Below are 143,767 nucleotides of genomic sequence, written 5' to 3'. Positions count from 1 at the left end.
AATCTAGGACAAGGTGGCACCTGCTATCTGACAGGGGGAGGGAGGATATAATAGGAATATTTTCTGAACCAACACGGGTGGCTAGAAAATGCTTCATGCAGTCAGAGAAATTGGTACCAGGAAATGGCCATTAATGGATAGGCGATTCCTAAGCCATCGTTTTGTGTACTCCACCCATGCGAGGAAGAACCTGCCCCCTGTCCTCTGGGCAGTATGTGCTCTGCGGCTCACTCCAGCTCTCACCCCAAGGGATGCATAGGAGCAGTTGGGGTGTGTGTGTGTGTGTGTGTGTGTGTGTGTGTGTGTGTGTGTGTGTGTGTGTACTCAGTTGTATGTTCTAAGTCTTAGGGGCTGGGGCAGAAAGACCAATGGGCGTATGTGTTTTTGAGAATATCCCCTGTTTTTTCCAACCCACTTTTATGTTGACCGCCTTAAAATATAACACCATCAGTTTCTTTCTTTCTTTCTTTCTTTCTTTCTTTCTTTCTTTCTTTTTTTCTCTGACAGGGTTTCTCTGAATATCCTTGAATATCCTGAACTCACTCTGTAGACCAGGCTGGCTTCGAACTCATAGCAATCCGCCTGCCTCTGCCTCCTGAGTGCTGGGATTAAAGGCATGTGCCACTGCCACCCGGGTATAATCGGTTTCTTTTATGTTTTACTCTCTCTTGCTCACTCGCCCAGCTAGCTAAGCCATGGTGACATGCCTCACACATCCCGAGGTCAATAAGCAGTCCCTACTTGCTTTACCTCAGCAATTTACAAATTAGTTCCACTTTTGCCTGCCTGGCTTCTTCTCTCCTCCTGCCCTGGGGAGACTTTGAATCCCTTTCCTTCTTATTTTTATTTTTAAATTAAAAATAAAGTGGGTGGTCAGTCAATAAGCAAAGGGAGCGTGCAACTCTCTGCTCATTTCCCCCATTACTTTAAAATAAAAGAATATTTTTTGCGTACATGTTCACAATGTATTTTGATCATATCCGCCTCCCATTACCTCTTCCATCTTCTCCCAAACCCCTCCGCACCCCCCAAGTCCCCTCCCACCTTTGTGTCATATGAGTGGCACATGTGTGTAGCCTGTCACTTAGTGCTGCCTACTGGGAAGCTGATTGATCTTGCTGCCACCTTGAACTATGTGGTGCCTTTCTTGCAAGTGGTGAGCCAGTGTGGGTTAGAAACTCACTCAAGGCCAGGGGGTCACAGTGGGATTCTTGGGTTCCCATCCCCCCCCACTGTACCCATCACTGGTGGGGTTCAAAGAGTGCTTCACTGTCCAGAAACTCTCTACTCAGGCATCACTGCCCTTTTTGGGTTCATTTAGGTTTTTTGTTTGTTTGTTTTGTTTTTGATTTTTGGTTTTTCAAGACAGGGTCTCTGTGTGTAGCCTTGGCTGTCCTGGACTCGCTTTGTAGACCAGGCTGGCCTCGAACTCACAGTAATTCGCCTGCCTCTGCCTCCCGAGTGCTGGGATTAAAGGCATGTGCCACCACGCCCAGCTTGGGTTAATTTAGTTTTTAAATTAGAATATAAGATAATGAGTTTGTCAGCTGGCCTCGATTGGCTCACGCCTGTAATCCCAGCACTCAGAGAGGCAGAGGCAGAGGCAGGCGGATCTCTGTGAGTTCGAGGCCAGCCTGGTCTACAAAGTGAATCCAGAACAGCCAAGGCTACACAAAGAAACCCTGTCTCAAAAAACAAACAAAACCAAAACCAAAACCAAAAAGATAATGGGTTTGTCATGACATTTTCAGATAATGAACCATATAAACAAAATGAAAGAAAAAACCTACCACATGGCTATCTCCTTAGATGCCAAAAAAAAAAAAAAAAAAAAAAAAAAAGACAAAATCCAACACCCTTTCATGTTAAAAGTCTTAGAGAGATTGGGGATACAAGGCACATACCTAAACATAATAAAGACAACATACAGCAAGCCTATAGCCAACATCAAGCTAAATGGAGAGAAACTTAAATCAATTCCACTGAAATCAGGGACAAGACAAGGCTGCCCACTCTTTCTGTATCTCAAGATAGTACTTGAAGTCCTAGCTAGAGCAATAAAACAACTAAAGGAAATCAAGGGGATACAAATTGAAAAGGAAGAAGACACACTATCACTATTCAAGTGTGATATGATAGTATACATAAGTGACCCCAAAAACTCTACTAAGGAACCGCTGCAGTTGATAAACACCTTCAGCAAAGTGGCTGGATACAAAATCAACTCAAAAGAGTCAGTAGCCCTCCTACACACAAGTGACAAACCGGCTGAGAAAGAAATTAGGGAAACTATACCCTTCACAATAGCCCCCCCCCCAAAACATAAAGTATCTTGGTGCAACTCTAACAAGCAAGTGAAAAGCTTATATGAAAAAAAACTCAAGTCTCTGAAGAACGAAATTAAAGAAGCTATCAGAAGATGGAAAGCTCTCCCATGCTCGTAGATTGGGAGAATAAACATAGTAAAAGTGGCCATCTTACTGAAAGCAATCTACAGGCTCAACACACTTTCAATCAAAATACCTACACAATTTTTTACAGATCTAGAAAGATCAATTCTCAACTTCATATGGGAAAACAAAAACCCAGAATAGCTAAAACAATTCTGTAGAATAAAAGAGCTTCAAGAGAATCTCCATCCCTGATCTCAAGCTGTACTATAGAGCAACAGTAATAAAAAACAGCCTGGTACTGGCATGGAAATAGGCTGGTTGACCAGTGGAACTGAATAGAACACCCAGAAATAAAACCACACATCTATGGACATTTTATTTTTGACAAAGAAGCTAAAGCCATACAATGGAAAAAGGATAGCATCTTCAACAAATGGCACTGGTCTAATAGGATTTCTACATGTAGAAAAATGCAAATAGAGCCATAGTTATCACCCTGCACAAAACTAAAGTCCAAGTAGATCAAACCTCAGGATAAAACCAGACACCCGAATTCTGTTAGAAGAAAAAGTGGGGAAGAGCCTGGAACACATTGGCACAGGAGACAACTTCCTGAACAGAACACCAATAGCTCAGGGTATAAGGTCAACAATTAATAAACGGGACCTCATGGAACTGAAAAGCTTCTGTAAGGCAAAGAATATTGTCAACAGAACAAAGTGACAGCCTACAAATTGGGAAAAGATCTTTACCAATCCTACATCTGACAAAGGACTAATATCCAAAATATATAAAGAACTCAATAAACCAAACATCAACAAACCAAATAATCAATTTTAAAAATGAGGTACAGAGTTAAACCGAGAATTCTCAACAGAGGAATATCAAATGGAGAAACACTTAAAGAAATGCACAACATCCCTAGTCATCAGGGAAATGCAAATCAAAATGATGCTGAGATTCCATCTTATACCTATCTGAATGGCTGAGAAAAAAATTGCAAGTGACAGAACATGCTGGCAAGGATTTGGAGAAAGGGGAACACTCCTCCATTGATAGTGGGAGTGCAGACTTATACAACAACTTTGGAAATCAATCTGGCACTTTCTCAGAAAGTTGGGAATAGTGCTACCCCAAGACCCAGTTATACCACACTTGGTCATTTACCCAAATGTTCAACCACACACCAAGGACATTTGCTCAACTATGTTCATAGCAGCTTTATTTGTAGTAGCCAGAGTCTGGAAACAAACTAGATGTCCCTCAGCTGAAGAATGGATAAAGAAACTGTGGTACATGGCCTTTTAAAAATGTTTTTTTAGGGCTGGAGAGATGGCTCAGAGGTTAAGAGCACTGTCTGTTCTTCCAAAGGTCCTGAGTTCAATTCCCAGAAACCACATGGTGGCTCACAACCATCTATAATGAGATCTGGTGCCCTCCTCTGGTATGAAGGCACATATTCAGGCAGAATACTGTATAATAAATAAATAAACCTTTAAAAAAATGTTTTTTTATTATTTTAAAGACTCACTGACAATGAGACAGATTAACTCCTGACAACACCCAGCCTACCTCAAAGAGGATGACGAGCATCAAAGAACCTCCTTCAAATGGAGATGGCTTCAAATGTGGCAAACAAGCCACTGGAAAAAAATGTCCTCCTTTCTACCACAGACAGAATTCTGCCTAAAAAGGGACAAGCTTGGATGCAGGCAGAGTCGAAGGTCAATCTCTGCCAAGATAGGGTAAGGAAGTCCTCAATAGTTTCTGCCTCACAAATATGTGTGTCAGATATATTGGGCCAGAAGGCTGAAGAAGATGTTCCAACATTATAGAGAGCTTTGGGTGACTGTTTAGGCAGCAGACTGTCTCTGTCATCTTTTCATTTGGAAACCTACTAACCTGCACTCCCGGCATACTCACGTAATCAAGTTTATTCCTTCTCAAGTCTCTGATGGGTTGAAGACCAGGTAGCTTAGTTTTACAATGAAGCTTAGTTGTTTAGGGGTTAAGATGTTTTTAGGTCTAGATAGATGTTTTAAGTTGATAATGTGATGGAGATGTGATGGAGAGTGATTTACATTCAGAATTTTAGATGCATCAAGATAGGAAAGATGTTTTCTTCAAGGCTGTCAGATACAAATAGGCAAAACACCAAGAATGTAACATTTATATAATTCCTGATTGTGTCATGGTTATTCTTGCTATAGGTAGTTTATTGTATATATATGTAATAATATAAATGTATATGTAGCCGGGCGTGGTGGCGCATGCCTTCAATCCCAGTACTCAGGAGGCAGAGGCAGGCAGATCGCTGTGAGTTCGAGGCTAGCCTGTTCTACAAAGTGAGTCCAGGATGGCCAAGGCTACACAGAGAAACCCTGTCTCGAAAAACAACAACAAAAAAATGTATATGTAATAAATTAAAAAATGTTTAATTATAATAAAAAAGAAACTGTGGTACATTTACACAATGGAATACTACTCAGCTATTAAAGCAAAGAAGTCTTGAAACAATCTCCTGAGTGAGATAAGCCAGATCCAGAAAGACACGCATGGTATATACTCACTTATAAGCAGATATTAGCCCCAAATTGATCTTCTCTGACAGACTCCACCCAGCTGGGAATTGGGACAGATACAGGGACTTGAAGCTGGACTTGGGGTGGAGCACTGAGAGTTGTAGGGAAGAGTTGGGGGATGGAAGGCCCAGGAGGAGCAGGAGCTCCGCAGGGAGACCATCAAGGGTCTAGACACAGGTGCCTCACAAACTGATACACTAGCCAAGGAAAACGCATGCAGAGAACCTAGATCCCCTGTTCAGATGTAGCCAATGAACAGCTGACTCTCCCCCGGGGGCAGGGGGGCTTTTGCTGACCCTCTGACGTGCACTCTGGTGCCCACGATTTGGTCACTGCCCCTTGGCAAGATGGCACATAGAGGAAGGTGATGCAGGCTATCCTGATGAGACCTAATAGGCTTTAGCCAGACAGTAGGGCAGGATACTCCCCCCATCAGAGGTCTAGGGGAAGGTAATAGCACAGAAGAGGGAGTGAGAAAGGGAGGGAGGGTGGGAACAGGAAGACAAGAGCGAGGGACAACAATCGGCAAGTAATGTGAATGAATTACAATAAGTAAAATATACATTTAAAAAGTGGCTTTTCTTTAATGTTTGGGACTTATTCCTCCTAGATGAGCCAGAGTCCTTTAATGGAAGCTTTCAGTGGACCTAATTTTAGTGGCGTGACTGTATCTAAGGAAGTGATAATTTATGGATGTGCAGGGTATATGAGGCAACAGTGGGGGCTGGCTTGGTGAGCCTAGAAGCTGAGACCCCAGTATGATACAGAAGCTGCCTGTCCCTAGGTCCTGTCCCAACATTCTGGCCTCTCTGTGGCTATTGAGGACCGTAAAAGTTGATTTTGTCCTTTTGAAGGAGGGAAGTCAGCCAGCCAGACAGATAGCAGTCATTCTAGTTGGCAACTCTGCACCTGGGAATGCTGATCACAAGCTCCTGGGATCTCTGAGATCCCTCCTGAGGTGGACATTGGCCATCATAGGCAAGCACGCAGTACAATTCCTCACGGGCTGAGGGACCACCCCAGACAACAGCCGGGTCCAGGGTACCCTTGGCTGTTTTCCAGCAGCTCTCTGATGCTGTTGCTTCCCATGAACCTCATGGGTCGTGAGGGTTCGGGGTAATATTCTATCACAGGTGCATGCCACTCGGGTGCCTCACTTCCCTGCTATGCTGTCCCCTGGGCAGCCTGTGATGCCGTCATAACCCTGTAGCTCCTCTCACTCCATGAGATCTCAGCTCCTGCAGGACCAGGAGATGCTGTGGGGGAGGCAAATGGAGAACGAGCTGTTGTAGTGGTACACTTTCCCTTCCTCGCTCTTCAGTTGTGTGCCTTCCGTGTAAGCAGCAATAATTGTGACCTACAATGTTTGTGGCATCCTCTCCATGTCTTCCATGTCTCTGCTGTTTTTAGACACCCGAGTAACATTTCAGTTTCACGAGAACAACTAACTTCTTCAATGTAAATGCATATCAAATATCACACGGGTCATATTTACCCGAATTTCCGGTGTGGTTGGATGGTCTCTATTAAACTTTTTTGTCTCCTTTGAGCTTCTTCATGCTGGTCTCTTTTTAAATAATTTAATGTGGTAAACCATAGGTGATATAAAATTTGTATTTTATTTATTAATTAAAATAAAGTATGTTTATTATTCATTTATGTATGGGATATATGCATGAGCCAGGGTGGATGTGGGAGTCAGAGAACAACTTGCAGAACTCAGATGGTCACATTTGGGAGCAAACACTTTCTCCCACTGAGCCATCACAACGGCCTGTAAATGCGCTAACTTAACAACTTTCTGATGCACAATTCAGTGACAGTAAGTGTATTATTGCCCACAACTCCCAGCACTATCTAGGTCCAGATCTCTTTTCTATCTCAGACACAAGCTGTATGACCCTTAAAAATATCTCCTCTCTCCCTAGTGCCTGGGTCCCCTAAGGAAATCTACATATTTCTTCTTATTCTAAGTGACTTGGCAAAAATAAGATCACACAGTGCTTGTGCTCTTTTGTTCCACAAAATGATTTCAGGGTCTGTGTTGCAGCGTGTGTCAGAGTTTGATCCTTTCTTTTGTGGCTCTTATCCTATTCCATGTGTGTGGCACATTCGTCCACCCATCCATCTTGTTCACACACACACACACACACGTGTGTGTGTGTGTGTCTGCTCTTTCCTGGACATACCACCAATGCTATCAGACCATCCATTCCATTTTCAGACAAGTGCAATTATTAGAACATGTATACTTAATGATGTGTCCCCCTATTCACAGGGGCATCTTCTAAGACTCCAGAGAATACTCAAATCAAAAACGATACTTAATGGGGCTGGAGAGATGGCTCAGAGGTTAAGAGCACTGACTGCTCTTCCAAAGGTCCTGAGTTCAATTCCCAGCAACCACATGGTGGCTCACAACCATCTATGAGATCTGGTGCCTTCTGGCTTGCAGGTGTACATAATAAATAAATCTTAAAAAAAAAAAAAAGAATAACCAATAAAAAGATACATACTGTAATAAAAGCCGAGGGAATACAGTCTCTCAAGTTATCATTCCCAGTACTCAGAAGGCAGAGACAGGCAGATCTCTGTGAATTTCAGGCTGGCCTGGTACACGTATCAAGCTCCAGGCAGACAGTTACATAGTGAGAACATACGAGAGATACCTTACCGGACCATGCGCACCCTTCCATATGCCACTGTGAGATCACTGATGTTAAGTGGTGTCCTTTGGAACTGTGGCTGCTTTGATTTTCTTTGTATTTCTTATACAATACTTGCTACCATGGCATTCTTGGCTGAGAAGCTGAGAAGCTGGTACAGACTAGAGGGTGGGTACCTGATACACTGTGGATACTCTGGATGAAGAGGCACTGAGAATGGTGTGAGGCTTAATCACAGTACGCAGGGCGGTATATGCTTAAAGCTAACACATTTTTCTTGAAAAAATGGTTATTAATGTTTACTGTTAATTCATAGATTAGTACGGCAGTTATTATTTAACCTGCTATTACAGCAATAAAAGACAGACACCTGTTAGCCTTTTGATATGCCTATACACTGGAACTGGGCAGAAACTAATCCTCTAAGCTATCTTGATCTCTCCCAGCCCCACACCTCATGCCATTTGCTCCAGTAACTCATGTCATCCAAATCGCATGGATGCTTGCACATGCTTTACACCTGGGTTACTTCTCTCCAGCCACACTGATGCTCAGAGCAGGCTCCTCCTGGCCGTGTGCTTCTCTTCATGCTAACCCATGGTGGCTCTCTTTTCTTCTTCCTCTTCTCTTCTCCTCTCCCCCCCTGTGATCCTCTGTCCACCAAGCTGCTGAAACTTAGCTCTGCCTACCTCACTTCTGTCCAACCCAGGTATGTAGGCAACTTTATTTAGCCTATCAGGGATAATTTGGGAGGCAAAGTTACACAGCATCACGGTTAGACGAGGGTTTGCTTGTAGAACAATACGAATCTCAGAAGAGGGGGCAAGCAATTAACATCTGAATACAAAAGCGCCGGACTATGCTGTAACACATTGTTTTATAATAATTACTTGTCTAATTGCAATAAAATACCCAGTGAAAGCAAGATAGGGAAGGAAGGGTTTACTGTGGCTCACAGCTCCAGGAGGTATGGTCCATCACAGTGGGGAAGGCACAAGAGTAGGAGCAGGAGGCTGGTCACGTTGCATCCACAGTCAGGAAACATGGACTGGTGAATACTTATATCAGGTTTTGTTTAGCAGGGACCCCAGCCCCAGGAATGGAACCACCACATTCAGGATGAGTCCTTCTATTTTAAGTAACCCAATTTGGATAATCCCTTAGACCTGCGTAAAGAGTTGTTTCCATAGTGATTATAAATACCATCAGGTTCACAGTCAAGACTAGTCAGTGCTTGCTTGTTTCTGTAAATTTGCATTTAACCTGGCTGACTGGGAAAGCTGAAGCTGCAGGTGGAGGGGGATGGCGGACTGAACTTTGAGGCAAAATCTGCAGCCATTCCTGCCTGTTGGCCTGTTTCTTCACACTGGAGCTAGTCAGAATGAGCGTTCATACTTGAGAACTTTCTATGAAGAAAGGCACTCTTCATGAGACCTTGATCTGCACTAGTGAGGTGAGGGGCGGGGCAAGCAGGGCAGCTTTGCCTGCAACCAGACACTTTCCTGTTGGCCTGGTCTCCTGGACCAACTGAGCTGAGCATCACAGGTAGGATTCAGTCACTTACCTCCAAGCCTTAGCTGCTCCTATTCCCCCACGCAACTGAGGCCAACCTCAAGCAGCCCAGAAAAGCTAATCTTTATGTTCTTCGCCTCTAATTTTTATATAATCTCATATTCTCAACATGAGAAAGAATCTTGGTGGGCACTGAATGCCTTTTATAGATAGTAAACAGAGACTCAATAACCAAGTTAGCTTCCAATCCCAAAACACGTCTCCTGAGCTAAAGGGCATTGCTTAGGTAATTGTGGGAGTCTGCACACACAGGTGGAGGCAGGGTAATGAGCTGCGCAAGGCAGGAAGGAAAGCCTACTGAGTGTGACTGGTGTTGATTCAGATTTCTGGAGTCTGACACCAGGCAGTTTATTCCAGATGTATTTAAGTATAGTACAACTTTGGAAAAGAAGTTTCCTGGTGACGGTTGTCACAATAAAGCTATAGGTGTGAGCACAACTCTTTTGCGAACTACACGTGACCTCCTCCCTAGGGATGGGTTTTATTTACTGAGAAACGAAGTTAAAGGTACAGGTCTAGGGGAGGACAACACAATAGTCTGAGGGATTCAGGTGTGGCCTGGCCCTACAGATAGAACAGATCACCAGCCTATTAATTACATCCACTCCAGCTGCTGGGTGAAAAACAGCTGTACATCTCCTCCACTGAGGGCACAACCCTGCATGTGTAACGTTCCTGGTTCTATTAGTGTTTATCTGTGAGCACAAGCACCTCATGCCACGTAACAACTTTACTGAGATGTATGCCCAAACCTTGAAATTCTCTCATTTAAAATGCTTCTAGACTGCTCCCGGTTGATCCCCACTCCCCTATGACCACTCTTCCTCCCATCTGGATATACCCTCCGTCTGTCTCTCATTAGGAAAGAACAGACTTCTAAGAGATAACAACACAGCATAACAAGATACGATAAGATAAAACAAGAACCATCACATTGTGGTTGGACAAGTAAACCAACAGAATGGAAAGGGCTCAAGAGAAGGCACAGGGACCAGGGACCCACTCACTCACACACTTAGGATTCCCACAGAAATACTAAACTGGAAGCCATAACATGCGCAGAGAACCTGGTACAGATCCGTGGAGACCCTGTGCTTTCTCTTTCAGATCCTGAATCCATAGGAGCTTTCCTTGGTTGATTTAGATGGCTTTGGTTTTCCTGCTATCCTCTAGTCCCTGTGGCTCTTACATTCTTTCTGCCCTGGGGTTTCCTGAGCTCTGAGGAGGGGAATTTGATGTTGAAATCTCTCTCTCTCTCTCTCTCTCTCTCTCTCTCTCTCTCTCTCTCTCTCTCTCTCTCAGTCTCTCTCTCTCTCTCTTTCTCTCTGCATAATGTCTGGCTGTGGGTCTCTATTTTGGTTCCCATCTGCTGCAGGAAGAAGCATCTCTGATGAGGGATGAATAAGGCACTAATCTATGAGTGTAGAAGATTATCATTAGGATTCATTTTATTGTTACTTTCCTTCTTTTTTCTTTTTTTTTTAAGACAAGGTACCAAGAGTCAGACTCCAGAAGTTTGTACCAACACCATTTTATAGTCACATAGGACAGGATTTCCTCCTTGCCTCACACAGATCTTACCTGGCCTCCGCCTGTGTGTGCAGAGACCACCCCCCCCACACACACACAATTAGTTAAGCAATGACCTTTAGTTTAGGAGACGTATCTTGGAACCAGAAGTTAACTTGAGCCTCTGTTTACTATCCATAAAAGACATTTAGTGGCATCTAAGATTCTTTCCTGTGTTAAGAATATGAGATTATATAAAAATTAGAGGCAAAGAACATAGAGATCAGCTTTTCTGGGCTGCTTGAGGTTGATCTCAGTCATATTTGGTTTAACCCTAGGCCTCTGGGCGATCTAGTCTCTGGTTCTTGGTCACCCGAGAAATGTTGGGTATGGGTTCCATCTCCTGGAGTGGGCTTTAAGTCAAATAAGATGTTAGTTGGTTACTCCAACAAGTGCCACTGTTGCCCTAGCATATTTGGCTGGCAGAACAGCATTGTAGATCAAAGGTTTGTGTCTGGGTGGCTGTTTACGTTTCTCTTTGGCAGTCTGAAGAGTACCTTTCCGTACCAAAGACACTAGAACACAGGAGTGGAGGTTCTATGTCGGCACCAACTCAACCCCCTCCATGGTCAATGAGTTGTGTGAGTGTTGTCTACAGCAACATGTCAGCCTTGCTATCAGTTTGTGGAGAGCAACCTATTGTCTTGGCAACAGCCTGGGTTGTTTGGGGATTTTTGTGGGAATCCCTTGGCGAACAATTCCATTGGATGTAATCTAGGCCTCTTCTGGAAGCTTCATTTGGTGGAAGAGATGGCCAGCTGGGGCTCTGTCTTCTCCACTATTTGGAGACTTCATTAGAAGTGCCTTCTTATATCTTAGGAAGTTTCTACTGCACTAGGTTTCTGTACCACCCCTCAAATGTCCCTCAATCCTAGCTGTCTCTACCCACATTCCCTCTCTCAACCCCATTGTTCCTTCTCCACCTGGTCCTCCCGTTCTTGTCCCCTTCCCCCCAGCTCACCCTTAAAATCTATTTTATTTTCTCCTCCCAGGTAGACCCACACGTGTCTCCTTTAGTCTCTTCTGTACTTAACCTCCCTGGGTCTCTAGATTGTAGCTTGGCCATCATTTATTTAATAGCTGTATATAATACATATCATATTTGTCTTTCTGTATCTGTATTGCCTTACTCTGGATGACTTTTCTCTAGTTCCATCCATTTGCCTGTGAATTTAGTGGTGTCACTTTTTTAAACAGTTGAGTAATACTCCAACATTTTCTTTACCCGTTCTTCTGTTGTTTCAAATTTCTGGATATTATGAATGGAGCAGCAATGAACATGGTTGAGCAAGTGTCCTTGTAGCAGGATGAAGTATCCTTTGGATATATGCCCAAGAGTGGCATAGCTGGATCTTAGGTCAGCATGAGCTGTCACTTGTTTAATTGATCTTAGACATTCTGACAGATGTAAGATGGAATCTCTTGATTTGCATTTCCCTGATGGCTAAGGATGTTGGCCATTTTGTTAACTGTTTCTCAGCCATTGGAGCTTCCTCGACTAAAAATTCTCTGTTTAGAACTATACTCCATTTCTTAGTTGGATTATTTGTTTTCTTGATCTCTAGGGTTTTTTTTTAGTTCTTTATATGTTTTTAGTATTAGTCTATTATAGGGTGTGTAGTTGGTAAAAATCTCCCCTCCCCATCCCCCACCCCCAGCTCGAAATAAAAAACTTTTCCCATTCTGTAGGTAGGTTGCTGCTTTGTTTAAATGATGGTGTTCTTTGGCGTACAGGAGCTTTTCAGTTTCATGATGTCTCATTTGTTATAATTGTTGGTTGTAGTGCCTGTGCTAATGGTGTTCTATTCCCAGCTCTATGCCAACGAGTTCAAGGCTACTCCCTGCTTTCCCTTCTATCACGCTCAGTGGATCTGTTTTTATGTTGAGGTCTATGGTCCATTTGGAGTTGGGTTTTATGCAGGGTGATAAGTATGGATCCATTTGCATTCTTCTACAAGCAGTCACCCAGTTTGACTAGTACCATTTGTTGAAGATGTTGTGTTTTTTTCAATGTGCATTTCTGGCTTCTTTATCAAAAAAGCAGGTGTCCATAGGTGTGTGGATTTTGTCTCGGTGTTCAGTTCAGTTTGACCGACCAATATGTCTGTTTTTGTGCCAATGCTGTACTATTTTTATTACTATATGTCTGTAGCACAACTGGAGGTAAGAGGTGATGATATCTCTAGAGTTCTTTTATTATTCAGGATTGTTTTAGCTATTCTGGTTTTTTTGTGTTTCTGTATGAAGCTGAAAGTTGTCTTTTTAAGATCTGTGAAGAATTGTGTTGGGATTTTGATGAGTATTGCATTGCACCTGTAGAATGCATTTGGTAAAATGGCCGTTTTTACCAAGCTAATCCTACTGATACATTAGCATGAGAGATAGTTCCATCTTCTGATACCTTCTTCAATTTTTTTCTTCAGTGTGTTAATGGTTTTATCATACGCATTTTAAAAATTTGTTTGGTTAGAGTTACCCCAAGATATTTTCTATTGTTTAAGGTTATTGTGAAAAGTGTTGCTTCCCTGATTTCTTTATCAGTCCCTTTGTTATTTGCATATAGAAAGGCTACCGATTTTTATGAGTTAATTTTGTATCCTGCTATTTTGATGAAAGTGTTTATTAGCTCTAGGTGTTTCTCAGTGGAATTTTTAAGGTCACTTATGTATACTGTCATAACATCTTTAAATAAGGTCACTACCGTCATAACATCTTCAAATAAAGACACTTTGACTTATTCCTTTCCAATTTGTATCACCTTGGTCTCTTTTAGTTGTCTTATTGCTCTACTGAAGATTTCAAGTATTGTATTGAATAGATATGGAGAGAGTGGACAACCTTGTCTTGTTCCTGATTTTAGTGGAATTGCCTTGAGTTTCTCTGCATTTAACTTGATGTTGGCTATAGGCTTGCTGTAAATTGCATTTATTATGTTTGGGTGTCTCTTGTATTCTTAATCTTTCTAGGACTTTTATCATGAAAGGTGATAGATTTTGTCAAAGACCTTTTCTATATCTAGTGAGATGATCAGGTGGTTTTTTTTCTTTCAGTTTGTTTATATGGCGGATTACATTAATGGATTTTTGCATCCCTGGGATGAAGCCTACTTGATTGCAGTGGATGATCCTTGTGATATGTCCTTAGATTTGGTTTGCGAGTATTTTATTGAGAATTTTTGCATCATCTATATTTATAAGGGGAACTGACCTGCAATTCTTGTTGGTTGTATTTTATGTAGTTTGGGTATCAGGATAACTGTGGCCTAATAAAATGAATAGTGCGATGTTCCTTCTGTTTCTATTTTATGGAAATTTGAGGAATATTCACATTAACTCTTCTTAGAAAGTCTAGTAGAATTCTAAACTGAAAGCCACCTGTCCCTGATCTATTTAATTTGTAGACTTTTAAGGAGTGCTTTTACTTACCTAGGGGTTATAGGTCTGTTTACATTTCTTATTTAATCTTGATTTTAACTTGGTAAGTGGTATGTATCCAGAAAGTTATCCATTTCTTTTAGATTTTCCAATTTGGTGGAATACAAGTTTTAAAAGTATGGCCTTATTATTCTTTGGATTTCCTCTTGTCTGCTGTTTATGTCCCTCTTTTCATCTCTAATTTTGTTAAGTGGGATATTTTCTTTCCACTCTTTAATTTGGCTAGGGTTTGTCAATCCAAACTAATATAGTTTTTTCTAAAAACCAACTCTTTGTTTCATCAATTCTTTGTACTGATGTTTGTTTCTATTTTACTGATTTCAACCCTGAGTTTGATTATTTCTTGTTATCTACTCCTTTCAGGTGTGATTTCTTCTTTTTGTTCTAGATCTTTCAGGTGTGCTTTTATGTTACTAGGGTGAGATTTCTCCAACTATTATTTTTTTTAATAGGCACTTAGTTCTATGAACTTGCTTCTTAGATTCTTCTTTGTGTTCCATAGATTTGGGTACATTGTGTTTTCATTTTCATTCAATTCTAGAAAGCCTTTTATTTCTCTCTTGTCCCATCTTTCATTTGTTAGTGAATTGCTCAGTTTCCATGAGTTTGTACGTTTTCTTTTGTATTGGTATCCAACTTTAATCCGTGGTAGTCAGATAGGATGCAGGATGTTATTCAATTTTCTTGTATCTGTTGAGACTTGCTCTGTGTCTGAGTGTATGGTCAGATTTGGAGAGAGTCCCATGAGCTGCTGAGAAATTGGTATGACCTCTAGTGTTTTGGTGAAATGTTCTGTAAATATCTATTAGGCCCATTTAGTTTATTTCATCAGCATTTCTCTGTTTAGTTTTGTCTGGATGACCTGCCTATTAGCAAAAGTGGGGTACTGAAGTCTCCCACGATCGGGGTGTCTGAGAGTCAATATGTGACTTAAGCTAGAACAGTGTTTCTTTTTATGCACTTGGGTGCCTTTGTGTTTGGTGCATAGATGTTAAGAATTGCAGTGTCCACCTGGTGATTTTTTTTCCTTTGGTGAGTATGTAGTGTTGTTCCCCATCTCTTCTGATTAGTTTTATTTTGAAGTCTATTTTATCAGATATTAAAATGGCTATACCAGCTTGCTTCATAGGTCCATTTGCTTAGAATATCTTTTTCCGTCCTTTTACCCTGAGGTGCTCTTTTTTTCCTTGGTGCTAAGGAGTGTCTCTTGGATGCAGCAGGAGGATGGATCCTCTTTACCCATCCGTTCTGTTAGTGTGTGTCTTTTTACTGGGGAACTGAGACCACTGATGGTGGGAGATACCAATGAGCAGTGTTTGTTGATTCTGTTATTTTGTTGTTGTGTGAGTGAGTGAGTGTGTGTGTGTGTGTAATAGAATGTGTGTCTGTGTGTTTGTGTGTGTCTCTGTGTGTGTGTGAGTGTGTGTGTGTCTGTGTGTGTAATAGAATGTGTGTGTCTGTGTGTTTGTGTGTGTCTGTGTGTGTGTGAGTGTGTGTGTGTTTTCCTTCTTTTGATTATTTGGCTTGAGATTATTCATTCCTGTGTTTTCTTGGTGTAGTTAACCTCTTTAGGTTGGAATTTCCCTTCTAGTGTCTTCAGTAGGGCTGGATTTGTAGATAAATATTGCTTAAATTTAGTTTTATCATGAAATATCTTATTTTCTTCTTCTATTGTGGTTGAAAGTTGTGCTGGGTATAGTACTCTGGACTGGCATCTGTGGTCTCCTATAGTCTGTGCAACATCTGCCCAGGCCCTTCTGGCTTTTAGAGTCTTCATTGACAAGTCAGGTTTTATTCTTATAGGTCTGCCTTTTTATGTTACTTGTTCTTGTAGCCTTTAATATTTTTTCTTTTTTAAAAAAATATATATTTTATTAATTTATTCATATTATATCTCAGTTGTTATCTCATCCCTTGTATCCTCCCATTCCTCCCTCCTTCCTGCTTTCCCCCTACTCCCCTCCCCTATGACTGTGACTAAGGAGGACCTCCTCCCCCGTATATGTTCATAGGGTATAAAGTCTCTTTTTGGTAGCCTGCTATTCTTCCTCTGAGTGCCACCAGGCCTCCCCTTCCAGGGGACGTGGTTAAATATGGGGCACCAGAGTTCGTGTGAAAGTCAGTCCCCACTCTCCACTAAACTGTAGCCTTTAATATTTTTCTTCATCCTGTACCTTTAATGTTTTGATTATTATGTGCCAAAGGAAATTTATTTTCTGGTCTAGTCTATTTGGTGTTCTGTATGTTTCTTATACCTTGATAGGTATCTCTTTTGTTAGGTTGGGGAATCTTATATGATTTTATCCAAAATATTTTATGTGCTTTGACTTGGGCTTTTTCTCCTTCATATTATTCTTAGATCCAGTTTTTTCATAATGTCCCAAATTTTCTGGGTGTTTTGTGCTAGGAGCTTTTTAGATTAGCATCTTCCTTGACAACGGTATTCATCATGTCTTATTGTGCATTCAATGCCTGGGATTCTCTCTTCCATCTCTTGTATTGTGTTGGTGAGGCTTGCCTCTGGGGTTCCTGCTTGAGTTCCTGAATTTCAGTTCCAGATTTCCCTCATTTTGGGTTTTCTTTACTGACTCTATTTCCACTATCAAGTCTTGAACTGTTTTAATGCGTTCCTTTTACTGTATTTTCAGAGATTTCTTTAGGAGATTTACTCATTTCTTCATTAACGACCTCTATAAAGATAATTTTAAAGTCTGTGTCATGTGCTTCAGCTATGTTGTAATTCTCAGGACCTAGTGTAGTCCAGTGGCTCTAGTGGAGACATATGGTCCTGGTTCTTACTGTGTTTTCACTTTGGTGTCTAGGTATCTGCATAGGGAAGATTATGATTCTGGGTGCTAATTTCTGATCTTGTCTTTGTTGGGCGGCTGTTTTGTTTCTTGGATTCTGTCCCCCGTCTCTGGTTCTTAGGAGGGTGAGGTGGCTGTGTGTTGCCTAGTAGGGAATACTGTGATACTGCTAGGTTTGGTCACTGAGGGTTCTGGGTAAAATGTGTTTCTGGCTACAAAGCTGGGGATGCAGCTGGAGGATTTAAAATGAAGGAGAGAACGAAGAGCCAAGACCCATAGTGAGATCAGGTGGTCATAGTGCATGCCTTAATCCCAGCACTCGGAAGGCAGCAGCAGGATCTCTGAGTTCCAGAGTGCGGTACAGGATGGCCAGAGCTACACGGAGAAATCCCATCTTGAAAAACAAAACAAACAAAAACAACCAAGCAAACAAAAATACAAAGAAAAAGAAAGAGAAGAAAAGAAAAAGATCCATAGTCCATAATTAGGCTGCTTGCTTTCTTGGCTCCCTGGCTGGTATGGCTTGCAAGTTCCCAGGGAATGCCTGCTGATGTTAGAGGCTGGGGTAAAGTGGTGACTCCAGGGAGGGAGGAAGTTTGGAGAGCAAGATCTAAATTACCCACCTGTGTTGGGGACAGGGGAGGAGGGGAGGCTTCAGCAGGTGATCTGCAACAAAGCCGGGGATGAGGTTAGGGAGCTGTCTTTGGAGGCCAGGAGGAAGAGACGAGGAACAGCAGTTAGCTATGTAGTCCCTGTGCAGAGTCTCAGGATGCACTTCCTGATGGGTGTGTGTGTGTGTGTGTGTGTGTGTGTGTGTGTGTGTGTGTGTGTGTGTGTGTGTGTATGAATGGATGGACAGGTAAGGGATGTGTGGTGTTGAAACTATTGAGTGGAGGACTTATTGGAATTCAGGCTTCACACGGATTAGTGAAGACTGATACAGGACAGACGTTGTGAGATCTGGGGTGAGCTACAAGAATCACAGCCTTGGAGGAAATCAAGTTCTGGTTCTTTATTGAACACTATTTTGGACCAATAGACTATTTTGGGGTCAGCCTGGGGGCTGACTGTGAGTCTTCTGAACTAGAAGGATTCTTGGGTTCCCTTGGGTTTGAAACTGTCTCCGTGTGTGCCTCATGCTCCGTCAGGCCACCTCCTCTAGCCATACTCATGAGAAAAGTCCTCATAAACTCATCTAGTCACAGCAGCCACACCAGTGAGACCAATACGCCGAGACAGTTAAACATTTTACAGGGTTCATCTTATTGCAGGGAAAGCGTTCTCGATAGTGGGATCCAGGGCGCAGTGATGCGGCCAGGCAGAGTCTTGGCTGTGTTCCAGGATCCACGCTACGTGTATCTACCTGCCCACACTTGGGAACCGGGAGATGAAACCCAACAATAAAGCCCTTCTCCCCGGGATGGCTGGTGCTTTGATGGCCAAGTGCTTCTCCTGGGAGTCTGTGTCCCTGGGAGATCTTAGCTCACATAGCTTCCACTGCTGCTAGAGCCCTCACTTTTATTTTATTTTATTTGGTTTTTCGAGACAGGGTTTCTCTTTGTAGCCTCGGCTGTCCTGGATTCACTCTGTAGACTATGCTGGCTTCGAACTCACAGGGATTCATCTGCCTTTGCCTCTCAAAGGTGTCTGCCACCACGACTGGCTGAGCCCTCACTTAAAAAATTTTTTTTCAGTCTCCCTCTCTCTCTCTCTGTCTCTGCCTCTGTCTCTCTCTCTCTGTCTCTGTCTCTCTCTCTGTCTCTGTCTCTCTCGCTCTCTGTCTCTGTCTCTCTCCCCCCCTCTCTCCCTCCCTCATTCCCTCCCCCTCCCCTTTATTTATATGTACATGTGTGAGTGTACATAAGTAGGGCAGAGACTGAACTGTACCAGAAGCTCATAAATTTGGCTGGACTGGCTGCCTGGCAAACCCAGGAATCCTCCTGTCTCTGCTTCTCTCTCTCTAATAAGAAAACAAAACCTAGACCCTGGACTCAGGAGGGCGTCGGAGGTCTGAGCTTTGTGTTGTCCTTAGACCCCTGATGATGAGGGCCTGTGTTAACTGAAGGCCTGGGAGTGCTGTGTTCTGAGTACTTTGCTTAAAGATGGCTTCTCTCTAGTTTCTGGACCTGGCTGTGCCATAATGAGGAAGCCACCGTGAGCCCAAACTGGAACTGACTTGGGCCATGGCTCTTTCATTTTCCTCTTTGGAGAACTTGTGTTCCAGGGCTGGCAGAGCCTTCTGGTGAGCTCGCAGCTCTGTCTCCATCTCCAGAAGGCGGTCTGAAGGATGGCTTGCTCCTTCTGACGTGGAGGATGGTTCTCTGGGTCTGTGAGATAGGCTTACTGGAACAGTAACCGCAAGTGCTGCGGATAAGTCATGGTTTATGTAAGGCTGCTCTGGCCCACACCTGGTGGTGGTGGTGGTGGAGCGGCTAGTGCTGCTCAAATTCCTCATGAGCACACATCACAGAGTGCTGGGGCCTTGCGTGCTCCCCGGGATGCAATGGTCCTTTTCCTCATCTCAACACCAAGGAAGCGGAAAGGCACACTCTCCCGGGGCATCCCGGACTCATCACTCCCTCGGTGATCAACTTCACTCCTTTATCTCTACATTTATATCCTGTTTGCTTATTTACTGGCTGTTCCAGAACTCAATGTAGACCAGGCTGGCCTCGACTCATAGAAAGACACCTGTTTCTGCCTCCCAAGTGCTGGGATGAAAGGCACTTGTTTATTTGTTTGTTTATTCGTTCATTCATTAGGTGACATTAATACCCTGGGGTCTCTAGGAGAGAAACTTCTACATATTTTATTCTGCCCTCGTGTGCTTAGTCGTTTTTTTGTTTTTTGTTTTTTTTCCCTTTAAACTTCATGGTTTTTGGCTTATTTATGTTAGAGATGACCGTGTTTAATGATACTGTTTCCTTCCATGATAGGGCAGCCTGGCCTTGGCTTGCAGTATCACTTAGAACTACTATGTAGGGGGCCAAGGCGGTGGTCTGGGGTGTGCTCTTTAGAATTGAATCCTTACTCAGATATTTTCACTGTGTGTGAGACTTCAAGCGAGGCTTACGTCCCTGGCCTTTGCCGTGTATTATCTCCCTCACAGGCCAGGATGTGTTCAGAGGATAGAGAGGTGAGGCATACGAAAGTTAACATTTTTGCAGGCTTCATCTTATTGCAGAGAAAGAGTACCTCTGACGGTGGGATTCAAGTGCTATTCGGTGAGTAATGCTGTGTCCTTGGGGTTTGCTCTGAGCTGATCAGCCAGCATGCTGGGATGCCTACAAATGAAAGATAGCATCAGGGGTCAGGGCGAGCAGCTCCTCCTCTCACCTACATCCCCACTACTAAGGGGGGGCGATGGGGGAAGGCGGGGTGAAATGACACTCCAGAGCAGGACCGGGAGGGCAGGAGGCTGGCAGGTGGAAGCTGGGTGGCTCCTGAGCTGAATCTGCATTTGAGTTCAACTGAGACCTTCTGCTTAGGAGGGTGGTGCAGCCCATGAGATGCTGTTTCCAAGGAGATGCCAGCGTGTAAGGGAGAGTGGTACTTAAGCCATCCAGGGGATAGACAAGGGTGTGCATGCCAGCCTGCCCACTGCAGAGGAGGCCAGAGGAAGGAGTGGTTAAAGCTGGAGGAGGAGGAGGCTGGTGTGGTGGGTGTGGCAGGAAGTTGAGGAAGCACCTAGGAGGACTGGAGAGGATGGGAAGGAATTTCCTGGGGGTGGAGGGTGGAGTCGGTGGGAGGGCTGGGAGTAAAATGGAGAAATGGAACAGAATGGCAGGCTTGTTTTGTGGGTTTCTGTGGCCCTTTGGGTTTTATCTGGGCTGTCAGGAGTGGATGAGCTGTACTCAAGAGGGCAGTTTCAGGGTCCTTTGACAGCAGGTGTGTGAATAGCCTGGGCCTATTTTCCTTTATAGAGAGTGGATTTCTATCAGTGTTACCCCGTTCTCTTTACTGGGCACCTATGTAGGAAGGCTGGCTATGGAGATGAAAGGGACTCCATCATTTCTGGGTGTGGGGCCCTCAGTGAGAAAATCACCTGGGCCATTCTAGGCCTCAGCACCCCACTTGTCAGGCAAGGACAAGAATGGATTGTGCCCTAAGGTTAGTATAGTAAGCAAATGAGGTAACTCATATGAACATTGTCAGACTCAAACTGGAGTTACTTACATCGCTCTGGAGAAGTAAGTAAAGCCCAGAGACTATGAAGTGAGGCCTGAGCATATATCCTGAAAGACCATGACCCGGCTTGAAGAGTCCAATGGGACATCAGCGCAGCGAGGGCCTACGTCACTCTGGCCTGAAGCACTTCTCGTGGGATACTCTTGTTTCCTTCTAGGGAAGGGCATAAGAGAAATGATTCCCTTTGACTTATTTCTCTCTTTTATCCTGTCTATAGTGGCTGAAATGAGGAAGTCCTCATAGGCTCATATGTTTGAAGATTTGGTCCCCAGTAGATGGAACTGTTTGCAAAGGATTAGGAAGTATGGCTGCTTTGTTGGAGATTTGTCACTGGAGGTGAGCTTTGGGGCGTCAAAAGTCCACAGCATTCCCAGCTAGTTCTCTCTCTCTCTCTCTCTCTCTCTCTCTCTCTCTCTCTCTCTCTCTCTCTCTCTCTCTCTCTCTCTCCTTTGTGAGTTTTGGATCAGATGTAAGCTCTCAGCTCCTCCGTGGGTTTTTCCTGTTGCCATGTTCTTCTCCCCCATGGCCATGGATGCTAATCCTCTGGAATCAAGAGCCCCCAAATTAAATGCTTCCTTTTATAAGTTGGCTTCTTCATGGTACGCTGTCATAGGAATAGAAAAGTCACAGAAAGCCAAGGCCAGGCTACCCTTTCATGGGAGGAAACAATAACATCACAGGAGAGGTGGCAGCAGGCTAAGAGAGATTAAAGCACTGCCAAGCAGATGTCCCTGCAGAAGTACTCTTCCAGGTAGGTTGTGGTCCTGCAGTCTCCTGTGATCTGTTCCTGTTATCAAGCAAACATGCATGCTGCTGTCCCTTCAGTTTTCTAGGGTTGATACAGGGAACTCCATGTACCTTGGAATGAATTCTTGTTTATGGTTTCAAAAAAGGGATCCCCTCAGGAGGTGTTGAAGAGAGCATATGCTTAACATGTATAAGTACTGGATTCAATCCCCAGCACTACCAGGAATAAACAGGAATGGGGGAGGGGGAGGGAGGGGAGGAGGGAGGGGGAGGTAAGCCCGCCATTACATTCTCTACATTCTTGTCACAGGTCCTGGCTCTTTTCTGCTAAATCCTTTGTGAATGTTTCTGTTTGTTATCTAAGGTGACACATATAAAGTGCTATGTAGCATGCAGTTGCATTTCTCTAAGTATCCAATGTTCATCCATCTACACAGGCATGCTTTCACCATGTTCCCAGTGCCTACAAGGTCAGGCACCAGAGACACAGGGAAAAACAAGGCCCTGTCTCTGACCATAAGAAGTTGGCACTAAGTGTGTGGGGAAAACCAGATGAATAAATTAGTGACTACTGTGAGCAGGAATAAGTGCATGCCCAACAGGCTCTGCTCTGACTAGAGCACAGATGAAGGACAGAGTGAGAAGAAATCCCCTTGTCCCTGGGAACCATGTCAGAATCAGCTGTGACTCAAGCCAAGGCCTTTAGCCCTGGTCCTGAGGGCCACAAGGAGCCTCAGGTAGTAGAGACACCTGGTTCTCTCCACATTGGGAAGCTGACTCTGGCACCAGTGAGAGAAGCTAGGAAGTTGGGGCTTCATGTAAGAGAGAAAGAGTCTCCATCAAAGCAAGTCGGTTCTTAATGAAGCTGGATAGCCACACCTGACTGTAGCACTTCAGTGAGAGAGCTGGCTGGAGGGAGGTCATGGTCAGAATTTGGGATGTTAGGAATCTCTGAAGGAAAATGAATCTATTTCTTTAAAAATGTAGTTAGTATTAAAACAGGTTATTACAATTGTAATTTTAGAATGACACCTCAGACTGGGCACGTGGGAGGCAATTGCAGCTGGTTCTCTATGAGTCAGAACAGTCTGGTCTACATAGCAAGTTCCAGGCCACGCAAGGCTATATCAGGACCCCCCACCCACCCACTCAGTATAAAAGGACACCTTTGCCAAGGTTACTTAGAATATTATGGGTCTGATTTGGCTTCTCTTGGGCTAGAGGTGTTATTTAAACACCCTGAGCTTTAGGATCCTACCAGTCAGTCAACTTCAATCATGGGTGGGGAAAGGCGAGGCTCCACCCCTTCATGAGGAGCCATTCCAGTTAATAACTACTGGGGGAGGGGAAGTAATTTTCTTCAATGGTGTAGCCACTTGTTAGTTGCCTGTGTTCCAGCAAATCACCCACCCGTCCTGCTCACACAGACAACATGCCTTAATCCCTGGGGGCTCACACTCAGAAATTAGACTTGAAAGGAGGAGGAAGACCTCTTAGGAAGAGGAAAGGGGAGGGCCATGGAGGGGGGAATAAGATCATAATCCATCCTGTACCTGTGTAAAGTGTCAACAAATAGGTAAAATGCTGTGTTTTAGTTCAGAGAGATGTGTGGTGTCGTGTCACCATAGATCCGCCCCAGTGAGTTCATTGAGGAGTGTGTGTGTGTGTGTGTGTGTGTGTGTGTGTGTGTGTGTGTGTGTGTGACTCCATCCATTCAAGGACACAGAGCAAGGTTCCTGCTGCGTGCTTGCCCAGCAGACCTGAAAGTGAATGTTACTCACAAGCTTCTTGACGTCTGTCATAAGCACGTTTTGTCCTGTCAATCACATCACGTGTTTTCCTCTGTGCTGTGGCAGCAGGAAATCCTGAGGCCAGGTTCCTTTCTTTGGGGCCTACAGATGCCATTTGAACTGTACATTTATTGCCCTGGGAAGGGGAGTTTTCCAATTGGTTTCCAGGAGCCCCGTTTCATTGTGTGAAGCAGACTCTTTCCCCGGCATTCGCCTTTCAGTTACTAAGTTCTGTCTACAGAGGGGGCCAATGTGGCACTCTAACAATGCTGCTCATTCCTTGGGTAGCACCTCCCCCCCTTTTTTTTCCTTTCATGTAACCACTGTCAAATTATCTGTGTAGCTGGAGCTGGGCTTGAACTCTGGATCCTTCGGCCTCTTGGATGCTAGGATTCTAGATGTGTCCCACACTCTATTGTCCTGACCTCACTTCAGATAAAGATGGCATCCCAGCAGCTCAGTGTGAGCAGAACTCCGAGTCAGAAAGACAACCCTTCTCTTTCTGGTTTATGTCATTCATATTTCTTGTTTCTGTTATTTGGAAGAATTTTTTCCCCATGGAATTTGTTTTGGGGAAGGTTTTTGGTAGGCTCAGAGCTGCCTGATCTCCCGGATTATACATAAAGATGTGTTTGGCCAGACATTTCCAGGTTCCAAAGGCTTCTAAGTCTTTGTCACAGGGAGGCTATAACTGTTCCAGCCCCATGGAAGCTTCCAGAAGCATAGAGCCAGAAGTAGATTCGAGTGAAAGAAAAATGTGCTGTTGGAATTACTCTACTGGGGGAGAAGGAGTGTCAGTAAATCCAAGCTGTAAAGCATCTTGCATAAGAAATGCATTTTATTGGGAGAGATACTATATAAGACCTGTGCTGTGAGATCTCTTTGGTACATATTCAGTTTATAGAAGGCATGGTGGGTAGAACTTTGGGAAGAAAAGTAGAAAGAAAAGAATTTTTGGGGAAACACAAGTGGTACCCAGGGTGATATTGGGATGGTCTCTCCTTTCTATGGGAATAAGACGTCAGTGGCTAGAGAGCACCTTGCACTGTGCTGGGGATGGAGGCCGGCATGTTGCAGACATTTGTCCTCTCACATCTGCTAGAGAGTCCCTTGGTGGTGTTTCACAAGCAGAGCCTTGGAGCAGTCACATGGGTCCTCGGTGCTGTGAAGCTGGCTGGCAGTGGAGCTTGGCGTCACACCCAAATCTGTCCAGCTTCGGAGCCCCTGGAGGCTGTTTGCTTCCCAGCGAGGCTGCTGTGATGGTCAGACTGGCACTCTGCCAAGGTTCAACACTGGCACTCTAAGGGCACAGCTCAAAGTGTTTATGCAAAGGCATTCATGTCACCTTCTTATTGGAAGATCTGCTACTGCAATTGATCTCTGTGGTCTGAAGGGGACCTCCTCCTCTGACACTGTCATTCATCATGAGGAAAGATGATTGATTTAGGGGTGTCACTGTCTAGGCCCTTGGTGGACCATGGCAGCCAAGCCCTTCAACTTTGCTGGTGGGGTCTGAGTGTATTTGGGGAAGACGAGTAAGCTGATAGGTCAGTGATGGGTTTTATGGTGCCATTAGGAGCTGTATGCTTTGACAGGAGTGTTTCCTGTAGCCTCATAAAACAACCTGGAAGGTATTACATCATCCCTTGTGCCATTCCAACAGAGACCAGACCTTTCTCCATGCTTGGAATATTTCTTGATGGTCCACTCTGGCCAGCCTATTTCTCTAGTTGTACAAAGCTCTGTAGTAAGTGTGGAGGAAAGCAGGAGAGGTGGGGGAGAACCCATTGGCTCAGTTTTTTTTTCCCCTGCCATTTTGGGGAAAGACAAATGACTCATATTAGAGCAGAGTACCAAAACCTCTCAGAAACAGGCCCGTTTAGCTTGGGCAGTAAATGAACAAGCCAGTTATGCATCCCTTGGGTGCCTGGCACGTTTGTCGTCATGGCTACTCTCCCATTTGAGGGAGGTCTGCTTGCACAAGTTGTCAGCCTGTGTTCCAACCCCAAGCTACCTGAGGAGGAGGGGCCAGTCCAGTCCATACCTTATTTATAACTCGCTCTGAGTGAGGGGGAGGGATCACCAGGTTGACTCCCTTGCAGCCTGTCAGCCAGGGAGTTACAACCACAAATGTCTCAGAAGCAGCCGGCTGGCTGCATCCTTCTCACGTTCCTGGGTCTGTTTGGACTGGTTGGTGCAGTCACCAGAACGTACTACATCGGGATTGTGGAAGAGTACTGGAACTATGTGCCTCAGGGGAAGGACGTGATTACTGGGAAGAGCTTCTCGGAAGACAAGTGAGTGAACTAGGGGTCCCCAGACTCCTCCATTTGACCTCTCTTGAGCTCTGGGTCAGGGAGGCTGTGTTTGTTGGGAGGCTGTGATGGAGATGGATTGGCTGAGGTGGAGAAAAAGCAGCTTTCACTTCTTCCCGAGGAGGATCCCTAACCCGGGTGGATCTCTAACTCGGGAGAGAATCCCCACCTCTCTGTATTCATCAAGCCGTCTGGTACTCTTGACCCGTGAAGACGGCACCCACAGCCTGGGGTTTTGAACAGTGCCCTTTCCTTGGCAGCTTCTAGAGAAGTTTGAGACTCTGTTAAAAAGAAAAAAACAAAGGGAAACTTTTGACCATTTGAGAACTTTCAAAACGTAAGTGTCAAAGCTGTTTCCTCGCTTGTGTTTTGGGAGTGTGGTGTGTTAACCATGCTATGTGAGGTCTTGCTTTTCATTGGTGGTATAAGACGTAAAACGGGGACAGATACAACGGAGGTGATCCTATTTGAAGAGTTTGCTTTGAGGCTACTTAGAAATGGGCCTTCTTCTCCCGAGCTGCTTGTCCCAGTCACCCCAAAGGGAAACGCTTTCTCAGAGCTGGAGCTCACGACGTAGTTGGGGAAGATGGTGCTGAAGCTTTTATTTTAGCGGAGAGCATCCCTGCCCTCCAAGGCTCAGGACCAGACTCATCCCAGAAGTCTTACTTCTTCCATGGCCTCCCCTGAAGCCACCTGCCGGCTCTGCAAGCTGTGGTGCTGTGTTTTCAGCTTTGTGGTTCTCAGAACACTCGATCTGGTAGCTGAATTTATATTCCTTTCTTGATATGCAGAGACCACTACACTCAATATCCACTGTCTATTTCCTAAAGATGCGCTTAAATTTGCTCAAATTCAGGAATGGCTTGGGGTCCGCCAGTAAATCTTCTCCAGCCAGCTCTCTCTGTCTAGAGGGAAGATCTAAGATTCAGCTGGCTTCGACAGCCAGCTCCCTCCCTTTCTAAGACAATGGTGGCAGACATATCCTGTTTTCTTAAAAAAAAAAAAAAAAAAAAAAAAAATGAGGATCCTGCCAAGTTAGGGCCAAAGAGTTTTTCCCCTAGAGCTTCATATTGAAAAGTTCTTTCTGTTGCTGGGTTATTTCCAAAGAAAACACTTGGTACATACTTGTCCCCAACTTCTGTCCGTCAGAATAGTAGTCTTTAATACATCATGGTAGTAGTCTTTAATACTCTGACTTCTGGAGTCATCCCTGAAATCAGAGCTTTGCTGTCAGAGAGAGAAGTCACTGGAAAATGGCCAGTGTGAACTTCCCAGTATGTACATGGAATGTGCTGTGGCCAGTGTAGCTGTGGACACACACACACACACACACACACACACACACACACACACACACACACTAGACCCAGGGCTTATATTAGGGACTCTTAAATCTGCTTCTTCCCACAGATGTTATTATCCCCATTTTTCCAACCTGGAAGGAGGCTCTGAGGTCAAATACTTGCCATAGTTTATCAGGCAAACAGTCTCACCAAACACCTGGCTTGGGTTCCAGGGCCCATGTGTCCTCTTTCCGTGCAACCTACTTCTTGGAGACATTGACCATTTCCTCCTGAGCTAAATCCAGCTTTGAGGGAAGGGAGAGTCTCAATGGCATGAACTTTCTCGAAAAGTCTTCATCCTTACCAAGGGTGTATTTAATTTCACCTGCTTTTCTCTCAGAGAAAAGTTGGAAGTGGTCCTGAGTGGTCAGTGACCAAACTGACTCCCACATGAGTCTTAAATACTCAAGATTAACTTGCTATTTCCACAAAACTGTGTACAAAAAGAAAAGGGGGTCCCTCTGTGGACACCTTCACTGAGAAGGTACTTTTAATAAAGGGCAATATTATGGATGGGAATTCTAGGGTGAAAGAGAAACTAGGCACGTGGAAGCCATATCTGTGGTCCAGCCTCATGCCAGTTTTAGCTCTGTGTGAGAGGGTACCTGCCTTTGGAAGCAGCTGGCACATGGTGATGTCACATGGACGGTTGCTGGGTTCCATGGCTTCTCTTTTCACAGAGGGACATGTTCATGAAGAGCTGTCGCGGTTCTGGAAGGAAGGATGCAGGTTAACCCATGGTACTTACTAAAGAGTTTTAGGCCACAGCAGGTGGCTCAGGGAGAGTAGCACAGGAGTAGCTATGTGGTTGGCAAACTTGGTTGCAGTCTCCACTGAGACACCAGAGGAGAGGGCCCAGCACTGAGACACCAGAGGAGAAGGCCACCACATGAGCACAAATGTCGCTTTTGAAACCAGACCGGGGTCCCCTCATACACATATCTGGGCTGTTGCTCTGTGCTTGTCTGAGGTACACCGCTTGCCTCTAAAGCCAGAGTCAGAGCTCGGGAGCAGGCTCAGCCTGTTAACCCCTCTCACTACACAGTGCCCTGTCGGCGGCCATAGAACGTGTTGGGTAGGGCAGAGGTCAGACACTATGAGTCTCAGAAGGCAAAGCAAGTCACTTTGTCTGGGTAGCTGCTCTCCCTTTGGATAAGAGAAGTTGAAAGGGGGAAAAATAATAGGAGAAAAGAGAGTGAATGTCAAGGTTTTGGCAACGTAAAGACATTTGGAAGCCGAAACTCAGCAGAATGGAGGCCTTGGGTTCCTGAAGGAGATGGGAAAGGAAGGGGGGGGGGCTATTTTGCTGAAATTCTAACCCTGGACAGGGAAGTTTAACTTCCTAACATGATGCCTGTGCTTGGCCAAAAATACAGCTGGGAGTACGGACCACTAGCACTTCCTAGAAAGTATGGGATTTCAGGAGGGGGGTTTCATTTAGAAACGCTGTCTCTGTGCGCTCCTCTCCGACTTCACTGGGTGGAATGGGGACACCAGGCCCCTTTGATTTGTCTGGGATCAGTGTCAGCATTTTGATCCATCCATGCCAGGCCTGCTGGGGCTCATAAAGAACTTAATTAAGGCGTGACTGTGCTTCGGTGGTAAAGCCTGGCCTTTAATGGAGCTGAGTGGGTCATCTTAGTTAAAGCCAGAGTTTTTTTTTTTTTTTTTTTTTTTGTTTTGTTTTGTTTTTTTTACCACAGACCTCATTATGCAAGCACTGTGCATGCAACTTCTTCCCAGGGAATGCAGGAAGATGCCCTTGATTGTGACTATTGCTGGTCCCTGTGTCAAAGCCCCAGTGTTGGGGGGTGGGGTGGGGTGGGTGCTGGGGAGCGGTCACTTTACCATCACTGTAGCAGCACATTGGTAGGTACGTTTGTGTATTCTCTGGGCAGAGGGCCTATGATCAGTATGAGAGAGAGACTCGTTCACCTGTGTGAAAGAAAGCCTGTTAGAGGGAGCAGGGAGGTGACAAAGAGGCCTCCATATGATCTAGAACAGAGGGAAGGGTTTCATTTCATTAGTTCTTGGTCGTAGACAAACAGTAACTTTCAAGTTTCTTTCGTGTTGGCATCAATTGTGAACTGGGCTGGAGAAATGATTCTGTGGGTGAAACACTTGACATGTAAGCATGACACAGGAAGACCTGAGGTTAGAGCCCCAGAGCCCACCCAGAGCCGTATGGAACTGCAGTGGTGTGCATCTGAAATCCTGGTACTCCTGTGAGATGGGAAGTGGAGCCAGGTGAACTTCTGGAAACTTAAGGCCAGCCAGTCTCCTGTATGCCATGGCAGACAAGGGAGGTGTTATCTCAAATCCATATGTGTATTCCCACCCCCTTTCTTTCTCTTTCTCTCTCTTTGTCTCTGTCTGTCTGTCTTTCTGTCTCTCTCTGTGTGTGTCTCTCTCTCTGTGTCTGTCTCTGTCTCTCTGTGTCTGTCTCTCTGTGTCTCTGTGTCTCTCTGTCTCTCTCTCTCTCTCTCTCTTACACACACACACACACACACACACACACACACACACACAGACACAGACCACACCATACAAGACTTCTAAAAGCCATGAATAGCTTGGAGTTATATGTTATACTGATAAGTAGTAGATTCCCACCCCCCCCAAAAGAGCAGGTTGAACAAATGAAGATTTTGTATTTGCTAAAAAGCAGTCCAGATGTGAGCAGCCTAAAGTTGGTAGATGGACTGCGTGATGGAGATTTAGGGGCCGTCTGTATTTCAGGGCCAACTATCCTTAGCATGACGCTTCCTTCTTCAAGGGTCTTTATGCTCCATCAGCCCTTAGAGGACTATCATGAAGACCTCACCATCCAGCTAGGGATGTAGCTCACCGGTAGGGTGCTTGTGTGGTATGCCTCAAGTCCAATCCCCAGAACAAAGAAAAGAGAAGAAGAAATCCCACCCAGCCAATTCTGCTACACCTCACTGGATACTCACAGGAGACTAGAAAATAAGGCCATTTTGTATGTGCGTTCTAGAAGGAATTCAATTCTGCTGTGAAGAAAATGAGGGAAGCACAGACACTTTGAGGATCTGGAAGTTCCAGGCTTCTCTGTTTCCCAGCAGTGAGAGGCATCTTCCTAGACCCTTCCCTTCTTACTGCCTCTGTGGCAGGGCCCCTGAGACCTGGAGAACACAGTGTGACAGCTAAGGGTCTTAGCATCCTTCCTGCGTGCTAAGCTCTGTATGTCACACACCTGATCCTGTTCAGGAGGGTCAGTAAGCAGAAGTAGACTTTTCCCAGCATTACTTCATTTTTCTCTTCAGAAAAAAATGAGCCTAAGGATGCTTTGGGGTGTATTGGTTTCCCAAGCCTGTGACTAAATGGCTCCTAACTAGGTGGATTCAAACACCAGTGATTTACTCTTTCCCAGTTCTGGAGGCCATGAAATAAAAGCCACACTCTTTGTGGGGCTAAGGGAGAGTGCTCCTTGTCTCTTGGGCTTGTGAAGGTGTTTAGCTTTCCTTAGCTCGTGACTATTTCTCGCCAATCTATACACCCAGTTTCATAAGGAATGGATACTCTTTTATCTCAAGGCCCTCTGGAGACCAGCAAAGAGAAAGACGCAAGTGGCCATGTGCCCTTTTTAATCTAAAAAAGCTGCATCAGAAGCAATCAAAGCGAGCACCGAGTGGGCTCTTCTACCGGACATGCTTGTTCACGAAGCTTTGTAGATTTTTTTTTTAAACATAAATTCTGTGTATTCTGAGGGGTTTTCTGTGAAATCCAGTAAGATAAAGTAGGAGCCAAGCTTTAGGTGGAACTGCAGGAATCGTAATGAACAAACGATATGGCAACACATAGCCCAGATGGCGTTTAAAAATTACCCTTCTAATTAGGGAAGGCGTGGCTTCTGCGTTCTGATGTGGAATCTGCCTCCACCCGTTTGCCCCATCATCATTGTCCTGATATGGACCTGTTTTCCTTTTTGTGAGGAGCACCCTTTTCAGGCTTAGGTGACGCCGTGTCCTTTTTGTGACTGTAAGGGCCTCACGGCTGCTCTGGTCATACGTTCTATTGGCATTCGTTTGCCACTAAATGTCACCCACGTCCACATCCCTCTCACCCTCAGGCTGTGTACAGCGTCATTGGCATCAATATCCCATTGTGTCACCATTTACCAATGCGTAGATTTCCCAGGCAAAAGTGACACTGTTGTGTTCAGGGACTGAGCGTGTATGCCTTGGCCTCCATTTAGAGTTCTGATGGGAAAATAAACCTCACACATGCAGGGGATGCACAGGTATGGGGCACACATACCTTGTGAGCCACAGGCTCCTCAGACCCTACCCTGGAAGCTCACCTTAACACCACTAAATGGTTTCTGACTACAGCCAATCGAACTGGCTTTTTGAGGTCATTGTGTCCACCAAAGTATGGCCTCTCGGCCTTAGCAGTGCCAGGTGAAATCCCCACTTTGGCTTTTAGACAGTTGCTAGTGGGGGAACTTCTGGACCACAGTGGACTCCCTCACAGGAGAAGCAAATGTCTCTCTCTGAGACAGCAGCTGCTTCCTCGGCTCGGCTTGGCTCCCATGAGCCTCTGCTTCGCGGCTCCCATGAGCCTCTGCTTCTTCAGAAGGATTGCCTTGTAGAACTCAGAGCAGTAGGCCTTCTGTCCTGTGACTTCAAACACATCCTGGATATTTGCAGACATTTGCTGTGTAGATGTTCAAAAACCTCTTACTTGTAGTGCCTTGCTTTCTTCTTTCTTATTTTTCCTCTCCCACCATTTTAAATATTTTTTTAAAAATACCATTTCAAAATTTATTCTTGTTTTTTTTTTTTTTTTTGACATGGCCTCATTTGTTTTTCATTTTCAATATTTTTCAATTAAATAGTTTATCACAAGCCAGGCAGGAGCATACCTTTAATCCTCACACTCAGAGGGGGGTAGATCTCTGAGTTTAAGATCAGCCTGGTCAAATGCCAGGACAGGCAGCATTACGAGTGAGACCCTACCCTAAAAAACAAACAAGCCAAAACAAAGCAAAACAAAAAGGAAATAGCTCAGTAGAGATTCTGCTTTATGCTCAGGACAGTAACAGGAATGATTTCTAACTCTGGTTACACAGCAGAATCATGCTTTCATGATAAGCCAGGTGACATGCGCCGGTGACAGGTTCACATTCAAGGGCCTCCCATCACAGTCCCTCAAGTCCCCGGGGGGGTGGGGTTGGGGGTGGCTTGTGGGGGAGGCAGGGATGTGAGCTTCAGGGACAGCCTTTGCCCCGGAACTCAGAAGTCCTGGCTGTCACTCCTCACAGAAGTCATCTCGGCATCAGAGGAGCGGAGGGTCTTATGACACATCCCTGACCCAGAAGTGCTTTGGGCCACTTCCACTCACACCCTGTATCCTGGGAGCCTAGTGTTACAACTCAGCGTGGGAACAGGAGCTTTGTACCAAGAGGCAGACAGGCACGCTCTGGAAAGTTCTATTGAAACAATTTGGTAAGACGGGGGAAATACCACGGCTTTGCCAGGAAGTCTGATTCAGTGGCCCTGAAACAGGACAAATGTCCCTAGTGATTCCAATGCAGACAGTGCCTTGGTGACCTCAGAGAACAACAGCTAATGAAAGCCCAACCCCTTCCCTGGCTGACTGACAGCCGTCTAGGGACAGGACTGATACACATCTAAGAATTTTCAAAACAAATCACTGTGTCACGCACTGAGGAACTATGTGGATGCTCTACCCTGCCGTGGGTAGTTGACCACACTTCCCTTCCTCTACTGTCCAGTCCCCTCTGCTGTTTGGTGGTTTCGTCAGGCCTAACACAGTAAGGCCTGTGATCCTGAGGGCGACGGGGAAGACTCTGGTGGGTATGGGTCAGGACCTTCTAGAAGCAGCAATGTGCAGAGGACTGTGTGCAGGTGCCTGCTCAGCCGAGTGTGCATGTAGACAGGGCATGCACATGCAGGCACACTCACTCATGTGCTCTCCTGTGTGTGCTGGGTGACAGGGTGGAGAAGTGTGCGGGAGCTTCCGTCAAAGCCTACTAGATTGGCCAGGACCTTTACACAACCTCCGTGTAGCTTTTCTCTCTCAGTCTGAGTGCAGAGACATAGCAGCGTGGGTGCCACTACCCTGCTGGGTGACCCAGTGCCAGCCGGTAGCAGGCAATTCTGGCCACGCTGGTGCTACTTGGCAGCTTGTGGCTGACTCATGCCTTCCTCTAAGAGCCTGTTAAATTAGGAGTGCTAATGATCTGCTGTTTAACAGGAGCAGCTCCCCACCCCCCCAACCAAGATGAAACAAAACAAAGCATTCCAAAAAGCAGTACTTTAAATACATTGAGGAAATTCTGTTTTTTGTTTGTTTTTTTTTGTTGTTGTTGTTTTTTGTTTTTTGTTTTGTTTTTCTACACAAAACAAATCTAAAGTTTGGCCATGGGAATCCAAGGTTCTTTTTTTATTTTAAACTATACCAACCCTAGGGTGTAGCCATACAGCCTGGACCTTCTTTTTGAAGTCAAGTGTTTTTACATTTTTATAGTTTTTTTTAACCATGAAAGTGAGTCTATATGTGCAGAATAAACACCCCCCCCCCCCCACCCGGAGGATAATGGCTAAGCAGCCAGTCCCCGATTCTTGCTTGTGGTCTCTTAGATATAGCACTCTTGTGGCTTTTAGATTCTTTGCATGTACTCACGCTCAAGCGATGGGCTGTACTTCATCTGTTGCTCTGAAAAGTACTATTGTTGGTATTTTGGTGACAATGCAGCCCCGGCAGCCCCATGTGATATGGATTTGTCACCGTATTATTTACCCAGGCACCAGCCAAGGAACACGTCTCTCTTTCTAGGCTTGAATTTTCACAATCTTTCTCTACTTTTCAAACAAGAGCCCTGCTTGGCTGGTCCTATTGTATAGATTGGAAGACAGACCAGGTTGCTGCTTTGGGGTTCCCGCTCTGTGGCTCCTGAGATACACAGGCTTCTCCCAGCAGCCTCTGCTTCCTCCACAGAGGCCCTGAACCTATGACTTCTGCCATTGTTATTGTGGCTTTCCTGACTGTCTTAGTTATAGCATGAAGGGCAGACAGGGTTGGGACATCCTAGTGTCCAGGGGAGAATAGTGAGTCGGTGCCTCAGCAGGTGAGTGGTTTGGGGCTCAACCACTTGAGGGAGAGACTGATTTCTGAGCAGAGAAGACCGCATGATGGAGGAAGCGCTTGACCTCCCTTCGACTGAGCCAAAAGGAGCTCACCCTGCAGTCCAGACCAGTCCCCACCCCTGAAATCCCCACCCCTGGAGTAGGTCTTTGTGACTTGTTGTTATAAGGACACAGCCCTTGGGGTCTCCTTGACCTGTCCCCTTAACTCCACCATAGGAAACTAATCCAAGTCTTGTTCTCACCCTTAAACAGTCCTCAGCCTGGAGACATTTTGGAAGTTGGAATTCCTTCTTCCTTTAAAGTCATTTCCAAGCGTTATCCTCCTGCCCCATGATCCTTAGCTCCCGAGCGATGTTCTAGGGCTCTATGAGACGAGACTCAGCTGCTCTGCCCCCTCAGAAGACTCAGCTGAGAAGCCACAATGGTTCTCCTGCCTCCAGGCTAAGGCTCGCTTCATTAGACTAGGCTTAGTGCTGGTGAGCTTGACCTGAGCACACGGTCATAGTAGGTGGGTCAGGATACGCAGGCACTTTCATGTGTTAGAAAGAGAAAAAAAATAATCATGTTTTAAAATGAAAGCAATTATTAAGTGTGTGTGTGTGTGTGTGTGTGTGTGTGTGTGTGTGTGTGTGATGTATGTTTGTCACAGTATTCATCTGAAGGTCAGAAGACAACTTGTGGCAATCAGCTTTGTATTTCCACCACGTGGGCACTAGGGGTCAAGCCCTAGCCGGCAGGCTTGGCAGCACCTTTTCTTACTAACTTACTTACTGGCCCCATTGCCTTAGTTTGCCTTCAATGTCTGGTTATACTGTTTAAATGTTTTTTTCTTTTTAATTTTGCTCCTGTTTGTAACCGACAGGAAGGCAAAGTGGCTATAAAAGGCCAGCAGGCTTCAATTGGCAGACTCAGAAAACTAAAGCCAATAACAGCGTATTCCGGATTTCTCAGATATGATGGCTGCAAACTGTACCCTGGAGCCGGGCATCATGGGATAATGCCTGCGTCATTTGATTAGCAAGAGCATCTAGTAAATGATCATGAAAGGGTTCTTCCCCAGACATAGCATTCCAGGAAAACAACTCAACTGTGTACCAGGCATTACATCATCCATGTATAGACAGGCCACACTCAAAGATCATGAAGCATAACGCTGCCTCCTGTCTGGTCAGAGCACAGGCGAAGAGCAACTCCAGAGCAGACCCCTGTGTGCTGCTCCCCAACCCCCATTTTCCCATATGATGTGCCTTAGCATCCTATTCTAGGCAGCTACAATCAGTCACTCATATAGATATGAAGCAGAAGACAGAACTACGCCTGCCATCCTTAAATATCTGGAGAATATTTAAGCTCAAGCACAACACCCGAGCTATTCTGCAAATGTAGCACGCAGCACTTTCCCATCTCTATCTTGACAATTTTCAGGCAGATTGGGAGTTTTTGTTTTTTAGTTTGTTTGTTTTAGGTCTCAAAGCTTCCAGGGCACTTGCAGTAGAAAACTGGAGCGAGTTAGGAGTAGAAAAGTGATTTGTCTTTGATAAGCTCACCAGCCATGAACAGAGGAAGCAGGTTTTGGAAAATGCTGTTACTGGTGTCTCGTCAGAGTGCTGAATGGAGAGAGAGAGGAGAGAAGGAAGAATTGGGGGCTGGAGTGATGGCTCAGCAGTTAAGAGCACTTGTTGCTCTTGCAGAGGACCAGGGTTGTGTTCCCAGCATGCACATGGAAGCTCACAGCCTCCATATCACCAGTTATGGGTATCTGACACCCTCTTCTGACCTCTGTGGGTACCAAATATGCACACATGCAGGCAGAATACTCTTACATAAAATAAAACAAATAAATCTATTTTTTTAAAAGGAAGACTTTGAACTAACCTTGAAAGATGCTTGGAAAATTAGACACAGAGAAATATGACAAAAACAAAAAACAAACAAACAAACAAACAAAAAACAAGACAAAAACAGTGTAGAGAGGGAGCATTTATTTGGATTCACTGATGCCAATAAATCAAAAAGGGCAGGTTATAAGTCAGAAAATATAAGTAAAGCAGTTGAGAGTCCTTATGATTCAATTCAAAAATCCAAATTATATAAAATTCTGATGGTGTTATTAGATTTCCAAGAATTTCTTAATATAGTAACCAACTCTCAGCATATGCTGAAAGAGTTGTTTTGCATATAGAAACTTCTGACCTAACTCAGGATGATTCTGACTTAATTTTACTATTTATTCAATTACAACAAGTGACCAGAAATAGAAATTGCCCATTATATACAACACATAGAAGATCTCATATGGGTCTACCAGGTCCTCCAGCAAAAGGTAATGATGAAGTGGATCAACTATTGATAGGAAGTGTGTTGGAGGTTTCAGAGGTTCATAAAAAACACCATGTTAATATCAAAGGTTTAAAGAAGGGATTTTGTATCCCTTGGCAACAAGCCAAGGTGATTGTGAGAAAATGTTCAACTTGTTCTTTATATAACCAAATTCCGTTACCTGCAGAAAGTAACCCTAAAAGCAGTCAAAGAAATGAAACTTGGCAAATGGATGTATTTCATTTTACAGAGTTTGGTAAGCTAAAATATGTGCACCATTCTATAGATTCATAGTCAGGATTTCAGTGGACAACAGCCTTAAGTTCTGATAAGGCTGATTCTGTTCTTACACATTTATTAGAAATTATGGCAATAATGGGTGGCAGTGTTTCATCATATGTCTCTGATAAAATGAAACAATTTTTACAAATTATAACATAAAACAGGTTACAGGTATACTGCATAGTTCTACAGGACAAGCAGCCATTGACAGACCCAACTGTGCTTTAAAAGAAATGCTTATCAAACAAAGAGGGGCATCAAAGACAACTCCCACCCCCAAGATAGAGTAAAGGATAGCCTTGTTGACTTTAAATCTCTTAAATGCTAATGAACAAAAAACAACAGCAGCTGAGAGACATTGGAGTATAGAAAAATCTGCTGAATTCAATCAGTCTATTTCAAGGACATCTGACCTCAGAATGGAGAACAGGAAATGTGTTATGCTGGGATAGAGGTTTTGTGTATGTTCATACAGAAGAGGAGAAATGAAGGGTTCAATCAAAAGCTCAGATATGACAGAGAAAGACAGATTGAATAGTGCGCATACACACAAGAAAAGAGAAATCAAGGAGACCAAACAGAATGCTTTCCAATAGAAAATGGAAAGTTGATAGTGGATGGAGCTCAAGGCTCGCTAGCTACAAGGTGCTTGTCAGCTCTTTCTGGAAAAGGTCCACCTATATGTTTTAACAAGAACTAAATTAAAAAAGAGATGACCAGGGCTTCACTTGTTAAAGCCTAAATTGGCACAATTGGCCCAAAACTTAGATTTTCTTTTTGTTTGTTCCTTGGCTTGATTTTTGTCTGAAAGTTTTGAGTTACAATGATATGGAACTGAGGGGCAAATACCTGAGTTTTGGATCAGCCTGGTTTACACAATAAAGTCTGAGCTGGAACTCCCTGCTGATAAGCTGCTTACAAAGACAGCCTAGGATTCAAAATGACATTTTTCTCCCTTAAAGTTACTATGTAAGTTCTTTTTTCTTAATAATGGATGATATGTCCTTACTGATCTAAAAGATGGGTACACATCAATCCTAGGTTTATATAAGGAGAAATGATGTCACATTGCTCTAAAAAGGCCATCCAAATTCCTTAGAAAGTAGGGCTCCCATGAGAGAACTGGTACCAAAGGGCATTTTGACCTGAGAGATATGTTCTGTTGGTCAGTGTAAGGACCCAAGGTTAGGCTGGGAGACAAACATGCAAGCTGCATGATAAGATTTTTGAATGCTGACGGAGTTGAGGCATCACACTGCTCCGGCAGCTGGCTTATCCCTTTAAACGTGAGACATTTTCAGAGGGGACAAGTGGCAGTCACGCCTGATACAGAGAGACATAAAGGACTATACAGGTGGCAAAGTACAGGGCAGTCTACTTAGGTCCCCAAATCTCAAAGGCTACAATTCATATTTTAAAAGACAGACCAGTCCATCCCATATGGAGAAAAGAGGTGGGACAAAAATAGCCACCAAAAATGTAAAAACCCAGGTACAGGATGCCTAGGGTATGCTTAAACTCTAAAATAAAGAAAAGTTTATATAAGGTTTATTTAAAACACATGCCTTTTCTAGTGCTCGTGGCAACAGGCGTGTCTCTTTCTATGTGAGGCCTTCTCATGGGAGAGAGGTAGCAGCTTGGCCTACTACAACAGGTGCCTGAGAGCCCAGAAGAGAATATTTAGCTCCACACAACCTTGCTTTGATTTCAACATGATGAGGGTAATATACATCCCCTTCGAGAGAGGTCAAAATAAAACAGACCTAGGCGAAAAGAAGACTGCTAAATTATTCAGTCTATGCTTATATGGCTTTAAACTGCACAACAAGCAGATAACATCATTTGATGATGACTCCACCTGGGAACAGTTCTGACACTGACACACAAAAATATCTCCAGCCAGGACTTCAAGTGTGTACGGATGGCCTATAGATCTTTGGTTACAAACTCCTCAGGACTTATCATGCCGTTCTTTGAAATGGCATAGATAAAATTTTGTTTTACAAAGATTCATCTTTAACTTAACTGTGCTTGGTGCACAGCCCATACATATATTAACATAGAAATGTATAATATCTTTGACAGTGTATATATTTTAAAGAGCAAGAGGACTAGACACCATAAAAGACAAGTAGCCCAGGTGGTCTTCCCTCAGAGGTGGTCCTCCTCAGAGGTGATTCTCCCCCCAGGTGCTCCTCCCTCACAGGTGCTCCTCCCTCACAGGTGCCCCTCCCTCACAGGTGCTCCTCCCTCACAGGTGCTCCTCCCTCACAGGTGCCCCTCCCTCACAGGTACTCCTCCCTCACAGGTGCTCCTCCCTTACAGGTGCTCCTCCCTCACAGGTGATCCTCCCTCACAGGTGATCCTCCCTCACAGATGGCTTAAATGGCTGTTTCCTTGAAAACCATCATCGGGGACAATTTCAAAGTGGCTATCTAGATCATCCAGCATCATGGACTGTTCAAGTCAGGACTTCGGTTAAGCTCTGAACTTTCTCAGCATTCAAAGACTGGACAGCAAATGTTTCTGCTAGTTTTCTTAAGACTGGACAATATTCTAATTTTCTTGGGATCCCCCCACCAAAAAAACTACATGCCATTCCCATGGGGGTGGTGGTGATGGATGGTTTGGAGACATTCTATAGGTAATAGATGTTTATTATTGTTTTTAAAAGGTTGGCTATAAGAATGATAAATAAAAGGGTAGATTATTGCATCTACTTTTAGACCAAAGAATATTAATAAGTAAAAAAAAACATACATTACTATCAATCTTTGTATATTGGTGTAGAATTAATATTATATTATTTTGGGCTGGAGAGATGGCTCAGAGGTTAAGAGCACTGCCTGCTCTTCCAAAGGTCCTGAGTTCAATTCCCAGCAACCACATGATGGCTCAAAACCATCTACAATGAAATCTGGTACTCTCTTCTGGCCTGCAGGTATTACATGCAGGGAGAATACTGTGTATATAATAAATAAATCTTTAAAAAATTATATATTTTGTATCGTACCTATGTAATTGGTTTTGTCCCTATGTAATTCTTAAAAATGCAATGTTTAGTTCTAGTCATTTTGAAAACTGCTTTTATAAACTGTTTAGGATAAGTAAGAAATGCATATTAGCAATCAGACCAGCAAACTATACTCATGTTAGATGATAATTAGTTAATTGCACAAATATGTTTTCTAGATTTACAGATAAAAATAGCTAAAAAAACAAACAATTCAGATAAGATAGATAAATAGTTGGTTTTCAAAAACCTCAAAGATCTTCAGAATATGGCATTTAAAGATATTTCACTAGCTTAAGGCCTTTTTGACAACGAGACAGGTCTGCTCCTGGCGGCATCGAAGGCTTCACGTGTGGCAAGCTAGCTACCGGGTGAGAAAATGGCCTTGTGCCAATTACAGACACAAAAACTGTCCAAACAGGACAAACTGGGTGCAGGAGAGTTGACTGCTGAGCTTTGCAAGGACAAGGTAGGCAAATCCTTTATAATTCCTCTTCACAGAAAAGTATATCAAATATTCTGGGCCAGAAGGCTGAAGATGATGTTCCAACACTATGGAAAAATTTTGAGGGGCTGTCCAGGCAGCTAAATATCTCTGTCATTTCTACACTTTGGGAGGCGTCTTGCCTGCACTTCCTACAAATTTAGGTAATAATTATTCTTTCTTAGTCTCTGATGGAGTAGAAATTTAGATAATTATAATCTCGCAGTTAAACTTAAATTGTTTAGGATAATAGAAATTGATAGAAATGTAAGTCTTACCTAATCATTTTCACAATTGTTATATTACATTTAATTTATTGTAAGAAAAGGAATCTTTTATTAGACTAAAAGGAGGGAATGTAGGCATAAGGTTATTGTGTAGTTTAAAATTTGATTTCCTGTCGGTGTTGTGTAAACTCTGCTCCCCAGTTGACCCTCTGTTATGTCAATAAAGCAGTTTACAGCCAATTGCTGAGCAGGGGAGATAGTAGGGCTGCAGTTCCTGGCAGCCAGGGGAGGAGGAGTTAGGAGATGGGATCCAAGTAGGGAGAGGTCCAAGGAAGATCAGGAGAAAGGAGCTGGAGCTGAGGAAAGCTACGAAGTGCAAGTACCACTGGGATGTTTCCTGGGGGTAAGACAAAACAGCGTAGAGGGTTAAGAACAGACTTAAACTGCTCTGATGCTGTTGTGAAGCCTTGTATTATAAAAGAGTCTCAATTATTTGTGTGATAGCCAGGTTAAGAAATAAGCTAAGAGGTACGAACACTGTTTTATGAAGATAGCTTCAACAGGATGCTGTCCATCACTGCAGGGAAGCTATGGAGGAGGGAGCTGGCTGTGACTTGTTTCATCTTATTGAGCCAGGAAGCAACTCTGGTCCCCCAAGTTCCAATGTCTGTCAGATAAGCCCCACAGCCAAAAGGCTCATCAGTCTTCAGATAGTGCCACCAGTCGGGGGTGGGGGTGGGGCGGGACTGAGTGTTCAAACATATGATCCTGTCGGGGAAATGTCACATCAGACAGATCTGCAGTGTGCCAACAACAGTGAAGAAGATGAGAGCTTGGAGCAGAGAGAAAAGAAACTGCTGGGCAGGGAAGGAAACGGGGGTTGGTTCCCTGGAGCGGGACTTCAGCCACCCAGACTGAGCCTCCGGGGTCCTTCGCTTCACTCAGGTGTCTTCTCCTCAGCCTGTATCCTTCTCACTCCTAAGAGGGTCCAATCTTCTGCTCACCAGAGGAGGGGGTTCCCAGCTACTGCACGTGTTGATCTGTCGTGCCGTCACTCTGAGACACCTGGAAGGTGGGCAAAGCCACTGTTTAGAATCAAAACTGCTGGGAGCTTGCAGTTAGTCAACGCTGTATTAATATTTAGTAAACCCTTCACAGAAACGAAAGTGAGTTGCCACTAGTTGTGGAATCTTAGTGAAGCTGATGGACGACATGAATTAATTTTACCGACATCAGACTCGGTGTGGCCCTGGCCACAAAGGGACATCTCCGCTTGGCCAGTGCTGTGCATGGACAGAGGGGTGGGAGGGGAGAGGAACTGGAACTGGATAACAGTGACGTAAGAGGAAAGGAGGTGGACATTCTGCCCAGTTGTTAAAACCAGGCCTGCACCAGGCCAGGCAGGTGTATGCCACACCTGGGCCACTGAGAGTGGGGCACTCAACGGGTTAGACGCTAAGGAACAACTCCCCAAACCAGGCCTGAGGTCGAGCAGAGGTTTGAGCAGCTGCATGGGTGTCATGGGTACCCAGAGGTGGAATCTTAGGAAGGGCTTGGGGTAGTGGGCAGAAAGCACATGGGGGGAAGTGGTATGGTCCGGTAGGATGGTGAGAAGCCAGAGAGGGGAGTCGGCCCCAAACTGAGATACATCTGGCCAAATATCCCTGGACGAGAGCCTCCAGAGACACTTATTTGCAGATGTTGTGCCTACTTGCCTTTACACGGCACCCACATCCCCCTACGTAAATGTGTTTTTGCTTCCCTAAACTGACCTCTGACCCTTGACCTTGACATGCCACTTGGCATTGCCCATCACTGCCTCCTTTCTGTCTTGTCGTCTATGCAAGCATGAGACCTTTGGTCTCTTCCTCGTGTCCACCAAAGCCCTCGTCCAGGGACCCTGCTCACTTTGGTATCCTAAGCATCCAGGCTGGCACCTTGTATGCACTAAGTCCCCAGGCTGTTCTTAGACGCCAACAGAGTGGTCTTCAGGCTCATCCAGGACTGACATGGACATACATGTGGGACACGCTGGGAGGTTCTTGGAGCAGCACAGACAGAGGTTTCCACTGGTCCTCATACAAAGTGGTCTTGTGCCTTTAGGGGCGTGTCCCACTATGCGGACACAATTAAATATGGCTACAGACTTTATCTTGGCTTAAGGAACTGTCTCTATCGCAGGATGAACATGGTCCTTGGCTCGGACACCAAGCAGAAAAGGAATGTAGGGTATTCTGGCTAAGGGCCCTATGGATTTTCTAGCAAAGGCTGAGCAGCTGGGGAGAGAATGGAGACCATTCAGGTGGACTCTTCTGAGGCTACCAAGCATGTCTAACCTGCGGGCCAGCACAGCTATAAATGTGGCCTAGCACAAAGCCATACACTCACTTAAAATATACCAGTATTTCGCTAACTTGATCTACTGTTCTCAAGTGTGGATTTTATACGTGGGGAGGCCATATTCGTTAAGCAGACCCTTCACAGGTTCCCACATACTCTCAGACTCAAACAACTGGCCACTCTGTGGCTGTCCCTAGACACTGTGGTTAGGGTGGGCCAGGTCTGAGTCACAAGTTCCATCTGATGACAGTGTATAGGGGAAGATGATGTGCTCATAGGGGAGGCTGTGTCCTCTGCTATGTCACCAGCACCCCATTGAAAATACACAATATGGGAATATGGAATATGTGTCCCTCGACCAGTGAATAGAATGTGGGTCTGTCTCCACAGGCAGAACTGCAGACACAGGCCTCCGTGATGGCTCTTTCCTAAAGTCCCCTAAGAACAAGTTCTGTGGGAGCTTGTTTTAGGCATCACTTTGTGTAGAAAACCTCTCCTCGCCTCTCCCACTCAGCACACAGTCTGTGTTCTCCCAAGTCTTCCCTCCCAGAAGTAGCTCCCTCAAGGCAGGGTCTGTCCCCTCTGAACCTTGAGTACCGAGTCCAAGGATTGTCACAGTAGAGTATGTTGAATGCACATGCATTACAGGGCTGTGTCCCTGGCCGGACTTGACTCTTGCACCCAGAGAAGACAGCTGTGACTAGGAAAGGTAGATCTGGGGGTGGAACCAGTGCTGGTGTGTGAGCATGGGGGGATGGGAGGATGGGGTGTTTGCATGTGGGGGTGGGAAGCTGCTGGGGTCAGAGTTTCAGGTTGGGCATAGACCAAGTATGACGTGGCTTCACCTTCCCTGGAGATGGTGGTCCCTGAGAAGTGGCCTCGGCAGTGCTCCCCAAACCCAAGCATAGCCCACCCTTCACCCTGAGGCCCCAGGAGGGTTCCTGTTACATCCAGTGCTAGAATCCTCGCCCTTCCCCCTCCCCTCCTGACCGCCTTTCCACCCTTCATGGTGCTCTTTCATTTGCCTGTCCTCTAACACTTCCACAGCACTACCTCAAGGAGAGTCCTTAAAGCCTGGTGATTGTCAGTCACGCTGTGCAAACCCCAGCGAGTCATCAGTGCTTCCCACGAACCTGTTAAGTTCTTCAAACAGGAATAGAAGGCTTTCCATCACTGACCACCCAGATGTTTACATGCAGCCACAGGGACTCAGCCTCTCAGGCCTGGACCCAGTGTGGAGCCCACTTCACACCAGCTGTTCACACTTCTCCCTCCCCATCGCTTGCTCTGTCCACAGCCTCGGGGAGGGGGTGTCTCTTCCTGTGTTTCCTTTCCTCACATGTATGCTCCTTCTGTGGCTATCCATATTTCTAGGAAAGTTTTGCCTGAGCTCTCAGAGCTCATCAGAGAACTTCCATTGCACAATGCTGGTGGCGAATGGAGAAACTCACACGTGACCAAAATGTAGAGAATAAGTGTCTGCGGAGTGTCAGCCATAAATAGGACATTACACACACACACACACACACACACACACACACACACACACACACAATGCACACATGAAGGCCGCATAGCCACACACACACACATACACATACACACATACATGCATATGCACACATGCACAGACATGGACACACACACATATTCATACACACACATGCATACATGCACAAGCATGCACACACTCATAATATACATATATACACATATGCACACATGCAGGCACTACAGACACATGCACACGCATACATATTCATACACATGCACATATGTATACATGCATAGGCATGCACCCTCACACATACACACGCACACACACATACACATGCACACACACACACAGCTCAGGGAACATCATGGAGGAGGGGTGGAAAACCTGTGAGAGCCACAAGCTGGGAGGACCAATGTTTAACTGCCTTCTGGGTCTAACAGAAGTGTAGATTCATGAACTCTCAGCCATTGTGGTAGCCTGTCTGAGACTTGCACAAGATCATGCCTAGCACGAAGCAACATAATGGCAGCTGAAGCACTCTTGACAGTTAATGGCCGCTAAGGGATAGTTTTCATTAAGGGTTGTGGCCTCTGGTAGTCAGCCATGCTCCAGAGGGTGACCTACACCCAGGAGCAGATAGATAGGCAGCACAAAACAGACTTAGCAAGTTATAACTTTTTTTTTTTTTTTTAAGAGGACATGAATTTGGAAGTGGACTGGGGGCGGTAGGGCTGGATCTGGGAGGAGTTAGGACTTCTGGGGGCAAAAATACAAATCAAAATACATTGAACGCACATGTGAAATTCTTAAAGAATTAATTAAACTATTATATATACAAACAAAAGTTGGGCCTGTGTTTGTTTTCAGCCGCTCAGTTAACCTTGGGCTCCCCCACTGCTTTGTCCAGTACTTTAGAGTCCAGTACTTTTCTCTCCTTTTAGAGTCCCTTTGCACTTCACAACACTGAGGACACATGGAGGGTACAGTAATTGTGAGCCGAGAGGAAGGAGCTCAGCCGGGCAGTCCTTATCACACTGGTGGGTGCGTTTGTAATTCTAGTGCCGGGAGGTGGAAACTGGCAGGACAGCGGGATCAACAGCCAGGCAGCCTGTTTGAACCACCAAGTTTTAGGTTAAAGGAAGAGAGAGTGATTGACTGAGAAAGCTGCCTGAGATTGGACTCTGCCTCCTACAAATGTGCACACATGTGTACACAGACGAACACTCGCTCTTCTTCCAGTTTGTCTGTGAGTTCTATTTATGCTTTTTGACTTGTCGTTTCCACGTTGGCAAATCGCAAGTAATCTTGCTGAATCTACAGAGGCCACGGATTATGGTGAACACCAAATTAGAAATGCTAACAAGCATTTGATGACCCTTTAAGGAAGAACAAGCTATGCAGGTTTCTTCTTGAATTGCACCTGAGAACGTTTTTCCTTTTTACTTCCAGACTTGCGACCTTATTTCTCGAACGAGGGCCCAACAGGATAGGCGGCGTCTATAAGAAGGCGGTTTATAGACACTTCACAGATGGGAGCTACTCCACGGAGATCCCCAAGCCTCCCTGGCTGGGCTTCCTGGGTCCCATCCTGAGAGCGGAAGTGGGTGACGTGATCGTGATCCATCTGAAGAACTTTGCTTCCAGACCTTTCTCTCTGCACCCTCATGGCGTCTTCTACAACAAAGATTCGGAAGGTGATTCTCCCTTCTCTGTCACTGCGCTTTGTTTCTACACGAACACACAGATCCCTCTGATTGACACTCTACAGGGTGCAGGGAGCACACTGGTGCTAGTGTTCACTTGTCTCCGCTGTTTTCTCTCCCCTCTCTCCTCCTTCCTTTTCTCTTTTTCACTTCCTTTTCTTGTCTCCCCCCCCCCCCCCTTTTTTTTTGGACAGGTGTTACAGTATTTTGTATCCGTTCGGGCTACAAAGCAAATAACTGACACAGAGAGACTAAAACGTACTTTAAAGCTGCCAGTACTTCGCAGGGCAGAGTCTGAACTGAGTCTAAACTACTCGTAAACTAAACAAACTACTCTAAACCTTATAACATACATATATTCCAAGCACTTGCCACTATGACCCCTGAGCCGGTCTGCGACCAGTTCCTACTACCGTCCTCCTCCAATCCAGAAAAATCCCCTCTCTCCCCAACCATCAAACTTTTCTCCTCCTTTCCAGGAAGTCCCGCCTTCCACTTCCTCTCCTTCTGCCCAGCTGATTGGCTAAACAGCACTTTATTGATGGTTGATACATTCACTTAGCGTTCCTCCACAGACAGGGTCTCATGTAGCTGAGGCTGATCTTGGCCTCTTGGTCTTGCTGCCTTCACTCCCGAGTGCTGGGGTTACAAGTGTGCAACCTCACACCTGGTTTATGTAGGCTGAGGATGAACTCAAAGCTTCACACGTGCTGGAGGAGAGCTCTAGCAACCGAGCTATTTCTCTCTCTTCTTTCTGTTGCCAGTGAGCAGGCTGCTGAGCCCACCACAGGCCCTGAAGCTGACTGGCTTTCCGTCACGCCCTTCAATGTCTCGGAAACACTGGCTGCAGGCAGCTGCAGGCTGCGGTCTCAGGCAGGGGTTGTGGGGTGACAATCCTAGTGCTGCCCTGTCTGCGCTGCTGTTTCTGGGGCTTCCTTTGAGAGCATTTCCTCTCTTCCCTTCTTGGCTGTCAAGAGTTCCTTGATTGCTTGTTAATTTAAATGGTGAAGCAGTTTTGTGCTAGACTTTTGAGATACAAAGGTTTCTTTTTTTCAGCTGTCAGAAGTATATATTTTTGTAACTGTGTTAGTTTTTCATCATGGTAACAAATTCCTAAGATGAGCCAACTCTTTTTTTGTTTTGTTTTTTGTTTTTTTATTGAAAAATAAAATCATTCATATTACATCTCATTTGCTGTCCCATCCCGTGCATCCTCCCATTCCTCCCTCCCTCCCGCTTTCACCCCATTTCCCTTCCCTATGACTGTGACTGAGGGGGACCTCCTCCCCCTGAATATGATGCTAGGGTATCAAGTTTCTTCTTGGTAGTCTGCTATCCTTCCTCCGAGTGTCATTGGGCCTCCCCATCAAGGGGACATGGCCAAATAAGAGGCACCAGAGTTCGTGTGAAAGAGCCAACTCTTAAAAAAATGAAAGCAAAGTTTTATTTCAGCTCCCAGTTTGGGAGGTTCAGTCATGACTTGTTGGGCTGACAGGGAGGCTGCACATCCCGGTGTGGATCTTGTGGCCCTAGTAAAATCATTTCCTTCCTGGGTGAGAGGGAGAAAGGGACAAGAGAAAAGAATTGGGACCACTGTCCCCTCCAGTGACCTGAAGACCCTTCTTTTAGTCTGTACCTCTTAGCTCCACCAGAGACAACATCGCCTTTCCTCAGGAGAACACGCCTTTGACATTAGGGGGGCCTTTCAGGTCTACCATGAAATGGTGCCACCCACTTTTAGGTACCTCAATTAACCCAGTTAAGATAATTTCTCATAGGCCTGTTGTCTTAGTTAGGGTGTCATTGCTGTGAAGAGACACCATGCCATGGCAACTCTTATAAAGGAAAACATTTAATTGAGGCTGTTTTACAGTTTCGGAGGTTTAGGCCATTATCGTCATGGCAGAAAGCATGGCAGCATGCAGACAGGCATGGTGCTGGAGAAGGAGCCGGGAGCTCAGTATCTTTATCCAAAGGCAGCAGAAGGAGGCTGTGTGCCACACTGGGCATAGCTTAAACACAGGAGAGCTCAAAGCCTGTCCCTACAGTAACACACTTTCTCTAACAAGGCCACACCTCCTAATAGTGCCATTCCCTGTGGGTCAAACATTCAAACTCTTGGGTCTATGGGGACCATACTTATTCAAGCCACCACACATGTTCACAAGCATGTCTCTAAATTCTATCAAGTTGACAATGAACACTGGCTACCACATACACCATACTACATGACCAGGATCATAGCTCAGTTGACAGAGGTCTTGCCTAGCATACACACAGCAATGTTTAATTTTTAGCACCTCATAAAAGTGGTATACACCTGTAATCCTAGAGGGAAGAGGACCAGGAGTTCAAGGCCATCCTTAGATATGTAGTGAATCTAAGGCTAACCTAGTGTACATACATGTGCATTATATATATATATGTGTGTGTGTGTGTGTGTGTGTGTGTGTGTGCATGTACAGTAAAATATATGTATATTTATATCACAAACCCTTCAGAGCATCTATGAAGATCATGAGCCTTGCCTCAGAATAATCGACTTGTTTGAACTCAATTCAAAGGGTTGCTAGAGCTGATGGAATCATCTAGAGGTCTCTTCTTGAGGAAGCCATCTCTGGGCCGTCCTATATGTGTGGCTCCTATGTTAAGGCCCTTTGGCTTACTCCATAGCACTTGCCAAGCTGGTATAGTGAAAGAGACCGTTTGTTTTGACTTGATGTTTGTACTTGTCTCTACCTTACAACATAGGTTTCCTGGGGTTGGGGACCAATCTGGGTTGTGGGGGGGACACTGTCCCCAGATCCTAATGTGGAGCTAGGCAGGTATTCTCTCAATACTTCCAGTTCCTCCCACACACTGCTCAGTATCAATATTTTAGAAATAAGAAAACAAGATCCACAGGGGAAAGGGCATGGACCAAGTTGTTACAGCTGGTGACAGCCAAGTTGTGTTTGGTGCAGATTGCCTGTCACCTGTTCTTTCCTGGCACTGTACACTGGTCTCTTGTCTTGCCCTTCCTGTGTACAAATGGAGCAGGCCTCAGCCCTTAACCAAGTGGAGACCTTTGTTAAAATGCCATGCAATGGCCAGGCCAAGCCCCCACTCCATGTGATTATGGGCCCCTGCGTGCACACAAGGGTATAGGTTGTAGACTTAGGAAAGAATACATGAGAAGGAAAAAGAGATCTCAATGGAGAAAGGAGAGAGAAAAGGAGGGTGATGGAATCTGTGTGTCATGAAGGCAGAATGGGTGTATTGGAAGGAGGAAGATACAAGTTGGGGACAGGTGACAGGGGAGGAAGTAGAGGAAGAATAATAAGGAAAAGGCATGTATACAAATGCCACAATGCAGCCTATTACATTGCATGCTAATTTAAAAATCGATAAATACATAAATAAAAAGATCCATATAAAATGAAAAATTGTGACTTGGTGTCTTGATGGCACCAAGAAATGAACAGGAGTTTGGAGCCTCATCAGCTCCTGACAGCACCTTCAGTTTTGTGTCCACAGTCTGAGTTTCTCTTGTTAAATCCAAACCATCTTGTTTGTTGACAGTGCTGCGAGGAAAGCAGTTTCCTTGGTTTCTTTTGGATGGTTTGTTGGCAGAGAATAAAACTACGGTTGACGTTATATATTGGTCTTGAGTCTTCCTGCCTGGGTGAACTTGTTTATCAGTAGACAGTAGGCTCCCTGTAATTTAGAAAATGTAGCGTTATCATGAGTAAGGATGACTTAACCTTTATTTTATTTATTAAACTGGCAAAACTTCAGGTATTGTTTAACAACAGTAGTGGCAAGAGTGGATGTTCTTGTCTTGTTCTCAGATTTTGAAAGAAAGCAGTTGGCTTGCCTTCACCTAAACTCAATGCTAGCTGTGGATTTCTTAGGGGCCTTTTGTTGAGTCAGGTGTTTTCTATTCCTAGATGGCCGAGAGTGTTTCATGTGAGTCCTGGATCTCAATGGATGTGTTTCCGCTTCTTTTGAGGTGACTGTGGTATTTGCCTTTGAATCTATTTATATGTTGCATTAATTGCTTTGCAGTTTTGACATCATAAAGGTAAATCTTATTTGGCCATGAAATACTAATTATCTTAAATGTCTAAATACTGATCGGGTTGATGTGCTAATACTTTGCTAGCAATTTTTGTGTCCGCACGCATTTAGAATATTTTGTTTTTTTGTGATGTTTTCATGGCCTTTAATATGGAAAGCTTTAAAAACGCAACCTTCAAAATCATCACCCTGGCAAGGCTCACACCCACACATTCTTATTCTTTCTCCGAGTGCCTGTCTGGGAGCTGTTTTTCCCATGCTTAAATCTGGGCTAAACAAACAAGCAAACTTCTTTTTAATAGATTCCAAATCTGCCTCATTAAAAACAAAATTATGCTATCTGATGGGTGAGGAAAGATGCCGTGGAGGAGAAGTACAAGATCCTGCTGGGTGTGAAAGGCATCGGGCGTGGATGTTCTACAAGATGCTCAGGCCACTTTGTTTTTGACTCAGTACTTTCAGAAGGACTTGGAAATTTTTTGTTCTTCTATTTCCAGTTCAATAAAGTAGATTTGCCTTCATTAAGGCTGATTTTAAGGGCACCCCAAAATTAGTCACAAATGCTGAGACTGATAAAGAGGGGGGGATGCAGAGTTGAGGTCTGCAACAAAACTGATGGCCCAGGTGATGACAGACAGCTGGTTGGAATCATTCTGCAAAAGCAAGAACTGAACAGTGGAGTTTGTAGGGGACCTTGGTTTCTATTTATCACTCAAGAACTCACGTGGTTAAGAGGTCTTTGTGGACAACCTGAATGCATTTAGGTTAAACATGTAATACTTTCTTGAATGCAATATGACTATAAGGACATAATACTCCTTTTGAGCAAGTCCCTTAATGTAGTGCTTTTTAGAACTGCAATTAGTACTTTTTAAAATGTGTATGGGTGTTTTGCCAGCATGTATATCGGTACACTGTGTGCATGCCTGGTACCAGCAAAGGCCAGAAGAGGGTATTAGATTCTTTGGAGCTGGAGATACAGACAGTCATGAGCCACCATGTCAGTGCAGGGAACTGAACCTAGGTCCTTGGCAAGAGCAGCTAGTGCTCTTAACTGCTGAGCTATCTCTCTAGCCTCAGCGTAGTGATTTTAATACCAGTGTTATTATTTTTTTAAATAGTGTTTTAACTGGATTAAGACTACAGATAATGTTTAAATATTACATATATCATCACTTGCATATTAGCATTTGTACTATTTATATACAAAATACAAAGAAATTGTATCAGTCAGAGATGTTGACTAAATGACACCATAGGCATTAATATAGACGATTATAATGTTGATTCCTTCGTCTTTCCAAGTTAAGAACTCTGTGTACAAACAGTTAAACACAGCAGGTGCAGCTATCAGGGACCATGCTATCCCTTCTGGTAGCTGTCGCAGCCCATGCAGGAATCCTTGCCTTGTGAACAAGGAGGATCCAGTTCTCCAAAGATGCCAGTGGAAGCTGTCAGACAAGCCTTCCAGTATGCAGCCCCAGTCGGTGACCAGCTGCCAGGAGAGAGCAGAGACGAAAGGAAAACCTCCAGAGGGCCCGCTTTCCCTCTCTCAATACAACCCACCTCAGGATGTTTATTACTTTCCCTTCTTATGCTGTGTAGGTCTGTCTCAGAGGCAGGATCTTGTGATGAGTCCTAGGAGCTATTCCTTTCAGCTCCATACTCGTTTCCATGTTGCCATTAGGAATAGAAATTGAGGCCCAAGCTCAGCTCTACCCAGAAGCCCCTGCAAGTTCTCCTGCAGCTACACGATCCAGCCTGAAATGTTGCAACCAAATCTGTGCTGTGGTACAGAGGGATATGTGTTGCAACAACCCACTTGACACCTCTTTTTTAAAATTGCTGCTGTAGTTTAAACCAAGGACCTTCTGCTTGTAAAGTAGAGGTGATAACCACTACACTTGATGAGGATGAAGAAGGAGGAGGAGGAGGAGGAGGAGGAGGAGATGATTTTGTTGAGAAAACCGAAGAAAAAGTTCCAGTGAAGAAATCTGTATAAGATCTGCAAGCAAAAGATGCACAGAAATCAAACCAAAATGAAAAAATGTAAAACCATCAACACCAAGATCAAAGAGTTAAGAGTTCTTCAAAAAACAGGAAACAACTAAAACACCGAAAGGACCCAGCTCTGTAGAAGACATTAAGGCAAAAATGCAAGCAAATATAGAAAAAGGTGGTTCTCTTCCCAACGTGGAAGCCAAGTTTATTAATTACGTGAAGAATTGCATCCGGATGGCCGACCAAGAGGCTATTCAAGATCTCTGGCAGTGGAGAAAGTCTCTTTAAGAAAATGGTTTAAACAGTTTGGAATGTTCCGGCTTACTTCATTTCTGTAACAGTTAATATCTGGCTGTCCTTTTTATAATGCAAAGTGAGAACTTTCCCTACTGTGTTTGGTAAATGTTGTCCAGGTTCAATTGCTAAGAATGTGTTGTCTAAAATGCCTGCTTAGTTTTCAAGGATGGACCGCCACCCTTTACTTGGTTTTAAGTATGTGTGGACTGTTATGATGGGACATAGTAGTAATGGTGGTCAGATGTGGACACGGTAAGGAGACAAAAATATACATGTGCAATAAACACAGTATTTTAATAAAATGGCATTGTTTATATTTGCTTAAAACATTGCTACTGAAAACTGGACAATTTACAAAACATTAGCAGGTCTGGACTGTGATCTTCCTTTCCATGTCGTTTTTGTCCACGCTTCTTTCTTCGAAGAGTTGCCAGGCCCAGGCTGTGCAATCCGTTTTCCCTATAATGTAGGCTCATTATGTTTCGTTCAGTTTTGGTTTTATTTTAAAGACTAGACTCTCATGTCTGCTTAGCTTAGTGTCCAGCAAGAAATAGGATAGAGGCTGTGTTTGAGCATCGGGGCTTCGGTGGGCCCTGCGTTCTGACAATGCCCTCCATAGTCAGGGAACAACAAACAAACAAACGAACAAACGGTTGCTTACCAGAGAGGCAAAAGATGCCGGAAAGGCAGCTAGGGAATGACTGTAGAGGGTGACAGTTTGGGTGAGAGCTGTGGTGCTGGCAAGGCAGAGTGGATGGCTGCAGGAACCAGCAAGGGGCTCCGTGTGCTTTGAAACTTAGGAAAAAGAAAGAGGAGTCAGGGAAGGGTAGCCCTTTGCCCCAGGCTTGTGGCTTTCACTGCTTGTGGCTTTCAATGCAGGAGGCTGGCTGAAGAGTAGGCTTGGCAGAAAGGTGTCTGCACAGAGCGCAGGCATGAAGTTCAGGCATCTTCAAGCAGCAAACGATATGCCAGGTGGATGGCACTGTGGTGAGGGGCACAGTCATGCAGGGTGGCTGTGCTGGGCCCAGCATTGTGTTTTGAGGGGTTCTCATGATTCATGGCTGGTAGAGATGAAAGGAGTAGAAATGCTGCCTGAAGAAGAAAGGCAGGGAGATAGCAGAGAGATAACAAGTCACTGCAGGAATCGCCTCAGACGGAGCCAACACTGCCCAGTGCTGCCCTGGCAAGGCTGGGTTCTTTAAAATGACTCTGGGAATTAGTCGGTAGAAAATAGATTTCTGGATTTTTCATTACCTTACTTTTTTAAAGAATAGAGTTAAGTCCTTTGTCAAGTTAAAAATAATAAATCACAGTGGTTTAACTCTGAGGTCAAACAGCTGTGTCTAAATATCCTCACCTCCTATTGAAAGACAACACAGAACTCACTTGAAAAAGAACTGCTTTTGTATCTATTCCTCAAAACAGCAAAGATGTTTACATTGCTGAATAATGTATTATATATATATGTAATAATATATATGGTGGCCTGTTACATTATTTTCTCTCAGAACCTCTAACAAGCAATTGTTAAGCTTCCTTTCACAGAAAAAAGGAAATAATATAATTTATTTATATTACCTTACTGTACCCCAAGTCTATATCTAAATGTATAACTGAAATATGACCTTATTCTCAGCAGGATCTGACTAATCAAATTTATTTCTTACTTTGTCATGGAAATTTTTTCTGACTTTATCAACAGATATTTCTGGCTTTTATCTTTTAAGTTGTATGTAGCACATAGTTATTAAAAGTTGGTATGGAAAAGAAATATAGTTGGATGAATAAGTGTAAAAGAGGCCCATAGACTTTTTTCTCAGTAATTGTGATAAAATGTCAGATATAAATTAATTTAAATCTGACTCACCCATGTGGGAAAAGTGCGTGCTTATGAAATAGACATTAGTATGTATTAGGCTGGGTTGTGCTGAAGAAAGAACCCAGCCCTGTCTGTCTGAGGTTGTAGCACTTGTCCAGCATGTTTGAGGTCCAGGGTTCAGTCCCCATGACCATTGTCCTTGGCATAAGTAAGTTTAACTAGTGTTTTCTTCCCACATCCTTCTCCGAGCATCAAATTACATTTTTATGGTAAAATTTGTTAAGAAAATTCAGATCGTATCTCCTTAGGGCTGCCGGCTTATTTGACTAGTAATGTGACCCCCGCTCATTAGCATGCGGTCTACATCCAGTTCATGTTGATGAATGAAGGACTGAACCCGTGAGCGATGTGGCAGATCCCTGTCTGTCTCACCTGCTGCCCCTGAGAGTCCTCTTTACTTTTCGGGCATAGGTAAAGCCTTTTCAGGGAAAAGCCTGAAATTCCTGGCCCTTCAGGGCCCTTCAAGTCCCATCTCCACTATGAGGCTGATGCATCGTTATCATCTGATGATACTGTGCTCAGATCAGTCACGTGCCTTCTACATATACTGTCACACTATTTCATGCAACGGACTTTCCTTTCCTGAAAAATTCCACGCCGAGATCTTAGTGATGAAACGTAGCACAGGGCAGCTCTATATACGTCACCTACTGTGCGGTTGACTGCCTAAGTCTCTGCTCATGTATTCCGATCCAAAAATCACATTCTTCACACTACTGTCCCACGGGATGGCAATATCTCAGGAGAAAGCCCAGCCTTCCCCTCTAATCTCTTGTGATACCCACATGGAGGGTGAATCTGTAATGGGCAACCTAAGTGATGCTCATAATTCCCCCCTGCCTGTCCCCTGCCTGTCCCCTGCCTGTCCCCTGCCTGTCTCCATCTCAAGGCAATGGTGGTGAGGAGAACCAAAGCCCTTCAGACTGGTACAGCAGGCTCAGCAGCATCTTTATTAGGAAGACTGCGTTTCTTGGATAAGCACTCTGTATGCCAGCTCCTGAGTTCACCTGTCTTTGTGGGTAGAGCTTAGCATCCCAGCTCTACTGGTGAAAACCAGGGCACCAGGTGCTCAGCAGGCATCTCCTCAAGTTCCACAGCAAAGATGCTTAAACTCACTTATGTTTGATTTCAAAGTTCTCCTCTCTGGGTTTAATGTCACCTTTCGTTTTCTTTTGGGTAAAAGGAGCCTTATACCCAGATGGGACATCTGGAAGGAACAAGGACGATGACATGGTCCCCCCTGGCAAAAACTACACCTATGTCTGGCCTGTGAGAGAAGAATATGCACCCACTCCAGCAGACGCCAACTGCCTGACCTGGGTGTACCACTCACACATTGACGCCCCTAAGGACATCTGCTCTGGGCTAATTGGACCCCTGTTGGTGTGTAAGGAAGGTAAGCAGTCTCCCCACCCTCAAAGGCTTCTTCCCAGCCAATGGGTGTGCTGAAAGTGTGTGTAAGACTGAGGTCTCGCCTCATTGCTTTCCTTACTTCAAGTACGATGTGATTCTTCCACTAATTCTTCTTTAGGCAGCATGGAAGGTTGTGCTGACAGACATCAGAGCAGACAATTTCCTCTTTACAAACCACAGCGGAGCTCTGAAACCCATATATGTGGTTTAATAAAAACAGTAAAACTCGGGGCTGGAAAGATGGTTCAGAGGTTAAAAGCACTGACTGCTCCTCCAGAGGTCCTGAGTTCAATTCCCAGCAACCACATGGTGGCTCACAACCATCCATGATGTGATCTAATGCCCTCTTCTGGCCTGCAGGTGTACATGCAGGCAGAGCACTGTATACATAATAATAAATAAATCTTAAAAAAAAAAAAAAAAAAAAACCAAAACAGTAAAACTGTCCGTAGGAAAGCAAACAGTATAGTCAAGTGACCAGCGATGCCTTCAGTTTGCTCTTTTCCATGGCATGTGTGTCTGTACTATCTGTAGTTGCTCCTCAGGGAGTAGCCAGGTCTCTGTGTCCTCGCTGCTCAGCACTGCTGCCTTGTGATGTTTCTACAGTTCTGTCATTCGCACCAGAGCTGGCTTCTGCTTGCATGTTGTAGGATTTGGGTTATCCCTGTCAAGCTTACTGAACACTGTTGGCAGGTGAGAGTCCGCACTTGGGCTTAGTTTACCTCTAACTGCCTTTTCTTCATTCGCTTGACGTTCTGGAAAGGTGTTCTGAACAGATACTCAGGGGCCAGGACTGATGTGGACCGAGAGTTTGTTATCATGTTCACGCTTGTGGATGAGAACCAGAGCTGGTACCTGGATGAAAACATCAAGCATTTCTGCACCGACCCCAACTCCGTTGACAAAAGTGATGCCGTTTTCCAGAGGAGCAACAAGATGCACGGTGAGTGTGTGCCATGGTCCCTAACAGAGCTTTCTACATGACTAGGTACTTCAGGGAAGCCAGACACATGGAAAACCTGGACCTGATTCTTCAAGAGGTGTATTTTTTTGGATAACAATGGTTTGGTGTAAGACACAATACACCTTGAATCCCAGCAATCTGAAAAAGAGCAAGGCTATATATATATATGCTACATTGAGTCGGATGGACAAGACAGTGGTATAGAAAACAGAGGAGAAATATAATCAGGAAGGAACTAGTAAGTTCCAGTGTCCAGTTCCTTCCCCATTATAATGTATAGACAGCCAGATTATAATGTGTAGACTGCCAGAGGGGAGAATAAAATCTCACCACATAGCATATCCAGTAATTAACTTACTAGTGGTTGCCAAATTTTCAGAACTATGCAGTACATGGAGTTTTAACACATGCTTGTGAATTTGTCGTTTCCTGGGCAGTCTTCTGCTTTTGGTTGTGAGCCTAGCCTTTTAACGGCTGAGCCATCTCTTCAGCCCTCTTAGGGCATCCTTTAAACCATCAGGATTTAGTGCGTGCACCAGACCTTGTGTTTACTCAAGTGTAGCAATCATAAAAGAAAGAGAAAGCTGCAGTGTGTGGTGCCTGCATTTTGCAGATGAAGAGTCTGAGGTCAAGACCATCAGTGGCAAACTCGGGCCAGTGGATAATCTGTACCAGGGAACTGTCTGAGAGAGAGAGAGAGAGAGAGAGAGAGAGAGAGAGAGAGAGAGAGAGAGAGAGAGAGAGGAGAGGGGAGAGAGAGAGAGAGAGAGAGAAAGAGAGAGAGAGACAGCCTGAGCAAGGAAGCCCACAGTGAACGCACCTCCCCTGGGCTGCCTTTGCTTCTGACACACGAGCAGGCAGGCAACACTGTCAGTGAGCGCACACATTCTATCTTGTATCACACACCTTCCACCTTCTCTCTGGTGATGTTTCATCCATCTGGATATAGCAGAGCTTGTCAAGCGTTTTAAGAGGGAAGAAAGGAAGGAAGGAAAGAAGGAAGGAAGGAAAGAAGGAAGGAAGGAAGGAAGGAGAAGAGGACAGGAAACAAAGAAAACAAGGAGGGGGAGCCACCGAGCAGGACCTGAGTGCAGGTCATTTGCTGGCCTGAGTTTTCTGTCTGCTCTTCAGAACAGGACGAAACCCCAAACCCTGGGGAAACCACAAAGATTGTGTTTTCACACTCAGCTACCCTCCTACCATTCGGGAGTCATTCTTTTGTAGTGAAATGGTCCCCCAAAAGAAAGGAATTGGGAAGCAAAAGTAACATTTAGAATAAAAAGCAGCCTGCTTGCAGAAGTAGGGGTTTGCATGCAATCAATGCCAGCAAAGGAGACATGCCAATTATAGAAGAAATAACTTGAAAAAATCCTGATCTACAAAAGGTATTAAACCAGTACAAGATGTATTGATCAATTAATTTAAATTCATGAAAAAATATGACTTAGAATAATGGTGCTGTCTGAGTCATTCTATCAGGAAAAATAGCTTTTTTTTTTTTTTTTCTGTTTAAATGTGTATTTATTTTGCCTGCCTGTGTGTCTGTGCCTGTTGCCTGAGGAGGCCAGAAAGAGGCATTAGATTCCTTGGAACTAGAGTGGCTTCTAGGCATCAAATCAGGTCTTTTACAAGAACAGCAAGTGCTCCTAAATGCTTGACCATTCCTATAGCCCCCCCCCCCAAGTAATATTTTGATTTATCTTTGAAATGTTCACACATGTATACAGTGTATCTTGGTCATATCCACCCTACTCCCTGCTCCAAGGATCTCCATCCCAACCTCATATCTTTCTTTTAAAATGTGTTTATTTTTAACCTACTGATCCCAATCAGTGCTGCCCATATGTGCATGAGCACACCATGGCTGCCCACTGGGCCATGGGCAACCTACCGATGCCATACTCCTAAAGAAAAGTGACCTTCCCTTCCTCGGGCAGCATCTACTGCCAGTTGCACACCAGACACTCCTGAATGCCCACCCTTATCTACACTGGGATTTTAAGTGGCTCAATCTTGTACAAGTAACCACAGCAGCTGTGAGTTCATGAGTGCAACTGCCATGCCACATCTAGAAGGTGGCTTTTTCATGGCACCCCTCTCATCCTGTCACTCTTTAGTTTTTTACTTCCCCCCTCCATCACAGTGTTTCCAGAGCCTTTTCAGGGGGATGCTTAATGTCCCTTTTTGGACTGAGCACTCATAGTTACTTATTATCAGTGCTTTGAATAGTGAGACTTTTTTCAGATTGGGGATTGCTGCAGGAAAGCACTATAGGGATGACCCGTCCTGATTGCCCAGCATCGGCCCTGCTCGTGTCTGCAGGGGAGTGTCTTCCACTGGTGTGTTTGTGTTTGCAGCCCTCAATGGATTCCTCTTCGGAAACTTCCCAGAGCCTGAGATGTGTGTTGGCGAATCTGTGTCCTGGCACCTGTTTGGGATGGGGAATGAGATAGACATCCATTCCATTTATTTTTATGGGAACACCTTCATAACCAGAGGGCACCGGGCAGATGTTGTCAACCTATTTCCAGCCACCTTCCTCACAACAGAGATGACAGTAGAGAATCCTGGGAAATGGATGATAACCTGCCAAGTTAGCGACCATCTGCAAGGTAAAGTGGAGACTGGTGTGGACAGGCTCAGAGTGGGGCAGCTCTCCATGGTCACTGGCTCTCTTAAGTAGACTCCCATACAACATATGCATTGCATTTACTTAACTATTTAGTACCCTCTACAGATGTTTATTATGATGGTCTTAATATTAACCTGAAACCTTCAGGGAATTTAGAAACTAGTGGTTAGACACTTACAAAGTACACCAAGTGTGTGGCATAAATTCCCTGTGGTGTGCTGCTTTCTATTGCAGAGCAGTCTACATGGCACCCGAGGAGTGAACTCCTGAGAGAAACCTAGATGTATGGGGAGGAACTAAATGGAGGAAGGGAGGAAAGGCCACAGGAACTGAAAAGCCCATATCCTCTTCCAGTGCCTGGAAATAGAACAATTCACACTTGACACTGGAAGAGTGCTTGCTGAGAACAGGAGTCAATTCCCCACCCAGGTTTTGAATTTCCCTTTGGTCATCATTAAGTACTTGTGTCCGTTCAGCTCAGTTCTGTTAGAGCATTCTTTATATTGAGACAGAAGTCCATTGGCATTTACTATTCTGTTTCTCAGGAGAAGTGGGTTTTAAAAAGAAAAAAGAAATTGGCTTATGTGCCTGTTGGATGTCTTTGTCTTGGTTTCTTGGGACAACCCCAAATGAGTTTTCACTTGACATATGACAGAGAGTGAGGGGAGAGACTAGGAAGGCAGACCGGCCCTACAGGAAGGGATTTCAATGGCCAGGGTGTCTGCAGGCAGCTGTGATAGCCACACCCTCAGGCACACTGCAACTGTACTGTGGTCAATGCAGTGGCCTGCGATGACGGATATAAACATGAGGAAGGTACCCTGTGTGTCCCAGATGACAAGCAGGAACATTCATATTGCAGAAAGAGGTCCATTCTTACTTAGATGGTAAAAACAGGAAGAGGGGGGGAAAAGATGCCAATGACATAGACCCAGAAGAATAATGTCTGGTTAAATGTGGGTGCTACTACTGCACACAGATGCTCATAGGTAGAGCCCTGACACTCAGGGGATGTTGGTAACACTTCTGAGGCTAGTCCTGGTGTCAGTCAGCTGAGCTATTCCCACTAAGCTCAGCCCAGTTAGTGCATTCCCGACACCAGCATAGAAAGACCAAATAGACAAGACAGGTTGCTATTCTCCTCCTAAACATTCTTTTTAGATTTATTTATTTTATTTTTGCATATATGAGTGTTTGCCCACGTGCATGTCTATGTAGCGTATGTGTGTCTGGTCCCCACGGAGGTCAGAAGGGGTGATCATATCCTCTGGAATGGGATTATAGATGGTTGTGAACTGCCTGCCGTGTGATTGCTGGGAGCTGAAGCTAACTCCTCTGCATGAGTTGCCAGTGTTCTTAACCTCTGAGCCGTCTCTCCATCCCCTGTAATTTGATTTTTAAAGCCAGCCGTCCCATCTATAGAGCTCTCTGTGCTTTCTGAAATGAAGCTGGTCATTTCCACTTCCCAAAGCTCACTTCCCCCTGCTCATGGATATTTCTCAGCAGTGTTTCCATGCTGGAGCACAGAGTAACTTTATCAATGTTGGAGCCTCCAATAACCCTTCTGCTCGCTCTCCCATTTGCTGTGTTAATGTACAGATATGTTTTCTTCAGCTCCTGGATTTGGAACTTGCAGAGCAGAACTCGATTTTTTTTTTTTTTTTTTTTTAAGCTTCAGACACACACTGCTTAATTCCCTGTCAACACTGTCACTCATCCACCCACAGGTGTGAGCATGTCCACTCTCCACCTGCCTGACAACCCTGGGAACTGTGGCTCTTAGACTTTTATCAATCCTATCAATAGACAATGGTGCTGCATACTACAATTAAGATAGAAGTTTCCATTTATTTACTTGCTGGTGTTATTTCTTTTCTGGACAACCCATTTCTGACCTGCCACCATTTTCTATTGAGGATTTACTTCTTTTCTTTATGTCTAAAATGATTAACTTAATTTTAAAAATACTTATTGCATTTAAATATATAACACTCCCATTTGTCCTTTCCTGCTAACTTTGTTTATTGCCCAATTTTCTGTATAAAAATATCAAATGCCGATGAAGTCAGGCCTGTCCATTTCTCCTGGGTGTTTTATTCATGCCTTGGCTTGTGTGTTTCCTCCCTCTGCAGCCGGCATGCTGGGACAGTATAACGTGGGCAACTGCAGGGGAAATGTTCCTCACACCAAGATGCAGGGTCAGCAGAGGCGCTACTTCATAGCAGCTGAGAAAGTCCTTTGGGACTATGGTCCCCAAGGCTATGATAAGTTCACCGGATTTCCCCTGAATGCGTCTGGCAGGTAAGAACTCTGTTGGTGTTTCTGAGTCCCTCTCCAGAGCACTGTGCAGCAGGCTTTCCCCTGTGGTCCTACTGTGCCTCTGATGGCAGACGTCTTGATATCACAGCTGCTGGAGTTCTAATGGTGAACACGGCTGAGAACTGGGAGAGCAGCCACTTCTGATGGTTGGCTAGATCAAAACTCCAGAAACATCCACTCACTCAGCCATTCACTCATTCAATTAATTTGTTAATTCACTCACTCACCGGTTTATTTGTTCACTGATTCAGTCATTCATTCATTCACTCACTCAGTCATTCATTCGCTCATAGATTCATTCGTTCGCTCACTGCTTCACTCATTCATTCACTCATTCATTCATTCATTCATTCATTCACTCAGTCACTCATTCATTCACTCACTCAGTCACTCATTCATTCACTCACTCAGTTATTCATTTGCTCATAGATTCATTCATTCGCTCACTGCTTCACTCATTCATTCACTCACTCAGTCACTCATTCATTCACTCACTCAGTCACTCATTCATTCTCTCACTGCTTCACTCAACCATTCATTGTCCACTCATTTACTCACCACTCGTTCTTTCATTAATTCACTCATTCATTGCCTTGAGACAGAAATCTCTGCCTTCCCAGTCTTGAGTCTCTGGTCTTCCTCAGCACATAGTATTTTGCTTTCTTTCTTTTTCTTTCCTTTTCTTTTTGTTTGTTTTTTTTTTTGTTTTGTTTTGGTTTGGTTTGGTTTTTCAAGACAGGGTTTCTCTGTGTAGCCTTGGCTGTCCTGGACTCACTTTGTAGGCCAGGCTGGCCTCGAACTCACAGAGATCCACCTGCCTCTGCCTCCCGAGTGCTGGGGTTAAAGGCGTGTGCCACCACACCCAGCCACATCGTATTTTTCAAGTTGACATAAAAAAATAATTTTATTTTATGTGTGTAGGCCTTTTGCCTCTGTGTATGTCTGTGGAGGCCAGAAAATCGTGTCAGATCTCCTGGAACTGGAGTTACAGACAGCTGTGAGCCACCATGTGGGTGGTGAGAACCAAACCTGAGTCCTCGAAAACCTAAGAGCCGGCAGGACTATTAGCCCATTTTCAAGTTGATTTTTTTAAAAAAGTGGCTGCGACTTAGAGTCATGGGTAGTGACAGCTGTGCATACATTAAGAGCATAGAAGGCTAATGTGAGTCAGAAGCAATATTCTTGTACTTTCTCATTTTGAAACTAGGCATTTCAGGCATATAGTTTCTAGACAATTCTCCACGGGTTCAGCTGTTTGATTGACTAGACATCATGCCTCGATCTCCGTTTCTTAGTCATGTCAGGTATGAAAGTGTTTGCTATATATAAAGCCTATTCATTGGCATCAGTGAGAGATACAGGGATTTTTGCTCTAAAGAAAAACCAGTTAGGTCTTTACTGCTTTCTAGGACACTGTTCTGGAACCCCGTTGCTGGTAAATGACGAATTTTCCTGTGACTTCTTTGGTTGTGGGGCCTCTGGGAAATGAGGTGCAAAGGTGAAGCAAGAAATGGGCTTGAGAGCCAACTCCTAGGCTGCTGGTGATCCCGAGGCGTTGTGCTGAAGCCTATGCAGGCTCTGCTGGGGAGGTGGGTGGTGGCTGGGATGAGGGCAGTGGGCATTCCAAGATGCATGCGTCTGGGAGATGACTCTGGATATGGCTCACATTCCCACGTCTTTCCACAGTGACTCCGCGCTGTACTTCACACAAGGTGATAACAGGATAGGAGGAAAATATTGGAAAGCTCGGTACATGGAGTATGTTGATGCCACTTTCAGTAAAAGAAAGATTCCTTCTGAGACAGAAGCCCATCTCGGAATCCTTGGTACATGCGTCCTGATGTTTTGAAGGGGGCGTGCTCGCCGGGGAGCAGACATCTCTGCAGAGAGACTCTTCTGCTCTGATCCACTTTTCCATCTCTTCTCATCTTCTTCTCTTGCTTCCCAGGTCCAGTCATCAAGGCAGAGGTCGGTGACATCCTGCTAGTGACCTTTGCCAACAAAGCTGACAAGGTCTACAGCATTTTGCCCCACGGTGTGTTCTATGACAAGGCATCTGATGCAGCTCCAAATGTTGATGGTAAGTCTCAGCCCCGCTCATTAAGGAAACAGGATGAGTGAGGACAGGATTGAGAAAGAGACAGAGGTGCCAGGGTAATGGCTCAGCGGGCACAATGCTTGCTGTGCAGGCATGAAGACCTGAGGCTGGATTCCTCAGTGCCCATGCAAAAGCTAGGAACAATATGGGGCATATATGTATATGCTTGTGTGTATGCACATGTGTGTTTAGGTATGTGTACATGCATATGCATGTATGTGTGTATGTGTGTGTATGCTTGTGTGCATGCATACATGTTCACGTATGTGTATATGAGTGTGTACATGCATATGCATCCATGCATGTGTGCATGCATTTGTGTATATGTGTGTGTGTAGGGATTTGTGAAAAGAAGATCCCTGAAGCTCACTGGGTGGCCAGGATAGAAATCAGTGTATTACATGTTCAATGAGAGACCCTGTCTCAAAAAATAAAGTGAAGTGTGATAGAGGAAGATGTCCAAAGTTGACCTCTGACCTCTTGGTGAGTGCACCCACACACGTGTCCCCCTATATGAACAACTGTATCCACCATACATACAAGAAGAAGAAGAGTTTGGTTCAAATCCCTAGGCCCTTCTTTTCTCAGTTCCAAGTTATTCTTTATGACACACAAATGACATTCAATGGGATCTCACAGACTCGTGTTTGTGTGAATGGAACAGAACCATTCTCTTTATATTGGCAAAACATGGTATGAGTGCAAAATAGCATACAAACTGCAATGAAAGAAACACTTCAATTTCAGTTTCTATCTCATAAAATAGCATATGAGGTTCAGGGCATCTCAGCTTAGAATTCGTAAGAGCAAAACAAAACAAAACAAAAAACAACCTTCCTCTTGTAAGATTCGTCATTAGAGAGAGCTACCCAGGGCTGGAAACCCAGCCTGGCAAGCTTAATGCTCTGTGCGAAACTGTCTCGTTTACATCCTCAGGATTCCTGAAACCGGGGGCTCATGTCAAGCCAGGTGAAACTTTCACCTACAGGTGGACAGTGCCCGAGAGCGTCAGCCCGACCGAGGAGGATCCCCCCTGCCTGACCTATGTTTACTTCTCAGCAGTCCAGCCAATCAAGGACACCAGCGCTGGGCTTGTGGGCCCTTTGTTGGTCTGTAAAAAGGGCACCCTCAATGCTGATGGGTCACAGGTGAGCCGTCAGTGCCACCATATGCTTCCCAGGGTTTGGGGGGGGGGGACCAGCAGGGTGGCTGAAGATGAAGCAGCAATGGCCACCAACAAAGCAGTGTCTTTTTCCCCCTGCAACTTACTTCTATGGTTGTGAGGGCTTGTTTAACTTTTGAAAACTTAAGATCCTGACCCAGGGTCTTAGCATGTCTGCTTGTGGTGTAGTTGGTATTTGGTCGGCTGCCCTGTCTGTATGTCACCTTGATTCAGGAATCTTCACAGATCCATATGGGTATGTGATTGGGGTCTTTCTTGCTGAGGGAGGTTTCTCCGACTTGGGCACATCTGTGAATATTTCCAGCATGCTTTATCCAGACGCTCCAGACCAGGCCAATAAGAATCTCCTGGTAATTCCAGCCTGGGCCACAGCGGAGGGCTGCTCTACGTCACCAGAATCAATCATGGTGGCCGAGAGGAAGAGGAGGCATGTAGATAGTTGCTTGTGAGCCCCAACACTGAGGCTTAGGTGTTGCCCTGATGGATGGGACGAAGCATCGGATTTCAAGCAGCATCCGCACAATTTGAACTCATTTATGAAGAGTAGAAAATCTGCTAACTTTTTTTGTTGTTTTTTGAGACAGGGTCTCTCTGTGTAGCCTTGGCTGTCCTGGACTTGCTTTGTAGACCAGGCTGGCCTCAAACTCACAGCGATCCGCCTGCCTCTGCCTCCTGAGTGCTGGGATTAAAGGCGCACGCCACCACACCCAGCAAATCTGCTAACTTAACCACCGTTTCACCAATTACCTGCCAATGAGAACCACCTAGCCAATTCATTTAAAAACTGCATATTATAGTATCTGGCATCGTATAGATCTGTTGTGTGGACTCGAGACTGTCTATCAAGGCTTTAAGGACAGAAGACATCTTGGTCTATCTTGGATTCTCAGTTCTCTCCAGGAGTAAGCAAGCTTGGAAAGGTGGCATGTGTAAGGCGGTGAGCCTGTGCCTTGTGCATCAACAGCAATAGAAGGCAGTGCAGTGTAGTCATGGAGAAACTAAGGCTCAGAGACACTGAGTGAGACTCAAGGAACTATTCCTAGTAAGTTTGAAGGTCATCAGAATGCGGGACTTAGCTCCTAACTCTCCCTTTCCCCAGTACACTAACCTGCTCCCCCACTGTAGTGTCAAGTCCCAAGCCAAAGAGGCTAAGAGCCAAAATCTACCTGTAAAATGGTTCTCGTTTTCAGTTTTCCTGCTGTATCTACTTGATGACAACTTTGAGAGACACAGTCATTTGGCCCCAGATAAAGTCATTGGTATAAAAGATGCCAGTGCCGGTCAGTGGTGGTGTATGCCTTTAATTCCAGCACTCAGGAGGCAGAGGCAGGTGGATCTCTGTGAGTTCAAGGCAAGCCTGGTCTACAAAGTGAGTCTAGGACAGCCAAGGTTACACAGAGAAACCCTGTCTCAAAAAACCAAAAAAAAAAAAAAAGTGCCAGAAAAAGTATGTCATGTCTTTCTAGATAGGGAGAGAGAGGGAGAGACTTAGAGAAGGGTGTTTCTTTCTGGTTGGTTGTCACTCTCTCTCCCAGAGGTGAAGGAGGGTCATGCAGTATGGTCTCAAGTGACATAAGGCTGGTCTCTGACCATCTTTGTCCTCCACACAGCTGTTCACTTAAACTCTCAAATTCCATGCTCCGTCTCATCCTTCCTTCCCTACCTCCCTTTCTATTTTCCTTCCCAACTTCTTCTTCTTTCTCCCCCCCCCCCCAACACACAATGACAGAAATATGTAGAATACAGGAAGAGCAGGTGGGTAGGGAGGAGGCTACTGAGCCTACACTGTGCCCTTGAGAGTGGCCATTGGATGGCATTACTAAGGATACCTGCAAGACGAGCAACAGAACAGAGAGTGGCTTGGACAGAAGACATGTCAAAGACAGGTGGACAACAAGGGACAGGCTACACTCAGCATCCTGGTTTATGAAATGGTGGGTGTTGATGACATACTTTGTGTGAGTTTTAGAACTAATTCAAGCTATACATTTTATGTCTTTGCTTCTTCATTTTCTTTAGAAAGGAATAGACAAGGAATTTTACCTCCTGTTCACAGTCTTTGATGAGAATCTCAGCAGGTACCTTGATGAAAACATCCAGAAGTTTACTTGGCATCCCTTCAGTGTTGACAAGGACGACAAGGAGTTTGTGAAATCCAACCGGATGCACGGTACGAACGTCTAGGCTGCAGCTGGGAAAGTTGCTTGAGCCTGCCTAATTTTGGGGTCTTTGGTATCACCCCTGGTCAGGAGGTAAACCATTTCATGCCTTCAGATTCATGAACTTCAAGAGCTACTGTGAATCTAACACTTCTAAACCATTGTGCCACCCTTAGACAAAGCAACATGAGTTTAAAGCAGCAACGAACACAGATTATCCAGTGTAGAAAATGACTGATGAAGTTCCTACATCCAGTCTGATAACAGGAGATAAAGAAGAATAATCTCTCATACCTAACCGTATTTAATCAATTAGATTATATTAACTCACCAAAGACTAGTGGTTCCCACTTCATCTTTATTTGGGAGAAATTTTTTTTCTGTTTCTCTTTATATCATAATGCAAGCCACCCAATGGCTGTCTGTGACTAGCATGGGAGTCTATTGGAGCCTATTGGTCTATTAGGCCTAATGCAGCCATGCCATAAGCAAGAGGCCAGACAAGAGCAAGCAGCTGCCCAGCTCGGTAACATGCCATAACATTTCAGTATGTGTGTGAGGCTGTGAAGCCTCCCATTATAGTTCCAAGCATAACATTTGTTTATTACCTTTTAAAACAATATAGAAGAATGTATAAACAGTCTTCCAAGTCCCTCACTAGCACAGGAAGTTTCCAAAGTCCAGGCTTACAATAACCCACAGCAAATAGGTCACGAACTCCCATGATCCCTGATGCACAGGTCCAATGGAGCCCCCACTTGGGCCTGTGGAATGCAGGGAGCAATGTTGTCAGTGTCAGCTTTCAGGAGAGTTTTGCTTTAACTAAACTGGGTTTTATTTCCAATTTTGTTTGCATGGCAAGGAAGAGAGAAAACAGAAAAACTAAGGATAAAGGGCTTCATACGTTGCCCAGTCATGGGCGATGTGTATTTTATAGGCTGTATTCAAATGGTATTTTATGAACGAATGAATGAACGAATGAATTAATGAATGAAGAGTCTAGAAATAGAAGCTTTAAATACATATCTACAGTCAGAAAAGATTTTCTTCAAACTCAGCCAGTGTCGTAATATTCTCTCAAATTCTGTAGTGGAGATTTAGATACTTTGCTGGTAAAATATTATCAATGTCTCCTTAAAATAAGTTCTTTTTAGAACCCCCAGGACTTTTCTACTAATAATCCTAAGTTTAAGTGCACTTAGTAAGCACCACTGGTTTGAATGACAGACACAGAAATAAAAAGAAATTTTATTCACCAGAAGATTGTATCAGAAGACCACATCTGTGTGCAGTAGCTTTTCTCTCCTGCTTTTGACATTAGCTGGGAGTCAGAGATCAAGTGTGGGTCATATTCAACGGATGCACCTGTTAAACACTGCTATTCAGAAATAACACTCATCTACACTGAACTGGTGTGTAATGCTTCAAAATCAGTCAAAGCATTGTTTTAGAGAGCTAACATTGATGGATTGGGGTTGATGTACAAGGCAAAATTAACTGATTATGCTGAAAGCACAGGTCATTTTATTGATTGTATTAGTTATGTTCTTGCTGCTGTGTTTTCTTTTTTTCTGCTGACAAAAGCAACTTAAGGGAGGAAGGGCCTATTTTGGCTCAGAGTTCAAGTGTGCCATCCATCATGGTGAGGAAGGCATGGTGTCAGGAGCATGAGGCTGCTGGTCGAATTGTATTCAAAGCCAGGAAGCAGCAGGGGGAAGATGACAGACAGACAGACAGACAGACAGACAGATAGATAGAGTGATGCCGGCAGCACTCAGGCCGCTTTCTCCTTTTTATTCAGTCCAGGGTGGGCATTTCTCTTTCGGCAAACCTATCTGGAAATGTCCTCAAGATACACCCAGAGGTGTGTCTCCTAGGTGATTCCAAATCTGATCAAGTCGTCAGTGAAAATTACCATACCTTTCAGTTATCGCATTGGGGTAAGAGAGTGAACATTAGCATTAGCATATTTACTAATTTAGTTATTTACTCAAGTTCTACCTTTCCACAACACATTGCTTCCTAGTAAGCCCCAATCTGTCTCCACTGATCATATCTGCAAATGCAATGCAATTTACTGAACCTCTTCCAAATTACTCAGAATCTAAGAACCCTGTAAGTAAATGCCTGGTAACTTCTAGAAGCAGAAGCAAAGCCATTGGCAAGTGAGAGTCTGTTTGAATCAGATGAATTGAAGTCAATGAGTTACTAACTAAGGAAGTGACTTGACACAGGATAAGAACCTCAAAGCAAATTATTTTTATATCAGGAATTTTCTAGAGGAATGTGGGAAGATGGTGAAGCCAATCAACTTTTTTGAAAAAGTATTTTCATTTTATTATGTGTATGAGTATTTTGCTTGCATGTTTGCCTGTGGCCTATGGAAGGTAGAGGAAAGAGTCAGATCCTCTGGGACTAGAGTTACAGATGGTTGAGCTGCCATGTGGGTGGTGGGAACTGATTCCGGGTCCTCTGGAAGAGGAGCTAGTGCCCTTAACCACTGAACCATCTCACTAGTCTCCTCAAATGACAGTCTTATAAGGATGATGCTCTCGTGACACGCAGAAGTAAAACATTAACTAAAAGGCATCCCAAATGTGCTATCAGATAGTTTTGTTGTGAAAAAAAAAAATTGCAACAACCAACCTGACTTCTCCCGTAGGGATTCTCAGAATTACGGGCTTAGGAATGTGTTGCTCACTGTAATGTGCTTTACAATTTTGGCATAGCTTCTGACTTGTTAATTGTAGCCACCCGAAGCTCTTTTTCTAGAAGCGTTCATTCTTTAGTAACAAGGATCTTATGTTCGGCTCACGTGCTTGAGAGTCTCCCACAAGCACACTGAGAGTCGCTCACTGAGATGGAGTAGAAACTCACAACCGACACTCCCTCCCGCCTCCCTCCCATTCAGCTATTAACGGCTACATGTATGGCAGCCAGCCAGGCCTAAGCATGTGCAAGAAGGACAGGGTCTCCTGGCACTTGATTGGAATGGGCACTGACACGGACATGCATGGAGTTTATTTTCAAGGCAACACCATCCACCTACGTGGGACGCATCGTGACTCCCTGGCTCTGTTTCCCCATATGTCCACAACGGCGTTCATGCAGCCTGACCACGCAGGTAAGCCTGGCAGGGCCGTCGCAGGTGCTCAAGTCTATCTTGTCCTCATAAAATCTTTCTCCAGGAAAGACTAGTACTTCAAAGACTCTAGAAACAGATATGGTTTTGATTCAAAACAGATTTCTGGCTGTTTTAATGCAAACATATGGTGTAAATGGCAGAGGGGTTGTTAATCAAAAAAGTGAGTCCTTCGCATGACTTTGTCCATGAATCCTAGGTAAACCTCACAAACCTTAGGCAACTTCACGTGGATCTAGGGGAGTCCACATGAACCCTGGTAGAGACCAGGTGAACCCCAAGTGAATCAATATGAAACCCCAGTGAATCCCTATGACTCTGAGGTGAATCCTCAGGAATACTGGCTGAATATGTTAATTCACCCACACGAGAGAAATCCCTGTAAAAAGACAGATACTCTTGCTCACATTAAGCACAAACATAGCTGAAGTTATTCCTTTAAGCTTCTGCCTGGCATGGACAGCCTAGTGGATGCTTTAGGCTGTGGACTGTGGATGTAGCTGTCACCGTAGCCTGCTTTCTCTTTCCCTTGGGGTTGGATAGTGGTTTGGAGAGGAGTTATTTGAGGACCATTTTCTTTTCATTCTCTTGAGCATCCTTGCTGTCTTCAGAAAGCAAGCTGCACTTCATTTGTTGTTCCTGGCAATTGTCTTCTTTTAGAGATTCCAAACTAAAGAGACCATTAGGACATGTTTACCAAAGATACCGAGAAACTTGAGAGCATTCGCTACCTCGCAGAGAGGATGACCGCTGTGAAGGGCATTCATTGTGCTATCTTCTCAGCTTCTTCATCAGTCTTAGCACAAGCCCATGGCAGTGCCCCCTGAGATGAGCGCCCGATGGACACCTCACCTCAGGATGAACTTTCTATTTCCTGAGTTCACTCCGAAATCGCAGCAGAGATGGCTTGGTGGGGTCAGTTAAGAACTGGAGGGCTGAAGCTTCAAAACCTTTGCTGAAGAGCTTTCTGCAAATAGAAGCTCTGTATTCTTTGTCTTGTAAAGCGCCAATTTCTTCCACCTGTCTGTGTTAATTATGCGTGATCAATTGTGAATCACCCGAACCAAGGGCTGCTTTAAGCACAATGCCGGTTTTCAAATAGTCACCAAAAAGGAGCAGAGCAGAGATGGAGAACAGCCAAGCTGTTCCAATCCATAGGAACAGAGACTCAAAGACAGAGCTGGCCGGCACACACGTAGCAATCTGGTTTCTTTCTCCAGCACTTCGATCGTTACTAATCTGCCCATGGGCTTCTCAGGACCTTCATCCTAATGGCGATTTCTGGCTTGTGTTTGGTGGTGAGCATAAATCTGTGACTGGCAAAAAGCCTAGATATTTCAGCAGTTCCCATCCCTTACCTGTGAGTTGCAAAGAATTAATCAAAAAGTAGGTAGAGGTCTGAGGAGATGGCTCAGTCAGTAATGTGCTTGCTGCATACGCATTAGGACTTGAGTCCAAGCCCCAGGACCCACGTGAAAGTCTGTGTGTACGGTATGCACCTTGTTTCATTATGCTTTGTCTGGGCACTATTTTTATTTTATTATTTGTTTATTTTCTTTAAATTTCTGCATACATGTTATGGTTTCCAGTTTTGTGGGTTTTTATGGTATTTCTGAATCAGATTATGTATACCTATGCATCTATATGTGTTTCTTATACTTTCTCTTTGACCCCTTTTTTATTCCATTAGTTTGTTTCATTCTATTCTTGTTTGTTATTACTTTCTTCTTATTTTTTAGATGCTTGTTTGCATTCTAATGAGAGAAAGAAAGTGTGTGGGTTTGGGTGGGTGGGGAGGAGGTAGGTGAGGGGAAACTATAATCATATTATATGAAAAAATCCATTTTCAATTTAAAAAAACAAAATATGACTTTAATAGGTAATCCAAAAATCTGTATGTTCATAATCCTCTCTGAGGCCCATTAGCCAGCCAGCTTAGCCTAATGGTTGGGTCTCAAGCCAAAGACTCTATCTCAAAAAAAATGTGTGCTCCAGAGGAAACACATCCCAGGTTGTCCTTTGGCCTCCATATGCACACCCCCACCCCCACAGAGAGAGAGAGAGAGAGAGAGAGAGAGAGAGAGAGAGAGAGAGAGAGAGAGAAGGGAGGGAGAGAGATGGGGGAGGGGTGTGCAGAGCAGATGTTAGAAACCCCCTTTGCTCCTACAGAAGATAATGTCTCTACTGTTGAGTAGCCACAATGAGCTCTTGGTCGTGTTCTGTCTGGATACAAGCTCATGTAGAGAGAGGTGTCCCCAGGTGTCTTCTCTGCGCTTTCACAGAGACCTTCCTAGGCCTATAACACTAATAATACATTTGTATTGACTGTGCCTCCCCGGGATTCTGTTCCTAGTGGGCTCAGTGAACCCACTGAACTTTCTGGCTTTGCTTATCCAGAAATGACAGCCAATATTTACACAAGAGCTACAAGTGGAGCAAGAGTGGCACTTCCTGTACGTTACAGGAGGTTGTGGACAAGCATGCTAGTCGACTGCCTCTAAGGACAGTGTGTAAGAGAACGGGCAGCTTGATCCAATGATTTCATTGAGAGCTAATATCTTCAGTGATTTCATTCCACATTATTTATGGTGAGTTTCACACAAACACGCACACACACACACACACACACACACACACACACACACACACACACGCCTAGGAAGTCAGTTTTTAAATTACCTAAGTCTGCCAGACACTGTTGTTGATACTTAATAGAGAAACACAGTTGATTTTTTTTCTTTTTCCTTTCCACCAGCATGATTACACTGAGCCTTCCCTGGCTCAAGGCTATCATGATGTAATCCATTGACTTTCAGGCTTACTTGCTTTATAATGTACTAAATCCTTCAGGGCAAAATCCCTAGCCGTGGCCTAATTTGAACGTTGTCTAGGCCTTTCATCTCATAGGTAATTAGTTCCCTGTAAACTGGGCAGGGCTGTGAGAGGCATAAGGATCAGTAATTTTCCAGGACTGACTTGACTGTGAGCAGATGTGTGTTAGCAGGGGTGATCCAGAGAAGCCCTTTCTTGTTAACAATATTCTGATTTTTATCCCCTACTACAAATAAATTTTATGTAGTATTTTCCCTCCCAAAATATTATAGTAAAAAAACAAAAACAAAAACAAAAAGTAACTTATCCTTCATATGCTCTGCTTTAAAAATACCATGGGATCAATATTCTAAAAGTCCACCTTGCTGGCTACTGACGTTGCAATAAAATATGTAAGTTTAGTAAGAAAGATCTCCACCATCAGAAACATCAAGTCGTGGGCACAACGCCAAGCTTTTTCTCCTCAGGTATTTTCAAAGTGTTCTGTTCCACCTGGCCCCACTTTGTGAGAGGCATGGGTCAGATCTATGAGGTCAGCAGCTGTGGCAACAAAGACCCTTCTGAGCCGCCCTACGGGATGCTAAGAACCTTTTTCATCGCCGCTGAAGAGGTAGAATGGGATTATGCCCCTAACAAAAACTGGGAGTTCGAAAAGCAGCACTTGGACGCAGGAGGGGAAAGGTACCATGGGCGAAGCCACGGCTCTTTGGTGGGAATGCGCATGCTCTGTGGGCCTTAGCACCCATGGAAACCAAGTGGCCGGGCTGTATGTGCATAGTCCTCCAGGCAGCGACTTTTCTTTATGAGCACAGAAAATTAGAGACACTTTGGTCTCCTCACCTGAAAGTAGGTCAGAGGTCATCCTGAGGGCCCCATGGTGGATTCCTGTACCTCCTCTAGTTCCCTAGTAGTGACTGGCCTACTTCATGCCGGAGGAGGATAGATGGATGGATGGATAGATGGATGGATGGATGGATGGATGGATGGATGGATGGACATATGGATGGATGGATGGACGGACAAACAAATGGATGGATAGATGGACGGATGGATGGACATATGGATGGATGAATGGATGGATGGATGGATGGAGGGTGGACGGACGGATGGACGGACAGACAGACAGATGGATGGACAGATGGATAGATGGATTGACGGACCGATGGACGATGGATGGACGGACAGATGGATAGATGGGTGAAATGATGGACTTTTGAATGAGAATACAGATGGAAGTGCTCAGAGGAAGAGTGGGACCCACAGCAACAGTGGGACTGGGAAGAAAAATGAAGCAGGTGAGGCAGAGAAGGTGTATGAACCAGGGTGAGAAGACGGGCTGCTATAGACCCACTAGTGCAGGGGAGGGGAGCAGGGGAAAGGGTGCTTTCAACAACATGGATCCAGGTGGGGACATCCAAGGATGATCTGAGGGCACTGCCTTCAAACAGACTCCTGAGTCAGGGTGGGAAGAGCAGATCTCCGAGCTCCCCAGAAAATCTAAAGACACTTTGATGAAGTGATGCCTACCAGGACCACATGTTGAAACATTAGCCATGCTCCAGCCACGCAAAGGTCTGTGAGTTCTGGTCCTTTATGTGCTAATTCTGGAGTCCTGGGACCAAGCTTCCTCAGGCACACTGGGATAGAGTCAGGGCACAAGGAAGACTTTGGGCACCGACTGCAGACTCTCCCAAAGTTAATGCTGTGCTTCACAGCTTTCTGCTGCATGGCTGTAAGTGCCCTGGCATGCACACGAGAAGCCTCCATGGCAAGAACAGGGCTTCCAGCTAGTCTTCCCAGGGAAAATCTATACTCTCTCCAGCAACTAACTCTGTCCTTTGGAATCACATTCCTCACCACCCTTAGCACCTAGCCCACACCCTCCTCCTCACTCACCTCCTACAAAGCCTTCTGTCTGCAATGCTCAGACACCTCTGCACACTGCTTTCCATAAGTGGAACACATCAGCTTCTTTTCTTACTTACCAGCCACTGTACTGAGGAAGCACTATTGTAATGCTGCCATTTGAGAGATAAATGGGGAAACAAAATAAAGTGACTATGGAGAAAGTTTGCCTTGAGGGCAAGAGCATTTAAACCTGCTCAGTTAATCACTAGCAAGTTGTTCATCTAGACACATGTTTTGGGGACAACTTGTGTTGCTAGTCCAAGTCAAACACTGATGCTCTCTCGGTGGAAAATGGAGACTAACTGACCTTCTTTAAAGCAATTCTTTCACTAAGTGACTGCCATCACCACAGAAACAATGTGTAAGTATTGTTCTTTTGTGTACAGTCTTAGCTCAGAGTGCATAAAGCACATAGCCTTCACTTTAACCTTTGTTTGAAGCTCCTGTCCCCATGCACCTGAACAAAATGGGAAAGTATAGCTCCGGGCTCTGGGGCTCTGGGCTAAATGGCCTAGAAAAGCCAGGAGGGCACTGCTGGGGAAGAGGACTGAAATAAATTAATTCCCCACTGCTCTGGTTAGTGCAACATAAGCCAACAAAAGCGGGGTGGGATACAGACACTGCCACACATGCAAGGTGTACGGAATTCTGTAGTTTCACCTGAAGCGCAGGGACAGCAAAATGGCTCAGTGTAAGGGGGCTTGCGACCCAAGCCTGATGACCTGTGTTCAGTCTCCACATCCCACAGTGGAGGGAGAGAACCAGCTCCCAAAACTTGTCCTTCGATGCCACCCCTAACCCCACACACCGCATCATGCGCATGCCCTTGTGGTGCACACCCACAGCGTCTCCATCAATAGGAGCTGGGGGACCAATGCTCTTCACACACCAGCTTGTGTGCCTAGGATGTTTTTTCAGTACTAAGGCTCAAACTGAGGCCTCCTACGTCGACACGAGGACTCCATCACTGATATCACCAACTGCTTGTTTGGAATTCGATTTCTCATCCTCCTACTTCAGCCTCTGGGGAAGCTTCTGGGTGTATAGAGCACAGCTCTGCCTTATGCATCTGATGTTGCCCCAAGGCTATTATTTTGACCCACTTCCTGGTATAAGTCATCTCTGAGACATTTATTCTCCTGACCAGCATGAGCCTTTACATCACCTTGGTACCTGAATTTCTTTGTTGGGGGTTTCTTTAAGAGTTTGCTGGGAAGGCATCGGGAGTCCTTAAAGGCGGCAACACATGGGCCCAATCCACACAACATCGACATCAGACTTGTGCAACACAAGCAAATCTGAAAGTGTAGACTGAATCGTTAGAGCAAAATGAAGTTATAGTTAATGCTCTTGAGCTTGAAGAGCAGCATGTATATAATTTAGCAATCCCAGGAGTCATCATAATGAGCATCTACTGAGCAATAATTACACATCAGGCATCTTCTAGGACTTTTATATACCATTTGTCAGAGTGGCCTCACAAGCACTCTTGACTCATCCAGTCAGCATCTTCCCAGTATTAGGTTTGATACAAAGTTCTTACACAGCAATTCATGTGTGCTGAGAAGTAGCGAGCAGAGCACAGCCTCTGGCTAAGACCCACATGCCTTTGCAGTGAGGATAGTCAGGTCAGAGGTGCATGTGCATCTGTTGAATACCCTCTGGACAAACTGCTGGTGAGACAGTGTGGAATACAGACTGGGGCTTTCCCTTGCTGAAACCATGGTCCCCATGGAGAATGCTGGAACCAGCAGGGAGGGAAGCAGTCCCTGGCAGAGGGGAGGTTAGTGAGAACTCACAGGGGAACACAGAGCCCTTTCTGCGGGAGTGGTGGGGGAGGGAGGTGATCAAAGAAAGCTCCCCTGAGGAAGCCATCTTTGGGAAGAGGGTGGAAGACCAGGGAAACAGTTCTTGGCAGAGGAAACAACACGTCCAAAGACAGGATGGGTCGAGGGCTCACTGTACCCAAGACAGCAATGCTTAGAATGACCATATTTCTGGGAGGCGTTGCAGCGAGCAACAGTCAGGTTTAAGACTCAGGAAAAACAGATAACGCAGGGTCTGAGAAAGTTTGCAGAGGGAAGCATTTCCACAAGGAAGAGAGCATCGGACTTAGAGCAAACCCCTCTGTCTGCAGAGTAGAGCACAGGAGGGAAAGTGCAGGCGGCAGAGAGAGCCCTGTGAACTCTCTGTAGACCAGTGCGCAGGTGGTTAATTTGGCAGCAGTAGAAGGACTGTAGACCTGGACTACACTACAAAGTGAGTCCAGGACAGCCAAGGCTACACAGAGAAACAAACAAACAAAAAGAAAAAAGAAAGAAAAAGAAAAGAAAAGAAAAAGAAAAGAAAGAAATGAAAGTAATTTTTCCCCCCTTGGAGACTCTCAGTGTCTCACTGTGTAGCCCAGTCTGGTCTTGAACTAGCCATCCTTCTGTCTTAACCTTCCAAGCAACTGCAGTTATAGCTGTGCCACCGCACCCAGCTGCTTCAGAGTTTTCTTCTTCACCTTCTGTGACCTAGCTTGGTGCCAGACACACAGAGATGGTCCTTATTTTCCACGGACTTCACATTTACAAGTATGCCTACTTGTTAAAATCTGTTTGTCACACCCCACTCCCAGAGAGTGGTGTGAAAGGCCAGCTCTCCCAGGCAGGCCCTGGGGGTACACAGTAAGGGAGTACCGCCCCAGAGTATCCCCAAACCACTCAGAAATGTGAAGACATCCAAAGAGTTATGGAAACAACGGAGGCCTGCCTCACACGTCCATAGCCAATGGGAACTGAGACAGACCTCCGAGTCCTGTTTCAAAGTGTTCTTGGCCTGTTTCGTGCCACAGCCTTTGCATTTGTGTGCTTTATGTGGTCCACCGTTAGGAAGAGCAGGTGTTCGGAAGGCCTGACTCGTGTTTCCCAGCACAACAGTGCTGGGATGTGTTTATGGAGACAACAAAAGATCCAGAGCCATTTCACTCAGGCCGAGTACAGCGCTGGCTGAGGTCAGTGTTAAGGCATCACTGACATCTGTGAACGTGTCTTTAAACAGACACACATACAATCCACTGTCTGCGTGGGTCTCTAGAACGTTAAAACAACAAGAATCTCGCCTTTGTACACAGCTACATTCACAATATATACATACCCTGTAGGCTTGGGGATCATTGGAGTGGAAGAGAGAGAGAGAGAGAGAGAGAGAGAGAGAGAGAGAGAGAGAGAGAGAGAGAGAGAGAGAGAGTGTATGTTTTACTGTGAAGAATGTGTGTGTGTGTTTACTGTGAAGAGAGTGTGTGTGTGTTTACTATGAAGAGTGTTGTGTGTGTGTGTGTGTGTGTTTACTGTGTGTGTGGAGAGAGAGGGGGAGGGGAGAGGGAGGGAGAGAGGGGTGGAGAGAGAAAGAGTTCACCTAATGCTAGCCAGAGAAGCACAGCTTCTGTTACCCATTAGGAGTCTCTGAGGCTCGCCCAGTTTAGAGCCCTGCATCAGGTGACAGAATGGCCATGGGTTTGTGCTGGGTTGCTCTCCTGAGGATGTGAGGAGCACTGAGGTGCTGACTCCTAGGCCTACTCTCAGAGGTGGTTCAAAGGCTGTCTTCCTGGGGAGACCCTGGTCCCGGCTGAGGTTGGGGAGTATCACGCCAGATAACGGAGACACTCACAGCCTTCCTGCCTTCGGACAACCCTGATATCTAATGCCTCTCCTTTGCAGACACGGAGATATATTTATGAACCACACTGAAAACTGGATTGGCTCTCAGTACAAGAAGGTGGTTTATAGGGAATACACAAATGGAGAATTTGTGGAGATTAAAGCCCGGCCACCTCGAGAGGAACACCTGCAGCTCCTGGGTATGGCAGCTTTCAGCTGGTCAATGTCAGCACCCCACCCCCCCTCTCTCCCTCTCTGTCTTTCTCCCTCCCTCTATCCATCCCTCTCTTTCTTCTCCTCCCCTTCTCCACTCCAAAACAATCTCTGTTATCAGAGCAGTCTACCTGATGTCTCATACTCCTTCACACCTCTCTTTTGAGCTGAGAAATTTTCCTTTGAAACAATTTGCTGAGTTAGGACATCTGGCAGAGTGTCTGCGGGACCTCCTCAAGGTCCTGGTCCATGTGTGCATAGTAATGTAGGCCACGCTATAAACCGAGTATGAGCAAAGCGGGGCTCCCTTGTGTGAGGTGGATGCCAAGAGTGACAGGTCTTGACCAGAGCCCTGGGCCTCAGAACTAACCAAGCCCACGGATGGCCTCTGAGCTGGTCCATGCCCCAGTTGTGGCTGCCCATCACTAGTGCCCTTCCTGCTACTTCTTGTCATCTGGGAGTCACTGGACCTACCCCAGTTGAAAAGAAGATTTTTAAGGCAGAACCCTTTTTTTCTTCTGAGACAGGGTTTCTCTATGTGGCCTTGGCTGTCCTGGACTTGCTCTGTAGACCAGGCTGGCCTTGAACTCACAGAGATCCGCCTGCCTCTGCCTCCTGAGTACTGGGATTAAAGGCATGTGTTGCCATGCCCGACCAGAACACTAACTTAAAGAGTTTTAGAAATACTTTCCTGCCTTGTACATCACAGGTAGTTTTGCAAGTATGGTTTACACAGTATATTCAATATTATAACAAGTGATGAGACAATAGCCTGACAATGAATTCATGCTCCCCTCCCCCACGCCTCCTTCTTCTGTTGACTCACCAGCTTGTTTGTTACTTTACATGAGTAATTCATGAGTCACTCGTTGGAGCTGTAAGTGTGCACAGAGCTCCAAAGAAAAGGGTTGGGCTGGTTGAGGGGGGCTGGGCATGCTCCCAAAAAGCCTAGCTGGATTGGTAACAGAAATGAGTGACTTACAATCAGGGACAAGTTAGCAGCCATCATCCTGTGGAGAGTGAGGCCCTTTCAGTGATCTGCAGCTTAGAGCGGCCTGGACTCCCTGAAACACAGTGGGCATGTGGCGGGTCTACCTCTGTCCGCCACTGCCCTGTGTGCCATCACATTGCATTGTCACCTTGAATGCATCCTATTTTAACCAGTGTAACAAGGTTTGTGCAGTGGAGTGGTAAACAGTAATGACTTTAATGCACGTAAACTGTGTGGTGACCCATGCCTATGCCTACTACTCAAATGCATGGCGCTTTCTTTTTTACTTCTGAAGACAACTACAGTAAACAGATTTTAAACGCGGTAATGACTTTAGCCATATCTCTCAGAATCAAAGCCAGGCTTGCTTCAGTGACAGACGGATGAGTGTTGCCACACCACTGACCATCCGAGGGCATATCTGGGAAGGAATGCAGAATATACCAAATGCTGAAGAGGGGCCTTTAGGAATCAGGTGGGAGATGCTTTTACAAAGGGAGCCTGTACCACACCGCTGTGCTTTTTGAAGGTGATTGTGAGCCCCACACTCTGTCTAGTTGGGGTGCTTCCCTAACACTGCAAAGTAAGAGGTACTTGGCACGAGGGAGGCATTGCCAGTCAGGCTGGCATGCTCCAGAAGACACGGACTCATCTGTATGGACACACAGAAGCCGGCTCCTCCCAACAGGAGAGTGTACACGGGAGAGGCCAGGAAGCATGTGTGTGCTCAGGGCTTCTGACCTAATTTTGTTTCTGTTGCTGTGATAAACAAAACAAAACAACCCCTGACAACAAGCAACCTAGAGGAGAAAAGCTTTACTTTGCTCGCACTTCCAGGCCCCAGTCTCTTATGATGGAGAGGTCACAGCAGTAGAGGCTGAAGATGGACAGCTGGGCACATCACACCCACCGTCAAGGGCAGGGAGGAGCGAATGCATGCATGGTGCTCAGCTAGCTTTCTCCACTCTCAGACAGCCCAGGGACCCAAGCCTGCCCACTTTCAGGCTGTGTATTCCTTTTTTTTTTTTTTTAATATTTTATTTAATTTTTTAAATGTATGTGCATTGGTGTGAGGGTGTCAGATCTTAAAGTTACAGACAGTTGTGAGCTGCCATGTGGGTGTTGGGAATTGAATGCCGGTCCTTTGGAAGAGCAGATAGTGCTCTTAACCACTGAGCCATCACTCCAGCCCCAGGCTGTGTATTCTTACAGCAGCTAAGGCAATCAAGACATTCCCCTTCCCCCACCTCCCTGCCCCCTCACCCCCCTGCCAACAAGACCAGGGGTCAGGCCAATGTAGACAATCCCTCACTAAGACTCTTTTCAGGTCCGCCAAGGTGCAGTTAGACCAAGTGTCACAATAGCCACATATTGAGTGTCAGCACTAGGCATGCATTTAGTGGCACAACTGTGCTACCATGTATCCCTTTACTACCCATCATTCCACGGGAACCTTGTTATTAGTAACGAATCCATTTACCAGATGAGAAGCAAGTCTAAGTTTCTTAAGTTTTCACAAAGGTTTTTGTATTCGTTACTTTTTGGTTGCTGTGAAAAATAAAAACAAAAACAAAAACACCATCACCGAGGCAACTTGTAGAAGGAAGAGTTTATCTGGGCTTGTGGTCCCAGAGGAATAGGAGTCTGTTACAGCAGGGAGGCCTGGAGCAGGCAGCAGGCATGGCAACAAGAGCAGGGAGCTGAGAGCGCTTAGCTTCTAAGGGCAAGCACAAAACAGAGAGAACCAACTGGAAATGCTGTGAAGAATGTTCATCTCAAAGTCCATCCCCACTGACACACTTCAGTAAGGCTACCACCTAAGCCTGCCAATCAGGGCTACCAGCTAGAGACCAACTCAAACGCTTCAGTCTACAGGGGATTCTGCTCATCGGACTGACCACAGATTACAACTGGAATTCTGCTGTTCTTTAGCAATAAGAAGTTAAGCATTTATTGAATACTTGGTTTCGTTGGCGAGAAATAAGCTCTATAGTACATAAGCAAGGCTATTTAATAGTCCTATGGGAACATTCTTGGTGAACCCATTCTACAGATGAGGAGGTTGAGATTCCCATTACACGACACACCCAAGGCCTCTGTTAAAGGAAAGAGGAAGAATTTGAACTCAGCTTGGCCAGCCAGCTAAGCCAAGGTATGATCTTTGTGATGTACCTGGCTGTGTTTTGCCCTTAGGCCCAATGATCCATGCTGAGGTCGGGGACTCCGTTCTCATCATTTTTAAGAACAAAGCCAGTCGGCCCTATTCCATCACAGCCCAGGGTGTGGAGGACGCAGACAGCGGGAAGCACCTCACCGTGCCTGTCACAATGCCGGGTAAGTCATACCGAAGGTCCCGTCCATCCTGACGAGGACAGCAGGATCTCCCTTTCTAGTCTCTGAGGGTCGGAGAGACCTGTCCTCCATGTGTCATTGTTTATCCACTGACCCAGGACTTGAAATAGGGCCCTGTCACAGATCTCATAGGGTAGTCAGAAACACCAATTGCAAAAAGAAAAGAAAAGAAATACCAATTGCCATTCCTGACCCGCTTTCCCACCGAGAGGAGAGAGACCTCAGGCAGCAGCGAGTGTGTGAGAAACAGACTTCTAAGGAAACAGCTTCAGCGAGAGTACTCATTTAATTGGGAGGAACAAAAGCTATTTAAACTTTTGGGAGTGCATAGAGGCTTTCAGGATGAGTGTTCATCATCAGCCTGGGCCAAGGTGCTGGGAATGCCTTATTTGCATGAAGAGGAATTCTAGGTACTTGCTGAACATGACCTTATAAGGAGAGAAGTTTGACCTGTTACCTGGCCGCCAGGCTATGTGACCACCTCAAGGGCAGTAGAGGTGGGCGCAGGCCATCAGGCTACTTGCACCAAGATATGCAGGCCCAGGGCTGGGAGGAACAGTTGTACTTCTGTCAGTCTCAAGCCAATATTTTTGGGTTTAGACACGCTTCTATTTCTTTTTTGCTCCAGGCCGGTTCCCATGGTTGCATTGCTCCTCAGTTCCACAAGTAATGACAAACGCACACTGAGCATTACATTATGTCAGAGATTATGTTTTATATTTGAAATAAAGAAGAAACAATGAAAACCTTAATCCATCCATACAACGAGCCAACAACACAGACACTATTTCATCAGTTTTGAGGTCATTAATTGTTGTGCCCATTGCTGTTTTGTCTGTTACTAAAACAAGAAAAGAAAACATACTGTCAATTAAACTATAACTTGTTACAAACTTAAAGATGCACCAGTGGTGGCACATGCCTTTAATCCAAGCACTGGAGAGGCAGAAGCAGATAGATTTCTGAATTTGAGGCCAGCTTGGTCTACAGGGTAAGTTCCAGGACAGCTAAAGCTACACAGAAAAACCAAGAAACAAACAAACAAACAAAAACCACAAACAACAACAACAACAAAAACAAAGCAACCAACTAAAACAAAACAAACCAACACAAATCAAAACAAAACAAGAAACAAATTTAAAGATGCATCCTAAGTTCAGATACGTTCAACTCAGAAGTTTTACCCTTGCAGCTGATGGAATATGTGTGGTTCTGTCATTTAACAGATGCTGAAGACACAGAATAGCAAATGACTAGGCCAGGCCCTGGTTGAGTGATGATGGAAACTGTCTGACTCCAGGTCATGACCTCTTCACCACACATTTCTCTGAAGTGACTAAGATGAGTTGAGCCGGGGAGAAGGGAGACAAGATGGACAATTTTGGTAGTAACGTAGGTGACCATGATACGTTCTAAATGGTGAGGAGTTTTTAGAAATGTTGACTTGAAGGTTTTGTATGGCTCTTTGAGCACACGCTACAGAACATAGCCACTGGATTGTGTAGAGAGGATATGGCGGTTTTTTTTTAAAGAAACTGTCAACTGTCCTGAGAAGTGGTTCTACTGTTTTGTGTTCTCACCTTGAGTGAGAAGGCTGTCTTGTTTGTTTGTTTGTTTGTTTTGTTTTTGTTTTTATTTGTTTGTTTTGAGACAGGGTTTCTCTGTGTATCCTTGACTGTCCTGGACTCACTTTGTAGATCAGGCTAGCCTCGAACTCACAGTGATCCACTGGCCTCTGCCTCCTGAGTGCTGGGATTAAAGGCATGCGCCACCATGCCTGGCCTTTATCAGTATTTTTTGTTTTAGACTTCGGTCATCCAGCAGGCGTATGGTAGCACCAACTCATTAATTCACAGTGCCCCCACTGACATACGGCATTGCATGTGTCTCTTCATTACATGTATGTCTTCATTGGTGAGGTGTCTGTTGAGTCTTTGCTTGAGTGCAGGCCTGATAACCTGAGCTCAGTCCCTGGAACTCATGTGAAAATCCAGATGCAGAGGGATATGGCTGTAAACCAGCACGCCTATGGTGAAATGGCAGGCAGAGACAGGAGAATCGGCCAGAAACTCATAGGCCAGCTAGCTCCAAATATGTCCTACAGCAGACAACAAGAGAGTCACAGCCTCAATGTGAACAGCAAGAACTGATGCCTGAAAATAGTCTTCTGGCCCTATAAATGTTCTTTCCCCATCTCTCACTACCACCATCATCATCATGATGCACTTGTATACAAATAATAATAATAATAATAATAATAATAATAATAATAATAATAATAATAACAACATTTAAAAATGAAAAGCAAGCAGCTCCTATTACTTTTTGTTGCTGTGACACTATGACCAGGACAACTTATAGAAGGAAGGGTTTTTTGGGGATCGTAGTTCCAGAGGGACAAGACCTATGATGCTGGAGAAAGCACGGCATCAGGCAACTGGAGTGGGAAGCTGAGAGCTCACATCTTCAAATGCAAGCCCAGAGCCAGATGGAGCAAACTGAAAGTAGGGCGGGGCTATGAACCCTCAAAGCCCACGCCCTGTGATGTACTGCTCCAGCAAGTACATGTTAAAGGTCCATACCCTCCCCAAACAGCGTCACCGACTGGGAAACAAGTGTTTTACCTCAGGAGCATGTGGGAGCCGTCCGTTCAACAAACATTCGCTGAACATCTTTACATTGCCACTGGGCAAACAACCAATCCTTCCAATTTAAATAACACCACACCTGCAGCCACCTGCCTCTCTGAAGTTAAATACCATCTGTTTGCCGTGTCATTCACAAGGCAAAGGGGCTTCAAGGAGACATACTGGAAGTCACACCTAAAGTTGTATTCCTACCCACTGTTATATCAGAAGAAAAAAAACGGTGAAAGTAGCATTGCTTTGTGCACACACTAAGGCGAAGGTTTGTTCTCATTGGATGGGGACGTTATGTTCATAGTTCAAAGGCTTAGAACAAGTTGGCTCTCATGCTAGTTAATATGAATATATTGGCTCAGGACAAGATATGGTGCCTACTCATAGGGGTGTATACATTTGTTATTAAAGCAAGGAAAAGCCCCTGGGTGTGGTGCTGGGTGCCTGTAATATAAGGTACTCAGGAGGGTCAGGTGAGCGTCCTCAAGTTGGAGGCCAATTAGTCTGTCAGCAACAGTGAGAGATGGACCTGTCTATTGACCTCTGACCCACCACATGACCTTGCTGCCCATGCCGCTCAAGGAGTCCTTTCCAGAAGCCTCCATGTGGGTGTAGCAGGGATCATGGCTTCTGCACAGAAGAGAATTCCATGGCTAGCATGGAACAACCTTGGAGTTAGGAAGAGGATTGCACACACCCAAGGGGCTGGGGCTGGGCTTCTCTAGAGATAGACCAGCACTCGAAGTTTCTTAGCCATTGCTGTTAATATGGTTTTATAGTTTCGGATGTCACACTGTTCAAATGATGTAATTTTCAACCAGGTTCAAAGATTAAGCAAAGTTTAAAGATTCTCTTACTGTAAAAAACTTCCTCTCTTTTTTTTTTTTTTTTATTGTAGATGAAACTGAAGGTGGTTTATGGCATGCTATTCAGGTTTATGGAGAGGTACTGATAAGGTTAGAGTCAAAGGTCACAGAACTAGTTAAGCCTGGCTCTTTAGCTGTTAAAGCTCTTGGGTGAGTTATTTCTCGGAAAACAAAAGCATTGGCTCCACCAAGGCAGCCTTGAGAGTGGGTTTGTTGTTTGTATCAAAAACCACGAGACTGAGGGCCTTCATTCAATCCTGTGTCTGGCTTTTTACCTTTACTTAGTGCTAGGTAAGAAGACTTTGCTTCAGAAAACAAAAACAAACACACACACACAAAATTGCCATTTATTGAGTGCCTGGAATTCAGAACTACCCCATGTATTTAATTACATAATTTCAATTAATCGTTACAAAAAGCCCTTGGTAAGGAAACTATGGAAGTTTAGTAGTTTGTTAAGTATCAGTCAAATAGAAAGTTCCAGCAAGGTGTGGCAGTGCATGCTGAGTAGTCGGGAAGCTGAGACAGGAGAACTGTAAGTTTGGGGACTGTGTAGGTTAGATAACAAACTGCCCCCCACCCCTTCACCCCCACTCTCCACCTCCCCCAAAGTACCATAGGGTAAAGCTTTGGGATTAGGTCTCTCTTACTCTGTACTCTGTGCATTGTACAGTCCACATGGGAAGCTTTCAAAACACTGGTGCTCAAATCCCAGGCTCACAATATTCTGACTTCCTCGGCCTGTGAGGAAAGTGCTTACAATGGTCCTTAGTGACTCTCATCTGTGTTAGTTCCTTTTCCTGTTTCTTGGTAAAATATTCTGGCAAAACAACTTTGCGAAGGGAGAGCTGAGCCCTGCTCACAGTTCTAGGTTAGTGTTCATGCGGTCGTGAGGGAGCGGCTCACCTGCATCCGCAGTCAGGAAGCAGAGAGAGATGAGATGCTCGGCTCATCTTCTCCTTTTCATTCTGTCCAGGATCCCAGCTCAAAGTTAGAGTGGGTCTTTCCACCTCAGTTAACCTCACCAGATAGTCCCTTGAGGACATATGCAAAGGTTAACCTAATCTACAGAATTCCTCACAGGTGTGCCTGGCAGCCTGTCTCCTAGGTGATTCAAGATGCTCTCAAGTTGGCAGGAAGTGTTCATCATCATGGTACCAAGGGCAAAGACTGAGATCCTTGAGCACAAAGTGTGCCAAAGGATAGGTTGGGAAGACACTCAAAACTCCAGCAGGATAAACGTTGACTGTGACATATGTCTTCTTTACATCCTGAATGCTATTTGATAATAGAAACCCGAAAACTAAGGGAAGGCAGGAACCAGAAATCACACAGATAAGCTCCCATCAGTTTGATGCTGTAGGAATCAAGGTGTGAGTTTAATAAGAACAGGTCCAGCAAATGAGAAATCATCTCCACTAACTAGAATATATAAAGATCTGCTTGTATTTCTGCAGGCAGGTCTAATAACCAATTTCAATGTTCTCTTTAATTTCAGGAGAAATAAAAACGTACAGATGGAATGTCCCCCAGAGATCAGGTCCTGGGCCCTCGGATCCCAATTGTATCCCGTGGGTGTACTTTTCAACAGCAGACTTTGTTAAGGTAAGGCTGAGTGGAGGGAGGGGGAGTTGGGTGGTCACAAGGTGGCTATTGAAGCCATCCCTATGGGGCACATGTGAAAGAGCTGTGACTTAGAACAGAGGTCACAGACTATAGTCCACTGGCCAAATCCAGTGCATACATCCATGGGTGTAACAGAGGCAGCATGGCCCACAAAGCAAAAAAACAAACAAACAAAAACAGACTCACAAAACTTAGTATACAATGCTTATAACCATTTTAAGTTTGTTAACTGCTGGTATGGGAATATAAACATGAAACTATTTAATTTCCAAGTGTAGAGCCTTTAAGATAATTTGAATCACATGAGAACATGCCAGTTTGATAGGAAACAGGTGTCCCATAATAGAATTTGCTTATGGTTTGGGGAAGTGGAAGAATTGTTGGCTTTTAATTACACTCATGTATATGTGAATAAGCACATGTGCATGCCACAGCACACATGCAAAGGTCAGAGGACAGCAAAGAAATTAGTTCTCTTCTTCCACCATGTGGGTCCCAGGGATAAAACTTGGGCCATTGGGCTTGGGGCAGGTGCCTTTACTGGCCGAGCTATCTCCTCTCACCAACGCATCTGTTCATCTTAGGAGGACCACCAGGGCTCAGGGACAGAAGCACATCCCAAGCTTAAGAAAAACTATGGAACCTTTGGGTCATAAATAGTCTAAGAAATAAAAAGCCAAGACTTAATGATGACTTTGAGTGACGTACCTGTTGTATGTAAAACTACAGTAGTCATATGGCAAACACCAAAGTCCAACCCAGAACCATATGCTATGTAAAACGTAATCACTTTTAAAGTGAGCAACTATCATCGCCTCCTCTTTGTAGCATATTAGATATTATGAATTAATGTCCTAGAGTTTATGAGATAAGCACACAGGTCATTTGAAAAAGTACGCCTGTATATGAGGAGCATGGGAACACTATTGGTTTATTCAATTATGCATCTCAAGCATATTGCGTGCTTGGGATATACAAATTACAGCTCACAGTGGAATGAGACTGGGGCAGAAGGGAGGCAGTGTCTACACTAGAGTGATGGCAGGTGAGATGTGATGTCACATGTAGTCACGCACTGAACTTGGTTGTTTTTTCCTTTCAGGATACATACAGCGGTTTGATGGGGCCTCTCATCACGTGCCGAGAAGGGATACTGGACGAGAAGGGGAGGCGAAGTGACGTTGACTATGAATTTGCTCTCCTGTTCCTGGTGTTCAATGAGAACGAATCATGGTATCTGGATGACAATATTAAGAAGTACCTCAATAAAGACCCACAGGATTTCAAGCGCACTGATGACTTTGAAGAGAGCAACAAAATGCACGGTGCGTAGGGCACTTAAAGAGAAGACTGTTGGTGAGACAGTGGCCTGTATGGGACCCTCACCTCACTCTTCTGAGCACTTCTCCCCTCCCAGGGATGCCTACAGAAAGCCCTCTGAGGCCCTTTCCAGTGTGAGCCAACCACACTGAGGCTCTGAGTCAGTTGTTTAGGAACAGTTTTTACCGAAGGCTGAGACTTCCGAACTGTGAAGATGTAATTTTTTTAAAGACCAAATTGTCACATATTGATAAGTTTTAATGTGAATCCATCACAGCTCCTGTGTGGTAAAAATTAAAGGTTTGGTTTAATTCTCTGTCGCATGACATTATCACTCAAGAATTGTATTTTAATGTGTGTATGTTATGGAATTGGGTACCATTTAGGGAAGCCTGCCTTTTGATAGTTTGAGCAGGAGTGATGTGTTTGCACGGACACACCCACACTGTCTCACCCAGAGGTACTTTTAAAGATGGGCCTTACTGCCATAAAGGTGTGACCTGGAGGTCACAAAGCTAACTGCTTATGTGGATAAGAACATGGTGGCCCGATCCCCATTCAGACACTCTTTCTTAGCCGTCTCTGGACTTTCTTAGTATGGTCTCGTTTTTTCAGCAAGTGGAACTTACGTGGTTGTGTCACAATGCACAGAGTGAAAATTTAGTAGGAAGTAGGTCAGAATGAGGCCCGTTCAGCCTGCATGACACACTGTTCAGAGAGCTCAGCTAGGCTTATTCTAGTTCTTAGAAAGCGAAGCTTTAAGAACACAATGGACAGATCCAAATGCATTTCTCTATCTATCTATCTATCTATCTATCTATCTATCTATCTATCTATCTATCTATCTATCTATCTGACTTATCCATTACATACACATATGGTTTTTTGTTTTTTTGAGACAGGGTTTTTCTGTGTAGCCTTGGCCATCCTGGACTCACTTTATAGACCAGGCTGGCCTCGAACTCACAGAGATCCGCCTGCCTCTGCCTCCCGAGTGCTGGGATTAAAGGCGTGTACCACCACCGCCCGGCCATACACATATGTTTTAAGCACACATACGTGGGTTAGATTCTCTGTGTTTTTGTCTACTCATGTGTAGAATGCAATGAATCTAGATGTGACTGCTCACCACCACGCTGTCTACGTCCAACAGAGGCATGTGAAATACACGAATAAGCACACTGTTACTTGAGATGTAGCTCTGAAAGACAAACTTGGATGTTCCTTGTCCAGGTCCCTACATCCAAAGATTTCTTGGTTATCTGAATTTTGGATCTAGAGAGGGGCCATCGGCAAATGTGAGTGAGGCTGGCACCTGTCTGTCAGGCATATCAGAATACTAGTGGCCTAGACCTTGAAGCCATATCTACCACTAAGTGGGTAAGCAGCACGTGCCCTCCACTGACCTGAGGCTATTTTATTTTCATCTCCTTAGCCATTAATGGAAAGATTTTTGGAAACCTCCCTGGCCTTATAATGACTGAAGACACAATGACTAACTGGTATTTGCTGGGAATCGGAAGTGAAGTGGACATACACACCATCCATTACCATGCGGAGAGCTTTCTCTTCAAAGTAAGTGTGAGGGGAGTCCTCAGAAGGAACACTCAAGGCAGTTCTGACAATAAGGTTTATGAGAGCCTCATATTAGAGAACAGAACAGGGTGGCCACACCTTTCTGCTAATGTGAGTTTCTCAGTGTTTATTCTGTCATTTCTGTAACCCATCAGCCTCTCTGAGTCTCAGGTGAGTGTTGCCATCAGTGGTCTGGTCATAATTGTAACCACCATGGAGTATGCTGTTAACACTGCATATGAACTCCCATGGTGTCTGGGGCTTTCCCTGGCCCTTCTCCCGCCCTCCCCTACCTTCCTCTCTTCTCTCCTTCCCCATCCTCCTTTTATTTCTTTCCTCTTTTCCCTCCCCTCCCATCTCTCTTTCTTTTTCTGCTTGACTCTTTAACAAAACAGCTCCGTCTAGTAAAAGAGATCTGAGTTTCAGCATGGGCAGCAGCATCTTGACTTTTGCCCCAGAGAGCTGGGCTGCACCATGCATGCCCTTCTGCCATGCAGGCCACCCCAGGAGAGCTGGGCTGCACCATGCATGCCCTTCTGCCAGGCAGGCCACCCCAGAGAGCTGGACTGCACCATGCATGCCCTTCTGCCATGCAGGCCACCCTGGGAGAGCTGGGCTGTACCATGCATGCCCTTCTGCCAGGCAGGCCACCCCAGAGAGCTGGGCTGCACCATGCATGCCTTTCTGCCAGGCAGGCCACCCCAGAGAGCTGGGCTGCACCATGCATGCCCTTCTGCCAGGCAGGCCACCCCGGGAGAGCTGGGCTGTACCATGCATGCCCTTCTGCCATGCAGGCCACCCCAGGAGAGCTGGGCTGCACCATGCATGCCCTTCTGCCATGCAGGCCACCCTGGGAGAGCTGGGCTGCACCATGCATGCCCTTCTGCCATGCAGGCCACCCTGGGAGAGCTGGGCTGTACCATGCATGCCCTTCTGCCAGGCAGGCCACCCCAGAGAGCTGGGCTGCACCATGCATGCCCTTCTGCCACACACCTCACCCCAGACCTGATGAATCAGCCTGTCATCTCAGGTTCTGCAGCTGTCTACAGGCAGTGGGGAATGTAGCCAAGTCTGACTCATGAGGAAGCAGGACGGGTCAGTCCCACGCTATTATACAGGAGTCCACAGTAGTCTACAGAAGAGCATGTGTCCCAAAGCACATCGGATGGTAGCCAAGAGGGATCAGAGGGTCACATATCAAGTAGTATTCAGAATGTGGCTTCTTCAACACACATTTTAAATATTAGCTAATAAAATTGTAAAAGTATTTAAAAGCTTATCTACACATTATGTATGTTTAAAACGAAGACTCAATTCACATTGCCTAAAAATCCCACTTGTAAGATTCCGGGTTGTTTGTGAGCACGATCAGTGTCTTAGCCAGCAATGAGAGTGGAGACTCTCCATCACCACCCACCCCAGCCCCAGCTTCCTGTCACCCGTATAGGTCACCCCAGTGGCCCGGCTGAACCTTTGGCTTGCACCGCTTATATCTGTCTCTGCTGTGATCTGAATGTAATTCCCCCAAAGTCACATGGTAGCGAATTAATCCCCAGTCCTGTCCCGTGAGCAGCTGGGGACTGATGGCAGGTGACCAGTTTCAGGGTAGAGTCTTCATGAACAGACATGCCGATTACGTTACTGAGGCTGCGAACTTGACCTCTTGTTCTCCACACTGTAATCTTTATGCCTTTAGCCGTGGGACAGTGCAGCAAGAAAGTGCCTACCAGGTTAAACCCCTTCATCCTGGACCCCCAACCTCCCAAATTGCAAATTTTTAAAAAATCCCTTGGGGCTGGAGAGATGGCTCAGTGGCTAAGAGTGCCACCTGCTCTTCCAAAAGTCCTGAGTTCAATTCCCAGCAACCACATGGTGGCTCATAACCATCTGTAATGTGATATGGCGTCCTCTTCTGGCTTGCAGGAGTACATGCAAGCAGAGCACTGTATATATAATAATAAATAAATCTTTTATTTTTAAATTCCCTGTTCTTGGGCCTGTGAGATGACTCACTGGGCGAAGGTACTTGCCCTACAAGGCTGATAACTTGAGCCTGACCCTCAGGACCCACAGTGTAAGGAGAGCAAATTCTCTCAAGCTGTCCTTGACTCTGCACATGCCCTATGGCATTACACATGCACCACCCCACCGAGAGAGAGAGTAAAATATTGAATCCTAAAGAGTTAAAATAGATTATGATGTTCTCCAGAGTTTCAATATTCTGACTATCATGTAGAAGCCATGCAGCGTGCATGATCTAACTCCAGCTTGCTTTACTCAGCATAGGTGTTTGGTTGCATGCATGTCCTGTGTCACAACTCTGTTTCGCTTGGTGGCTGAGTCGCAGCTCACTGTACGGACATAGTGCAGTTTATTAATTCTTCCAATAAGAAACATGAAAGGGATTCCAAGGAGGGTCATCATAAAGAGATGTACATATTTTTTTTTTTTTGGCATAAATGTTTATTTACTTGAGAAAATATGCAGAATCGCTAAGCCATGTGGTTTATAGTGTGTGTTTATAAGAATCTGTCCAGGTGTTTTTGAGGAGGTGGGACTCTGTCTCCTCTCCCAAGGAAATACACTAGAACTCTTGTGTCCCTCCTGTGCTTTGGATTTTGTTTCTGTATCCGCACTCCTCCATCCCCTTGGCCAGTTTACTCTGAACTAGCTGTGTCTTTACACTGAGCACTGAGTGTCTTCATGAGATTCCACCTGCCATCTCTAAATCTTCTTTGGTGAACTATGTGCATTTTGTCTCTTGTACTTTAACTGGCATATGAAAGCATACATTATGCATATTTCTGTGCTACAGTGTGGTGTTCCCCATTGAGTAATATGCAAATCAGAGTGGAATAATCTGCCTCCCCAAACATCACAGTCCTGTCACCTAGCTTTTTAAGTATGCAGTACCTGGTTGCTACCTGGTCATTATCTATAGGCAGCCCGCCAAACAAGATACCAGCAGAGCGTCTCGCTTCTGACTGTACCCACCAGTCAACCCTCTCCGTTCTGGCTTGACCTTCTCTTCAGCCTTTGAAAACCACTGCTCTACACTCAGCTTCTGAGATGAGCTTCTTTACAGACCACTAATAAGCATTCTTGTATTTAAGTCAGAGTTAAGTCAGTTCATAAAGGGAGTTTGAATATGTTCCTTGGCCTCCTGTGTCTAGAAGGGTCTGTTTAGGATTTGCTATTAACTCTTTAAATAGCTTATATAAGTTGGCAAGAAAGCCATTTGGACTTCTTGGAAAGTGTTAGTATGATTTGTGTTTAATTTTTAGAATCACTACTACTCAGGCCACTTACTTCTTTGTCTCTTTCAAAAAATTATTTTATGGGCCAGGAGTGGTGGCACACACCTTTAATCCCAACACTTCAGAGGCAGGAGGATTTATTTCTATGAGTTCCAGGCCATTTGGGTCTACATAATGAGTTTCTAGGGCATCCAAGAATACATAAAGAGATACTGTCTCAGCAGGAAAAAAAATATTATTTCATGTGTCTGACTTTTTGCCTGCATGTATGTCTGTATACCATGGATGTGCCTAGTGGCCACAGAGGTCAGAGGAGGCCACCAGATCCCATGAACTAGAGTCAAAGATGTTTGTGAACTGCGCCATGCATGGACTGGAACTAGAATCCAGGTCTTCTGCAAGACCATAACTACTGAGCCATCTTTCCAGCCCCCATCTCTTTCTTCTTGAATGGTCTTTAATTGTATCCTTTCAAATCATTTACAATTTCTAAATTGTAATCTGTGAATGCAGAGCTCTGGTTGCAGTATTTGCTTTTCATAGTACGGTGGTAGTGGTGTTTGTTTTCCTTCCCTATAGCTGTAGTTTCTGTCTTTCCCATGGCGCCTCCCTTCCTCTCCTCTCCCTCCTCCCCTCCCCTTGGTCAGTCCGTCTGGAGATTTGCAGTAGTACTGCTTTATTGCCACAGAACAAACCACTCTGTAACTCAGTGGCCCCAAACAGAGAACACCATCTCATTCTTTCTGTGTCAAGAGTCGGGAGGAATGGGGCTGGATGGCTTGGATTCAGTGTCTCTCGCGAGACCTAGTCAGGATGTCTGGGCCTGTAGTTGTCAATGGTTTGACCGGAACCATGGGATCCGTTTTCAAACTCACTTAAGGTCTGCCGACTGCAGGCTTAATTTCCTCATCACATGGGTAAGATGAGGCAGCTGGCTCAACCCAGACTGACTAAGCTGAGGGGAAAGAGAGGAAGAGAAGAGCACACACATCAACTACATCTTTTATAGCTTTATTTTACAAATCAACGCTTCTAGTGCCATATGCTACACTCCACAGCAGGGTAACCTCATACACCTTAGGAGGGAACTATGAAGGTTCTGAAAGGGGGACAGCGGAGTTGTTGAGGTCATTGTAGAGACTGGTCACTACAAGTTTATCAACTGATCAGTTTTTAAAACCCAGCTTTACTTTTCTTCATCTCTCTTAGGCTCTGTTGTTGCTTTTACTGATTTCCCCCTTTCGTCACCTCCTTCTGCCTACCACATTTCTTCATTCTTCTTTCTCTTCTTGCCCTGCCCAGCAAAGAAGCCTCAGGCGGGATCTTTTGGCTTTTGCAGATAGATAAGTTCTACAGAGAAGACGTGTATGATCTCTTTCCCGGGACATTTCAAACCATTGAGCTGTTTGCCGATCACCCAGGGACGTGGCTTCTGCACTGCCACGTGTCTGACCACATTCACGCTGGCATGGAGACCACCTACACTGTCCTCAGGAACATAGGTACTGTTTGTCACTGATGCCAGCTCATGGCACCAATCTTCCTGTAGACCCGGGAGGCAGGAGGCATGAGAAAAACACAAGTACAAACCCCAAGGGGCTCAGAGTCAAGTAAGAGAGACAAATCCGTGGATATGTACTCACAGCAGAGAAGGATGTGCAGAGTGTGGGGTCCAGAGGCAGGAGGCGGAGGGCGCATTTGATAGGCTGGGTCACAAGCCAAGGCTTAAGTGGGCTCTAAAGAGGGATCTCAGTGGATGGGCAGAAACTGGGTAGGTGAAAGGGTGGTACTGATATTAGCATGAAATAGTCTGGTAAGAATCCAAGATATGTGGCAGAATTGGAGGGGTAAAGTCCTTCCTGGTAAAAGATGACTTTTATGTACCATGGAGCAGTTTTCTTTTATAAACATCCAACTCATATATATTTTTTTGTGTCCAGACAACAGGATTCCATATTCTACCAAGTCCCCTTCTGGAGCAGGACCCCATGCAACCACAGTGCCTTCCAAGGGTAATGACATCTTCCCTGCACCTTGTGTGAGTGCCCCAGTGTTTCACTCCTCGGGGAGAGGCAGGTACCTGATGCCTCACTTTTCTTTCTCACAGAGCAACCTGGCAAGGAAGACCTCTATTTCTTTGGCAAGAATCTCCATCCAAGAGGGGCCAAGGCAGCCCTGGTCATCCTGTTCATCCTGGGACTCCTCCTCCTGGCCGCCACCGTGATTCTGTCCCTCAGACTCTGCTCTGCGAGGAGGCAGATGGCTTACACGGAAGTCCAGTCCTGTGCACTCCCCACAGATGCTCTGTGAGTGCTCTGGTCTTCCTCTGCAGGAAGGGGTCAGGCTCCAAGACTGGCTGCACAGTGGCTAACAGGGAAACTGGACCTGTGCATTGTTCACCAAGGAACTTTGACACTGTATCCTAGATCAGGCTTTAGAGTCTCTGGAATGGCACCCAAAGCAATGTGCTTTTATTTATTTATTTTAAAAAAACTGGCTGTGAATGATTCTCAGGTATATAAAACACACGAAAAAGGAGAACGCACTGCGTTGTGAGCTGCCGGCCATCACGCACGGCTTACCCTCGGAAAGATGTTTTCATAGTTGTAAGTCAAACCATGCTTCCTCAGCTAGCCCAAGGCTCCTAGAAAACACTAGGGTGTCTCAGATACCCGTCTGTCTGGAATCACTCCGATGCTCGACATTTACGTGAAATCGTTCCCACAGTTGGTCCAGGGCAAACATGTTTCTGAGGGGTCTGTGGGACTATCCAAGTCAGTATGTGCTGATGGCAGTGGACCACCTGAATCCTTCAGAGGCTTCCAGTAGCTTCCCTGGCCTCCCCCTGACCACCCTCCCCTTAGACGTGCATTGTTTGTTATACAAGCCAAAGTTATATGGTTATTTATTTCATTGCTGCTGGTTTTAACTCAACCTATAGAAATACTTGAATGTTTACAGTTTACTTCATGCTACATTTTTCTTTTTTACTACCATGTGTCTCTTTGGCAACATCTGTATTTTCAAAAATCAATTTGTATTTCGGGATATGGGAGGGCTAGACGTAGTGGAGGAACAGGCTTGGCTTCCTCACTATAAGCCAGGGTCTCCTGGCAGTGGGGGGAACCTTGAGTCTGACTTTTCATTCACTTAGGGGCATGTTCTCACATCTCCATCTTCAATGGAAGTTATGACTTCATCATGCGAGGGATGGCAGGAGGCACACATCAATGCAACTGACCATGGGGAGGAGAAAGATCTCTTAAAATCCTGCATTCTGCGAATTTAAAAGACAGCCTCGAGAGGAGGGCAGGCAACTAGGCAGAGGGGATCCTGCTGGTTTCTGAACCATTAAGTCAGTGTTGGAAATTATTAACATAGCTGCCAAGATTCACACACAAACACAAGTGCTGAACAACAGAGCTAAGTGCAGGACACATCACACCCTCTCTGTAGGCACCTTAGACATTAGACGGAAGACTGATAAAAGCAACATTGTCTATTATTAGATGGGAAATCTACCTTCTCTCAAGGCAGGCTGCCCTGGGATGCTGTTGCCAGACCCATGATACTAGACCACTGCCTTTGCAGCCGGTCACGTGATGGCCCCGGTGACCGAGCAGGACCTAACAAATACTCTGGTGGAGGGATCTTTTCTTTTCCTTTCCTTTTTTTTTTTTTTTTAAAAACTTCTTGGTGAGGGGAAATTGACAGAAACCTCAGTCTTACATAAAACACATGCAAACGCTAATAGTTCTGTTCATAGTTTGCTTGAACGCCTCATGCAACAGGGTACCCAGATGATTTTGAATTCCAGCCTGCTGACCACTGCCAGTGTGATTGTGTAACTTCCTGAAGTACCTGCTCTGTAGACTTCATACACGGGGGGCTGTCTAATTGCTTAAGAAGTACAGTGGGCATCTATGACTTACCTTTAGCAAGTCAGAAAACTGCTTAGTTGTAAAAGCTTTGGTTTCATTCTTCACTTAGTTTATTATTTTTTTAAATGAAAACAAACCACAAAGTAGTTTTGTTTTGCTGTTTCTCTTTTTAATAAAGTTTCACATATTCTAAAATGGCAATTTACATTGTTTTCACTCAAAAGTATCCTGTCATTAAAAGGGTCTGTGTGGAGTGCCTCAGATAGAACAGTCTTAGGGATTTAGCCATTTTTGACTCTATCAGCTGTCCCTACAAAAGGGGACAAAATCACACATCTCCACACACACTACAACAGGACCCCTCCCATGTGGGCCTTTCCAGTACTCTGCCTTATTCTTCTGAGATAATCACCATTTCCTTTTCTTATCACGAAAGAGGTGTCCTTGCTCCTGCTGGGGCCAGGCTCTCTCCACTCAGCCCTGGACATCACTTCTTTTTGCTTTCTCAAAGACTCCCATTCCCTCTTTCATCAGTTTTTTTTTTTTTTTCCTTCCATGTCTGTTCACAAGGTAAATCACCCGCCATGTCCACCATTCAAAGCGGAGAACATGGAGCACTCTGCCTTAACACGTAATGCAGTCTCTCCCTCCAGGGCAGGGCGTGAAGAACTGCCCACCCCTGCCTCCTTCCTGTGCCATCTGACCCCAAGTGCTCCTTATGTTGCACCGGTGGCTTGAAATCACCCCACCAGCCCTGTCCTGCACCCCAACCAGGTCATTGGGAGGATAGCCACAATGCCTTGCAGAGGCCTCTCTACTTCCATCTTACTCAACTCTCAGTACCTGCCTTCTGGACAACGCCTAAGTCCTCTGGCTCTGCGACGACACGACTCCCTGTCCAACCTTCCTTTCTTTCCCATTTTTATTGCTTCTTATTCTTTGCCTAGCTCCTCTCCTGACCTCTAAATGTACTTGACGTCAGGCCCCTTCTGCTCCTTTATCTTGTAAAGGATTACAAATTCAGTATCCTTATTAGTATGTGTGTGTGTGATGGAGTGAGGGTATCGGTGTGCCATGGCTCCCATGTGGAGATCTAGGCAATTGAGGTTCAGGTTTTCTGGCTTACGGCCAAGCACCTTTCTCTCTCTGACCCTCCGTGGTTTTCATAGCATGCGATGCTCATGAGGAATCTATACCCTTACCCTGGAGGCTCTGTATGCGATCTTGGAAAGGGTTTTGATGGTGTGTGATAGTCTTGTGGATGATGGAGCATTTACCTTGCATCATCCTGAAATGTAACCACAAGAAAAAGAAAAGCAATTGCTGGGTCTGTGGCTCAGTTGAAGAGCTCTTGTCTAGGATGTATAAGGCCCTGAATTCAATCCTCAGCCCTACAATGAAATAAAATGATAGCGCAGGGTGTGCTGCCTCATGCCTCTAACCCTACCACCTGGGAATCAGAGGCCGGAGCATCTCTGTGAGTTTGAGACCAGATTGGTCTATATAGTAAGCTCCAGAACAGCCAGGACTACACAGAGAGACAGTGTCTCAAAAATAAATAAATAAAATGGTAAAAACAAATTTAAATAAACGTGACTACAGAGAACCACTGATGCAAGACACTACACTTGTGGCTTCAGGGATGAACGATGGGCCAAGAGCAGAAGGCACACAGCTGGAGCAGCTGGAAAGGGCCCAGATGTGTCTTCTTGTAAGATCTCCTGAGACGGCTGACCTTACCCCGCCTGGACACTGACTTCATGCTTGTGAGGTCCTGGGCAGTAGAAGAAGCAAGTCCCTGGGTTTGCTGTAACCTCTTATGGCTCTTTCAGCAGTCCCTTCCCATGGGGCTGAGGCTCATCTGTATGCTAATTAATCCAAACTGTTGTCTCCAATCTTGGATTGCAGGGCCACAGGTCCTGTTTGGCAGGTGACTGCAACAGCTCCCTGCGCAAGGCCATCCCCATTCCTTCCACCTGCCGTCCTCAGGGCTGCCTGTTGCTGTGGTCTTTCCAAATCGATTAGGCCACTGTCTGGTGAGTACTCTACCTCTTTCCATTACACTTTTAATGGGTCCCGACTCTTTACCCAGGTCTGTGAGGCCCAGCCTGGAGAGGCCCATGCCCTCCACTCCACCTACTCCTCTTTCTTAGGTTTTCTACTTAAGACACGAGTTGCCCTCGGCTGCCTTCTCCAGCGTGGTCCCTACTTCTGTTACGCCCCCATCTCCAGTGTTCTCCTTTGTAACGTTAGTCATGGGACCTAATCGTTTTCTCTGTTAGCTAGAGTTTTGTACGGATCTCCGGCTGGCGTGGAGGCTCCCTGGAAGTGATGCCTGGAAGTGAGAGCTGTTCACCTGCCTGCTGCCGCACCTGCAAATGCCATGTAGTGCACAGCAATTGTTCAGCAAATGCTCCCTCCCACAAGGACATGAATATGTACACAGCTCAGGCAGTCTGGTCTGGCCAGCTTGACTATTTTGGTTTTGACTATTCTCATTGCTAAAGATCTTGTAATCAAATGCAAAGCATGTCAAGCAATAAAAATGCAATTTGGGGAGGCTGGCTATAAGGCCACACCCTACCATGGATCACTCTGCAGCTAGGAAGAGATTGACTGGGGCAAGGAAGACTTGATGTCATTTATTCTCCAGTGCTCCGTATAATTACCAGAAGGCAGTCATAAAAAAAAAAAAAAAAAAAAAAAAAAAAAAAGCAAAGATTATGAGAAGTGTCCCCTCCCACACGCATGCACAAATGTTTCCATAGTGGTTCATTATCAGAACCAACACACAATCCTCTTGAAAGGTGACAATACTAGAAAAATTTGAGCACAAGAGTGTGGGTATTTGAGAACTCCAAATCATTTCCGAAACTCTAAAAATGAACTAAAAATCAAATTGAAATCTGAGTTTAGAGAGATGGCTCAATTGGCAAAGTGCTTGTCCCACAAATATAAGGACCTGTGTTCATATCCCCAGCAGCAATGAAAGGGGCCAGGCATGGTGGCATGTTACTGTAATGTTAGTGCTGGGTGGCAGAGACAGAAGGCACTCACTGGCCAGTTTGTCTTACTGACCTGATGAGCTCCAGCTTCAGAGAGAGAGGGACCTTGTCTCAAAAAACCAAGGTGGGGAGTGACAGAAAGACATCCATGACATAGGCCTCTGCTTCTCACACACAGGCATACTTTAAATAAAAATCTAAGGTCTATTTTAGAAGGAAACAACAAAACCACAATGTTTCCCAGTGAGTGGCCTGAGATTGTTAATGCTTATGGTGGTCTCATGCAGCCCAGGCTGCCAGGAGTCACACTGTAGTCATGTATGACCTTGAACTCTGGTCCTCCTGCCTTCCCCTCTCAAGAGCTGTGGTTGCAGATGTGTGTCAAGGCATTCCTCTGCTATCGCACTGGATTCTAAGGACAATCTTTGCGGGGAGCCTATAGGACCATTTTTACCTTCTGGTTTCCCAAGAATGTTGGCTCAGGCCAGATTTTTGTTTTTTTTTTCTGATATATGTAAGAAAACTGGCTCAGCTGAGGATAGTGTTACATGCCTGTTATCTCAGCACTTAGGGAGGTAGAGGCAGGCAGCTCTCTGTGAGTTCGAGGTCAGCCTGCTCAACAAAGTGAGTCCAGGACAGCCAAGACTACATAGAGAAATCCTGTCTCAAAAAACCTAAGCAAATAAATAGAAAGAAAGAAAGATGGCTCCCTCAACTGTCACGCCTTGGGCACCATTTGTTTCTACCACCAGTCTGAGGCTTTCTTTACTTCTCATACCCACACTGAAAGCCACTTCACTTCAGCTCTCCTTCCCATCTACTCAACACAATGTGGAAGGGTTAGTGTTTTACAGCAGAACTGTCTAAAGTATCCGCTGCCCCCCAACACTCGCTATAGTCAGTTGGAAAGAGTTCAGACTATGCTCTGGCTCTGACTTTCTGTCTTTGATCCTAGACTAGTGTTGTGTGGACACTTATGGAGAGGTTGAAGTTCAGCATTTCTGGATAGCCTCTGAGCTTGGTATACAGCGATGGCACTCCTTTGTCGCAGTGGGGTACCCTTTCTGAACCCTAGAAAACCTAAGGAGCATCATATAGCAAGCAGGGAAGATTACAGGCTGGATCTTTTCCAGATAGAACCTGTTCAGCAAGCACCTGAGATTCTTGGAAGTACCCCTACCCTATGCTAAGGAGATCTTAGCCTTTGGCAAATAACCTTTAATCATACCTGGGAGTTCTTCCCCCACTCATAGGATAATTAAGTACTATGTTCTCCTTCTTGTGATAGGACCCCTTGCTACTGCATGTAAATGAGGTACTCCATACTACTGTATGTAAATCAGGTATCTTGGCACTCCTAGCCCCAGTAAATCAGACACATTCACCCTCAAACCCCTCCCCAGTGACCAAGGTTTATAAATCTCTGATTCACATAAATAAAGGTTGGCTGGCTTGCCCTCTCACACCATTCCTCCACCATGACCATTGGAGACTCCATTTATTCTGGGGGAAGAATTGCCTCTGGATGCCTAGGGCTTGACTGCTGGTGGTCAGGCAGCAATGGCGGAGCTGCCTTGGCAGACACTGAAGCCCACTCCATCACCACTGCTAGCTCAGTGCCCTGGGCCTGCCTTTTGGCTAGTTTCAGGTGTCGACCCACATCCTCTGCCATGCTTCGCAAAGCAGCTTAACCAAGGAGCTGTAATATGCTTGGTATCATCACAGGCTTTCGGAGCTCCTGAGTCTTCACTGCCATCTGACACCAGCAATTTCATTCTAAAAGAGCTAAACTATAACACTCCATGGAAAACTACTTCCACACCCTGGCCTAGCACATGGGCCTTGGCCTGAAGTGCTCTAGCTATTCCTGAGAGAAATCTTTGGTTTTGAGGTCCATCTGTGCTCATCCAGGAAGCAAGCAGCACCTGGACCAACTGGCACCGTTGAAGGAAACCTGGACCGACCTGCTGTCTATGCGGGGTGGTGGTGGTGGTGGTAGGGGGTGTGGGGGTGTGAAAGGGGGAGAGCCAGGCCAGTGCTGGATGCTGAATGACCTAAAAGTCAGGTGTCTCTTCTTCCCAGTTCCCAGCAACTTCTCTTTGTGGTCTCTATTCTAAGTTTAATCTTTGATTCGAGTCTTAACCGATGCATCAAAACTGCCAGGATGGCGGGCAGTTTACAAAACTGCTGAGACTCAACCTAGAAGCTCAGAAGTCCATAGGTGACCACAAAGCAGACATGCAACCTGCTATCACCTGCCAGGGAGTAGGGAGGGAGTCACTAACAGGGTGACTGACTCATTCCAACCAGGGGGAGAGGTCCCGTGAGGGTTCCTAGAGGGGCCATCCCCCCCCCCATGATTTGATCTTGACAGGAAGAGAAGGGCAACTGCATTTGTGACTTATTGGTTCCTAGAAAACAGCCCCCCCCCCAAACTGACTGGGTCGTTCCAGGCCCCAGATACCGCCCCATCCAGATCCTGTACCACCTGAGAGGAACAGACAGGAATGAAACCAGGACACACAAAGACGGTCTAGGTGAAAGAGACTCACTTACTGACTGTTTGAATAATGCTAATTAAAGCATGCACACACCCCTCTTCAGAGCCATTTGGAGAATGGCTTGGTGGGTTTGGAGGATGCCTTTCTGTAAGTAGTTAAGTGATGGTGGAGTAAAAACCAGGTGCTGGTTGCTGGCTGTGCAGGTGAGGAGCTGTTGGACCTGCCATATCTAGAAAAGCAAAGCACAAAAATTCAAAATGTGTTGGGGCGTTGGGTCTGGGGGGCGTCCGCGCAACCAGTGAGGAAAAAATACCACCAAAGTCGAAGCAAACCAGGTGGCAACTTTATTCACTGCAGGGAGGGCTTCTAGCATGTCAGGGGTGCAGACCAGATTCAGGAGGTGGATCTGGGGCTCCAGCCAACGGGTCCCTTTAAAACGGAAACCTATGAGCAGATGTTAGGAAAATTGATGGGTCTGTCCTTGAGTACCAGGCTTGTTCGGGAGAACAAGGAGAAAGGATGTGCCCGTGTGTGTGTGTGTGTGTGTGTGTGTGTGTGTGTGTGTGTGTGTGATAGTAGAGCAGGGAGTTCAGGAACGCACGGGGAGGGAGTGCACCAGGGCTCATAAGATTGAAGTGCATGGGAAGGAAAGTTGACCGGCTCAAGGCTGTATTATCTTAACTTTATGGGTTAACGCAGGTTTTTCCTGTAACTAGAGAGAATCTAGGGTAGGGGGAGGCCCAGCAGAGTGGGGGCGACATGGAGGTTCTCAGGGCCTTTCAGAGACTGCTGTCAAGAGTGACGGAAACTCTAAAAATGGAGTACCAGGCTTCTACCTTGCTTGCCAGCACCAACAGCAATAGTTAGGGAAATGAAGAAGGCAGCAGCTGAGTTTTGAGATAAGGATTGATTGTGACCTTTGCCAGAGCAGGATTGTGGAGATTTCTGAAGGCCTTTAGAGGACTAATCCTGTGGAGAGGTTCCTGTGACCCTTGGACTTAAGCTCCTTAGACCCCGCGGATGTACAGAGGCCAGAGAAGCCTTCCGTGCTTGGCACCTTCACCTGCCGCAAAGGTTCAAGCAGCTCTTGAGTGCCTCCTTGTCTACTTCCAGTGAGGTATTCAGAAGCAAATCTCTGTAGCTTCCACCATGACACACCCACCAGTTGGTACCCCTCTGCTGACAGGAAGGTAGAGGGAGGGGCAAAGTGCTGGGCCTGAGACCAGACACACACTGCTCTCATCTCTCTCTCTCTCTCTCTCTCTCTCTCTCTCTCTCTCTCTCTCTCTCTCTCTCTCTCTCTCTCTCTCTCTCTCCCCCTCCCTCCCTCCCTCCCTCTCTCTCTCTCTTTCTCTCTCTCCTCCTTACAGAACAACTCTGGTCAGGTCATCACCACATGTTTATCTCGACCTTTGTATGGCATCTGCTGTTTCTTGATTTTTTTTTTTTTTTTTTTTTTTTTTTAACAGAACCCGGATTGCCTCCTGGGGTATGGCGAGCGCTTGTCTAGCCTGCAGAGGTATCCAACCCATGGATGGGTTGGTTCAATTTCGCACCACATGCCCACACAATGGTGGGCGAGGCTTAAAAAGGGGCTAGCTCGTGCTCAAGGGAAGGAACTGCCAGCAGAAAGGAGTGGGGGGAAAAATCCCAGGTGTTAAGACTTGAGAACACAGGGCTAGGAGGGGCGAGGCTGTCCTTAGGGAGACTGGGTGGGGCGATCCTTCGCCAGTCCGGACTCTAGGGTCGCGGTGCGGCCGCGCCCACCCCGCCCGCGTCAGCGCGTTGCCGGAAACTGCTCGCCCCTGGGAACCCGGTTTCCCCCGTAGGTTCCGGAAGAGCTCGGCTCCCCGATCCCGAGCGTGCAGGGCGGGCTCCGGGAGCTGTGGCGAGGTGCTTTGTTCCCCGGCACGTTGTTGCCCCCCGAGCGCTCAGAGAGGCCCGGGTCCAGGTGCCGCGCGTGCGGGGGGACCCGCGGAGGCTGAGCACGGGTGCGGTCGCTGCAGCCCGAGCTCCCGCGCCCTGCGTAGCTTCGGGAGGTCTTCGGCTGCTGCGGCTCCCGGGCGGTCCCTGCGAGGTGGGCACAACGACTGCCTAGGCGGCGCGATGCGGAGCCTGCCCGGGAGCCCGAGAAGGGAAAGCGAAAGCCGCGCGCGGGGTCGCTGACCGAGAGGACTCGGCGCCTCTTCCCGACTGCCTTCGGCTGCCGGTCCTGCTGCACCCGGCGCGCCGTGACCATGGCCATCGCCCACCTGGCCACGGAGTACGTGTTCTCGGACTTCTTGCTGAAGGAGCCCACCGAGCCCAAGTTCAAGGGGCTGCGGCTGGAGCTGGCGGTGGACAAGATGGTCACGTGCATTGCCGTGGGTCTACCTCTGCTGCTCATCTCGCTGGCCTTCGCTCAGGAGATCTCCATCGGTGAGGCCCGGGGAGCTGCAGGGGGAGGCAGTCTGGGCTAGGCTAGCATTGTCTGGGGTTGGCAGGGCCTGACACAGCCGGCATTTCCTCACGCCCCTCCTAATTTAGCCACCCTGGTTGTAACGGAGTTTGAGTCTGAAGCCGTATTTGCCCGTGTGCAACCTGGGTACCTCTCCTAGCATCTTCCTTCCAGTTCCTTTGTCTCCTGCGCCCCATGATTGCAGCTTGGAGTTTACGTTCAGTCTGTTGCCACTAGACGTGACACACACACACACACACACACACACACACACACACACACACTCACTCACTCACTCACTCACTCACTCACTCACTCACATGCACTCTCTTCCTACTTTTCTCACCAATAATTCTGTAGCCATCTAAAATTTCATACCAAAGAAGGTCGGGAGTGGCTCCAAGGAGGGCTTAAAGACAAGCATTGCACACGCAGTGGAATGTTTCACTGTTTTTTGCCTTTAAATGATACTTGAGTTCTGTCTTAAGGTTTTGTGTGAGGGGGAGTAACTGCCCTTGGAGGTAGGAGAGGTCCTCCACCTGGGCGTTGCTATGAATTAAAAGATGAAATGACCTAATCCCCTTCATATAAACTCTCATTTCATCTTACTAGCTATGTGCGATTGCGAAGCGTAGTGTTTTGGACGAGATAGTGGGGGCAGAGTGAGTGGTCTTATTTACCATCTATCCCGACTTTCCCAGCCTGAGTGAGTGTGAATCGCAGCTGAGTAGTATAGAAGCGCCAACGGCATTTGCAGGTGGGGCAGACCTTGCAGAATGCCTGTGTCAGGGGGGTGGAATGTGGATAAGCCTAGGTGAGACTTGCCAAGGTTTTGAGATGACAGTTAACAAGAGCTGGGCCTTCCTGGGGGACTATAGGAGCTGAGGGTATATGGATTACTACAGGAAGGCACGCAGTACTCACCTGGGATTGGGATTGGGAGGCTGTTGATTGACAGACTGGCTGGCAACAGCATTCAGTGAGTAATAGTGAGGGCACATAGGTAAAGGATGTAGGGAGGGCGGATCTGCCCTGCGCTGGGGCATCAGTTAAGGCCTTGTGGATGAGGGATGAGTGGAGGAAGGAAGATGAGGGTCCTTATGAGAGGTGAGGGAGCAATCGGAAGCTCCTTCCCACCTACATTTGAGCAGGCCGTGGAGAGAAGAGAGTGGACGTACATAAAAGCTGTATGTACACCTGTGTGAGCAGGCTGGTGGAAGCTGGGCTTGAGGTAAGGCTTGGTCAGGAAAGGGCATGGCGGGTGTCGTGCTGAGACATATATCACTGAGTTGGTCAGTGTGGCAGGAAGTTGCTGAAGTAGCCCTGCAAAGTGAGCTTTCCGGTTTCCTGGTTCGTGGGCAGGGGAGAGTCCTGCTGAAAGGAAAACCACATGTCATGTGGGTCCTGATGATAGTTTCTGACGTCTAGCTGTGTGTGGAACCAAGTGCCAGGCGTCAGGACCCCAGGAGGAAGTGTCCCTCTGCTGAAGAAGCAAGTCTTGGACACCTGGTATGGGCAGAGGGCCAACAGGGAGGCAGCAGCTGATCGCAGCCTGTAAAGTCCCCCAACTAGAAGCGCTCCTGAGGCACCTGTGCTGGTGGCATCTGTTATGTAGGTCCAGATGATGTGCTCTGTGAGAGGCATCTTGGGGGTGGGGCGGGGGCGTGGCAGGGAAAGTGGGTTCAGCCAGCAAGGCTCTGCTTCTGCTGTGTGTGAGCACAGCTGTGCCCTATGGAGGATAGGAAAGGGTTCTAAGGCTTGGTCCTCAGCTGGATGTTAGTCTGCTGGCCTGTGACACCGTGCCGCCATTTCAGGACATGGTGTGACCGGTTTCAGGATAAGGCATCAGAAATTCTGGGCACCTGGCTGGCTGGCTCTTTGGTGAACTCTCAGGCCACTGCCCTCGACTTCTGCTCACGAGTTTCTATGCGAAGACAGGTGTGTGGGATGAACCCAAGTGAAGTCTTAGATCCTCAGTATTTGTGATCACTTTTGTGCAGTTTAACTGTGTGACATCAAAACAACAGAGGGGGCTGGGTGGAAGACGGGGGGGGGGGGAGGAGGGGCAGGGGGCGGTAGAATCATTGGCAAAAAGGAACCTCAGTTGCAAGAACGCCCCCACCAAACTGAGAACTGATGTTGGAGGGCCCAGGTCACTGGACAGTGCTACACCTGGGTGGGTGGTTCTGGGGTGTTTGAAAAAGCCAAGAGGACCAAACCAGTAAGCAGCACTTCTCCATGGCTTCTGCTCCAGTTCCTGCCTCCAGGTTCCTGCCCTGACTTCGCCCAGTGACAGAGTGTGGCTTGAGAGCTATAGGCCGAAATAACCCTTCTCTTGCCCAAGTCGTTTTGGCCATGGTGTTTATAGAAACCTGAAATAAGACAGCCAGAGATAGTGGAGCCATTTAAATGAAGCAAGCAGTTTGGTCACCACACTGCCAGGAAGGACAGCCCTGGAGTGTGGAGCAGGACCTAACAGCTCTGAGCATGGCTGTGTGACCCATGTGTAGTCCTTACCCTTCCTTCTCTGTTGTCTGGAATATTCTTGTCATATAGCCTGACCATGTGGCTGTCTTACCGGCTAGGTGCTCACCTGCAGCAGGGATGGCCCTGATGCACAGTACATCAAAGTCCCTTTACAAACTTTTTTTTCGAGTGATTTGGGCATGACCAGCTGTTTACTGAGCCAGGCGTGCAACCTGCTGGTGCTTGGCATTGGAGTGTAGAAACATGCAAGATTTAGAGGCTGCCTTTCAGGTAGGGCCCAGCAGAACAGCTGGCCTCGGGGTACCCTTAGACCAAGATTTTAACAAAATGGGCCCTGAGTAGTGCAAGGCTGTACATATAAGGGGTGAGGCAGGCAGAGGGGTTTCTGCCACTCATAGGTACAGTGAGGGCTTCAGGGCAGAGAAGAGCTGGGAAAAGCTTTGAGAAAGGGTTCCCAATGGGCGAGGCAGGCCAAGTCACAGTTGAGAGGTCTGACACTAGTGATGCTGCCAGAGTGCCAGCAGCCCTATTGCCTGAGAGTGGGAGTGGCCGCCAGTGTGGACAGCAATGCTTTCTTGTGCTTTGCCCTCTGCATCGGAGGACTGATATAAAAGTAACACTTTTAAATTTATTTAATTAAAATTAGAGCCGGTTAATCGTTGCTTGTGTCACCTTTCCTTTCTTCAGCTTATACTGATAAATGAGTGTCAATGAAAGCCTTCATTAAACATGTCTATGAAAGCCTCGATTTAAATCACCATTCCGTGTTGGTCCTAACCCCTGCTCCCTGCAGCAGCTCACACAGACAGGATGGTGGGCTGTCTGGGCTGGTGAAGTCTACAATGGGAACGGAATGGAGCAGAGATATCCCCGCCTTGCCCACTCATTCAGGTCTTGTTCTACCTATGACTTGTGGGTCCTCTCAGGAGGGATATAGTCTAGAGAGGCTGAGAGGGTAGGCCATGGTCAAGGTGGTTTTAGTAGCTTTCACAGACACCCGTGTCTGGGGCTGCTCACTGGTCCTAACTGACCCTGCAGTGTGGCAACAATTTTAGACACAGACCCTCTGCCAGGAGCTGCTCGGAGATGCTCTTACCTTCCAGGTCCTTGCTCACATTCTGAAGATTTTAGTTAGGCAACTACAGACCGTTGAACTGAATATAACAGTTGAGTGGAGAGTGTGATATGACTTTCTCACGTACTCTGGTACCTCACATTTGACCATGTCCCCTGGAGGGGGAGACCTGGTGGCACTCAGAGGAAGGACAGCAGGTTGTCAAGAAGAGACTTGATATCCTATGAGCATATACAGGGGGAGGTAATCCCCCTCAGGAACAGTCATAGGAGAGGGGACTAAGGGGAAAAGGGGAGGGAGGGACGAATGGGAGGATACAAGGGATGGGATAACCATTGAGATGTAACAAGAATAAATTAATAAAAAAAAATTTAAAAAAAAAGAGAGTTCGGAACTCAGCTGGGAAATTGCTGTGGCTGGTTTTGATGCTTCTCTTCCTCTCTGCAGAAGACAGTTGAAATGCCATCGTGCCTCTGGGGATGGAGAGTTTGCACTCATGTCTCTAGCAGCCCTCACCTCCCTTCTCTTGCCTAGCATCCAGTGCATGCTGGGTATATGTTAGTAGAGGCCCCTAGCATCCAGTGCGTGCTGGGTATATGTTAGTAGAGGCCCCTAGCATCCAGTGCGTGCTGGATATATGTTAGTAGAGGCCCCTGGCATCCAGTGCGTGCTGGGTATATGTTAGTAGAGGCCCCTAGCATCCAGTACGTGCTGGGTATATGTTAGTAGAGGCCGTGAGGTTTATACTGTGCCTTCTCTCCTGGCTGCTCTGATTTGCAGTCCACTGAGATAGAGCAAGTACGTGCCACTGGTGTGGAGATGCTGCTGCCACACCTCCCTACCGAGAGCGCGCCAACTGTGAGTGTCATAAACCTCTCCCTTCAGTTGCTACAAATAACTCAGACTGTGTGGCTAAGCATGGACCAATACTTAGCTTCCCGTAACAGCACACACTCAAGTCACACTCAGAATCAGAGCCAGGAAAAGGGGGCTGGAAAGCCAGAGAGTGTGACCTCATCAGAATCAAAGAGCCGGGAAAAGGGGGCTGGAAGGCCGGAGAGTGTGACCTCGTCTGTGTGGTTTTTTTTGATTTAAATTTAAATTTTATTAATTTGTTCAGATTATAACTCAATTGTTATCCCATCACTTGTATCCTCCCATTCCTCCCTCCCTCTCACCCTATTCCCCTCCCCTATGTCTATGACCGAGGGGGACATCCTCCCTAAAGAGCGGTCATAGGCTATCAAGTCTCATCTTGGTAGCCTGCTTTGTCTGTGTTTTTTAAAGTCTAAGTCGTAAGCCCATAGGCCTCTGTGACTGTGTGCAGAGCTAACTGTAGCAGACACTGTACAGTTTGCCGTCTTCTCCTTCGGCATCCACATGTATACATCATACTTATTAAAAAGCCCAGCTATACCGTAGTACCCCGCTTTCTCTACTTAGTACATTTGGTAGAGCTTTTGGTATCATAACACAGTTCTCACATCACTGGGGTTTTAAGTGATTGTTGTTTTGTTTGCTTACATTTTTTTTCATCACAAAAGATATTTTATTTAAGTTCCCAACACAAATAAATTATTTTGGTTTTGAATTGCAGAATTAAGTCCAAACTGAAATATGAAAACAAACAGCTTCCGTTGAATGAGAGCTGAAATCCATGGAGACATTCCAAACAACTGACCGTCTGTCCCCTGTAGCACTTTCCGGCTTTTATAGGTCTGTCAGGCCAGGCCATTTGCTGCCTTTGTCTCCCCCCCCCCCCCCCCCCCCCGCACGCCCCCAAGTTTTTGTCTTTGTTTTTTCTCTGCCTCTGGTTCATCCACACTGGGTACTGGCCATGCTGGCCTAGAAGAGTCTTTTTGTTTCCCTTAATTTCAGTCTCCATTTTTGTGTCATCCTTTTCGTCATCTGCCACACAGTGCATTATCTCCTGGCAGTGTTCGGGTACCAGCACAGTTGCTATTTCTCCAGCATCTTTCATTAAAGCATCAACTGTCAACTTTGAGAAGACTGTGTTGAGCTCCCTCGGAGCCATCTTTTTTCTCTTTTTAGCACACACCTTCCTTTTCTACTAACTCAATAAGCTTTTAGCCATGCTTTACCTGGCTGAGAAACAAGACCACACACCGAGTGTAGGAGCCAACCGGAACTGCTTACATTTATTTAATGTGCCTGTGTCTCTGTGTGTGGGTGCTTGCATGCCATACTATGTGCATTCGTGTGTGAGTGCGTGTTGATAAAGGACAGCTTGTGGGTTCCAGGCTTCAAACTTTGAGTCATTAGGCTTGGTGAGCAAGTGCCTTTACCACCGAACCCTTTCGACAGCCCCTCCCTGGCTTCCTAATGGCAGAATAACACCCTGTAGCCTCATACAGTCTAACCGTAAGTCAGTTGAGCAGTCCTCTGTGACAGACACTAAAATTCTTCTCAGGTCTCAACTCTGACATGTACATTTTATTTGTAATACTCTCTGCAAATGTTTCCCTTCTCTCAGAGCTGAAGGGACAGTTGAGAACGATATCAATTTCCAGAAAGATAAACTCATCTCCGAGCATGACTTTGCGTTCCTGAGTTTGTATTTCAGCCAAGCACAAGAAAACATGTCTTGGGGGCCTGTCTAGATTTGATTCCAGCAGATTTAACTATCAGGTTTGGAAGTTTTAGAATGTTGATACATTTTTCTGTTTTTGTACTCTGACCTTCACATGAGTACTGAAGCAGAAGCACTCCTCACACCCTCATAAATAAATAAATGAAAGTACAAAACTTTTAAAAAATCAACCTACTGCTGGGCAGTGGTGGTGCATGCCTTTAATCCCAGCACTCAGAAGGCAAAGGCAGGTTATTCTCTGTGAGTTCAAGGCCAGCCTGGTCTACAGAGCCTGGTTCCACGGCAGCCAAACCTACACAGAGAAACTCTGTCTCAAAACCAACCAACCAAACAAACAAAAAGAAACCTTTTTTTCCCCCAACTACATTATTGCTAGAATACTGTCTCATTTTTATAGCAAGTGACCATCTATTTATTTTTTTTCTTAATCATCTTCAGTGATTTTATTTCACATTTACCACTTGGTCTGTTTTGTTCTTTCAGTAAGATGTCAAGACTGTTTTATCTCCTACTGTCCTGCCCAGCTTTATGTCACCTTGACATTATGTCATTGGAGAGGAGGGAGCCTTGATTGAGAAAATGCCTCCATAAAATCAGGCTGTGGGCAAGCCCAGAGGGCATCTTCTTAATTAACGATTGATGTGGGAGGGCCTGGCCCATTGTGGGTGGGGCCACACTTGCGCCGGTGGTCCTGGGTTCTATAAGAAACAGGCTGAACGAGCCATATGAAGCAAGCCAGTAAGCAGCACCCCTCCATGGCCTCTGCATCATCTCCTGCTCCAAGTTCCTCCCCTGCTTGAGTTCCTGTCCTGACTTCCTTCAGTGATGAGCAGTGATGACGGGGTGTAAGACACATAAACCCTCTCCTTCCAGATTATTTTGGTCATGGTGTTTCGTCACAGCAATAGAAACCCTAACTAAGACACAAGGCCATCGCCATACAGTGATTTTCCTATAATAGGTAGGGTCTGTATAGTATAGGGGTAGATGGATCTGTTTTAGGGCTCTTTGTATTTTCTCTGTGTAGATCCATCAATTCCTACACAGAACCTGACTGTTCTGTTACCAGGCTTATGCTGGCTCGTCAAGTAAATGCACATCACATCAGATGCACATCACATCGGCATCAGAGGATTCGGGAAGCGTGAGTGGGGAAACGGAAGCTCGGTAGTGGATGTACTTGGCCTGCCTGTCACCTGCTTAGATTCCTTCTTCACAGATTGTGAAGGTTACAGGGAAGAAGCCATCAGTGGACCCTCGCCTTTGACTGTTAGAAGAAATATTCTTGCTGCTACATTTTGGGCCGTTGTTAAAGTTCCATGTTTATTGTTTTTGTTTTGTTTGTTTGTTTGTTTTTCTCCAGTGCTAGGGATTGAGCCCAGGGCCTCATGCATGCTAGGCAAGCATTTTACCTCTGGGCTGTATAGCCCCAGCCCACTTTTGCCGTTCATATTTTGGTCATAGCTGTTAGTGGCCTTTACCAGCTGCTGGGGTACATTATTTTCAGCAGTTTGTCTTACTTCCGGTTTCTATTGCTGTCATAAAGCATGACCATAATAAGCACACTGGGGACGAAAGCTTTCTGTCACCTGTGCTTCTATATCACAGTCTGCCATCGAAGCAGTTCAGGGCAGGCCCCCAGGGCAGGAACCTGGAGGCCATGGAGAATTGCGGCTGGCTGGCTGGCTCTCGTGCCTTCCTCAGCCGGCTTCCCTGCTGTGCTCTTGCTCACAGGTGTGCAGTGGGGGACTGGGGTGGGGGCAGTCTGAAGGTCATGATCACAGAAGGTCTGGACCGTAACAGGCTTACTCCTTAGACATCTACTGGGGCTCCTTTGTGGAAGGCTTCGGCCAGCTGTGCAAGAGGCAGGGCTGTGAAACCTGCCTCTCCTAGTATTCTTTTCTTTCCTTTGGACAGGTTAAAAGGTTTAATTATAGTACGTCCCTTAGTTGCTCCGGGAGAGGAAATAGAGGATGCTTTCACAGTTCAGACTTGAAGGGTCACTTCCTGAAGCTTCTCTGGTTTCTAGAATAACTGCCTTATTCTCACATCTGTGTGGAAGGGAAAGGCAGCCGCTTTGGTGTCCTGCCTCATTGATTCTCTCAGAGTTTGCGCTGTCTCTGCGAGAGCGCTCCTTTGGTGTGCTGCCTTTTCCCTATCTCTGCTAAGCCTGCTAGATTTAAAAAAAAAAAGAGCATGACAGAAGTTGTTTCATGCCCTTTTGTCTCTTGGCCTCCCCTCTTGGGGCCAAGCTGATCTGGCCCACTGCTGCTTCTCCTTACACCTTCCCTGAGATCTAGACCCTGTGCTCCCAAGCTTTCATGTGGTGTGGGCTAGCCCTTCTCAGCATCTTTCTGGGCACCAGGTTGGTACCCCAGAGGCCTCTTGCCTCGTAGACTGAATGACAACAGATAAGTTGGTTCACAGTGAGCGATAGTTGTCCTAGGACTGTTCTGACTGTGAGGCCCCCAGCATCAAGGACCTGGACCCACATTCGCAGGGTCGTGGATGTGATTTGGCTCGTGTTATAGTTGTAAAGCTCACTTACTAAATCCCGGTAGGAGTGCACCCCCTAGAAGTTCTGTTCCCCTAGGGAGCCCTGACTAAAGCATTTCTCTCAGGAACAGTACCATGTCCATCTTGGCAAATGCTGCAGATGCTGATTGAAAGGGTGTGTGGTCCGTATGTGACCTGGTACTGCAGCTGGCAAAGCAGGCAGTTGCCAGGGCAGTATGACTTCCCCCACTGTGCTCTTGGTGTCAGCCCCAGCAGGCAAGCCCCACCGCTGTGCCATGGCAGTTCTAGAAAGATTTTCTGACTTGTCCTGGGGAGTCGTAAACAGACTTGTGGCCTCCAGATATAAGTCAGACTCCTGCACGGGTGACGGAAGCTTCATTCCTGGCCTGTAGGGGTGTGAGTGACAATGGCTCCCTGGTGTATGTGTCATGCCCCCGCCAACACCCCCAACCCCTAGCTCCCCACCCCCATTGGTGGAACTGTTTGGGAAGGATTAGGAGGTGTGTCACTGAGGGAGGGCTTTGAATTTTCAAAACCCCACATCAGGCCCAGTTACTCTCTCTCTCTCTGCCTGCTGTCTGTGGACCAGGGTGTAAAGCTCTCAGCACCATGTCTGTCTGCTTCCTGCTGTGATAGTCATGGACTAACTGTCTAAAACTGCCAGGAAGCCTCCAATTAAATGCTTTCTTTTATGAAAGCTGCTTTGGTCATGGCGTCTCTTCACAGCAGTAGCACAGTAACTAAGACAGCAGCTCAGCTAGCAAGGAGTTTCAAGAAGAGCTCTGAGTGATGGTCACTGCTTGTGCCTCTCAGGGCAGGCCTTGTGACTTCACTGTCACTCTCCCTGGCCTCCTAATTTCCTTCTAGCAGAGAAGCTTTCAGCCCAGAGGAAATAACCATCAGGTTAACTGTCATTTACCAAAGGCTATATGTATATATGCATTGGCGTGTGTTTGTTAACAATGCAGCCAAAAAGGGGAAAACTAAACCAGTGTGTGTGTGTGTGTGTATATGTGTGTGTGTGTGTGTGTACCCTAATCTCATTTTCTTTGCCAGTAGTAGCTACTTTATGGGGTAGTATATGCTACACTTCTTTTTGTTGGAAAAAATTGTTCTGGTAGCATTTTACCATTATTATAAAATTTAAACAGGGCCAGAAAGACAGCTTAGTGGGCAAAAGCTGCCAAACCTGAAAGCTAGTGGTCAGTCCCCTGGCCCTGCGTGGTGGAAGGAAAAAACTGAGTCCCTCAGGTTGTCCTCTGATCTCCACATGCATGCCACGGCGCACGCGTGCGTGCGCACACACACACACACACACACACACACACACACACACCGCCACATATAACTACACAAAAAATAATAAATGTAAAAAATATTAAAGATTTAAAAAACAGGCATGTGCACGGAGTTGCAGATTGTTCATTATTCTTTAGTGTGCCTTGGAGATGTTTTCATGCTCGTACCTGTGTGTGCATGAGTGGTGTGTGTGTGTGTGTGTGTGTGTGTGTGTGCAGGCTGCATGCCTCTTTACCCTTGTTCAGGAAGGCTCTTCCTGCTTCTTCCTACTCTAGGCTCTATCCCAGCAGTTTTCCTGTCTCACTTCTGGTCCCCCCTCTCCCCACCCCCACCTCCCTCCACCTCAGGTCCTCAGGCTTGTGCAGGGAACTGCTCTGTCCACCTCCCTGGCCCCTCCTTTTTAAGCAGGGTAGAACTTTCTCGGGGTGACTGTTCCTCACTTCATTCAGATGCTGTGTCATGATGCATCAGCTCCGGGCAGTCTTGCCTGTGCTGCCCTTGTGCCAGTGCCTCTCTGGAGAGGTGGCCCTCGGAGTCTCTGGGCTCATGCATACTTTACACTCAGGATCTTGTTGGGATATAAAAAAAAAAAAGCTTTAGTTTATTGTTTATATCTATTGCCATTTTAAAAGAAATTAAAACTTTGTAATTTAAAAACTGTTTATCTTAAGTAATATTAATACCTTTGCCTATTAGTATATGGGATATATACTACATTTTAATAAAAAGTAACTTCAAAAGCTCGAGTGGCATTTTTTTCTGGTTGTATAAATCCCTAGTAGAAGTCCAGATGCTCTTGTCTGCTGTCTGTCATAAGCCTCTGGGAAACTCCTTTGCACTCACAAGAGACTAGATTAGAAAGGCAGACTGCAGTGTGGTGTTACTGCAAATAAGCATCCAGGCCTCCTTCTGGAGAGGGCCCCTGGTCAGCAGCTTAAGGGCTCTTTGATTCCTTTTATTTCAGACTTAAAACTGTACGTTAAAAACAATTTGTGTGTGCAAGCAAACATGAGCACACGACCCTGTTCACACCTGGGGACACTTTGGGGAGTCAGTCCCATCATGAGATCTAGGATGTGAAAGTCCAGGTTAGGCCATTTGGTTTGCATATCAAATGCTTTTACCCTCTCAGCCATCTTGCTAGCCCCACACTGTCTATTTTTTTAGTTTGTTGTTCTTAAAATTGAGGCATTTCCAGGTTGTAGTTCCCTATTTACACTATTTCACTGAGGAGTCACAAGACATGTCGCTCTTGGTGGGGACTGCAGAGACAGAGGACTCTTGCCATCTTTGCTTTGTGAAACTCTTTTTCCATCCTTTGGAAATCAGACATCCCCCCACCTCTGTCTGTCTCTGTGCCACCCCTCTCCCCCCTTTTCTGGCTTTTTTGATACAGTTTCATGTGGCCTAGGCCAGTCTTGAATTCACTACCCCTCTTGCCTGTGTCTCTCTCTTGCTGAGATTACAGGTGTGGGGCACTATACCTGCCTCAACTCTTTCTTGTTTTGTTTTCTTGAGACAAGGTTTTTCTATGAGGCCCTAGCTGTCCTGGACTCTTTTTGTAGACTAGGCTAGCCTCGAACTCACAGAGATATGCCTGCTTCTTCTTCCTGAGTGCTGGGATTAAAGGATTAAAGCTACCACTAACCAGAGAACTTTTTTATTTTAAAGCTGAAAGTCTTGAAGGGAGGGTGGGGGTGGGGGTTAGAGGGATGGTTGGAGGGACTTTCACTTCCCAGCCCTCTTTCCTGTTTACCTTTAGTCAGCTGTTTGTAAAACTTCTCCAAGCACTTTATTAGGAAGTTAGACAATGGCTTTGAAAGTTTTCTTTTAAATGTTAACATTTATTTCACACTTGGTCTAACCTGAGGTTCCCAAGAGCTCCCAGGGCTGACATCTCTCCTTTGGAAAGTCAGCTTCTTCTAGGCTGTGCTCTGGCTGGGAGGCCTACCTCCCCTTCTGACCCTACCAGCCTGCTCCTTTGCAACAGAAAGTGGTGCCTGTGCAATGCTAGAACCAGAAAGCAAGGGCAGAAGAAGCCTGGCGCTGACCTAGGAGTCTGTTGGGAGAACTGTGAGCTGCCATTAGCTGCCACTTCCGGTGCTGAGTGGGATCCCTGGCTCTGCTGAGATGTGACTGGGTAGTAAGGATGGAAGAGGATGAAGACAGCTCAAGGACACCTGCTTCCAGCATTCTTGCCCTCCTAAGGCCTCGTTCATCTCCCAAAAAACGCCATTTGCTCCCAGTGCACAAATCAGGGTCGCTAGGGGAGCAGAAAGCCAATTCCTTTTTAGAACCAAAGGAACACACTTCAGGTGTTTGTTCCCTGCAGCCACCACAGCTGGGTGGGTCATCTGTGACCAGAAGGCACCTCTCCTGAGGTCAGTCCCTCTGTGAGGACACTGCACTGAAGTTAGTTAGGCAAGACGTTCCTGGTCTGTCCCAGGGAAAACTGTGGTTCGTCAGGTGCTGAGGGCTTAGCTGTTCTGCATTTCTCTCATTCATTCTGTTCTCATTTTTGGTATGTGTGACCTGGGCTGTGTGTTAAGAGCTAGCTGCACTCGGGCATCTCATGAGGACACAGGAAGACTGCAGCCCTTGAAAGGCATGCACCCCAGGCTCTGGCTTGTGTAGTGTCGGTACAAGAGCTTGTGATGGGTAACGCCTCATTTGCATGGAAAATGTGCAAGTCCTCTTTCTTTCTGTATCCAGGCTCCTTGAGAGCAGCGTTTGCCATTTGAGTGGCTGAATCTGTCCCGTGAAACCCATGTGATCACTGTAGAATGTCCTTGGCTTTGCAGGAGTCTTGTGACACTGCCCTCATAATGGTGACAGTCATCGTAGGGTTCGTTTCACTTTGTCATGGCCATAATCTTTTTTATTTTTTATTTTTTTTCAGTACGGAGTGGAGATGTTCAAGGGCTCAGAAATTATACAAGCCAGCTTTCAGACAGCATCTTTCAGGGAGAACTGATGGCTTTCGCTAAGCTGAATCTTGCTTTGGGGCGGGGCATTTTATTTTTATTATTTTTTTAAAGATTTATTTATTTATTTATTTATTTATTTATTATGCACACAGCATTCTGCCTGGACACCAGAAGAGGGCACCAGATCTTGTTATAGATGGTTGTGAGCCACCATGTGGCTATTGGGTATTGAACTCATGACCTTTGGAAGAGCAGTCAGTGCTCTTAACCTCTGAACCATTTCCTTAGCACCTGGCTGGGGCATTTTAAAGGATAAGGTTCACACTTCTCAAGACAACCTTACTTGTAGAATTTGAGAAGATAAATCCAGTAAGTTCCCGTGTGCACTGATGAGAATACAGCATAAGACTCAAGAAGCCTACATCTTGTTCCATGCTGGCTGACAGAAATAAAAACACTAGTTACCTTTCTGCCTGTGTGTGTGTGTGTTGAGTCTCTCACTGGTCTAGAACTTGGCAAGTCGTCTGAACGGGCTGACCAGTGAGCCCCAGGGATCCTCCTGCGTCTGCCTTACTGGCACTAGGGGTACAAGCATGAACTGCCATCTCTAGAATTTTTTTCTAAGTGTTCTGGAAGATCAATCTCATGTCCTTGGGCTTGTAAGGTAAGCCCATTGCTGGCCACACTCACTATGAGAGTAGCCCTTTTATGACTCTAGAAAGATCTATGAAGCTTTGTAAATGAAAAATGTTAGGTTATATAACTTGATAGGAAGTAAAAGAAAACCCAATGCCTATTGAATATCATTGTTTTTGTTTGTTTATTTCGTTTTTATAAAGCAACAGCAAAGAAAAGGGCTCTAGAATCTCTTCAGGGAATTCCTAACCTGATTTTTCCCTGCATGCTAACGTACCCTTGGCTACATTTAGCGGACTTCCAGAACGCTTCCGGTAAGTTAAGTCTGTGTTCCAGACTATTATTCTAACAGCCTGCTCTTAAAGGCATGTGCTAAAGTTGTCTCTGGCCTCACCATCTGTTTAACACCATTGTTAAGCCAGCTTTCCCCATCTTCCTATACAGTGTCTACTTCTCATGTCCACTATGGGTCTGTGCCAGCTTCTCCCAACCCCCTCTAAAAATGCAAGGCCCAGGGCTAACACATCCCCCGACTGGAAGCTTGGCCAGTCTCCTTTGCTGCAAGGATTTACTTCCTGGCCCCCGTTGCCCTGTTCTTGTTCCTGTTGTGACGGTCAGGCCAGTCTTTGTTCCTACCAGATAGGCTCTGTGCAGACAGTCCGCACCACCTTTCTGGCTCTACTCAGAGAGACCTAGGTGCGTGAGTAAGGTCTCTGTATGCCAGCTGTAAACTCTGTTTGTGTGTGTGTGTGTGTTATAAACACATATGAGTACACACAAAGAGAGTAGAACACGAGTTATTCTGTTCTATCACTTCCTTATTCTCCTGAAGCCAGGCAAGCCCTAGTAATCCTCCTCCATCTGTCCCCCACAGCCCTGGGGTTACAGACCCACATGTGATCTTGCCCAGCTTTGTGGGGGTTGGGAATTCGAACACAGGTCCTCATGCTTGCTCAGCAGGCACTCTTAACCACTGAGCCACCTACCCAGCCTAGCTGTGTGGTTTAAATGACACCTTTTTTATGAACTTGGGGTCTTAGCTCATGATTGGCTTTCGAGGGTTGATTCTGGTCATCTGTGTGTCCCATGTGTATTGGCTAACCTTGCATTCCAGGGGGTCTAATTATACAGACAGCATCCAGTCCCAGGACTGTCTGTTTTGTTTTCTCCTCTCTTAGTGTCAGGATACCGTGCTGTTGGGAAAGAATATATACTGTAGTTTAACTTTTCCAGTTAAAATATAGAGTTTGGAATATAGAGCCTTATATGACTACCCCTCTTCCAACGCACACCCTGTGCAGCAGACTCAGGCTGCAAACTCTATATTTTAACTGGAAAAGTTAAAGTTAAATTTGAGGTTATCTTATACACCAGAAAATATGGTATATAAAACTGTACACTTGGCTTTGAACCATGACCTAGTCAAGTATCAACTGGCCCGTCTAAATGCTCTGAGCCTCATGAGTAAGACAGAAATAATGGCAGCAATTCACAGGTTTCTTTATTGGACACAGTGTGGATCACTTATGGTTATATTGCTGTGACCAAATTGTTGTGTGGTGTGGTGATGTAGGTGGCCTGCCATGTGGCACTGGGGCAGAAGGGTGTCCACAACTCCGAGGGCTGAGAAGCTGTCCTAGCCCTGAAGTGGGACAGGGTATCCTGAGGCCCAGGAGCCCAGGAACCACACGGCTCTGAGAGGAGGCTTCCTCAGGAGAGATGTTGCAGCTCCCACGGGAGGGTCGCCCCAAACTCTGAGGAGCTAAGGAGCCTTGGAGCCTGAGCTCTGCTCCTTCATTTCTTCTTTCTTCTCTTCTTCATTGTTTCTTCTGATGAGAGAGTCACAGCAGGCAGTGAATCTCTTAAAAGAGATTTATTGGAGGGACGAATCCAGGAGTGGCTGCCTCTGCTCCCAGGAGGAGACAGCAGGCAAAGCGTTTATATAGGGTTTATTGGGGGGTGGAGCTTTCTGGGGTAGGGATTTCCATTTTGGTTTGGGGAAAGCTTGGGGATTGGTGAGTTTTTGTCCAGACTTCTCACCCCAAATTAGCACAATCTGGGATGAGTCCTACTGAGGGACTGGAGATGGCAGTTATAGAGGTCTGGGTTCGGGGCGGGGGTGGGGGTTGGGCTGCTGGGTTGCTGGAGCTTTTTCAGGCAGAGGTCTGGCCATTTTTCTGCCTTGAGGGGTAATATAGTTTATAAGGTGTCCAAAATTTACAGAGTCCATTGCGAAGGCAGTGAGTGGGCTGAAGCAGAAAAGGTTGTTGTCATCACGGATAGCTCCCATGGTGTCAGCAGGCTTTCTGAGTCAGGAAAGGTGTCTCATTTTCACTGAGCAGTAAGCTGAGGCAAGAATAGTCACCATGGACAGCTCCCATGGAGGTGGCAGGAAAGTGTAGGCTGAGGCAGGAAAGTGTAGGCTGAGGCAGGAATAGTCACCGTGGACAGATCCTGGGGAGGCGCTAACAGGAGCCGCCATTTTGTCTCTGGTCTCTGTGTCAACAGCCCCAGGCAAGAAGTCTGTATTTTGGACTTCTGCAACTAGGGTAGAACTCAGGGAAGGCCTGGGCCTTTCCCTTAGCATGCCAATTTGATAAGCACAAGATGACAGCTTCCTGTTAGCTGGGGATGTCACCTATGCTTTCATAGTGGTTGCTCTCTAGCTCTTCCTGTAGCTTCTCCATGTGAAATGCTAAGGGATCTAGGGGGAACCACGGAGACTAAACACTGCATCATGTACACGGTGCTCTTGAGTTTGCTTCACTCATTATTCTTGACTTGGAAACACAACACGGGATACTCACACTCCAGGGGGCGGCCCAAAATGTGGCGCATGGCATCGGATGGAGAGCCTGTGCTTAGCTGGGTGACAGACAGGCTGTGGACCACCCAGGGTCAGGTGACATGGCAGCGAAATGCAGCACGTGGTACAGAATCGGGTCCTGGGTAGAGAAAAAGCAAGTTGTTGCTGTAAACAGTAACTTGGGAAGTCTGAAAACAGGCCCATTAGCCTTAATTTGATAATCTGCGGTACAGAATGCTCTGAAATGTGGAATTTTACAAGCATCAACGTTATGCTCAAAGCATTTAGACTTTTGGAGCACTTCTGAATTGTGAGTTTTGAACTTAGCTGGTAAGTTCTGTGTACATGCTCTGAAGCACTTCCGGTTCCCAGCTGTCTTAGTTTCCTTCTGTTGCTGTGATAAAACACTGTCCAGGAAGCAACTCACAGGAGGGATGGGTTTATTTCAGCTCACAGGTCGTAGCTGTCACTGAGGGAAGTCAGGGCAGGAGGTCAAGTTACATGTTGAAGGAAGAAACCCCAAGGAAACAGTGCTCACTGTCTTGCACCCTCCCACACACAGAGCCAGCTTCTTTATACAGCCCAGGACTGACCACACGCCCAGGGAATGGAACTACCCACAGTGGACTGGGTTCTCCGACGTCATTTAATGAGATGGCCCCACACCAGACACACCCACAGGCTATCTGATCTGGACAGTCCCTTCTTCAGTTGTGATTTAGGTGACTTTTGGCCGTGCCAGATTGCTAGTTATAGCTAACAAGGATGTAACTTTTTTTTTTTTTTTTTTTTTTGGTAAGGGAAACACAGTTTGTACAGATAGCATATTGCATCAAGTTCCTGTTGCGATGCTTTAACTTGGTGACTGCAGTGGGTTAAGAAAAAGCCCTTGTTCTTAGGAGGTACACAGTGCTGACAGAAAGGGATAAAGACCTGCAGCTATCAAGAGGCTCAGCCACAAAAGAATGTGTGCGCAGATGCAGATAGAGGGCTTGGGGTCTGAGGTCTGCCGTGCCTAAATCTCAGCATGGAATGGCATGGCACTGCCATGGTCTTGTAACCTTTCTGTAGGTCTGGAAAAAATTCAAAATGAAGTATTGAATTTAAAAGGGGATGAGGTCAATACAGCAATATAACCTTTCCACTTTAAAGCCCTATATGCCTGTGATACAAATTTTTAAGTAATTCTGTGTATCTGAGGTAAGTTATCTTAGATGATAATACTATTTAGATAATTAAGTCCTTTTGGTGGTGCACGCCTTTAATCCCAGCGCTCAGGAGGCAGAGACAGGAGGATCGCTGTGAGTTCAGGGCCAGCCTGGTCTACAAAGCAAGTCCAGGACACCCAAGGCTACACAGAGAGACCCTGTCTCTGGTCTTCCCCCCCCCCCCCAAATCTTTCATACACCATTGAACTCCTCGTTTGTGTTTCTTTTACTTGGGTCCCAGTCAAGAACTCTTACTCATACGATGGCTGTCAGGTTTATGATATGTTTATACGCGTTTTCTTTGGCGTGATGACTCAGGAAGTCACTTCTGGCATGGGATAGAAGTCTCAGATGTCACTCAGGTCCTTACTTGATCTGTGTCCCTGGGTGGATTCCTGGCTTCATAGTTGCAAGTGTCAGGCCATGTTGTCACACTCTCGTCCCTGATGACACTTGCCAGAGTGGTGTTTCTTTCTCGGGCGGTTCCCGCCGCTGGTAGGTTCAGGATACTGCTTTCCTCCCTGTAGAGACCGAGTTGTCCTGGTTGAGCCTTGTCCAGCATCATCTCCTGAGCTGCTGAGCATTTATTTAACTCTTCATTTAGTTGGCGGTGAGGTGTCTGGGACGTGTTAGAGGTTTCTTAGATACCGCAGTGCCCACCTTAGCAGAGAGCAGCTGGTACAGAGGTGGGTGCCCTACAGCGCAGGCCCGTGCAGAGACGTCCTCGTGAGTTAGCCTAAATGCCATGAAAATCACTTCAGCCCCCTGGGCTATAAAAAGTGCTTATAGTCTCACCAGTATGGAATATGTGCAAGCTTTGAAGCCAGTTCCTACAGAGAAGGGAAAAGCAGTTGTGGGCAAATTGGGTCTTGCAGAATTTAATTCCAGAATGACTTGTGTTTGAAGAGGAAGATGGGTTTGGCTAGAAGCTGGCTGGAGAGGCGCAAGGAGAGAAATGGGCTCCTGTATGGAAGGGAAAGTTACCATGAGATTCTTGGAGCTTTGCTGAGCTTTCAGGTAGTCAGGGTGGAGCCATTGGGCACACATGCTCAGTGACTTGCAGTGCATTCAGGCCTAAGACTGTTGGTATAGGAGCTGGTCACTCACCTTTTTTCTGTACTGTGTTCATGTTTCTCTATATGATTGTTCTCATTGAACTTGGGAGTTTATAAGAGTGGTTTTCAAGGTTGGGGGTTTTTTTTGTTTTGTTTTGTTTTTTGTGGCATTCTTAAAAGGTGGCTGGTTCTTTCCAGTTCAGTGCTTTGAGGTGTTCTATGGTCTGCTTGGTTCCCTTATATGAGATAGGTAGGGGTGTGTGTGTGTGTGTGTGTGTGTGTGTGTGTGTGTGTGTGTGTGTGTGTAATTTACAGTGAATGAATTATAATTATCTTTATTTTGTGAAATGAAAATGTTTTGCTGACTTTAAAACTGTGCAGAAAATAGCTATGAGCATTATAATCACAATGACGTTGTTTTTCCTTTGTGCCTCCCAGAGCAGCAGCCCCAGCCTGCGTCTTTCCCCTCAACAAACTTTTTCTGCAGTCTCCCATCTCAGACTCAGTTTTATCTATAACCCATGTCTTCTCTTTCCTCATTCTTTGGTAAAAAGGGGGAGTTCTCTCTCCCTAGTCCAGGAGTCTTTGTGTGTCCTGTTCCTTATGGGGGTGAAAGCTACCAGGCTAGGAACACTTTCCTCCCTGGCCCTCTGCTGCCCCCTGTGGTCCAGTGTGACACTTCCTAGACTCTCACACAGTTTTCAAAGTTCTCCTCACTAGCTGACTAGATTTCTCTATTGATTTTTTTTTGTTATTCAATTTGTGGTTTTGCTGAGTCTCAGTCACTCCTCAGGAGACCCGATTCCTATGCTTTTCCACAGCCTTTTAATTTTCAAGCAACACAGCAAACTTATGTCCCTCGGGAGCCTGGAGGAGCCGTAGATGTTAGTCAGAAGGCCAGGGCCACACTCCGGCGCCCTCTTCATCTTGCCCTTGCTCTCTCCTGCCCTGTGCCGTGCCAGTGTTGTGTATGCGCTAAAGAAAGAGAGGGGAGCAGGAACAGAAGTAGACTAGCGCCCCTCCTTCAGCTGGAGGATGGAGACGACCAACCCCAACTGGCATTAACGTGCCTGAGAAACCTTGGCTGGCACCTGATTTGTCCCACTTCCCTGGGCTTGCTTCCTGGGCCGCATTACTCTGTTTTTTGCTTGTCTGCTTTGTTTTGTTTTAATAAGCTAGCTAGTGCTGCTGCGGTGTCAAGGCAGTGGGAATGGCTGCCCTCTAAGCAGAGGTGTGATCACGCTCAGGGAGAAGGCACTTGCAGGGTGACGGGAGAGCTCTGCGGCTCAGGTCATCTGCGTAGCAGATAAGACGTCTTTCATGAAGCCCCAGGAAGCACAGAGTTCCTCTTCAAGATCGGACAGCCTTTTGCCAGCTACATGGCAACCAGAAAGTGTTTTTGTTTTTGTTTTCTTCCTCTTCCTCTTCTTTACACTCTTCTTCCTCTTCCTTTTCCTCTTTTTTCCTCTCCCTTTTCTTCCTCCTTCTCTTCCTCCTCCTCTTTCTTCTTGGCATAAACCTGAAACTCCTGACTTTCCTTGTGTGTGCTGTAGTAATTCTTTCTCAAACAAAAGAATTAATGACCCGGATCCCTCAGAACAACTTGAAGAGGATGGGTATGTTTTGGCTCATAGTCTCAGAGGTGCAGTCCGTGGCTGCTTGGCTTGGACCGCTGGCCGCGGGAACATGGCAGAAGGAAGTGCAGTGAGACTGCAAGGGGCAGGGAAGCAGTTGCATCCTACAGACGCGCACCCAGTGACTGACCTACTTCACAAAATCCCAGAACTTCCGCAGATGGTACCACCAATGAGCCTGTCAGAACATTTCGTATCTGGATCATGACATGTGCATTGTGCATAGCGGTAAACATAACACTACTGCCATGCCCTAGAGGCATTCCTTCAACTGACACAATGGTGGGGACCCAGTGAGTCTGACTGGAGGTCTTGTGGGGCCCTTTTGTCGAGTACCCAGCTCCCAAGCGTCTCAGCCCACAGCAAGGGCTGACCACCCTGATGTCATACTGTGACCAGGGGAAAGATATGGCTGGGTGCCCACCCAGTGCTGCTCCTGTGGCGGCCTTCTCTTTACTCCAGCTTTTTCTCAGTCCTGTGTCTGCTGCAGCTTGGCTTTTGGCTTCTTTGAATTACTTTCCGGTTCCTAGGCAGAAAACACTGAGTACTGGGGGCTTGATTGGTTTCATTTGCTGGAATGTTCTTAACCCTTGCTGGAAAGCTTTCCACTTCTGGCCACGTGGAGGAACTGCCTGCTGAGGCCATGCTGCTCTAACTGACTCTAGTAAAGACTCCTGTTGATGGAGTAACTGACTCCAGCGGCATGTGCAGAAGGGGTGGAGGGTGGCTGGACCACTTTGAGCTTTAGTTCCCTCCAGGGTAAGGGAAGATTGGCTGTTTCTCTCCACATGACTGAGTCTTAGAGTAGGTGACAATTGATGGAACAGGTGGGGTCCAGCAAGTGCCAGTTGCCCACTCACTCTCTGCTCTTGACAGGAATGTTTCCTTAGGACCTCAGAGTGTACTCAATCTTCAGCTCTCACTTTCCTCCTTTCTCTTATGTGTCACGACCCCTCCAGTGGAGTCTGTGTGACAAACATTACCACAGAACCCGAGGCTATGACTCCTACCCAAGGGAGAGCCTCCTGGAAACAGGTCTGATGTTTCTGCCAGGAGCAGCTGATTACAGCGCTCACTGTTTTGGAACATCCTGTTTTTCTGCTGGTTTCTCTTTCTGCCTTTGTTTTTACTTTTCTTATCAAAGAACTTTTCTGACATAACTGTGTTTCTAGGTGACCCTTAACTTGAAAATGCAGCCAAGGGCCATTCAGACAAGTTTATCACTAAGTTCCATCCCACTTATTAATAAAAATGTAGCTAAGAATTAGTCACCAGTGAATAGTTTATATGATGACTTACAAATAAGGTGTTTAAGAAAACTCCTGATAGTGATGGAAGATCTAAAAAACAAAACCAAAACCAAAAAAAAAAAAAAAAAAAAAAAAAAAACCATCCTGACTCACAGATGTTTGACATAATGAGAGAACATTGACCTTTGATAAAGAGGGCATATGCATTGATACCAATCTAATGACGTATGAATAATTGTTCAAGATTAGTGACAACGTTATTACACTGCATCCTGTATTTTGAATTGTATAGGAAAAAATTTAACCAATAAAAAACATCCCCATTTCAATATGTGTATAAGAACCTGAATAGTTTTCCTGCAAAATAAACACTCAGACTCATACTTCCCCTGAGTTGTTCTGTTTGTCACTCGCTTATCTTCTGCCCACCGACACTTCGAAAACTCCCGACCCCAAGGACCTACACCCGACTGAGATGGTCCACGACACTTATGAAAAGTATTTGCTATAAAATGTCCAGATGTCTTTCTTGTTTAAGAGTTTTTGCTATTGTTATTGGGAAAATGCCCGAATCCCAAAATAGAGCTTGAAGCAGTTTCCTTCAGGGCAAATCTTCATAAATGCTGGCCATGCGTGCTCTGAAGTTGGTGTCCAAGGAGTGTTCTGAGCCGGGCAGGCTTCCCTGGACTCCTCACAGCACTGCCCGTTTTCATGAGTATTTGGACAGATGTTTCCAAGCACGTAGCTTACCAGCAAATTTAGGAGAACCTGGGGACTAGTCATCCCACTTGTCCATCGCAGCTGCACACTTAAGCCTTGGTAGGCAATGGTGCAGGAAGAGTGTGAGGAGACCCATGCACCTGACTGCTTTAGAAACTGCAAGGTCTTGAGTTTAATGGGATAAAGGGGTCATGGGCACCTAGAAGTGTCTTATCCATTCCAACTCATACTTAATAACCTCCCCTGATGGCAAGAGCTGTCTCTGCTCTAAGATGCTTTACAGTAGCTGGTGACTTCAGCATGATCCCAACCAGGCCTCTCTCTGAAGCTGTTTCTTGGTATCTGGGCGTCAAGTACCCTGCTGAAGAAGAAGGGTGCTCAGGGCCTTTACCATGCACCCACCGTCACCACCTCCCAAGTCTACCCTCCTGACACCACAGACTGCTCCCTTTTCTTAGTACAAGTGTACGGATCATCCCCTCCCCAGGGGAAGGTGACCGTTGGAGGCCTATTTATCCTAGGGCATAGGGAGGTCCAGCTCACTGTCTCTGCCCCCTTTCCATAGAGTAGAAGAGACAGTGGTACATGTGCTTTAGTCTTTAAAGCAATGCTGGAAAAGGCAGCTCGTTGCTTCCTGGCACTGACAGATCAACGAATGAGAAGCAGGTACTACAGACCACTTTGCTGCCTCCCTCCCTCCCTCTCTCTTTTGTCCATACCACAAGGTGCTGTGTTGATGCAGATGCCATCTAGGTTAGGGACCCAGGCTTTGGAAGGTGAAGTGACCCAGCGGAGTGGCACAGTGAGATTTAAACACAGCAGCAGACCCCAGGCACTCAGCATCCTCACCCTGTGTAGGTTGTGGGAGAGAGCGAACCCCCGCCCCCTTGCTTCTTTCATTTGGAACTATCTGCTTTGCTCCCCAGGTACCCAGATAAGCTGCTTCTCCCCAAATTCTTTCTCCTGGCGGCAGGCCGCCTTTGTGGATTCATACTGCTGGGCAGCTGTACAACAGAAGAGCTCCCTGCAAAGCGAGTCTGGAAGCCTCCCACTGTGGCTGCACAAGGTAATGGGGTACTGTCTCGCCTGCCGTGCTTGCTCTACGGATAGAGAAGTGGAGGCCTGGGAAGGCCGTGCCAGCCACAGCCATGCACAGGTGTGTGGTCGGCCACACAGGAGGAACCTCAGCAGAGCCTGCTTCCAACATCTGTGTGGAGCACATAAGAAATGGGCGCTCTTCAGTGACAGGCATCTTGTACACCTTTGTTTCCTTTGTGTCCTTAGTTCCCCCAACAGAATGCTGGCCAGAGCCTCTCTGTGACACATGGGGTCATTCAGAAAAAGTAAAGACGGATGTAGTTGAGTTGATTCTGGCCACTGTGTTGCTGGAGCCCACACCAGAAGCCTGGCTGTGCATCCTGGGTGCAATGGTGTGACATCCCGCGTCTGTCTGTGAGTGATGATGTGACATCTCGGGTCCTCTCTATGACTGATGATGTGACATCTTGGGTCCTCTCTATGACTGGTGATGTGACATCTCAGGTCCTCTCTGTGAGTGATGATGTGACATCTTGGGCCAAGTTGTAACCAGTCTCCAGATCGGCATTGGCTGAGCCTCAGACTGTGGCTGGGATTGCCTAAGATGAGAGTTGTTGGCAGGGAAGATAGCCGCTATGAGACTGATGGAGCAAGAAAAACCCCAGAGAAAAAAATTTCCAGATGTTTTTCGTAAGAGACACTAAGGCATCCTTGAGAGACAAGGCCAGGGTCATAGACTAGGTTGCACAAACAGAACCCGGGTCTGCAGACTCCCAGTTCCAAGTCAAGAGAGTGGTGCAGGTGGCCGTGTCTCTGGCGACCTGCTCTGATGAGTGGCTGTGCCTGGTACTGAGTTCATTTGTTGTGATGGCTCTGAGTGTCTGAGAAGAGTTCTTGCCAGGCTCAAGGGACTGGAGACAGAAGCTGAAGGAGCCTGCCTGGTCAGCATTCAAGCCTGGCTGGGCTTTCCTTGGAAGTGAGGAGCTCCCTCCCAGGACTTACAGCCCTGGTCTGTATCACTTCCCTGCCAGGGAACGAGGCAACTTGGGCATTGATGTCTCTAGGTCACCTGCCTGCCAGAAGTGAAGCTGAGTCCTCTGTGGAGGAAGGGCACGTCATCCAGAGCCTCGAATGTGTGTCTTTATGCAGGGTGTTTGGCACACCCCAGCCACACCGCAATGGAGGGAGACCCAGAGAAAAGCCACACACAGCAGCAGGCCCAGAGGAGGTCCCCATCAGCCCCACCAGTGGAGTGCCCTCAGAGAGTGGCAATATGCATGACATCACAGGGAACCAGACAAATCAAAGGGAGGCTTCCATGATCCGGAAGCCTTCTTTTAGCTGATGTCAACCGAGGGTCCTCCTCATGCCAAGATGTCTGAGCAGCAGCGGGCCCCAGATGATATCTCAGATTCTCAAGAGTTCACTCCTGGTGAGACAGTCATGCAAGGGAATAATGAGAAAGTGAGACAGGAAGGGGGAAGTGTGATTTCCCCAGAAACCAAGGGTCAGGCTTGCAGACAGAGCCGTGAGCTCTTAAATCCCTCCGCTGCTCTCAGAGTGGAGTCCAGCTTCCTGGAGTTGTTATTCCTTGGTGCTCCTGGCAACAGGGGTTTAGTGGAGAGGTGGCAGCCAGGTGATTGTGGGTAAAGAGTGAGTATGTATATAAGAAATAATGATGCTTTTAAAAAATTGACCTTTTTCTTCTCAGAAAATGTGTCTTTCCTGTACACAGAGCTAACAAGCTGGATGGTGACGGGAGGGAAGGTCTTGTCCAGGGAGGTTGTGTGGTGTGAGAGTCCCAAGAGTGAGTTGGAATGAGAGACTGGAGAAGAGACTAAAGAGACCAAACCAACAAACACCGAAGCACTGCCTAGGGCAGTGGTTCTCAACCTGTGGGTCGAGGCCCCGTTAGGAGGGTCACATATCAGATATTTCTATTACGACTCAGGACAGTGGCAAAATTACAGTTATGATATGGCGGTGAAATAATCTTATTGGGAATCATTACAACATGAAGAAACTGTACTAAAAGATCACAGCATTAGGAGGGGTGAGAGCCACTCCCCCGGGGCAATGCATGTCCTGTTAGGATCAGCGTGGCCACGGCAGGCTGGAATGGAGACAAGGTTATGAAGGTCTGTGACTGCCAAGCAGGCAGATGGCAAAATGCTGGGCCTGAGGAAGCCGCTGTGTATTTCCGAGCAGACTGTACTAGGTTCTGAGAATTAGGTCCTGCAAACCGGTTCGTGTTGGTAGCGTGGTAGCGGGAGAGGCGGGAAAAGCCTAGCCAGTCATGAGGTGGGGGGAGGGGGGCGGGTGTCTAGTCTGTAGGAGGAGAGGGATGGAGACCACTAGCCAGGCTCAGGGAAGGCTCAGGTCAGGACAGAAGAGGAAGCAGGAGTTTCTGAGCAGGGAGAGTGCAAATAGCAAGCAGGACTTGATGCCATGCAGCCAAAGTGACACCATAGGATTTTGAAAGGAAACATCGAGAGCCTGTGCCGGGGGTCAGCAAACTTCCTGTGGACAGCCAGTCAGTAAAGTTACACCGTCAACTGTTGCGGCTCCCTCAGGGAGACAAGCACCGTGTTCAAGCTTAGTTGTGTAGTGGCGGTAGCAGTTGACCAGCCGCTGGGATAGCATGCCTCGTGATACTGAAGGGGAGAGGCACATTCCAGGTGTCTGAGGAGCTGACGTAAACCCCTTCACGGTAAGCTGCTTTTTGTCCAGGCATTTTATCGCAGCAACAGAAACAAAACTAAAAACAGACATGGAATTGCAGGTCCGAGTAGACATGTCCGCAATGCCCACTGATATGCAGGCCCACGCTATTTGAGGGACACCAGTCTAAATTGGTGGTGCCCATTCAGGGATGGACCTGTGTTAGTTCCCTTCTGTTGCTGTGATAAGACACTGACCAAAAGCAATGTGGCTTACGTTTCTAGGTCACAGTCTGCCGCTGAAGGAAGTCAGGGCAGGAATTGTGAAGAAACACTGTTTGCTGGCTGGCTCTCTCGCTCAGGCCCAGGGAATGGTGCCGCCCACAGTGGGCCCCCACCAGCATGCCCACAGGCCAGGTGACTGCAGGCTAACTGTGACAGAAGCTGAGGGGCACTAGCATGGAGAGTCGGTGAGGTAAGAGGGACCCACAGAAGACAGAGCTGAGGTGAAGAGACAAACAGAAAGCTGTCCTGTTGAAGTAAAGAGCAGATTGTACTATAAATATCAGCTTGTCAGCACAGAAGCCTGTGCCAAATGGTGCCAAGGGTGCGGGGGACTGAGACCAAGATGCACACCCATGGGTGTGATGTCATGGGTTGAATTTTGTCATCTTAACCCTGTGTACCTTAGAATATGACTTTATTTGAACAGATCTGTTATAGATATAGCCTGTGAGTTATGAGGAGCCATCCTAGAGTCGGGTGCGACCCTCATCTAATATGGCAGGTGTCCTCCTGTGAGGAGAAAAAGTGGACGTAGACACACACAGAGTGGAGAGAGCATGGGAACACTCGCAGGGAAGGTGGCCTGTATCCTAGGCCAAGAAAGCCAGGAGAGGCAAGGAAGGGTCTCCTTTGGGCCCTTGGAGGGAGCATCGTGGCCTACAGAACTGTCAGAGAAAAGACTCAGAGTGTTCTCAGCCATTCAGAGTGTGGGATTTGATTGTGACAGTCCCAGAAATGAGCAGGGCTTAGAAATCAAGATGGCTCAGTGGTTAGACATGTTCTGCCCTTCAGAGGACCTCAGTCTGGTTCCCAGACCCCACTCAGCCAGCTCACAACCACCTGCACCTCCTGTTCTGGGGGATCTGACCCCATCTTTTGGCCTTAATAGCACCCACATATACCTGCATACACACTGTCACACACATGCACATAGTTAAAAATAAAGTAAGTCCTATATAACCAAGATATTTCCTAACTAGGGAAGTGTCTTGTGCCAGACCAGATGGGAATAAAGATTGTGGCTTTGTGAGTTGGGCACAGATTGGTAATCATAGTTCCTATTTTCCCACATTGAATGTTTTTGCCTTCTAAAAATAAAATATAGAAATATGTTTACTGTAAAACCTTTTTAAAAAGTAAACCTGCTTTATAGTGGTACAATTTACACATAAATAAAACAGTGCAAAAGAATAATCTTAAAGGATAGTTTTAGATAGAAGAAGAAATGGGGGAATTTCAGGTTACAGAACTCCTTTCCTCAGAACAGTCTTTTTAAATCGCTAAGTGGGTCTCTGTGGCAAATGCTTCAGTGACTGCAGTGACTGTTCAGCTTACAGAAGCCATCGCTACTGTCCTCCCACACAAAGCTCAATGTCCACTAACTCCCACTCCTCGGCGCTTGGCAGCCTCCAAGCCTGCACATCCTGTGTACAGCCAAGCTTGACTCTCCAGGCACACACTCACAGTGACTACGGCTGCACATGTCTCAATTCAGTGCCAGTTAAAACCAAGAGACTCAGATTCCTCCCCCTCCCCCCAAGACATTTTTCAGTGTAAAGTTTAAGTGACTGCCACTGTGGACCTGGGATTGTCAGTGGCGTAGTTCTCCCAACTTCCCTCATCAGTGCCTCTGGCATTTCACTCCTACTTCTTTCACTGCCAGTGGCTTCCTAGGGTGCTACAAGCAGGGTTTTGTTTTGGTTTTTTGATGGGCATGTGAATGCATCTAGGAGACCAGCAGGGGGCGCTCTAGGACTGCTTGACCTCTGTTCTCTTGTTTGTGTTCATGCAGGCAAAAGATTAGTCAGGTTTTTCTTTGAAACCGAGCTCTTAAAAGAAAAAAATAAACAAATAAGAATAAAAATACTTAAAGTGAGCAAACTATTTCTCTAAAGCAGATTCATAGATACTTGATTGAAGGGCTCACCAGAAGCCTCTGTCATTATCTGGAATATGTGCAAACGCAGGGCCCTGAGCCCTACCCACTCTTGCTAGAGTGGAACTTTTGGCATTGGGGTTAGTGTCATGAATGTAGCTTTTCCTCAGAATCCTGCAAGATTCTGATGCTGCCGGCCTGGCTTGGAGCCCTGAATGGGCACTGCTAATTTAGACTGCTGTTCCTCAAACAGCGTGGGCCTGAGCATCATTGGGCATTGTGAAGATGTCTACTTGGACTTTCAAGTCAATGTCTGTTCTAGTTTCCTTTCTGTTGCTGTGATAAAATACCTGGACAAAAAGCAGCTTACAGGAGGCGTGGTTTGTTCATGCCAGTGTGCAGGCTATAGCCCCCCATTGTGGGGAAATCAGAGTAAAGAATTTGAAACAGCTGGCCATGTCACAGCCACAGCAGAGAGCATGCTTGGTCATTGCTTGCTGTGCCCAGCTTGATTCTCCACTCTCCTGCAGCTCAGAAGCACAGCCCCAACCACCCAGGAAATAGTGCTCCTCACAGTGAGCTAGGCTTTCCCACCTTGGTTAGCAGAGGGCAGTTTCCCACAGCCACACCCGTGGGTCTGCTCAGTGTAGACGGTCACTCACTGAGACTCTTCTAGATGACCCCGGGTTGTGTCAAGTTCACCAGGCTAGCCCCTTGCATGTGGCTCAGCCCTGCCTTTCTCCATGCAGACATTCTGCTCGCCAGCTTCTCCAGAACTCCGGTGCTACCCACCGCTCGGAAGTCACCTGAAGGCTGCCACATCTGGACCTGGCTTTAAGTGAGTTTTCATCCGAACATGCCACAGCCAGGGCCGACACCCTTCACACTTTTGTATTTCACCTCCGTAAGTGCGAGATGATCTTGTTTTGCCCATTTCTTACATCTTGACCTTCCTGTCTTTTCCAGTGTTCACTCTCTGCCTAACCCTGCAGTGTGGGTCCTCTCTCTGGCTTGCCCCATTCTCTGGGTTGATCGCCACTGTGATCTTGCCTTCAGCTGCCTAGGTGCTTCCCAGTCCCGAATCACAAGCCAGACTCCCCTTGACTCTCAGCTGTTACTGCACATGTCCACCAGGGTCTTCCTGGCTAGCAGCAGCTCAGGTCTGCCTCCGGCTCCCCTCTTCTCTGTGTGATCCTCCTCGGGCTTCTGTCATTCCATCGCACATGTGTGCCCTCGCTCTGAGCAGCTCTGTCATGCGTTCCGTCATTTCTGCCCTCTGCGGCAGCGGCCTTGCCGTCTCTGTGTGTTCGCTGTACTGCTTTGTTGTTTTGCCAAGGTGGTTTTGATCGCCTTCTCCACCAGTGGCTTCCTACTGTGTACAGTGTGGGAATTGGGCCTTTATTTGCTAGCCAGCATATGGTGTACTGCAGCCTCTGTGAAAACCACCACAGACCAGAGCAAACTCCACTGTAGGGACCCATTCTCTCCTTGATCCGTGGAGTCAGTCTAAGGGGAGGGAAGTACTGACAGAGATGAGAGGGGATGCTGGCACACGCCTGGTCCTCAGATGGTAGCCGGAGGTCTCCAGTCTTTGCCTTCATCTGTCCTAGACACCATCCTACGGTCTGTCTTTACCTGCCATCTGTTTCTGCCTTATCTCTACTTTATATGGCCTCACTAGAGCTAACTATATCTTCCAAGACTGTATTTCCAAACACTTTCAAACTCATAGTTTCTTGGGTTCCCCCCATTCTTTAACTTATTTATTTCATATCTTTTTGCCTTCATGTGTGTCTGTGTACCACATGTTTTGATTTGTTTTTTAAAGAAAATTTTATTTATCAATAATTTCATCTTATCAATCTGCCACTCCAGACCTAACTCCCTAAAAAATTTGAAAAGCAATTTGAGAAACACTAATAAACAAAATAAAACAAGAGTACTCATAGGCACAAAATGAATGATAAAGGTCACAAAGCTAGCAGTGTAAACCTGTTAAGCTCAGCACCAGGAGGCTGAGACAAGATGGACTCTCAATTCCTGGCTAGCCTGGGCTACACAGTGAGATCCTATGTCAGAAGACAAGACCAAAAGGAAAAGAACCCAGCTAGGCATGGTGGTGCACGCCTATAATCCCAGCACTCGGGAGGCAGAGGCAGGTGGATCACTGTGAGTTCCAGGCCAGCCTGGTCTACAAAGTGATTCCAGGACAGCCAGGGCTACACAGAGAAACCCTGTTTCGAAAAACCAAGAAGAAAAGGGAAAGAACCCGGGAACTGGTTCTTCTCGTGGTAATATTCGGGCCTATAGTCAGCCCTCGGGAAGTGGAGGTAAGCAGATCCGGGTTATCCTCTGCTACAATGTTGAGTTGATAACTAGCCTGGGATACCAGTGACCTCTGCGGGGTAGGATGTCAAAAGATTGGGAAACACAACCTCCAGCCTGTGGGGTGTGGCCCTGCAAGGTCTACAGGAAGCTCTGGTGGGAGACTCAGCTTCATCTGCCATCTGCCACACCCTTTCTGTCCCATGCCATCTCATCTGTCTTGGTTGAAGGTGTTGAAGCATTGACTCTGAGTCTCTGAGAAGCACCCAGCATTTTGATGAGTTTGGTGCAGCCGGGAGCTGGAAAGGGGGTCATGCTGTATGTTGGAGTGCCCCGATGGGGCTGTGAGAGTCAGCAGTTGTGCTCACAGCTGGTTCAGGACTCCGAGGGACTGATGGAAAGGGACAAACTTGTGTCTCCAGCTCAGTGGCCGGCAGCAGTGGGCCTCGTGGGAAGCACAGAAGCAGTGTCAACCCGGGCAGGCCACTGCACTTGGGCAAAGGGAGGGCTCATCTCCTTTTCCAAAGAATGCCGGATGAACCAAGTCTCAACTTGTTCCTCCTTCAAGGGTTGAGTCTGGTGGCCAGGACCTTTTGGGCCTTGATGTCAGGGTATGGCTCCATCTTGAAGTGTTTTTCCAGCTCCCAAAACTGTCCCCAACAGTACTGATCAAGGGGGCCCTGGGTATAGGAGGACAGGGAGCACAGAGATGCTCCCAACTTGTCTGTCGCTCACTTCAGGTGCAACGTTTTGACTTCTAATTGTTAAGCTATGTTATCTTTGGGAAGATGCTGCTGTTTGAACTGGTGGGGTAGGCTGGGTGGCGGGGCCAGCATCCTGTGCACTGCCTGGCACAGAGACCATGTCAGGAATGTTTCTGAATCCATGTCCTCATTCGCATTCAGTGCTGCAAGGCGGGTGGCATATTCTTGGGGAGCATTGTTTAGCTGCTTGCATGGGTCCTTGTCTTAAATGAAGGAAGAACAGGACCATGGGGGGAGGTTGTTCCAGGTCACCTCAGGCTCCTTCCATACAGAGGTCACGTAGCCATGACTCCTTTTAGGAACAACACAGATTTTAAAGTAGATAGGCTGAGAGTTGCAGTTGGAATGGCTACTTGGCTCTCCATGAAGGGTCTCACTGTTGGGAAGAGCACAGTCCTGGCAACTGGGACGTCGTACCAAGGGTACAATCAGAGCCTTGAGTGATGTGAACCCCAGACCTAGTGTGGAGCAGGCAGCGCTGGCAACAAAGCTTTCCCCTCATGCAGACACCTTGGCGAGTCTCCCCGTTCTTAATCTGGCAAAGGGTTGTGAAGGCTACAATTTAATGCTTTTTGGACTTGTATTTCGGTTGAATTGATTGGACTGCCTTCATGAAGCATGCAGAATGGTCCTTTTACTTCTGATGGGGGAGGGAGAGTTTAGGTCTAGGGAAAACCAGCAAACAAGGCATTGCTATAGCAATACCTGCAGAGGTAACCAGGGTACGAGCACATTTAGGAGAGCATTTTTCTAATTAGCAGTGAACTGTGCTCTGCTGTTTCCTGGGATAGATGCCACACTCCTTGGGTGTGTTAGACAGACTGTACACTTGCTACTTTAAGGGGAAATCTGAGGTAAATGCTGTTATTCAAATAACCTCAAAACAAACATGACTCATAAAAATATTTCACAAGTCTTGGTTGGGCTGTCTTGTCTGGCCTCAGTGGGAGAGGATGTAATTAGTCTTGATACAGCTTGATGTGCCAGGGTGCGTTGGTACCCACTGGGGGGGGGGCTCCCCTTCTCAGAGGAAAAAGGAAGGAAGGGAGGGGGGTATGGAAGTGGGACTGGGAAGAGAGGGAAGAGGTTGTAATCAGACTGTAAAGTGATTGATAAATAAATTAGTGGGGAAAAGGAAATATTTCTGCCACCTATGGTTCCCAGAGAAAGTGCTTCACGATCTCAGTGTTGCAAACAGCATGGCTTTCAGTTTCATCTGTCTAACAATAGATAAGGGTCGAATGAATATAGAGCAAGCAAGCCACAAGGCCGATCTTCCGTAGTCCTCCCCAGCTTCCGGCTGGACTGTGTTCCAGGTACGCTTTACTCTTGTGACATCGAGTCCCATCCAGCCTGCTCCGTGTATCCGCCTTTCCTGGTGTCTCACTGTAGTTTTGTTACTGTGGTGAGGCTTCCCTGCACACAACACTGTCCTGTAGAGTGATGGTAGTCTGTTCCAGCTGTGAGAGCCCCCTCCCTCCCTCCCTCCCTCCACATCCTGTAGGTTTTAGGTGCTTTATGGGATAATACCAGACCACTGAAGCCAGAATTTTTCATAATGTTCCTTTGGCATTTTCCCAAACCCCAAAGAAGAAGAAAACAAAACAAAAAACAAAAACAACAACAACAAAAAACTAGAGCTTGAAAGCAGAACAAATGAAAGGAAACAAAACAAACAAAAAACAAAAAACCCAAAACCAGCAAAGGCTGCTGTGACATTTACCCTTTCCTCAACTGGGGCTCTGATGAGGACTCTTTCTGTAGGATGGGGCATGTAGTTATCATCTTCCTTCTTTCGTGATTAGAAGGAAGCACTATTTGCTCCATGCTGTCACCAGTTCCTTCAGTTAATGTCTACCGAATGAAAAGGTGCCAACTCTGGGTCAGACAGCAATAAAAGCTGTCATCGGCAGGCCGCAAGCTGGTGGCCACAGTCATGTCTTCCTGAGATGAGGGCAAGAGCAGCTCGGCAGAGTCAGGGCAGCTTCCGAGCAAGCTGGCGGCCGGCGGCTTGTTCTTGCGGCTCTGACAGGGCGTGCTGACCACCACTCTGCCTTTTGCTTTTCAGTTCTTCCCCTACATCCTCCTGCTGTTCGCCATCCTCCTGTACCTGCCCCCGCTCTTCTGGCGCTTCGCAGCGGCTCCACACCTCTGCTCAGACCTGAAGTTTATCATGGAAGAGCTCGACAAAGTCTACAACCGGGCCATCAAGGCTGCCAAGAGCGCTCGGGACTTGGACCTGAGGGACGGGCCTGGACCCCCGGGAGTGAATGAGAATGTGGGGCAAAGGTAACAGCCCCGGAGGCCTGTCCATGGCCACCCTAGGGTCACCTCCCTGCCCTTTCTCCTGCTGTGCTGGCCCAAGGTGCTGACTGCCAAGAGTGAGAAGGGGGTAGGTAGGGTATCTACCACCAACTGACAGGGGACCCCCGCTGTCCTGAGACCCCACTGTCCTCAGGTCAGTGTTCCTCCCCCTGTCCAGTCTCATCCTTTGAAAAGCAGTTCTCATGGAGTGACAGGTCAACAGTCTCATTTGTAGCTTGCTTACTTTGATCTCCGAACTGGGGAATCCCAGAGGACCCTGAGGCTGCCAAGCATATAGAAAGGAAGAGAGAGGTAGACCCCATAGGCGGAGGCCCTGCCCTCTCATATTCCTCTCCTGCCTCTGTCATTGCTGGTAGTAACAATAATGCCAATAGGTGTCTTGTTTCCAAGAATACCAGCTCTATTTCTGTCTTGGGGTTTCTGTTGCTGTGATTAAACATCATGGCCAACAGCAACTTGAAGGGGAAAGGATTTGTTTGGGTTTTTTTTTTTTTCTTTTCAACATTACAGTTTGTTATTGAAGGAAATCAGGGCAGGAACCCAAGCAGGGCAGGAACCTCAAGGCAGGAACTGAAGCTCAAGCCCCGGGGCGCGCTGCTTATTGGTTTGCTCTTACACGGTGCTTCAGCCTGCTTTTTACAGCACCCTGATCACCAGGCCAGGAGTGGACCTGCACAGTGACCTGGGCCTTGCACACCAGTCATCAGTCAAGAAAATGCCACACAGGCTCATCCACGGGCCAGTCTGGTAGGGAGCCTTTTCTCAATCAAGGTTCCCTCGTAAAATAACTCTAGCTTGTGTCAAGTTGACATACAACTAGCCATCCTAATTTCAGGCATTGTGTTTGAGTGCATCACTGTTAACTAAATGCATTTATTTGCCCCTTTTTACATTCTTTTATTTCTAGATAATAGATTAACACTATATTGTAGTCTCTTGTGGGAGAGCCAGGAACCCAAACTGTGCCCTTTGGATCCACTGAGTGTCCTCACCCCTCCCTGGTAGAAGCATGTTCCTGTAGAGGCCTGACTTTGGTTCCCAACATCCACATGTTGGCTTACAGTTGTCTGCAACTACAGTTCCAAGGGATCTAATACCCTCTTCTGGCTCCTGAGGGCACTGCACACATGCTGGCAAAGTACTTATATAAAAATTAAAGTGTTTAAAATGTTAAAAGGAAAAAGGTATTAAAACATGGTTTTATTCCCTAGCACTGGAATACAGTGAGAGGCAGTGTGCTTGAAGCTCTCTGTGTGACTGCCAGGATCTGAATTATTTTCATTTCTTTGTTTTTCAGTCTATGGGAAATATCTGAAAGCCACTTCAAGTACCCAATCGTGGAGCAGTACTTGAAAACAAAGAAGAACTCAAGTCATTTAATTGTGAAATATATTAGCTGCCGGCTGGTGACGTTCGTGGTCATACTGCTGGCGTGCGTCTACCTGAGCTATTACTTCAGTCTCTCCTCGCTCTCGGACGAGTTTCTGTGCAGCATCAAGTCGGGCGTCCTGAGAAACGACACCACCATCCCCAACCACTTCCAGTGCAAGCTGATCGCTGTGGGCATCTTCCAGCTGCTCAGCTTCATCAACCTTATGGTGTACGCTCTGCTGGCTCCCGTGGTCGTCTACACGCTCTTTGTCCCCTTCCGGCAGAAGACGGACGTTCTCAAAGTGTACGAAATCCTGCCCACCTTCGATGTTCTACACTTCAAGTCGGAAGGCTACAACGACCTGAGCCTCTACAACCTCTTTCTGGAAGAGAACATAAGCGAGCTCAAGTCCTACAAGTGTCTCAAGGTGCTGGAGAACATTAAAAGCAACGGGCAGGGCATCGACCCCATGCTGCTCCTCACCAACCTGGGCATGATTAAGATGGACGTCATCGATGGAAAAGTTTCCATGTCCTTAGAGACCAAGGAAGAGGACCCGGCGGGCCAGACAGCCGCCTTCAAAGGTAGGCTTGGCTCTCTGGGCAGGCACACCTGCCTGTCACATGAACTATCACCCTAGTGTTGTCCTGGGGGAGCCCGAGACTACAAGAGTGTGGAAACAAGTGGGTGCTGTGCCGAGGAGGAGGACTCTGTGCTTTTTTCCCTCTCTTCCTCTCAGCCTCCTCTGGTCGTTCTTGCTCCATGTCTAGTTTGCTGTCTCGTGCCCCACTGCTGTCGTTTCTAGCACTCCTCTCGTCTTTGTCGTATCTCCCTGTCTGTGCCTCTCATCTCTGTTCTTTGGCTTCCCTCTTTTTAGTTTCTGCTACTTATCCTTTGATAATTTCATACGTGTTTACTATGTATCGAGATCATAAGCCAGCTTCCTCCATATCTGTGTATGATGTGTACGCCCAGAACATCCCACGCTGGCCTTCCCGTTCTTTTTTATTTTGTTGTGACTCACTGTGTTCAGTTAGTGCTGCCTGCCGGGATGCTGACTGATCATGCCGGCTTTGTCTTGTGCAGCTGACCATGGCTGCGGTGAGTTTATGACTGATCGGAAGCCAGCCTTTTACATACACACACACACACACACATACACACACCCGACTCCCCTTGCTGTTAGCATTGTTTCCTCTTCGTGGACAGTCCCTGAGCCTTGAGTTAGGGGCTGGGGGTTAGTATAGGTGTCCCGTTTAGGGCTGAGCCCTCAGCACTTTAGCCAGGTCAGAGTCTCTGAATGGCTGCTGTCCACTACGAAGGGGGGTTCTCTGGCCAAGGCTGAGGCCAACACTGGCCTGTGAGTATAAACACAAATATTTAGAAGGGAGTTTGACAACATGTCCATTTAGCAAAATAACAGCAGTAGGTTGTCCTCTGGAATCCAGGAGCTCCTGAGCTGTGGGCTTTAGACCGGGCTTACTGTGCAGGTGTCGGTTCCCTCGTGTGGTGCAGACCCCGTATATAAGAAAGAGAGTGGTTGGCTGCTCCCCAAGCCACTGTTTGACTTTTAAGACTTCAGACTAAGGATCAGACATGGGAAGACAGTGTGTCTGAGACGCCCTCCTCACAGCCAGCGTCCCTGCTGTTCATCCCTCCCTTCTAAACAATGGCTTTCATTTGGCAGATTTGGACCTGAGCAGTGAGACCACCACACGCAGTGAAGAGAAGAACTCTCGCCAGAGACTTCTGAATTCATCGTGCTAAGGCGTCACTTGTGGATGCCAAGCCTGTGTCTTCTGTGGTGACGTACCCCTGTTGGAGCCGTAGCTGGTTGGCAGTAGCTGTTTCTGGTGTCGATGTGGTGTGTGTCCTCCCTGTCTCTGATAATGGCCAACGGCGTCATGGAAGGATGGACTCAGAATGTCTCACAAGACAAAATATGGGAATGAGTGAGTGGGCTTAGTCTAAGTCCTCACTGAAGGGCTGTTCTGTTAAGGGCACAGAGCCTTCTAGAGCTTCAGAGAAGTACCAGTCTGGCCTAACAGTGTTGTAACACATGAGCTTCGAGATCGAGAGAGCGAGCACTTTGGGGACACTTTATTTTGTGAGATAATAATAAACGTGACAGGATATAATTATTAATACCCTCTGTGTGCCCTTACTGACTGCTGACCAAGGAAGGCATTCACTGGCCTACCAGCGAAGCTGGCCTGTGTGTGGCAGTGTCCTGAATTGGGTGTGACCTGGTGTCTCAGCTCTTGTACACGCAAGCTCTGCTGTCACAGCCTCTGCTAATTGTTGGCCTCTAACCACGGCTTGGTGCCCTTTGCCCTCTGCCAGGACAGCAGGCTGAGGCAGTGCCAACTGAATCCAGCCAAGGAGGCAGAGTCTGAAGTATGTCAGCTCATCTCACGGTGGCCTCGGAAGGAAGGCTTCAGTGGGAGCCCTGAGTTGAGAGGTTATTCACAGATGCTGTGAAGACATCTTAGGCACATTAAGAGAACACAGTGAGAGGCACTTTGCCCAGTGTGAGCAGAGCACGGAGCTGACACAACAGTGACCTCTGCCATTCCTTTGGAGGCAGATTAAATTTAAGCCCAACTTTTTAAATTGCACATTAATTTATTTAATGGAGGCCATTTGCAAAGAACATTCTAGCATTGATAAGAATTGCAGAATAAATTGTACACATGGGTGGTTAGAACAGATACAAATATTGCTTTAGAAGCATTTTTGTTTTGTTTTTGTGACATGATCTCCCGTTAAAGCTCAGCCTGCCCTCAGAATGGCATCAGTCCCCCTCAGCCTCCCAAGTGTCGGGATTACAGGTGTGAGCCACGAGCTTGACTTTATAAACTTGTGTACTGACTTAGAACTCACTAAAACCTGGTCCCATTCTGACCACATGAACATGTTATATTTCACACTTTATATGAAAGCTCTTTAGTCTCTTGTGTCTTCTTTAGCATGTTGTTTAAATGAAAGTCCTCAGGAACCTCCTGGTTTACTTTTGGCCAAATTTAGGGACAACTGTTTACATATTCTAATTACCTTTTGGTGATAAGTCAGAAGTCACATGGGTGGCTCTCTGCCCTTGGGAATGTGCAGGAAAGCGGTTTTGCTTGTATTTCATGGTGTTTCTAAATGGGAAAGCTCATCTGAGGGTCAACAGTGCACTGGGTGCTTTGCAGGGTGCTGTTCCATGTTCCTTCCTGTTGCGTTATGGTATGGCTGAGAAACGGTAACTAAGGAACTGATTCTCTATAGTTTTACATTGCCATGTCTGAGGCAATCCATTA

The 143,767-nt window shown here is 46.2% G+C and overlaps 2 protein-coding genes across 2 annotated transcripts; both read left to right on the top strand.

Moving 5' to 3' along the window:
- The first annotated feature begins 25,813 nt into the window (after positions 1-25,813).
- On the top strand, positions 25,814-96,599 carry Hephl1 (hephaestin like 1). The gene is made up of 20 exons (XM_051155928.1): positions 25,814-26,045; positions 46,152-46,396; positions 55,825-56,037; positions 56,818-56,997; positions 59,376-59,630; positions 61,783-61,951; positions 63,656-63,795; positions 63,918-64,049; positions 65,004-65,215; positions 67,270-67,420; positions 70,321-70,533; positions 73,851-74,064; positions 78,993-79,132; positions 82,330-82,470; positions 87,492-87,598; positions 88,722-88,944; positions 90,375-90,514; positions 95,111-95,273; positions 95,712-95,783; positions 95,879-96,599. Exons 1-20 carry the CDS (start codon positions 25,879-25,881, stop codon positions 96,079-96,081), a joined length of 3,480 nt encoding a protein of 1,159 aa, XP_051011885.1. The 5' UTR covers positions 25,814-25,878; the 3' UTR covers positions 96,082-96,599.
- Positions 96,600-104,962: 8,363 nt separating this feature from the next.
- Panx1 (pannexin 1) lies at positions 104,963-142,325 on the top strand. Its single transcript, XM_051155927.1, has 5 exons — positions 104,963-105,576; positions 128,747-128,886; positions 138,837-139,057; positions 140,391-141,049; positions 142,153-142,325. Exons 1-5 carry the CDS (start codon positions 105,396-105,398, stop codon positions 142,230-142,232), a joined length of 1,281 nt encoding a protein of 426 aa, XP_051011884.1. The 5' UTR covers positions 104,963-105,395; the 3' UTR covers positions 142,233-142,325.
- Positions 142,326-143,767: the final 1,442 nt, after the last annotated feature.

Source organism: Acomys russatus, chromosome 14 (genome assembly GCF_903995435.1).
Source record: "Acomys russatus chromosome 14, mAcoRus1.1, whole genome shotgun sequence".
NCBI classification, from domain to species: domain Eukaryota; kingdom Metazoa; phylum Chordata; class Mammalia; order Rodentia; family Muridae; genus Acomys; species Acomys russatus.
This window is presented reverse-complemented; position numbering and strand designations above follow the sequence as displayed.

Excerpts from the sequence above, each read along its gene's own strand:
- Panx1 (XM_051155927.1), top strand. The coding sequence starts at position 105,396 with ATGGCCATCGCCCACCTGGCCACGGAGTACGTGTTCTCGGACTTCTTG. Across the intron at positions 105,577-128,746 it reads CGCTCAGGAGATCTCCATCG|GTACCCAGATAAGCTGCTTC; the intron begins GTGAGGCCCGGG and ends TTTGCTCCCCAG. Across the intron at positions 141,050-142,152 it reads CCAGACAGCCGCCTTCAAAG|ATTTGGACCTGAGCAGTGAG; the intron begins GTAGGCTTGGCT and ends TTCATTTGGCAG.
- Hephl1 (XM_051155928.1), top strand. The coding sequence starts at position 25,879 with ATGTCTCAGAAGCAGCCGGCTGGCTGCATCCTTCTCACGTTCCTGGGT. Across the intron at positions 79,133-82,329 it reads GGAACACCTGCAGCTCCTGG|GCCCAATGATCCATGCTGAG; the intron begins GTATGGCAGCTT and ends TTTTGCCCTTAG. Across the intron at positions 87,599-88,721 it reads CAACAGCAGACTTTGTTAAG|GATACATACAGCGGTTTGAT; the intron begins GTAAGGCTGAGT and ends TTTTCCTTTCAG.